Raw genomic sequence first — 144,179 nt, forward strand, 5'->3', positions numbered from 1 at the left:
TTACTTTTCTCTCGATGTTATTTTTTTCCCCTGAGTTTCTCAGACACTTGCACATGCATCCATTCTGGGTCTCACTGGCTTGGCTCCACCTTGTCTGCAAAAGCGCACTACAAAAGTGTTAGCAGTGCTTACCATTAAAGATAAGTGAAAAAAATTAAGGTGTTGTGTGTTGTTTGAGAATGAAAGAAATTATAGAGATTCGTTGCATTGACTCAGGGGATACTGTTTGTAAATCCGTCCTGAATTCTCTTCCTTTGGTTGTCAACTGGTCGAAGAATATTTTTTGAGGCTGGTATAGGACATTTTTCTCCCTCTTTAGCTCCCCTTCCATCTCCTCCTCACTTCCACAGTTTAAGTAAACAGAAAATAAAATCAATAAAATCCATTTCATCTCAATTTGACCGCCTTTAAATTATTCATAACTCCATGAATGTGAACACATGGCAAGCTTCAAGGTTGTTAACCAGGCGTGCAAAATATTTACATAAATGGTCTTGTGATGTGGTTGTAAATTATATGAATTGCTCAAAAGAAAGGTGCTATGTAAATGTAAAATAATAATGCTGAGGGAATGTCCATTATTAACCATCAAATAGAAAATGAAATACTTTGTGTATGCTTACCACATAAGGAAATTCTTTTACAAAAAAAAAAAAACAATTAAATGACAAATAAAACATGCTTATGTGCTGGAATGGACAGCTGGATTTATGCCACTCTTGCAGTGTCTCTATTGCAAGCCATATGGTTCTTGCTCATTAATGTAATTTTTAAAGAAAATCTCACTTGAGAATGAGTCTGGAATTTGATAAATAAACAAAGGCTTATCATATCATTGTCCCACTTTCACATCTTAAGTGTTTTTATTAAATTTACATCAACAGTGGGCTTATTCTCAACACTACTGCCAAATCCAATCTGACAGGCACTTTTCTTATTTGATTTAGCAGATGGAGCAGTTCCATTGGTTTGTACTAAGGAAGCTGCCTGAGGACAACAAGGCCAGCCACAGTTGATTATAAGCACCACCAAGCAGGTGGTGTGTTTGTTTGTTTGTTTGTTTGTGAGTTTTCCATGCTGAAGAGAGAACCCAGGGCCTTGCACATGCTAGGCAAGTCTCCTGCTGTTGAGCTACATCCAATCCCTCAACAGTATTTTCCTTAAAAAAAAAAAAACATATTTAATGAACTCTAATTATATTGTATGTTTGCATACAGTAGTTAATTTTTAAAAATCCTCCATCTATAAAACATCTTGAATTTAAAGTTCATAATTTTCTGTTCTCAATTCTGAAAGCACGAATTTTAACATAAAGACAGTATTGTTTGGTTTGTTCAGCAATGGCCACTCCCCTCTCACAAAGGATGCAGTCAGAGAAGAGTCTCAAGCAGCCATGCCTGAGAACCTGCAGAGAAGAGGATGCGTGTGCAAACTGCTTAACAGACTCTACCCTGAACAGAGCACCGTCTCCCTGCTCATAACTTTATGAACTGAGGAAATGCATGTTCTCCCCACCCCATCATGACAAAATCATTTTAAGTAAATACAAGGTAGCATAATGATAACGATAAAAATGGTAACCTAAAATTCACAAAGACATGTTTAGTTATACCAAAAACTACAGAAATGAAATTTCTAAGTTTAAGTTCATCTTAATTGCATTATTTTGGCATCTAGACATAAAAACCTCAAGGCGTTTTAAAAGCAGGCAATTTTTGTCTTCCTTATTCACCAAATAGCCATAAACTTTAAAAAAAAAAATTATGCCTTCAACAACATACAAAAGAAACCCAGTCTACTGCATATTCTGAAAGAGATTTAGACATGATGTATCTATGCCTTCTAGATGTGACCTTGAGCAAAGCATTTGACCTAAAGCTTCAGAAGTTGACTCAGCTTGGGTTGGCCTCAAGGGCCTCCTCAATGCACAAGAGTCAATGCCCATTGCAAAATCTTACACCTTTCCCATCTCAACTTTCAGTGTATACCATTATTTTTAACTTGCAAAAGCTGTCAAGTCAGCCATGGCGGCGGTGATAGGAAGAGAAAAATTAAAACACTGTCTCACAGTGTGCTTTGTCAGCCCACCAAACTAGAACTGATTCTCCCGGATAACTTTCCTCAAGCTGAGCAATTGGCTTTGAAGGAATCCGTCTACCTCAACCGCCTTTCTGGCCGTGGTCTTTTCTTTAGCAAAAAGACAGCCCCTACCTTCCCATTTCATCATGGCGGACTCTGAATGAATGAAGATGGCACCTCACAGCAGCACCAGGTAAAGCTCATTCCGAGATTGGAAACATGGAAGGACTACCAGAATTCATTCCAATTCTTTGACCCCATGAGAAACTTCTTCACTAACAGAAAACAAATGGAAATTTAAGCAGGTTTTTTTTTTTTTTTGATGTTTTATCTAGGTTTAAAATGCATGTTGTATCTATAGTTGACTCATTCTCCTGCCTGTTTATTTACGTATAATCCTTCAAAAGGTGTGTCAGTCAGTGCGAAGCATTGAACAAGTTCCATAAGCTTTGCCCCGTCTCTTCCTGTACTGCAGTTTGTGAAGTGTGCCGGGATGATCATAGTTTGGGATGGGAAACTTTTTGCGTACTTGGGTTGCCATATGATGCACAGTGGCATGAATTGCCTGGCTGTGACGCAGGCCATACTCCCTATGTCAACCAACACTGTCAGCGGAACAACACAAATTAACACAATACTTTATTCAATTTTGTTTTTATAGCTTTATATATTAAATCTTCAGATTTACTTGGACTTTACATTTGTGTAGGTTATTAGAATATAGCACTTTATTCATTCTAAGTTGGAACGTGTTTGGCATTTTTTTTTTAAGCTTCAAAGAGAAAGTAAATAATAAGCAAGCTGTAAACTGAGCTATCACAAATAAAACAAATACTTTTTGTTACTGTAAAAATAAGCTCAGTGCCCAAGGATCTAAATCAGATTGGGCCATTAATCATCTCTAGCATATTAATAAATCTCAAGTAAGAAAAAAAATCAGGAAATCTGTTCAACTCCTGGTTATTTACTTTATTGAAACCATGCAGCTAAGTTCCTCAGAACAATCATGTTTATTTTGTATATAATAAGAGCAAATGTGAGTTTTTCTTTTTCCTTTTCAGATACTGGCCATTAAGAAAACGAATTATTTTACCTCCCTTGTAAGCATATTATCCTACTAAGTCTAGGATTTCCATATCACATACTTACCCACATCCAGAAACTATGTCTAGTTTCCAGAAGAGAGAAAATGGCTTGACCACTATATATATCTAACTGCTTTCTTCCCTACAACTTTTACATAGTGTTGGTTCTGTCTGTTAACAGGAGGCTGCCCTCTTCCCATAGATAATACCTGTGCCCTGCTGTCAGTCAAATTAATAGGCAATTCAAATTCTTTTTTTCCTACTGCCTGATAAACAAAAATACTGTCACTTAAAAACGTGTCTTCTCTAATTAAAATTTTCCAAAGGACAAAACAAAAACCAAAAGTATCTTGGTTTCATTCATCAACCCCAAGCCATCTCTAAGTTATTCTTACAGAAGGGAAGGAATGTGTGGTTCACAGTCAGTGTGAGCCTTCTAAGCATCCCTCTTGTGACATACCTTGCTCTGACTCCAGGATTATTATCTGAGTGGGGTTCTGATAATGTATTAGGCTGGGGGGAGATTTGGAGCATTGTGGTACTCTAAGCTGCAAAAGATCTCCATAGAGATCATAGGATTCAGACTCAATTTTTAGCTAGCAAGTAAATATTTCCTGAAAGACTTGACTCTGTGACATGTCAAGGTATACAGACTCAAGTGACAAAATCAAAATTTTCAGATACCTCACTGGCGAAAATGTCACTGTCAAAGACATGACAGGGAAGGAAGGACCTTAGACTCTAATAGTACATTTAATTTGACTGAAAGACCCTTGAAAAGAATTCAGATTTCGAGATCTTTACACAAGGCGCCCAAAACACACTATTTCTTGTTCGTCTTACTGCTGACCAGAGCCACTTACAAATATATTCCCAACCATCACCTGAAGGCATTTGCTCTGTCATCCCTGGATGGCCTTTAAAATCTTCCTCTGTCACTGTTTATGGGTCTTGCCACCGTCTGAAACAGTTTCTAGGCCTAACAATCCTCTTTACTATGTCATATTGCTGAAATAGTCAACGTGCATCAAGTCCTTGGGGAATTCTCTGTGAAAGGTCAGCTGTAACAGCCGATTATTGCTCATTATTATTAAGACTCCTCTGTTCCCTACAGTCCCTCCATACAGTGGTTGAACACTTCTCTAGGGATGAGTTTATCTCCATGTACTTTTGTGAGAGAAACAGAATTCATTTGCAGCCATTGCCTTCTTTTAATTCAGCTCTAGACTGGAAAGCCTCATTCTCTGGTTAGTGCATTTAAATTGTCACGTTAAAGCCAATGCCTCCTGCTGTGTGATGGTCATCTTTACCTGTTCCCCCAAACTTAGCATGACTCTCCCCGAAACAGACACCCCCAGTCTAACAGTCTCTCGTAATTTTTTTCTAACTACAAGTACTCGTTTCTCTTCTATAACAAGATAATATGAGTGTGCTTTTGAGAATTATATAACCATGATTAGGTTTGAAAGCCTACCATAAGGTTGTGATGATCTTTAAGAAAACACTCCCTCTCTTTAAGTGTAAATGGTCTATGTCAAGTTTAATGCACAAGAATTTCTTTGCACTATTCTTAGTGCATGCCATTATTCCTATTATATAGAAAAGGAGTGGTTTTAAAAGACTCTGGAATCATCCAAGAGTACTCTATGTATGCCATCAAGTTGTTTCTGTTCTTCCTTACAATGTCAATGAATCCTTCATAGGGCAGATAAGCCCGACCTTGTGATCTGATCGCTGACCCTGTGAAAGTGACTGATGCTGGTTTAGGAAGCTATAACCTCTCCCATTAGATTACACGCCCTCTGAGGAAAAAAAGTCAGAGCTACAAAAGATAATGCAACCAACTTTAACGCTGGCTGGGTTGCTTTTCGTTTGTTCACAGGAAAGAAAGGAAGAGAAAGAAAGAAAGAAAGAAAGAAAGAAAGAAAGAAAGAAAGAAAGAAAGAAAGAAAGAAAGAAAATTATGAAAAATATTACTCAATTGAGGGACACATCTAGGTTGTTTCCAGATTCTGACAAATAAAGTTGCTATAAACATGGTTGAGAAAATGTCCTTGTTTAATGGTGGAGCAGCTTTCAGGTATATGCCCAGGAGTGGTTTAGCTGGATCTTGAGGTAGCATGATTCCCAGTATTCTGAGAAAGTACCACATTGATTTCCAAAGTGGTTATACAAGTTTGCACTCCCACCAGCAGTGGAGGAGGATTCCCCTTTCTTCACACCCTCTCCAGCAGGGGTTGTCACTTGAGTATTTGATCATAGCCATTTCGATTGGTGTAAGATGGAATCTCAGTCATTTTGATGTGCATTTCCCTGGTGACTAAGGACACTGAGCGTTTCTTTAGTGTTTTTCTGCCATTCGATACTCCTCTGTTTAGCTCTGTACCCCTTTTTAAATTGGATTATTTGGTTTGTTGATGTCTAATTTCTTGAGTTCTTTATTTATTCTAGATATTCGCTCTCTGTCAAATGTAGGGTTGGTGAAGATCTTTTCCCAGTCTGTAGGCTGGCTGTCATTTTGTTCTGTTGACAGTGTCCTTTGCTTTATAGAAGATTTCTGTTTCATGAGGTCCCATTTATTAATTGTTGATCTCAGAGTCTGAGCTGTTGGTGTTCTGTTCAGGAAGTTGTCTCCTGTGCCAGTGAGTTCGAGGTTCTTCTCCACTTTTTCTTCCAACAGATTTAGTGTATCTGATTTTATGTTGAGGTCTTTGATCCACTTGGACTTTAATTTTGCTTATTAAAAGTACCTGGCTCCACAGTTGTGAACTTTGACAGGGTGCTCCTTAGACAGAATGTGGCAGAACTGGGCTCCTGATCAGCACTTCAGGGCAAAACAATCTGTGGCAATTAGTTGATGTGGAGAGAAATATCATGAAATCCTATCTGCATTCCCATCTGAAGTAAAATCTCGATTTTACTAAGGAATGTAGAGCGAAGTACATTTTCTCTAAAGACAGAAAAGGACTGCTGTGATGGAGGCTACCTTGCAGAACACATGCTCGTGCTTGGGAAAAGGTAGGAAATTATGTTGCCTGAAGGATCCAGTTCCAGAACTAAGCAAGGCTGGATGGTCTGCTGATAGTCAGGAAAAGACTAGAACATTTTCCCCAAGATTAGCTCAAGTGAAGACAGAGCTTGACAGCCAGAGCTAGAAGCCCAGAGAGTGTGCATACCAGAATCCATAGCTAATGGCCAGTCTAAGACTAAGACTGGACAAGGACAGCCGAAGGTGTTTGCCATTCTCATTACAGGCCTGCCTCTGATGGACAAACAGCAAGGAAGAGGACACAGCCTGGAGACAAACTCCCCGGGACAGAACAAGTGACAGCTGGAAAAGCAGCACAGGCTCTGTCGTAACCTTTTCTCGAGCCGCAGCAACACGAGAGAAGCAGAAGCCTCGTCCCCACACCAGGGACTAAACAATAAGAGGTATTTTTAATGCAGTTAGCCTTTCCCCATCTTTCAGTCTTTTATACTTGATGTTTACAGTCGAGTAAAAATTAAAAGAAGCAAAAGTAAAAAACAACATACAGTTAGGGGGTGATGAAATATGTAAGTGGAACTCAAGTCAGAGATGAGCCAAATGTTAGCTCTCACTGGGTCTACAAAAGAATGGATGACTAAGTCAAAAGCGTCAGCAGAAAAAGGGGCACTGCACCTGAGCAAATAAAGAACTTTATCACAGATGGAATCCGTTAGCTAGAATCAAGTGTAAATGCAGGCTCACTGATAAACTGATTTTTTTAAATCACTTAACTAAAAAACAGATGAACGTAAAGCAGTCTCGCTGAAGAAAAGTGAAGCGGGAGGAAAAAGAGCAAGCATTGAGCTGTCAGACACTATCAAAGGTACCTGGAGTCACAAAAAAAAGATGAGAAAAAGAAAGGGGAACAGAAGAAATAGTTGAAGAGAAAAGGGGCTATGTTAAATGAAACTTACAAAATATTCAACCAAGAATTGAAAGAACTTGGGGTAAAATGAGCACCTAGTAAAAATAAAACAAAGTTTAAAAAAAAAAGTCAAAATACACAGAACATGGCAGGCAGAGTGCAATGAATCAGGAATAAAGAGGAAATCTTGCAGCTAGCTGCCAGGGGAGAGGTGTGGTGAACAGAAGAAAGCAGATGAGTAGGAGAGCAAACTTGTTGTCAGAAACTATGAAAATGAAAGACAATGACGTGACATCTGTGAATCGTTGAAAGAAAAACAATTCTGTCAGCCCAGAAAAAAAAAAATCTGCCAAAACCATCTCTCAAAAACCAAAAGTAAAAATGGAGTTTTCAGCCACAGAATGTGAGCACTGGCGGGAGACAGGGTGTTTGCCCTGGAAGAAACACTCAAGGATGAGGCACGAGGGATCAACAGGAAGTGAAAGACTGTGACATGGAAAACCAAAGGCAAATAAAAGGAGGATTCTCTAGCTATAAATTGGCAAGAAATAACTCCTGGAAATCATCATGTTAGCAATGTACTGTGAGATTTATAAGCGATGAGAGCTGCATGTGACAATAGCAAAAACAGACCAAAGAACAGGCTTGGAAATTCACTGTTAGGAAATCCTGTTGCTGACTGTGGCACCCACACTCAGACACAAATGGTGGCCAGGAAAGCTAAATGCCGTTGGGCAATGACAGAAACTTCAGGGCCATCCAGTGGATCCAGCTACCCAAAGGGCACAGACCCCTGAAGCATGCATCAGCAAAAAGACTCAAAGGAAGACACACAGCCAAGGGCATGCTAGCCAGAACTACATGTAGCCCCTGAGATGCAGCACTTCATGAACTAAGGGGAAATCAGAGGGGGCAGCCAGCATCAAGGATCGCATGAGGCCGTCACGGGAAGCTTGGAGCTCTCAGCTATCATGGCAGCTCTCAGGCCACGCAAAGATAAGTTACCATCGGAAGGTTTGATGCTTGAAAGAATAACAATGAGAAGAAGCCTTTACGCATTCATGGTTTGATTCTGCTGTCCAGCAAGATTCTTTAAACATGAAGTAAAAAATAAAATAAAATAAAAATAAAAAACACAGGCAAATTCTTATCTTCATTGATCTTATATCTAAAGAAAAAGACATGTGCAGCAAACATGTAAATGCATGCAAATATTCTGAAATTTGATATTGATCTAAGTACCAGGAAATCAAATAAAAAAAATATAAGAGGAGGTGCCTTGTATTGGATGGTGTGGCCTGGCAGAGTCAACGCAAAGTGAGTATGGAAAACTAAGCAGAAGCCTGTCCTATGCCATACGAAGAAACAATAACTCAAAATGCTGGAATAGGGATAACAAGGTTGGTTAGAGCCTGAACGATCAGACCAGACTGCAGCTACAAGCAAACACAGAACTTGAAGGGCTCAGGATGGCTGTCACACAGCCAAGCATTATTGCAACTCGGACAGAGGGCTTTAGTGCTGAGAGTGGCCATAAATTTGGAACTGTTTCAATTCTTCAAATACTTATGTCTACATTGTATTTAATTTTCCAGCAAGACTGTTTCTAAACAGCAGCTGCCTTTGACAGGCAGACTCTGAGAAGCCAGGCAGATGTCTGGGTTTGCAGCCGGTGTCAACAGTAATTACCTTTTTAAGTGAAGAGAAGCTCTGACAAGACAATGAAGCATACATGACAAGTGACCGGGTACAGAAAATGATGACCAGGTGTTTAAAACTCCAAAAACTATGTGGACTATGCAAAGGTGTTCGTGGCTGTTAACTACACAGCCCTGCCGGAGCAAAGTGGCAAAGTTATTTAAAAAAAAAAAATCCTGTCACAGAATGTTATTCACACAGAGGACAGAGTCTATGTTTATAGGGCAGAGCATCAACACACAGTGGTTGCCCTGCTCCAGCACACAGTGGGCCTGCTCTAGCTTCAGCCTGTCACACAGGGGGACTTTTGCAGCTAGAGCACAGGCACACAGTAGGTCCACTCATCTCTGGCACTCGCAGCTCTGCTCGGGAGGTTTGCAAGCAGGTTTGTCACTTGGGAGCTAATTTCGGAGCCTGGTTCGTGGGGTTCTCACCGCTCGCTGGCTGTCATGATTCTGGGCTCACTTCAGGCATCACCCGGGCCCCTCTTCCAAGCTCTGCCCACACGCTGCCCTCTCTGTTTGGAAGTCCTCACCGTGGCATTCCTCACTTCTTTCTGTTTAGTCTCCCCACATCATCTCCTCAGAGAAGTTTTCCTCAGTTGTATTTTGCAAGAAAGTGTCCACACTCCTGCGTGGTGACCAGTGATTGTCTCTGACACCATTAGTGACCAGTAATGCGGGACTAAATATTAATTTACAAATTACAGAGGCCCTAATAGCCCTAAGATTATATCAACCTTTGGGTTACTTGCTTTCTTGCTGTATCCTGTTCCAGGAAGTGTGTGTGTGTGTGTGTGTGTGTGTGTGTGTGTGCGCACAGGGAGGGTGTGTGTGAGCTTGCACACACACAGAGAGAGAAAGGGTGTGAGTGGGTGTGGGTGTGTATACAGATGCGCTCATGCCATGGTGTACCACTTTCAGGAACTTTTCCTACCATGTGGACTCGGGATTGAGCTCAGTTCATCTGGCTTGGCAGCAAGCACCTTCACCCACTGAGCCACCACGTAGGCCCGAAGTCAGAACATGGCCCAAGAATGGAGTCCTGTGAGGAGAACCCCGAGCGCCTCTGAGAAAACACGAGCAAAGAAGGCCAGAGCCTTGAGACCTTGACCTCTGGGAACACGGCGTTTTCTTGGAACGCGGCTCCCTGCCCCCACGCGTAGCTGTCGGCGGGCCTGACCCCTGATTGTTGCCGCCGACCCTTTAGATCCTCTGTGGAAAGCATGTTTTTGCCACATCCTGGTGACCGTTCACAGCCTGAACCCCTGAGAACGCTCCTCAGGTGGCCGCTCTTAGCCCTCAGAGCGTCAATTGTCTGAACGAAGCTGGCGGTTGGACCTTACCCCTCCCGTTTGTCAGCTCCGCACTGCCGGTCCCGCCACCTCTAGGGCGGTGCAGCCCTGCACGTCTGTATTTTCAAGGAAAGGTTCTGAAAACCATCTGGAAAGCAACAGTTCCGTTCCAGATTTTCGTTCACTTGTTAAATTCACCTTGAGATCCACGCTCACAGATCAGCTCTAGTTCATGACTACTGACTAGATCGTGGCTGATTTTAAATCATTTAAATTGTCCTTCAATCCACAGAATCATAGCATTGTCTCAACAGCTAAAATTTCAACTAACTTAACTTGCATTTATTTCTGTGTGTGCGTTTTTGACTTGAGCCCTCAGAACACACTAGCATGGCCTCTCACTAACCCTTGGAAGCACGTGCTTGCCTGCTGACAGAGGACTGGGTGCAGCCAAATGTACACCTCTGTGAAGAGGTTCTACACGTGAACTTCCGAGTCATCCCTGGTTAATCTGCATCCCCATAACTGTCATCCTGTTAGGGTAAGGAATGAACGAGCACTCATCTCGCTCAGTCCTTAAGGATTATTTTACTCTTATTGAAGGAAAACTGGTTGAATTGGCAGAAAAGACAGTAACTAAATGACTTTCATAGAGAAGCTTCAAATAATTTTATGAACTGCCCAGTTTTTTTTTTCATAAAACAAGAGATTGCAAGCAATAAAATTGCCTTATTGCCTTTTCTCATACAAAATCATTTAGCTAAGACATGATTTATTGTGGGAGTGATATTGCCTGGGGATGTCAAACTCGAGATTAACTCAGATGGACACAGCCAGGCTGGGATGTGAAAAAGCTATCAGAAGGCTGACATCATCGCACAGTACTATCTCTGAATCACTGAAATAATTGCCACGTGAACAATTACTTAACTTTTTATTGACATAACCCCATTGATGAAACATGATTTTTGAATTATAATCTGTTAGCTACTTGAAATAGCTAATTTAGTCACAAAATTAATGGTGGGAAGACCGGTAATTAGTAAGAAAAATTCCACCCATGCACAGAACTAATGTGGACTTCTTTTAACACAAACATTTCTTAGTTATTCTGCTTCAAGGATGTATCCTTAAGCTCTGAGGCCAGACTAACTGTAATACAAGTCCCAACTCTGCCATTTATAGCCCTGTGATCCAGGACACTCACGTGATTATGTTAGCCTCAACATTTCTCAAATTACATATGAGCAATAATCACTACATTTGAATAGAAGCTTCAACATTGCCAAAGAGAGATAATGACCCAGACGGAGATCCTGATGGACACCCTCATTTGAGGAGCTGAAAAGCAGCTGAGAGCCAGGTGTGGTGGTGCACACCTATAATCCCAGAACTCAGGAGGCAGAGGCAGGTGGATCTCTGTGGGTTCGAAGCCAGTCTGTTCTACAAGGTGAGTCCAGGACAGCCAAGGCTACACAGAGAAACCCTGTATGGGGGGGAAGACTGGTGAGACCAGGCCAGCTGGGGTTCACAGAGCCCAGAAGCAGAAGGAAGGGCACCTCACAAAAGAGAAATCTCACAGATCTATGGGGTATCTGCCTTCTCTCCTCAGCCGAGCTACAGTCAGCGCCAGCGCCAGCATGTAGAAAAACTCCCCGGTGCCAGTTGATTGCTTTACATTTTAATACACCATAAAAATGTGAAAAGATAGGCCCATATGCAAAGAGCAAAAGGCACTGTCATTAAGATACCAATTAACCACACATTGATTTATAGATTCAAGTTCAGGCAAAATCCCAGGAAGCCTTTACTAGAAAAATTGGGAGTCCCGTCTAAATATATACAGACATAAAACTGATCTAAAGCCATTGAAATGAACTGAAAATAATAGATTTGGAAAATGCATACTGTGTGATTTTGAATTTTACTTGGGCTCTACAATAATCTCTAATGTGATATAACACTGTATTTGGACACAAGGATAAATATATAGACCTACACAGGATGAAGAATAAATGCAAAGTCAAGTCTGCACATATGTGACCCATTGATTTTTATTTATTTATTTATTTATTTATTTATTTTTGCAGGAGTGCCAATTTAATTAATGAGAAAAAGAAGGGTCTTCCCAAATACTGATGCTAAAAGACTCCCATTATCTGTATTCAATCAATTACTAAACAGTCCATGCCTCTTGCTTCCCATCTGCATAAAACGGCACAAAATGGATGAATGGTTCTAACAACATGGGTTAAACCTGAAAATTCTTGCATCCCGTGCGTGATCTTAGTCCCTGGGCTTCAGTCCTCTGCTGCTCTCTGCACGTTGTCTGAACCGCTTCTCCTTCCGCCCCCTGCCCCTCCCCCCCGCCCCCCAACCCCCTACCCCCCCCCCCCCCCCCCCCCCGTGATCTCAGCACGGCTCACAGCAGATCCAAACACCACAGGGCAATCCAAGACCGAGCAGGGAGAGTGGACCTCCCATACCTGTCACCTCTTTCAGGAAACCATGCCCAGGGTTCTCTAACATTTGCCTTACAGCTAGACCTGGGTCACATGTTCATAGTCACTCGGGAAAGAGAGCATCTGGCTTCCTCGGGTCTTCTCAGAGAGGGGCTGATTCCGCCATGTATGACCAACAACAGAAGAGAGCTGCAGGGAGGAGCCAGAGCGTGCACCGAGATCATCCCACAACCAAGTCTCCTCTTCCACACAAGGCCATTTCATTTTCTTTGCCCATATTGTGATATCTGCCTTTGGCAGAACTAAAAATAAAAGAAAGGAGAACATGGAATGCCCTTCTTAAGCCCAGAATGAAATAAGCCTCTGTCTCTGCCCAGTCCTTCCCTGTGTGCTGGGCCCTTCTTCTTCACCCCTCCAATCTGTGTGTTAAATGGGTGATACCAGCTCGCCCTTTGACTACAGTTTCTGCATTATTATAATCCTTCATGTTTTCCAACAATGCAATTAATATTGCCACAGATGAAGTATTTGGTTCAAATCCCAGCCTTACCGCCTGAGATTTGTGTGGAATTTGCACAAGGTATTGAAACTCTGTTCATTTCTTCCTATGTGTAAAATAAAGATGCTGTCTGCCTCAAAAACATGTGGAGATGAGGTGAAAACTAACAAGGTGACTACATTAAAATAGTTCTTAGTCTTTTTGTGTTTGGGCACTTCAATGAGGGTTTTATTTAAATCCCAAGCGGAACAATGATTGCAAGAAAGATCCGAATGAACAGGAAGTGTGAAGGACAAAGGAACCCGATGCGCATCTCAACAGGATGAGATGCCCCGAGCCTCGGAAACACAGCCTCTGCCAGGTGTTAAGCCCAGGCATTTCTTAAATGACATGATTTTGGAGCTAGAGTAGTCCGAAGAGACTGCCGCTCTAATGCCACACTTTACAGGTATGGGGAAAAGCTGGGACAGCAAAGGATTCAGAAACTTCCCCAACGTCAGATCCCAAAACAAGGCTGAAGGTCTTTTGACTCAGTCCAAGTTTCCTTTCTCTGAGGCAGCTTTCCTCCTGTGCTGATTTACTTTCCCAGAATGATAGTCTCTAAACCTCGGGACAAATTTACTTTTCCAAAGCTCAGACAGACTTTCATTCACCAATGTTTCCATTAATCATTAAAATCGCTGATTGAAACGTAAGCCAAATATTACTGTCTAAATTCTTTTCCATTTACCTAACAAGCCTTCCTTCCTCACAAAGCTCAGACCCCCCAATTACTTGTGTGATTTATAATAAGCCTTCCCTAAAATTTATTAGCACATAACTAAGACATCAATCAGTAACCAAAGACGCCTTTGGGACTCGTATCAACAGTGATCCCTTTCAGGAGAACCGAAATTTTCTTTTCCAAAGAGTCTGTGTTCAACGGCTCTGATTTTCACTGTGAGGCCAGAGTGAAATGTCCAGCCTGTTACTCCACTCACCTGGAAAACCTCCTCAGCAAACTGTACCTCTTAAGAGGGTCAAACTCCTCATAAGTGAAGATGTCTCAAAAGTGTACATAATATCCATCCTTAAAAAAAAAGAAAAGAAAAAGAAAATCTGCTAGGTCCAGTTAGGTAAAGGAAAAAGTAAGGAAATCAACATCAGCTGCAATGTTCTACACTCACACACACCCACACACACAAAACATGCTGTGATTTTTTTTTTCTTTTGAGCAGTATAAAAATCAGGAGGAATTATTGAGGAACAGAGATGAGCCTTTTCCCAGGGTCTAGTTGAGGTCTCTCTCTCTCTTTCCCTCTCTCTTCTCACACAATTCATATTTCTTTAAGACTTGTCTCCCTGCCCAGCTGTCACGCTGTGATTTTCTAGGAGTTCCACTATAATCACTGTTTTTTGTATAAAAGATTAAGTCCTGAACACCTTGTGCAATTCTGCTTTTACTTTATCAGCCCTGGTTTTCTCTTACAAGGTTATAATCCCATTCAAGGTACTATAAACTCACTTATGAAAAAGAAGAGAAGGAAGAAGGAAGGAGGTGGGAGGAAATGATTCCTTGAAAACAGTTCAATTCCAAAAGCCTCTGAGGAGGTGCTTAAGCAGGCCCCACATTCCACGAGCGCACACCAGACCTCTCACGTGTGTTTTTATTTCTCTCTTTCTTGATTTGCATTCCTAAAATCGACATTACAAAAAATGTCTTCTAGGAAACTCCACCTCTCTTTTATACTGGCTCATCCTGGAATTCTCTCCAGCAAAACCAAGGACACAGTTTTACCTGGCAATGTCCCAGAAGGTGAAAGAAACTTCTCAGGCTGCTGCCAAGGACAGCCTGTGCTTCTGTCTTTCCACATGCCGACAATTTGAGCGCTCAAATTAAGATCCAGCATCTATACATTTCCCTGACTATACTTGAAACCAAGATGGCCTCTGTTCTAGTTTCATATCTATTGGTGTGGTAAAACACCCTGACCAAAAATAACATGGAAGAAAAGGAGACTTAATTGGCTTCTAATTTCAGATTAGAGCAGTCACAGAGGCAGAAACTTGAGACAGTTGGTTGTGTCCCATCCACAGTCAAGGGCAGAGAGAAAGGATGCACCCAATGCTACCTGCCTCCCTGCTTAGCACTTAGCTAGCTTTCACTAATACAGGTCAGGAACCCTCCCTGTGAAAAAGTGCCACCTACATTGGAATTGGTCCTTTTGTCAGTCAATCAACAATCAAGACAATGACTTACAGACATGCATGCATGCCAACCTGATCTAGACATTTTCCCAGTTAAAATTCTCTTCCCATGTGAGTGTAGACAAGAACAGTTACAGCTAACCTGGAAACCTCAGATGGTTCACTCTTTAGCTGTGGATGTTTCCCCTAGCCAAGCAGCCTTCCTTAGCTAATATCCAACTTGTACGGTTAGGTTCCCTGCCTGCATCTCTTGAGAGAATATTGTGTGTCTTATGGAAACTTCACCTGCCAATAAAAAACCAGATGGCCTACAGCTTAGGCAGGAAATAGGAGGTGGCACATCAGGCAGGCAGAAAGGATTCAGCCAGCAAGGCGTGAGGAAGGTGGATGTATGGTACCTGAGCAGAGGTAACCAGTCATGAGGCAAAATGTAAATTAGTATAATGGGTTATTTCAAGTTATGAGCTAGTCAGAGAAGAGCCCAGCTATATGGTCTAGGTATTTGTAAAAATATTTTGAGTATCATAAGTCATTGCTCCAGGAGCTAGGGCCAGGAGGAAAAAGAACACTGCACCCTAATACAACAGGTACCTGCATTCAGAATGATCCCAAGGAGCTTCTCTCATCCCTTTCTGAACAAGAAACAAGAAACAGAAAATAGGAAACCCATCCTATTTTCAAGAAACAAGAAAATAGAAAACCCATCCTATTTTCAAGAAAACAGAAAACCCACCCTATTTTCCTCCTGAACCCGGCCTACCGCAGTTCGTGGTTGTTTACGTTCCAATGGGCAAACCCATGGACCCTACATCCTTGTCCCTCAGGCTATAAGGCCTGTACTAAACTGCAATTAGTCTCATCTCGCCATTGCTGAGTGTCCTATGTACACACACACACACACACACACACCCCCCTAACACTGGGGCAGGAACTGTCCTATGGACACAGAGTAGGCGATAATAAAAAATTACTGAAATATTCCTGCATTGTGGCAAGCTGAATGGGGCTGCTGTGTAAGCCTGGTTGTCTTTCATTCTCTGCATAGCATACGCCAATACCCTTGGCCTATGCACCCAATTTCAAGTGTATCGCTGATAAAATTATACAGCAAGCCTTTCATGCTTGTCCTCTTTGCTCCTGTGGGTGGCCAGCTGTTTTCCATTTCAGACAACAGAATGCAATGAAAGTGCTGAATGAGATTACCTAAAAGAAAGTGACAGGTGCTAAACATTCCACTGGATATGCCTCATTATAATCTAAAAGAGGACAGATGATCATTTTTAATTTAATGTAAGTAAAACAATACAAAATGATTGCACATGAATTTTTTCAATGATGTTCTTATATCTGAATTACAAAATAATTTTTATAACACTTAGAGATTTACAGAGCATGAAGAAGACTTAGCGTGGAATTAAGATTTGTATATTTATTTTATGTGTATAGGTACTTTGTCTGCATGTATATCTGCACGCCAGAAGATCACATCAGACAGCTGTAAACTTCTATGTGGTTGCTTAGAATTGAACTGAGGACCTTCAGAAGAACAGTGAGTGTTCTTAACTACTGAGCCATCTCTCCAGCCCCTTAGAATGGATTTAAATCCCTTGCCTCCCAAGGATTCAGTGAAATGATAAGGAAGGAATAAACATTTACAAATCAACAACAGCAAAGAAAAAATAAATTTTAATGAATTTCTGAAGAGACACGTATTGACTACAAGGGCAGAGCAGAAGTTATTACCTAAGGGGTCTTCACTAAGAAAGGTAGCCAACCTAGAGCAGTGGAGATTCAGAACCTGTATGTCTGAAAACAGAGGCCCAACAGGGAAAATATACATTTATGTTCTTTGAAAATAGGCTGAGCTTGATCCCCATACACTCTCCTGTGTGGGGCAGCTGACCAGGGGATCTATAGCTGAGTCTCTGGCTTTTTGCCTTACCTTTCTCTGGATTGTGACCATCACCTCTGATCTAAAATAGTGTTATTATTATTTCTATCTCCAAAGAGCTTTATCATTATTTTAAATATTCTTTCATCCAGTGGGCATTGGCCACTTGTTGCTAGTATCATAAAATGCCATGCATGAATACTGTTATTTTCTAAAGTGTGACTTCTAGTTCAGAATTAAAACTCTAAAGCGAGGGGTCTGGTTTTCTGGCTGGCTTGGCAGTAGAGACTCACACTCCTAAAGCTCTCCAGGGTAGAGATTTGCCCCTGGTGCCCAGGAGAGGGGCAGTGCCACAGAGCTAGAGGAACCCTCTGGGCTTTACCACATTTCCTAACTTTGTAGCTTCAGATCCTTAACCTGAGCAGCACACATGGCAGGCTATTACGCTTTATTAAGAAGCCCTCCAAGTTTCTCTTGGACACAGTATTTATTTTCACAAGTTAACGCTCCAGCCAATCGTAGGAAGTCTGCCAAATACATTTGATTAAAACCCGTCACTTCATCAACGAGCCAGAGAAGACTGTATTATTTGGAGCAGAACCCTGACCACCACACACCTCCATCTGCTCCATTTTCTTTTTACAGAATCACGGCTTACACAGCCTCTTGGATTATCCATCTCTTTAATCTAAATGCTCAGAAGTTTGTTTCTTTGGACTTTTGTACCGTCTGAAGATTCTATGTTTTATCACATTCTTAAACAAGCTAACTTAGATATACCAAGCTACAGTCTAGATTTTCTTCTAGAAGTTCTAGTGTGCCGCGCTTTATATCTAGACTTGTGATACATTTTGAGTACATTTTTGTCAATGTATTTAAGTTCATTTTCTTCTATATGTATGTCCAACTATTTCAGGACCATTTATTGGAAAGATAAACATTTCTTCATGTAATTGGCTATATTGCACTGCCAAAGTTCAGCACCCTGTATTGATTTGTGTCGTTTTCTGAACCTTCTCTCTTTTTAAGTTGATTTATCTTAGGTATCTGTTATAGTAACAGAAAGCTGATGAGCACCATCCTTTACGTAAGAAAACTATTTTGTTGGAGAGATGGCTCAGCGGTTAAGAGCAGTGGCTCTTCCAGAGGTTCTGAGTTCAAATCTCAGCAACCACATGGTAGCTCACAACCATCTGTAAATATATACAATGCCCTCTTCTGGCATGCAGGTGTATATGCAGCAGAGCACTCATGCACTAAGTAAATAAATAATATTTTAAAAAAGAAGAAGAAAAGAAAACTATTTCTCCATGAATACACATTAAGACCTCTGACACGGCTGGCCACCATATGCATAGGCTTGTGTTAAACAGTTAAATAAGTGGCTAGTGGAAGCTAGAAGTCCTGCTACAAAGCAGGGCAAGAAATGGAAGAGATGAGAATCTAATAAGATCTTTCAGTATCAGAGAGTAAGAAAGTGCAAAGACAAACCACAAGGGGCACAGGAATCAACCAAAACCCTCTCAAGGTCAAAGCCAACGCAACCCAAAGGACAAACTCTAAGTGCAGTTGTTACAGTCTGCCTTGGTTATTATTCTGTTGCTTTGATAAAATACCCTGGTAAAGGCAGTTTCAGAAAGGGTTTATTTTAGCTCATCCATCATGGCAGGGAAGTGACAGCAGCAGGAGTGTGAAGTAGCTGGTCGCATCACATCCACAGCCAACAAGCCCAGAGGGAGGAATGTTTGTGCTCAGCCCATTTCCACACCCATAAATATATATATATATATATATATATATATATATATATATATAGTCAGGATCCCAGCCCCCACCTTCAAGTGGAGACACTCACAGAGGGTGGGGCTTCCCACCCCAATTAACCTAATCTGGATATTCCTCCAGAGGCATACTCTGACATTCATTTCCCAGGTGAATCTAGATTTCATCACATTAACAGTTGAGAATAACAGTCATGCAACCCAAACCAAGGTGTGCTATGGATCTCCCTGAATCTCTACTGAAGCCAACAAATGAAGGAATGATTGAAAAGCCTCCTTGCAGGACAATCTCAGGTAATTGATAAGTACTCCACTCTCAAGCAGATGGAGCATAACTTCCCAGTCCTTAATATGGACTGTCTCTATGTGGTGACCAGCTAGTACAAAAAGCGGATAAAAAAGTATCTTTCCAATAGAGAAGGCTCGCAAGCCCTCCTTAGCCAAGTGACCAACACCAACAGTGATGTCACACAGCCTCTTCTTTATGCTGCGATGTGATGGAGATGATGAAGCATCCCTGCCGTCTTCCTCACAAAGCTCACAGTTCAACTCTTAGGAGGCACGACAACAAGCAATACATTAAAGAATAACACAGAAGATACCTGAGCACGACCCCCTCAAAACTGTCAAGACATGAAAGACAATGAAAGTCTGAGAAACTGTCTTCTCCAATAGAAGGCCAAGAAAAGAGAATGACTGAATATAACATGAGGCACTGAGTGGGTACTGGAACAGAAAAGAACATGAAAGAAAATTGAATAAGGCCTGGACTATAAATAAAATGTATTTCTGTTGGCTCATTAATGATAAAGCATATTCTATACATACATGAATGCTAATAAGAAAAATTGAAGGTGAATGTGGGAGCTCTCCGTATTATCTTCATAACTTTTATTAATCTAAAATGTACTTAAAAGTGAAGTTTATTCAAAGTCAAAGGGAAAAAATAAGAGACAAATCCATCTGTTGGTTACCAAGTTTGTATAGAGCAAGATAAAAGGGACACTTTGAACATTGAAAAAAAAAACACATTTATCAGCAAAAATAAACACAAGTCATTACCTTTTTCTTCTGCCAAAAGATCTTCCCCCTATGTTTGAATATCCCTACAGTTTTCTAAAACAATGATAAAGGACTGTCAAGTCTTTTAACCCTTTTGTTCCTATAGCAAAGTTTCATTCCATAATGTAAATGACTATTAGCTAAGCTTCTAAAGTACAAGTAGCCACTGTCAGATTGGTAGATCTTCAATATCCTTGGAGGTGGATTGCAAAATGCATTGCAAATAAAAGCTGTGAACATCACAAAAAAAAAACAGGAATGAAGTTGTCTTCAGGCTGACATCACCCTTGAACCTCGTGGATTAATTTGCAAGAATTGTATTTCTGTAGTGAACAAAAATAAATGTATTTAAGTAGTGTTACCCTTAAGTCAATACTGTGTAATTTAGATGGCTCCTAAATTGGAATAAGTCACCGGGCATTTATCAAGTCACCATCTGTCAACCCAAGTTCGATAGCCGACAGGAGAAATCAGGCTCATCACGATCCGAAGGGACCTCAGGACAGGAATGAGGCATTGACTGCATGACCTGTTCATCTTCGGGAACTGGCCAGGGGCTGAGCCTCAGGAGCTTTACAGAGCATCCCTGCAAAACTGGTTCACCAAAGAAACTGCTCCTGGGCTTTGGTTCCAACACTGGAGAGCTGAGCACCTCTGCTCAGCTCCAGGGATCTTGAGGCAGCTGCTGCTTGGACCCCAAGCTTCCAGAAAGCTCTGTGTAAAGACAATGACAGGGCCACCACAGGCTCTGGCTTTTTAGAATTGCATGTATGGTAAATGATTATAATGTGATGATGTGTTTGAGGGTTGTTATCAGCTCCTGATGGCCTGTTCTCACACCCAAAAGGACCACTTGGCCAACACACCACTCAGAGGATCCAAAAGGTACACCTTCCCAATCTCTCTGTGTTGTGATTGTTTCACTAAAATATCATCACACCTTACAAGAGGGCTTCTTAAACTTTTCCACTAAGTGAGCCCTTTCCACAAGAGAAAATTTTTCATGAGTTACATGAAGTTACATGAAATAGGTATACCATTCAAACATTCACTGATAACCGACTGTGAATAATTTTATTTTAAAACAAGTATTTCACGTACATATAAATTTACTACTTATTAAAGATTAGCTATTTTCATATTAATGACATGGATAGGACTATTTTGCATAAAGAATTAAATTTGATATGGCAGAACACAGCATCTATATTTTCTGTTTGAGAACGCAGAATGGCCATTCAAGAATTTGTTGAAAATTCTGTTCTAACCTCAAGCCAAAATTAATTAAAAATTAATTATAATACTCAACGTGTGCAGTACAACTTTAATACCAATACACAGGAGCAGGGGGATCTCTATGAGTTCAAAGCAAAGTTGGTCTCTCTGGTGAGTCCCCGGTCAGACAGAACTACGTAATGAGATCCAGTCCACAGTCTGCGGCCTCAGGTTTCACCAGTCTGAGAAAGGACCCTCCTGGTACACACATGTTCATTCATTAACTCTCAGAACATCTAGGAGCTTTCCAAAGCTCCTGTTTGCCTTGTACTAATTGAAAATATTTTCCTCTTGGAATAGAAATTAGTATAGTCCTGGTCAGTCAGTTTCACAGGGTAACCTTCTACGGAAGCCTCCCTTCCTGCCATGGCTTCTTAAGCACACATGCTTTAACTAACTATTCACGAGAATAAATCATAAAATTTCTATGCTAACAAGCTACAAGTCTAATCTTCACTGTGTGGACATGTAAAAGAGATAAGAAACTGAGTTCTGGCTCCGCTGATGTGGTATCTTGTGCTATCCAGTTGTGGGAAGGAACTTGTTTGTATAAAAGTATACAAACAAAACTCAGTAGAGACATGCCAGGAAAATTCATTGCTACCACAGGATGGGAAAATGATCTCTGTGGTTTTGCAAGAGGTGTGAATAAGCCCCCAAACAACAGAAAAGAAACATTGTCCTTATAGAATTCCGTTTACTATGTGATGTCCTACTCTCATACAGAGCATAAAGATGGATGACATTCATGACATCAGAGGCTACTCAGCTTACAAAAGTGCTTCTCAGCTGCAGAGGACATCGAAAATGCACATTTCAAATAAAATAGAGCCTGCATCTGGGGGTTTTCTTTTAATTTTGATTTCATTCATTTATATGTTGCATGCGAGCATATATTGCACACATATGGAAGTCATAAAAGGATTTCGGTGAGTTGGTTCTCCCCTTCTACATATGGGTCCTTGGGAATGAACTCAGGCCATCATGCATGGCACCAAGTGCCTGCACCCACTGAGCCATCTGGCCAGCCTTCTAGTATTCTATTTTTACTCATTCTTCTGTTTGTGTTATATGTCAGTTCCAGCTTTATGTCTCTATGTTCTGTGACAAAAGTGTGTGGTGTCTTCGGCTATAGGAGGTTACCTTCAAGCTCTCGTGAACAACCAAGATCCAGGGCCGTAGCCTTTATTATTCTCAAGTGTCTTTGAAGCCTCCCTGACCAACAGTGTGTAGAGAGGTATTCCATGCCTAGCGCTGGGACTTCTGTTTAACAGCCATGGCTTCCAGAGAGAGTATTAACGTGGAGGGCACCTCTCTTCACACTCTTTGAGTGACATGGACTCTGCAATAAACTGAGAGAATGGTGGTTTCTGTGTGGCTTTTTCATACACCTTAACTTCGGCTCCCTCTCCGTCCTTGCCCTTCTTCGTTCTTATCCTTCCAGTGTCCATTTAGATTTTTCCATTCCCGGGATCCCACACACACACCTCACGTTCATAGTCAATGAGTTCTGCTATCCCTCCTCCCCGAAGGCTTCCCCTGGCTTGACCTTTTCTATTTTCCTGCTTTTACCAGCAATCAGAGTTTTAAACATGCTACTACAAAAAAAAAAAAAAAAAAAAAAAAAAAAAAAGGCACTTGTCTTCCAAAGCCCTGGCGACCTTGCTCAGGTACTTTCCAATTCTGTCCATTGCTCGTAAATTTCGTAATTTTACTTCTCTCTGCAGCTGAATTAAATTCAGTCGTGTATATGTACACATTTTTATTATCCATTCATTCACTGATTGGAAACCTACTCTGTTTTTGGTGTTGTGAGTAAAGCCAAAATAGCATGGATGTACAGGTATGTGTGATGTAAGGCGGAGTACAGGCCTCTGGGTACACGCTAGGAAGTGTCACAGCTCTACTTTTAGCCTTCCAAGGATCCTCTGCACTGATCTCTATAGTGGCTACACCAGCTTATCTTCCTACCAGCAGGGAGTAAGTGTCCCCACTTTTGCACATCCTCAAGGACGTGTTTTCTTGGTGATAACCATTCTAACTTGGATAATATGGAATCTTCAGAGTGGTAATAATTTGAATTTCCTTGATCACTAAAGATATTGGACATTAAAAAAAGTATTAACCATTTCTGTTTCTTCTTTTGGATCTCTTTTTAGTTTCATAGCTGACGTCTAATCAGTTTGTTTTTATGGTATTTAGAGAGGATATTTTTAGTTTTGGGGGTTTTTGTTTGTCTGTTTTTGTTCTTTGTGTATTCTAGATACTAACGTTGTCTGTGGTCTGATGCTTTAGGCCTTCAATAACTTTCTGGGCAGTACGAACACTCTTTAATCTATCTATGCTTACATCTTGGGGTTCACTCCCTCCTTTGTTCCCTAGAAGACCTGGAGTTTAGGGTCTAATGTTGATGTCTTTGGTCCATTTGGAATCAATTTTCTGTACAGGGTAAGTGATAAGAACCAGTTTTCATTCGTCTACTTGTAAATATCCAGCTTCTCAGTACCATTGCCGGGGAGGCAGTCTTTTCTTCACTGTAAAGTTTTAGCCTCTTTGTAAAAGTCAGATGGCCATAGTCACATGGTATTGTATCTGGGCCCTCTCTTCTCTTCCATTGGTGCGTGCGTGCATGTGTGTGTGTGTGTGTGTGTGTGTGTGTGTGTGTGTGTGTGTGTGTGCTGTTTCGTTATTGTGGCTCTGTAGTAATTTGATATGAAATATTATGACATCTCCACCATTGTTCTTTTTGTTCAGGATTGCTTTGACTTTTCAGGAACTATTCTGTAAGGATTTTGTGTTTGGTTTGGTTTTGTTTTTTCTATCTGTGAAAAACTGAGCTGGCATTTTGGTTGGGATGAAGCTGAACCTGTAGAATTTTTTTGGTAGGGCAACCATTTCCACACTTTTTTTTTTACAATTTTATTTTGTGTGCTTATGTGTCTGTGTGTGTGTCTGTGTATTTATCTGTATGTCTATGTCTTTGTGTGCCTGTGTGTAGTTGTGTGTGTGTGTCTGTGTATGTATGTCTGTGTGTGTCTGTGTTCATCTATGTATGTGTGTATGTCTGTGTGTCTATGTATGTGCATCTGTGCAAGTTTGTGTGTGTATCTGTGCATGTGTCTGTGTGTCTTTGTATGTATGTATGTGTGTCTATGTGTGTATATGTGTATATCTGTGTATGACTGTATGTCTGAGCATCTATCTGTCTGTGTGTGTCTGTGTATAGATGTCTTCATGTGCATGTGTGTGTGTGTATGTGTATCTGTTTGTGTCCACGTATGTGTGTCTGTGTGTATATCTATATGTCTGTGTATGCTTGTCTGTATTGCTGTGCATGTATCTGTGTGTATGTGTATCTGTGTATGTGTGTTCGTGTGTGTGTCTTTTTGTGTCTGTATATGTCTGTGTGTGTGTGTGTGTGTGTGTGTGTGTGTGTCTATGTTGATATCAGAGGAACCCCTTCTGGGAGTCAGTTCTCTCATTCCACCCTGTGGACCCTGGAGAATTGAACTCAGGCCATCATCACCTTGTCAGCCAATGCCTTTGCTGACTGAACTATCTCACTGACCTCATTTTCACAGGATTAATCTTAGCAGCCCACGGCATGGGAGGTCCCAATGTCTTCTAGTGTCTTCTTCAATTACTTTAATATTCAAAAATTTTAATTGTAGAGGTTTTTCTTTTAAGATATTTTTACAAATAATACATTCTGCAGTAAAAACTGTTAGGAAAAAAGCATTCTTCACAGTGACTGAAAATAAGGAAATCTGAGCATGATATAAAACTTGAAATAACTTTCAGTTCCCAGTTCGTAAAGTTCCCATGACATATTTTTTGTAATAACTATTCATCTTTCAGGAGGAGACCCAAATAAAACCACCATATTTTGAATTTTAAAAGACCTAAATTCCACCTTTGTGCACTTGAATTGCCGCTGTATTAAGAAAGAAAGGCTTCATGTCGAATCCAGTAGCACATACAGATTTATTCATGAAACATTTATTCCCCTATAAAACAGAGTTCATTTTACCTTCACTTCTGAATTTCATCCTTAAGAGAGTCTTCATAGGTAGAAAAAATCCTATAAATAAAAATACTTCTCTCCAGATTTTTAACTAAAATTTGAAATTTTCACTAATTTATATGAACACAAATCAACAAAGAATTTAGTAATAATTGTTTTTTTGTGGTTTTTTCCTAGAGAAAAAAATGTCCTTCATATTGTACACTTTTTCTTTTTTATATTTTATTTTTGCTTTTATTAATTACAATTTATTCACTTTGTATCTCAGCTGTAATTCCTTTCTTCTTCCCCTACCAATCCCACCCTCCCTCCCTCTTCTCCACCCATGCCCTTCCCCCAGGCCCCTGATAGGGGAGGTCCTTCTCCCCTTCCATCTGATCCTAGTCTATCAGATCTCATCAGGACTGGCTGCATTGTCTTCCTCCGTGGACTCTTAAGGCTGCATTCCCTGGGGGGGGGGGGGTGATCAAAGAGCAGGCCACTGAGTTCATGTCAGAGACAGTCTCTGTTCCCATTACTATGGAACCCACTTGAACACTGAACTGCCATGGGCTACGTCTGTGCAGACGTTCCAGGTTATCTCCATGAGTGGTCCTTGGTTGGAATATCAGTCTCAGAAAACACACCTGTATCCACATTTTTTGGTTCTGTTGCTCTCCTTGTGGAGCTCCTGTCCCCTCCAGGTTTTTCTCTCTCCCCCTTCTTTCATGAGATTCCCTGCACTCTACCCAAAGTTTGTCAATGAGTCTCAGCCTCTGCTTTGATGCCTTGCTGGGCAGAGTCTTTCAGAGGCCCTCTGTGGTAGGCTCCTGTCCTATTCGCTGTTTTCCCCTTCTCCTGATGTCCATCCTCTTTGCCCTTTGCCTTTCTGAATGGGGATTGAACATCTTATTGTTTTTTTGTTTTGTTTTGCTTTGTTTTGTTTTGTTTTGTTTTGTTTTAAAAAGGAAGGCACTCTGGGTTAAAGAGATGGCTTAGCAGTAAGGAGCACAGGCTCCCACAAAGAACACAGGTTCAGTTCTCAACACCCAACTTTAACCCCTGTCCTAGGGAATCCAATTTTTTCTTCGGGCTTCTGAAGTCAGCAGACAGGCATGTGCTTCACAGACCTGTATGTAGGCAAATCATGCATACTGACAAAGTAAGAATTTTCTCTAAAAAGACACATCAAAAGTTTGAAGCATCCTATACCCCTTGATTTCTTTTTGAGATTTTTTGTAACATGCATTGGTATTTTGCCTGCATGTGTGTCTGTGTAAGGGTGTCAGATTCCCTGGAACTGAAGCTACTGACAATTGTGAACTACCAGGTGGTGGCTGGGAATTGAACCCAGGTCCTCTGGAAGAGCAGCCAGTGCTCTTAACTGCTGAGCTATCTCTCTAGTCCTGACCCCTTACCTTAATTTTTGAAGCCCTAGTTCATCTTGAAATTCAAAAATTTGAAAACAGTTAAGGCAGGCATGTTTGCCCCTATATTCCCAACATTTGGAAGGCTAAGGCAGGACGGTAAGGAGCTAAAAGACCATCCCCAATTACGCAGTGAGCTCCAGGCCAGATTTAAAAGTCAGATGTTTGTATTTTTGCTTCAAGACAAAGGTGAACCTATATCTAACATGTGTCTTTTTATGTTTCAGGCACTGAAATACCCACAATTATGGATGACCCATTTATTATCCTACATTTGCCATCAAATTCTCTGTGACTAATTGTTCTATCCAAGTAGAAGTTGTATTGTATTTTTTCATATTTTAATTATCAATTAAATAGAAAAAAATAACACAAATATCAGAAGTTTCCAAGTAACTTTTTTTGTTACATGTAAGGTAAAAAAAAAAAAAAAAAGTCATCTGATAAATGCCTGTAATCTCTATAGTAAGGTGACTGAAGAGCTCAGGTTCATGCTTTTAAACTCCTCAACATCTCTCTGAAGACAATATTAACAACCATTTTTATACAGAAGGAAAGCCGAAGAACTAAAACATTATATAAGGAAGCTGGAAAGACTGCTCAGTGGCTAGGAGCACTCACCGCTATTTCTGAGGACCTGGGTTAAATTCCCAGCACTCACATGGGGGTCTCACATGGGTCCCTCCAATCCTGGGGCATCTAACACCCTCTTCCGGCCTTGGCAGATACCACAAGCATGTGGTACACACAACTACATGCAGGCAAAATACCCATACACACAAAATAAAAGTGAGAAAAGTTTGAAAAATGAAATAAATATTTCACAGGAAGTTATGCTACTACTATAGGATAGGATTGCCATCTCAGACCAGCACCGTTAATCTCCAAAGACATGCCCTGCCACAGCCCTGCCTATTTGTCGCTACGAGATTTGCCATTACAACAGGTGAGATGGAGCTAGCCTTCTTTTCTGTTCATGTAGTCCCAGGACATAGCTGGCTTGAGTGCAGATCTGCTCTGCAGAATGTCTCCGAACAGCTCTTCCTACAGACCTGGCTGTTATTGCCTTGACTCGATGCTCCAAGATACACAGACACTGCAGCCTTCACCTGAGGAAGCAGACCACCTCAAAGCAGGCAGAATGTCCTTTCAAAACTATCTTAGACCCTACCTATTGTTCAGATGTGGGTTTTTTTGTGGTATAAACTGCTAAGATGGGTCACTAAAATGCAGTACAAAAATTACCCACAAACATACAATCTCCCAAATGTTCCCCCAAGTTAATTCTGTATCTGCAATCTCAATGTGAACATCATACCATGCTGATGAAATGCTTTGATAACTAGTAAACACGCACCCTGGGAAGTTCTGCTTAAGCTGATTTTAAAGGACAAAATTTCATGGGGGAAATACATTTTGAAGGTCTGTCTCATTCCTGCTTCCCTCATCCTCTGGTGGCCTTTGTAATAAAGAAGAGGGGTGGGCCAAGAGAACTTATGGATTAATAGGGAACCGGGTGTTCTTTTGCCTTTTCTCCAGAGATTTATTCCCAAAAATTATCCCCCAAAATAAATGGCCTGGACTCACCTTGGGACCATCCTTTTGAATATAATAAGGAGGAACAGAACCTAGTAACCCCAAAGGCCTTCCCAGTTGTTCTCAAAGGCTTACCACACAGAGATATTTTATAACTCGGCATTATGTTATAATGAAATGTGACTAGGCTAAGCATGCCACCAACACGCCTGAGTTATTGTGGCTTTCCCAGCACTGTCACACTATGTCACATCTTATTACGACATGCATTGTTTCAGCCAGGCCAGACAAGTTTGTGAATACTATTAGTTATGTTGCCAAGAGCGGAACATAATTCCGAGTATCTCTGGGTGTTAATCAGCTATTCCTCATAAAGGGCATCTACAAATGTTCTAAATGATGATTCCTACTTCTCCAATTTTCAGGTCCTGCAGATACCCGCCTCCAAGCCTGTCCTGGAGATAAGGGTGTTTTGTAAAGGAGCTGACACTTGTCAATGTGGACCTGAAAGGCTGGTGACTGGAAATAGATCTGAGTAAATAGCTTATTGAATAATAGAACATTAAAAAAACAAGAACACTTTAATCCAAAGATTAGTACATTTCTCAACCCTCATCAGAAGAAAAAAATTGCAGTGGATGTTGATTAATGCATAGAAAAACAACTAGGCAATGTGCCAAGAATAAAAAGACTTCGGGGCGCTCATCCCTGAATGGGAAATGTATGTCCCCTACTTCCCCCTAAAGCTCAGAGATCACTGTGGAAGCATGGCAGATGGCCAGGGCAGCTGATGTCTGCAGCATTTGCGGCATGTGAGGGGGCCTTCCCACATACCCTCACAGCAGCTGGGGCCGCTTGCATAAAACCTGCCCAAGATCAAGCCAGTGAAACTCCACCGCGGATGGGGGAGGGGCTCACGAAGTCCCACCTCCAACTGAAGAGCTACTGGCAACTGGTGACTTCTTGGGGGGGAGGGAGGGAGGGAGGGGAGAGTCACTTTTACTCAAAGGTCTCCGAAAGACAACCACGCTCTGGCAGGAGACCCTGCATGCGTGCACATGCCGGCAGCACTAAGCGGGGGCCGGTGGGTTCTAAAAAGAACACGTGGAGTTCGGAAGGAAAAGTGGCGTGGGCAGGGGAGGAACAGGAAGGAGACACTGGGAACCCACTTAGACAAAGCAGTGGCGGAATGCTGGGTGAGCCGGCTTGTGAGGATCCTGTCAGCCCTTGATGCTTGCTGGGGCAGGTGTGACAGCGCCTCTGACATGAGAAAGAGCAAAGCGCGAATGTACTCCGCGATGGATACAGCTCTTCTCTAGAACTGATGCTCCTGGCAGGACTGCGTGAAGGGTATACATTTAAGAGCCCAGGAACCTTAAGGACTCTAACAAATGAAAATCCAAACGGACCACCCACATCATCAGATGTGCTACCCATTACCTGCTCAGCCACTGCACTCCATCACTTGCTGGCAAATTTGGGAACACTGGGACACACTCAGGATTTGTGAGAAGAATGCTGATGCTCTATCAAAAGAGAAAACATTGATCCCTTTGTCAGTATTTTTGCACGTTGAAATATTTGAATCTTGAAGGAAAGAGATAACTCATATTTCAAAGACTTCTAAGATATATCTATCAGTTTAATTTGACAAATTATTTGGAAATTAAGCATCTTAGCAAAGGCAAAAGAGCAATTCTTAATAGAATTATTCCTTTAAGCATAATAAGGCAAATAATTGAAGGCTTGTGCAGTCATTAGCTCTATTATCCACATGTGATACTCAAAACAATAAAGTTAATTACTCATTAATTCTGTGTGTCAGGCCCCTCCAGGTGATAATAATGGCTTAGTTAACTGTGTTAGATCTACACAGCCAAAGGCCTCACAGAAACTTTCAATAAAATGATGAAAAAGAAAGAAGTGATAACTGTAATGTAAGCCAAAGTGGTCCAGAAAACTCAGGGTTTTCCTGAGTCTGTCAGTATCTTTTCTATAAAAAAGAAGGCTCTGCTCTAATGGCCAAACAGTTGCTTTTGTAAGGAAGTTTGAATAGGAACAAAGAAATCACATACTACAAAAAAAAGTGTATCAGTGGACAACAGATTACTTTCTTCGTGATGGTTAAAGAGTGAACTCCTTTATTAGGCCAGCTCAGACAGATAACACCACTGTTTATTGTTGCTAAGAATCTTCTATGGTTTAGAACACTGGTCCTTTTTGAGGTTCAGTTTGATCATATAATTGACCTATATTTTAATTTCTTCTAGTTGGCTGACTCTTTTAGGCACACACAAACACAAAACAAACAAGAATTTTGTTCAGGAAAAAAACTCTTGAGGAAGTTTCTTATAAACTACAGTTGAGCTGTGGGAGAATCCATCAGTGCCCAAAGCTACTTGAGACAGCTCTGTGTGGTTGTGAACCCTTGAGACATAGCTCTGTCAAATGGACATATTTTATAATTATAAAATGCTCATCAAATTTCAAAGCCTATAAATAAAAGTGAGAATGCAAAACAAACTCATGAATAATTCATTGTTCTGAGTGCATGCTTAAATTCTAATTTCTAAATCCTGTTAAAATATTATTAGTTTAATTTTGTTTCCATTTACAGCTTTTAGATGTGAAAACCAGAAACAAATGAATCACATCGTGCAGCCAGCACGGTTTCCTAAGGTAGTGTTGGTTTAGGCCTTTGAATGGACCCAATGGCTAGAAATGATAGTAAAAATATTTCCACTAAAAAAGGAGGCCATGGATTTAAAAGAGAGCAATGTGAGGTGCATGAGAAGGCTTGGGGGGGATGGGAAGTAGTAATTATGCCATTATATTATAATCTCAAAAATAAAAATAATTTATAGAAAAAAATTTATTCACGTCCAGAAAACTGTAATATCGGAGAACTGGAATGAAAACTACTAACTCAATCGCTTGCTTGTGTCTTCTAAGAGACTTTTTCTTTCTTTCGCACCTCCATTATTTACTAGTAACTTCCTACATCCATTAATACGACTAAATTGCCTGGAAATAGGAGCTTGGCCAAGAGGAAAGAACGCAGGCAGCCATCCCCTGCAACACCAGGTCTCCTTGGTAACAGGTAAGGCAAGAAACAAGCCCTGAAAACACTCAGTGTCTGAAAAGAACTGAAATTTTCTTTTAGCAAATTATTCAAGAATAGAATCACATTCGTATTTTAAAGAACAGAATGGGGGAAAACTGACTTCCCTATGTCTGCAGTCTGAGAAAGTTTAGGAGCAAAACATTGCAAAGCAGATGAAAACAAATCAATGAGTCTCAATGAATGGCAGGCTGCATTGACTATATCTTTTCCAATTCAAGAAACTAAAGGAAAGGCTTCTTTCATGAATAAAGGACAGTAATCTATTCAAAGTTTAGAAGAAAAGCATTTCTATGAATGTACAAAAAAAAAGTGTGATTCCATCTTGTTTCCTAGACTCTTAGACGCAAGAATCACCTAAAGTGATGAGAAGGGACCCTGGTGAAATAAAAATAAAGTTGACAGATATGAAAAAGTCAGCAAGAGATGCAGAAACAATATAGTTAAATTATACTTGAGGCAATGGAATAGGTACCCAACATCAGAACAGACAGGAGGATTATGCAGAACAAGTATTCTCAGTTGGTAGCTCACAGGCCAACTGCGTGAGAGCCATTTCACTTTCCAAATACAGGTAACTGTTCTACCTTCTTAGAGGTTGTTGACATGGTGAGCCTGAAAATATGTGTTATACAAGCTTCTCAAAGTGAATTCACTGCACATGGAATAGCAATGTGAGAATAATTGCTGATATGAATCACAAAAGCCGTAAAGAGGAAAAGTGACAACCACAGAATATGAAAATACAAATTAGTAATCATATGTTTCTATGGAGAAGAAAGAATTAGAGGGTAAAAGAATTCTGAGAATGCTGAAAGTAAAAGGAGACAACATAGCTGCACAGAGAAATATGTATCTAGAATTCTGCAGAAAATAAGGGTGGGGACTGAGAGACATTCTTCCTAGGTAGACATGAACAAACCTCTGATCACCCCTGATACACACTAATGACAGACAATAACCGGCTGCTGCCCACGTCCAACATGGTGGGACAGTGAGTTTGCGGGGTGTTGCTTAAAGGAATGTGGGTACAGAGTTAGATGAACAGAGATGGTCCAAAGACAGTTGCATCCCCAAAGCCCACCCCAACATTGGAGACACCACAAAAGCTAGAAACCTGAAACATCCCGCACAGCCTGTGAGAGACCAAGAGCCTGGAGGGTGTCCTTCCCAGGTGGCTCAGTCGGCCTGAGCTTTTTCCAGCTGCTCTTCGTTTCTTCTAGGCCGTTTGGCAGGTCTGTTTTCTCCAGGTAGCTCTTTTCAGTAGTAACTCATTATAAGAAATAGAAACTACTATTGTCATTTTCAGCATCAAATAAACAAGAAATATAACATAATGAAGGAAAAGACTAAATTATTATTACTCTCTAGGGTTAATACCTAGAAAGTAAGTGAAGATAAATGGAGTCAGGAAAAGAATTCACTGTCATAATTCGTGAGGGGGGATTCATTATAAACATACATTTAAATATAAGGCAAACATGCTTTCTAATATTGGAAAGGATGGGTTTCAAATTGTCCCCTTTAGAATTACTACGGGAACTGATTTAAATGACTACTTCCATAACCCATGACAGATTTTCTGAGTTAAAGGTCTTAATTCTCAATCAGTAACCTACACGTCGGTAAAGCCCTCTCTCTAGTCCTGCACTTTTTCTTGTGCAACATAAAAGACTGAGAGACAAAGCTTTAGAACAATGCCCCAGGAGTTGACAAATCTTATATATATAATCATAGATAGATAGATAGATAGATATAGATAGATATAGATACGCTGAGTTTAGAAAATACAGCCACAAGCAGATTCAGCTGAACCCCCTATAAAACAATTAACATAGACAAGAAAGAGGACCATCACTTTCTCTCCCACAACATGTTTGTTATTTTATAACACTACAACAGTGTTTATAAAACAGGAAAGGGAAAGTGAGAACACAGGTTGTTTTGGTGAGATATTTATGCTAATATTTTCTCACATACAATCTTTTTTCTCTTTCCACACCAGCTATTTTACTATAACTAATATTTTTCTCCTAGCACATAAAGTATTTTTAATCCATATTTGTGTGTGTGTGTGTATGTGTGTGTGTGTGTGTGTGTGTGTGTGTGTGTGTGTTCATATCAAAGATCATCATTAAACTAGACATTTAAATCCTTGGCAGAAACTCCTAAAGTGGAGAGAATCCTTTACAGTCCTTTCTTAGCAACCACATAGGAGGCCCTGACCACTACAGATGCTGTGTGAGTGGACTGAAATTGCAGAGAGCTTATATGTCTTTATGACCAGTGAACCCTCACAGATGAGGGATAGAGTGCCCGTGTTTGTTTTCTAGCTTTCCTCTTCAGTGAATGGCTCTTGAGAAGTCATTCCAGTGCTTCCCAGGGTTCTCATCATTACAGGAGAACATATTGGAAGATCCGTTCAGATGAATTTAACATCTTGATGAATATTTTCAGATGACCAGTGGGAGAGAGGTTTACAACAATAGAGAGTTCTGTGGAAGTTTGCATGGCTCTAATAACGCAGACTGATGGATCTTGGGTTGGTATGCGCTCGCTCTTTTTGACCTTGGCTCTTTGTTACCTTTATTCTCCTTTGGGGGAATTCACCTTTTTAGCATGCTTTCAGCTTTGAAAGCTCTTGTATTGCCAACCTTCGTATTTTATACATAAGGAACATGTTTGGAGATGAGTGTGTGTGGCACACACTCATGAACTGTTTTCATTAACATGAGAAAGCAGCAGCCCTTCATGAGAATATTCAGCAATCACCTTGCTCGGACTGGTGACAGATAATAAAACCTCACTATGGCTGAAACTATTCTGCTTGAAACAGAAGGTGACTATTTGCTCTAGTAAAGAATGAAAACACAAACAGGACTAAAAATAAATAAAAAAGAAAGAAAGGAGAAATAAAATAAATGAGAGTGTGGAGCAGAAAGGAAGAAAGGTTGTTTCCTAATGTGCAATGGGGTTTCTAAAAAGAACCCCCAAATCTTCCTTAAAGTCTATAAAATTCACACAATTATCATTGCTATTAGGAAAAATAAAAATAAAAGCCTGAGAAGCCTGAAGCTTCGCACATGAATGATGAATGACAAGGCAATGTTCTCAAATGTAGGAACAGTCGGGGGTGGGGGCTTGAAGAAGTTGACGGCCAAGAATTTGCAGCAATTATGGGAAAACATGCTGGCCTTCAACTGGGAACCTTAAACCAAGGTTATAGCAATTTTCAAGAGGCAAGGGAGCTCATAATGACCTCTCACCCACTTCTGAAAATGTTAAAGATCAAACACTAACATGTCATTAGGAACCTGAAAATTTACATGTGGATGCAGAAGAAGTAATAGCCCCCCTGTCAAATTAAGGCTTCCATGGCAATAGAGAAATAGGAATGTATAGAATAAAACATCACCATGCCTTAAAACTGTGATCATAATTGGTTCTCTGAGAATGTGAACCCAGAGCAGTTACAACATAAAGCAATATGCTGAGTGTGTGATAAATGTGAGGCACAGGACATCTGCCGAGAAAACTCTTTGTACGATTTAGACAGACGCTCTTTACGTGGCAATGACACAAAAGCTACTTTTTAATTGCCCTTTAATATTTGCATATTTATCTGTCAGTTCAGGGGGTACCAGGCGCTCATGAGCTTCCTGTAGAGATTCTATTGCAGTCCCTAAAGACATTTAAGGATAAATAGCAACTGTTTGTTGTTTGTTTGTTTGTTTGTTTGTTTGTTCCAAAAACTCAGTAACTGAAGGAAAGACTTGGAAATCAGCAAGTTTAAAAAGAATGAACAACAACAACAGATATTTTTAATTGGCCGTAACACATATTTAGAGGCTAGAGCATCTTTGGCTCTCTCTTAAGTATGACGTCAACACCTAATAAGTCACATGCAGAAAACAAAAGCTATAATGCTTCAGAGAGCAGAAAGAGTGCCTTGAATTTAGTGGTCAGTAAAGCCTCACAGACTGGAATGAGGAGCCCACCAGGGTTCCAGCATGAGCATCAACCTGGAGGCTGGCAGGAGAGGGTGTGCTTGGCTCTGGGTGAAATACTAAAATGAGAAAATAAGTATAATATAATATAAATACTGAAGGAGAAAATGAGTATCAGAAGCCTGCTGTGCCAGACTCTACCTGTGAGACAGGACAGGTTGCCTGGCATCTTTAAATGTCTGTTTTTAGATTGTACACTGAACATTAATACCTTACCCAACTTTCTTCACAGGTGTTCTAGGGAAAGTGATTTCACGTATATGGAAGTGATGAAATCACTTCAAATTTTCATGCGAATATAACTTGATTTTCTGTTATTATTTTTGGCTACTAACCTACCTTGTTAAGGTTTATAATCTTTTGATTTATCAAAACAGGTTTTGTTGTGGTTTGTTTTAGATGCCATAAAACTGAGCTCTAATGGTTTTCGTCAGATGCTAGCCTGCATTTCACAGTATTAACTTCACTGCTGGAGCTTCCTTTCATCTGCATCCTGTTAGGGCTGATTCCCAACCTGCCTTCAGAGCTAGAGACTATGGGAAACAGGGTAGCCTTGAATGATTTAGTGAATGAAACCCTGAAGGCACTTTTGTAGTGATGGGGACACAGCCATGTCAAGGATGAAAATGCTTCAAATCCATGGGAAAATGCAAAACCTTCCCTGTATGGGTCAGGCTCAACATGTCAAAGTCTCCCTCTGGTCCAGGTCCAGGTGCTTATGAATGACTGAGTAACACATGCAAAAGGCAGAAAGCGCAGCTTCCTCCTCGCTGATGGCTACAGCCTGAGACTGCTGTGCAGGTGCCTCCTACAGGACTAACTCCTGTACCTGATCAGTGTGCTGAGATCCGGGACGCTGCTGCAGTACCTGGTACCACTCGATCAGAATGCTCAGCACCCATCTGGCCCAAGGTTCTCCCTTTGTCCATGAACCTGCTGTTTCTTCAGTGTCACTGTCCTGCCTTCACTCCTCACAGCCCCTCGTCAGGGTTCTAGACCCAAGCTGCTTAGAACACAAGAAACAGTTGCTCACTTGTGCCCCACTTGGCCAAAGGTTGGCACAAAACCTGCAAGCCCAATCCCATCTGATTCGAAAACCTTTAGACTGGGTGAGTGCCTGAATTTAGTTGCCAATTGCTTGGTAGTGCCGGGGATCATAAGCAGGGTCTTGTACATACCAGACAATCACTGTGCCAAAAGTACCACCACAGCCCCAACCCAAAGGACCTTCAGCATTTGCCAGAGTGGAAATAAGGAATAAAATGTAACAGATACTTGTATGTCAAGGAGTATTGATCCCTCAGGTATATTTACAGTGTGAGACTAGAAGCAATTGTTGGTTCTAATACTATTTACCATATACGTATTATCTCATGGAGAGTCAAGATAATCTCAATAGGCATTACCTAGCTTTTGGTATGCATTCTCTCTCCCTCTCTCTGGTTTTTATTTTGAGACAGGGTTTCTCTGTAGTATATGCCTAATCTTAAGACAGACTGAAAGAATAAATTTAAACTAAACAAAAATGGGAGAGAGAAATAATTTTAAATGAAAAGCAAAAGTAGACAAGCTAGTGGGGAAAACAACACTAAATAAAGTTTATGCAAGAAAACCATGCTTTCAGTTCTACATCTCTGTTAACAAAAAGCCCAAATTTCATCTGTGCATATTTTATAGCATCCTACAGAAAGAAGGAAATGCAATCTGTTCCACAACTTATACTTATAATCTTTAAAATGCCACTTTTTCACTTATTCAACAAATATTTGTTGAGTATGTGACAGGTAAAAGTGTAGTTTAAAGACGTGCCAGTGCAGTGGTGAACAAGATAGATAAGATTCCTGTCACTTGCAAGGAAGAAAGATAATGCGCACACATACACTCCATCATCAGAAAAAAAATGATGGAGGATAGTTGGTATGATATTCAGTAACTGAACTAGACAAAATAATTATTTGCAATCAGGCAGAGTGAGGCGTATCTTAGGAGGCAACTTTTGAACAAAGACAGGAATGAGGCTGATTTCACTGAGTTTGAGAGGCAGATGCTAAAGAGTTGAATCTGAACTAAGTACTGAAAAGATCTTTAAGCTTCTGTGTAGGGAAAAGTCTATGGACTGGCAAGAGAAAAGGGAAGGTGAGACAGGAATGTTTCTTGTGTAAGCGATTTCCTCTGAATTAAAATCTTCCCTCCTGGAGAAAGGAGAAGACTAGAGACTCAGGAGGAGGAGGAAGACAGGAAGGAAGGAAGGAAGGAAGGAAGGAAGGAAGGAAGGAAGGAAGGAAGGAAGGAAGGAAGGAAGGAAAGAGTGTGTACTCACCTCACCAGGCTTCTCCTCAGGATTGTACAAGTAGTAACCAAGTGTCAAGGGGGGTGGGGGACTTTGGAGCTTGCTGCAAGTTGAACAAGCAGCACCCTGGATGACTGAAACATCAACCATGCTGAGGTGTGACTTTCTGGTGTTCAGGTGGCTGAGATCTATCCATACCTCCGTAAATAACCTCTCCCAAGCTCCTGTCAACAACCCTGATGAACTCATCCATTCCGCAAGAGAGGCTTGGGTGGAACTGCTTCTTTGACCTGTCATTGGTGTCCTATATCAGGACCTTAGATGTTTGCTCTTGTCTTCCTTCCACGGTGGAAAATTACAGAAAACAACCTGGTGGCTTGGAAAAGGTGAGAGCAGCAGCTGTATTTGGCCTGTTTAAGGATCTGGCACAAGAAACTGATTATAGAATCTGAAGAAAACAGAGTACTTTGGGAAGACCCCTAATTTTTTTTATACCCCACCAAATCCAAGTAGTGTCGGTCCGATGTGCACAGGTTCTTGCATTTTTATTTTGAGCAAGTGAGTGAGGAGTCCATTTAACTAAAAAGAGAGTAAATGGAAAAAGCTGTTTGATGAAGCACAATCAAGTTACTGATTTTGGGATGTTTATCAGATAATCTGCCTGATAAACAAGTATCTGAAAAAAATACATGGATTCGTAAAATTGAAGAAAGAAGACATCAAAATATAACTGCCAATATTGCACACATAATATTTAATAGCCCATTAAATTTAAGATGTAAATGGACAAGATACCCGGGAAAGCAATTGGAAAGAAACCAAGAGTGAGTTCTAGGTAAGCCTTAACATACAAAGGTTTCAGATAACTAGCGTGAGAGGACCTCTGAAAGGCTCTGCCCTGCAGAGTATCAAAGAAGATGCTAAGAATTATGGGCAAACTTTGGGCAGAGTGCAAAAAATCTTACAAAAGAAGTGGGAAACAGTAAGATCTAGAGAGAACAGGAACTCCACAAGAAGAGCAACAGAACCAAAAAAACTGAGCACAAGGGTCTTTCCTGAGACTGATACTCCAACCAAGGACCACACATGGAGATAACCTAGGACCCCTGCACAGATGTAGCCCATGGAAGTTCAGTGTCCAAGTGGGTTCCATAGTGATAGGAACAGGGACTGTCTCTGACATGAACTGATTGGCCTGCTCTTTGATCACCTCTCCCTGAGGGGGGAACAGCCTTACCAGGCTACAGAAGATGACAATGCAGGGACTCCTGATGAGGCCTAATTGACTAGGATCAGAAGGAAGGAAAAGAAGACCTCCCCTATCAGTGGACTTGGGGAGGGCATTCGTGCAGAGGGGGAGGAAGGGAGGGATTAGGACAGGAGGAGGGAGGGAACCATGGGAGGGGGATACAAAGTGAATAAAGTGTAATTAATTAAGAATTTTAAAAAATCCAGAGGTTTGTAAGTAATATTCTCTTCCACCTACTCCAGAATGATAAATTGTTCTAATTTTTCCAAGACTAGAAAGTTTTTCACAATGAAGGACCCTGAGTGATAAGAATCCACTTGTCTTAGGCAAGCTGTGGTGAGTCAGCTGTGCTCACCAGCACCCATTCTTGTGATGGCTCATCATCACTGTCAACCTCAGTGCGGTTAGCATCACCGAGTGGTAGCAAGGCACACCTCCAGCTGTGCCTGTGTGGGGACTTCCGCACAGCGTCATCCTAGCAGAGAGACAATAGTATGAAGGCGGGCATCACCGTCCTCATGGGCTGGGAACCTGAAAAGAATAAAATGGGGAACAAAGATCTGCCCAAATGGATGGGAGCTCAAGTGACCATGGACCACGTCCTCTGAGAAGCCAAAATAAATCCTTCCCTCCGTTAAGATATGTGTGCCAGTAATTCTGATCATGTTACCACAAAAGTAGCCAGTTTAGTCCTCTAAGACTTCTCTAGTCCCTCATCTGCTCTAGACTCTACATCACCCAGGACTTCCATATTGCCCAAAAATTATCAGTTCTTAAAGAGTCTTCCCTTCTTGATCTAGAAATGCTTGTTTGCACTATTCACATAAGTGGGAAAAGAATCAAGGAAAATAAGCAGCTCTTTTATGACTTTTAACCACATTATACTTTTATGCTATTTTAATATATATTGCATTTTCTTTTTAAATTTTATTATTTTTTTATTAATTACAGTTTAAACACATTGTATTCAAAAGAAGGTTATAGATTAATTTAGAAAGTTACCAAAGTGGTTTCTCAGTTCAAAAATGATGTAAGTGACAGCATGACGATTTAATTTTCCATTACAATTTTCAGTGTGTAATTCTATATTTATTATAATCAAAATATTGTTTGTTTATGTCCTCAACTACAGTGGTGCTTGAGTAGAACACATTAAATTACATATTATTATATATTTCCCCATGTAACAGGCAATAATATTGACAATGTACTTGCTATGTTCCCTTTATTATCTTGAAATGAATTTCATAGATATCTGACAACCTAGACAGTAATATCAGAAATCAATATTATAAGAATAATAGGAGGTCAATCAAGGGTGGGTGTGTTAAGGACGAGGTTGATCATGGAAGCACAGTGTGTACGGCCACGAGATGTGAAGAGAATACCGTGTTAGGAAGAGCTCTATGAATGACCTCAGGGAGACAAATGTAGCCTGCAATAGCATCAGTCCAGACATCCACAGGGGAAGAAAGTAGACAATTAGAGAGACAGATAGATTCAGCAGCAGATATTGTCGGTGGACCACCAGGGTATTCTGGGATTTCTTAGCATTTATGGTACACAGCCTCCGGCTTCTTTACACTTCTGCTAATGAGACTTGGTAGCTGTCATGTCTTCTAAGCCAAACGTTTGAGCTATGCAGCCTGCGACTACACAGCACCAACAAATAGCCCATGCCCGTCCTGAATGGAGCAGAATTAGGAAGCCCCAGCTTCTTGCATCAAACCAGGAAAAGCTCATGTCTTAGTTTATACTCCAGAGCTTTTTTGCAGAATTAAGCTGAAAAGTTATCGTGCTTTGCCTAAATCTGTGTCCTTTTCCTTGACTCCTTCTCATTTCCATCTTGCTTCCCTCACTTTAGTTTAAAAGACCTTCCTTACAGAGATTTTTCTTTAAAAATCACTTGCTGCTGCATCTTTGTCTCCAAAAGCCTTCAGCTCAAGGCAGCATCCTTCCTAGAGTAGGCAGGCTACCCACAGGTCATCAGAAGCAGAATCTCCACATGGCTCTTCAAGCTGAGGTTCGCAAGTGTACCCATGTGCAAATAGGAGTACAGTGTTACCAGGCACAGGCGGAATTATCAGGAGCAACTTGAACTTCAGAGATGATAAATTATGAGATGTGGTAGAACTAATTTTTCCATAAATCTTACAAATACCTTGCCACAGTGACAAAAATTCTCAAAAATATCTGCCAGGAACTCTAGTACCAATTTCAAAAGGTGTCTTTCCCTTAATACGTTGTTTCTCAATATCATTCAATGATGTCATTGAGGATCAAATCACTATACAGGATGCCAAAACCACGTGGTCATATGTATGTTCATATTTCCCATATACAAACTTGCTTCGTTTAGAGAGAGTATCAAACAAAACAAAACAAAACAAAAACAGAGGGGCCTGTATCCATAAAGAAAAGATCATAAAATATTTCTTAAGTTTATGTTTCTAATAAAATTTAAGCACTGGTGAATTTGAAGAGATTTTATGTGGTTAGTTGTCAGCCAAAAAGAGTAACCTTTGTCAAGCATGAGTGAAGGGTGGTGCTGTAGGCTGTAAATGACAGAGATTATACAGGCAGGAAAATGACAACGCAGAGGTAGAAAGAATTAATGCATCTACTTGACTTGGGTTCTCCCTTCCCTAATATTCTAGGGGCAGAGTTTATATGAGTGTATGAAATACACTGGGCCCTTCTATTTCCATCCCAATTCCCCAAATTGTCACAGGTACAGAAGGTTTTCACAACCATTGTGTCATGCTGGGAAATGGATAGGATTTGCTTTCTCTTTCCAAGAGAAACTTATTAATCCCATGGGGAATGAGAAAGGATAAAATTAATAAGATTAATAAGATGAGTTATAGAAATACTGGGTACAAGTAATTTCATGAAGAACTCTGTCTAGCAACATCTTCAGAGTCAAGTCCCAGCAGCTATAACATGGAATTTTCCATCAGGGGATTCCTCCAACCTTAATACCAATTCTTAATCACTAACCTGGTAACGGGGGAAGCAGTTATTACAGTAACTAGAGCCATCAAATTATTTTCTTTCCATTATCTTCTAGCAAGGCATTTTCAATATCCTGAGTAGTAAATTATATGTGTAGGTCTGTCCTGCAAAGCTGAAACGAGGGTGTAAGCACCCTAGACCTTCTTCAAGGAGCATTCTATTGAAACTAGTACAGCCCACAGCAAAGAGAAGGGAGTCGATATTCTCCGTGGAATTAAGATTGTGTGGAGGAAAGCTGCTTCGTGTGGAATGGGCTGAGAAAAGGCTTATCAGTGAGGCTGTTTTCCCAAACAACTGAACAAAAGGAGGGCCTCTTCAGAACACCCTAAAAACAAAGATTGTTGTATGAGAAAAGTCAGTATTTGTAAAATTTATCTATCTATCTATCTATCTATCTATCTATCTATCTATTTATCTATCTATGTATTTATTTGTGTGTGTGTGTGTATGTGTGTGTGTGTGTTTTGCATGTGTAATTGTATGCCATGTGTGGGGGCACCTGAAGAGGACAGAACAAGTAGCTGGAATGCTTGAAGCTAGAGTAAGCACACATTGCTGAGCTGAACTCAGATCCTCTGTAAGAACACCAAGAGCTCTTAACCACCGAGCCATACCTCCAGTATTTGTAAGTCAGCTTCAGAGCCAAACAAACATGAGGGAGCAACAGTTATCAGAGGAAGATGAGCACACGTATTACTCTGTTACACTCCTTTTTTAAGCTACTTTTTTGGGGGGTTCCTTAAAGCCTCTCCTATCCAATCCCCCAACCCTAGATAAGTTAGTGGGAAAGGGGAAGCAGACCCCTTTACTTCTCCCAGATGTTTTAGGATTAATGAGTTGTTTTCAAGCTATACCAATCTCTGACAACAGCAAGCACAGCAAGACGAACAAGCAGCCTTCTTCCTCCTCCATCTGTCTCCTGGAAGCCCCTTTCTCTCTCTCTGGGCTCTGGTATTTATATACCTCAGAGTTCAAGACCACGCCCCTCTCCATGCTGCCCAAGGCAGGCCATTACCAGCTGGCAAAGACCACGCCCCATAGGAGTCAATTATCAACTGTGGACAAACTAAATCTCGACCTAAACTCCCACACTTGGGATTAAAACAAAAACATATTTATATAACATAACAGTTTTTAAAGAAATCAAAACTCCAAAATATACCCCCAAAATATACATGCTTACACATGTGCCCACACAGAGATGCTGTGTTTTCCTCATTCTTTGACAGAAGATCTGACAATGAAGATTGGATGGAGGGACAGAGAGAGGAAGGGGGAAGGAAGGAAGGAAGGAAGGAAGGAAGGAAGGAAGGAAGGAAGGAAGGAAGGGGGAAGGAAGGAAAGAAGGAAGGAAGGACAGATGGAGAGCAAGCATGGCAGAAGGAGTCTGAGGCAGCTAACCAAATTTGCATCCACAGTAAGGAAGCAGTCAGTACAGCCTATGGAATGGTGCCACACATACAGGCTGAATTTTCCAAATTCAACCCAATCTACAAATTTCCTCATACACACATTCAGAGGATTGGTTCCAGGGTGGTTACAAATATCATCAAGTTGACGATCAGGTTTAAACATTTCAGAGCAATGGGCAAAAATGTGTGGGATATGGAAAGGAGATGAAAGAGACAGAAGACATTGGCCACATTCCTCTCAATACAAAGGGTTTTAGGTCCCACCATCCACATTCCTGAGGAGACCTGCAGGGCCCCAGGTATATCCAGCTCCATTGCCTGGCCACTGCAGCAGGCAGGCTACACCAGGAACATCCAGGGACAACCAGCTAGCTAAAGGCCAGTGTAAGGACACAACCAACAAGAGCCAAGGCAATATAGCACCTTCAAAGCACAGCTATCCTACTACAGCAAGCCCTGGACAGCCTAACACACTGAACCACAGGAAAATTAACTTAAACCCAATTCTATAAAGGTGATAGAGGCCTTTAAAGTGGAAACAATTGACTCCCTTAAAGAAATACAGTAAAATACAATAAGAAAAAGTAGAGGCCTTTAAAGAGAATAAATCTCTTAAAGAAATACAGGGAGAAAAAGTTTTATTCAATCTCAAAAGTCAATCATGAACTGACCACAGACCTTTTGGAGAATTTCCAATAGCAACTGGAATTTTCTTTCCAAGGTGACCACAAGAAATTGAAGTGTCACTTATATTCTATTTTGATATTATAACATCAGTTCATGGGACTATGTTAGTGTCTGTCATTCCTAACAGTAGAAATAGCTCCGGCGTTTCTACTGCTGAGTGGAGAGGCCACACTTCTGTGAGAGACTGCCTCTTGTTTATCTGAGCTTGAACAGTCTATCCCAGCATTGGTCAAAGAAGAGAGCTGGGTGGTAGGAAGAGATACATTGTTCTAAATGGCACCATCATTTACCAACTTCATGATTTCAGTGAATTTTGTCTTCCTTTTTTTCATTCTTTCTTTTTGACATTTCTGAATGCTATCCTTCTAAAATTTAAAACCAATTTAATGACATCAAAGGATTTATGCTCAAGGAATGACTCTTTACACTTACGTCCTCAATCTCTAGGCCAAATTTAAATGTTAATTTTAAAAAAAAACCATAACTACAACACATTATACATTTATCAGTGGGCTTATTTCCTTTTTAATCACACACAAAAAAAACGAACAGACACTTTCTGTCTAGAACTTTTGCTGCTGAACACTTGAAACACCTTTTCTACTATCATCCTAGTGTGCGTGGGAATTGGAGCCCCAGGGCACCTTTGTGGGTTTTAAATCTGTGACTTAGCAGCTTTAGCAGAGCAGGAATCCCAACACAGCTGAGTGCACTTCCTCATTGTCTGCATATTTGTCTTCCTGCACTGTTATTTGAGTTGGTCTTCTAATTTTTTTTAAGACAACAGTCTGTTTGCCTTTGGCCTACTTCAGCTATAATATACGCTTTATCCCAAGGCAGGTTCTCTTAGGCTGCCGTAGAGGTGTCCTGAAATCTGTCAATTTGCTATTCAAATATTTGGCCTTTTTTTTCTTCCTCCTCTCTTACATTTTATCTGCCTTATAGTTTTTGGTGGTGATTGCATCCTGACCCTCAAAGGTTCTAAGCTGTACCCCTCTCCTAGCCAATTTATAGTTAGCTGCTCTAATAGTCCCTGACGGAGCCTGGAGTCTTTAAAATAGTTCCCTGTAGCAAATCATATCCATAAACATTTAACAAGAAGGGTAAGTCAACATGTTTAAACAGGCTGCCTCAGACAGGACCTGTATAATTTATGGAGCAGAATAGAAATTCTGCTACCAGAAGCATTTTCTGATCCCAGTAAAACCGCAGCATGCCTTCCATGTTCAGTGACTGACTTTGTTCAGGGGAGAGATACGGGAAGAGAAAATAAATTTTCAGATCCTCTTCTGGAATCTGTATTGTGTTTTCTTTCCACGTTTGCGTGGGTATAAACAAGCTGCTGAGTGGAGAGGCCACACTGAGTGGAGAGGCATGAGGGCTTGACAGTCTCCTTCGACTCCTCTTGACTTTGGACTGGCTCTATGAGCTGGGTTCCTCTTAGCCTCAGTCTCTTCACTGACAAAATAAAAATGGAAATAGCACCACCTTTAGAAAGTTTGATGAGAGGATTAAAGGGGTTTATGCATAAAGTGCGTAGAATAACCTCTTTCCCTCTACAGGCAAAAGTGAGAGTCATAATTTTTAACCCTTCACTCATTCTGTAGGAATTCTTCATCTCCTCTACTCCTCCCTCTGGCATGGGGAAAGTCAAGGCTAGAACAGTCCTGTTCTTTCCTTGAGGCACTAAGCTATCCTCAGCATTCCAAAGCCCATCACCCAGTATTCCTGCTTTACCAATAACCATGGAGAAAGCTGAGAACTTGACTAAACAGCCAAATAGGTGTTCTTGCCTTCTGGATGTATTATGTTTTAGTCACTAAGAAAGCAACACTCCATTAAGCACTCAACTCACACCCACTGGAAAACTGTTCCTCTGGATCTCACCTACTCAGTAAATATTTATTGAGTGTCCACTATGTGCACAGAGGTATGAATGATAGCTCAAGTAAATAAAATATGGTCATTTGCCATCAAGTAGCTCATGAAGAAATGGAGGATATTGAGGCCTGCGGTTAAGATGTTAGAAAAATTCTCTCGGGCAAATGCTGAAAAGTCAGTTCCTGTGAATTCACCACCAAATTCATTTATTTACAGTAGGATCTCTATTAAAGTAACTGCTTTGCATTCAAATAAAACTTAGCTCGGTGTCTGTTGTGAGCTGCACTCCGACCTGGGGTTTATGTTAGATACAAAGATCAAGAGGAGGGCCTGTGGCAGGAAGTGACGGGTGACCGGAGACACGCGGAGGCACAGCCACAGCCAAACGCTGGCTCTTAAAAGGATCACAGGCTCACACAGCAGAAGGCGATTGGAGTCCGGGTCGCACGGGTCAGGTGGGGACAGACCTTCCCGAACCACAGCCACCCCAGGGACCCAACTTGTTCCGTGCCAGGACACGATCCAGGACTGAGACCAGCGAAGAGAATTCTGAGTGCTGTTAAGAACACAGGGAAGCGTCTTGTGGCCTCGCTTTCTTCAAACCACGGAGCTGCTCTTGGAATGTGCATTTCTGCTCCCCCCCCCCCCCCCCGGGCGCCGCAGATAGAAGTGAGCTTACTTGAGAGTATTCCTCACGGCTGGCTGTTTTCATCTGCTTGTGTGCCTCCAGAGAAGGCCAGGCTTTTCTGCACACACGCAGCTTGTCTGCCAAGCGCAGCTGGTCCTTTATCAGCTTTATCCGCCCCCCCCCTCCCCATTTCCCCTAGAGTGCAGACAGTTCAGTGTCCTCACCTTGCCGTGACCTTTCGCCTCTGCTCTGGTAGCTAACTCACTCTGACCATGTGGCCAGAAATTTTAAATGTGTAAATTAGATCTCGGTTCTTTCCTGTCTATGTCTTCCCGTTGCCGGTGGAATGAAGCCCAAACACATTGCCTTGACCTACAAAGCCGACTCCGTGCGTAGCTCATGCTGATTGCTTGCCTTGCTGATACTCTCTGATTTCTGGCCAGCCGTCTCTTAGCTTTGTAAAGCACATCCTCCTTTCAGCATCTCTTCTCTACATGTCAATCAGAGCACCTAAATTTTCTTCTCGCCTCCTGAGAAGTCTCCTCTTTCTCAAGCTGGTGCTAACTGGCTTCCAGTGCTATTTCTTACGCCCAAGTTACTGCTTTGATAGTCTGCCTGCTTTTGGATGCTGAGGGATTGAAATTTCCCTGTCTTCTTCTTCTTCTTCTTCTTCTTCTTCTTCTTCTTCTTCTTCTTCTTCTTCTTCTTCTTCTTCTTCTTCTTCTTCTTCTTCTTCCTCTTCCTCTTCCTCTTCCTCTTCCTCTTCCTCTTCCTCTTCTTCTTCTTCTTCTTCTTCTTCTTCTTCTTCTTCTTGTAATAAATTCTTCAAAACAAATTTAATCAGAAAGGGTGGAAAAATCCTCATTTAAACAGTCTATATCTGCACAGTATCTCTTTTTTAATTAAAATTTTATTTTTTAATATTAGTTACAATTTATTAATTTGTATCCCAGCTGTAGCTCGCTCCCTCATTCCCTCCCAATCCCACCCTCCCTCCCTCATCTCCTCCCTGCCCCTTTCAAAATCCACTGATAAGGGAGGTCCTCCTCCCCTTCCATCTGACCCTAGCTTATTAGGTTTCTTCAGGACTGCAATGTCCTCCTCTATGGCCTAGCAAGGCTGCTCCTCCCTCGGGGGGTGGAGGGTGGGCAAAGGGTCAGCCATTGAGTTCATGTCAGAGACAGTCCCTGTTCCCCTTACTAGGGTACCCACTTGGATACTGAGCTACCATGGGCTACATCCGAGCAGGGGTTCTAGATTATATCCATACATTGTCTCTCCTTGGTTGCAGGTACAGTGTCATAAAAGACCCCTATGCCCATATATATTTGGTCCTTGTGGAGCTCCTGTCCTCTCCAGGTCATACTAACTCCCTCTTCTTTCATATGATTCCCTGTCCTCTCAGAGTGAATTTCCTAAGCCTCTTATTGAGGACAAAGAAGTGCCATGTACCATACCTGTGCTTATGAATTAGATAAGGTCTTGGTCAAAGCACAGTGGCTTAATGTTAGAGATGGAACCAGTGCTCCACCTTTAAGGCCTCCATTCATTCTCTGTGTGAAAGTTCTTCATTTTTAAAAATAATTTTATAAGTGTCTGCCTACATCCATATGTGTGCACCAGTTGTGTGCCTGTTTCTTGAGGGGGTCAGAAGAAGACATTGGATCCCCTGAAACCAGAGTTACAATTGTGAGCCATAATGTGGATGCTGAGAATTGAACCCAGGTCCTCTGGAAGAACCCAACTCTTAACCACTGAGCTATCTTGTGTATGATCTTGACCAAGTTATTCAACCTCTCTTGTGTTTGTATTCACACTTGTTAATATCTCTTAGGTCCCTTCAGGGTCAAACCTTTTTATTTCTCCATTTTATACTTCCTTATTGAGAAATCAGTTTATTCGTGGCACTACGCCAGCCCCAAGAGCTGGATGTGAATAAGATGAGAGCAGATGTCATTTTGCCTTTAGGGAGGTGAAAGTTTGCTACAGGAAACACATACTAAGCAGTTTCATCCCTCCTGCAAATGAAACAGCAATTGACCTTCCAAGCTCCTGAATGTTAGATAGGGAACAAAAAAAATATTTGAGAATTTTACAAATTCTATAGCATAGAATTGAGTGAGAAAACACTCGTCCCAGGAATTCAATTGGTACAGTCATTTCAATGCTTTGCAGACTCGTTTGCTTTTTCTAGAGAGTAGAAGGCAGTGCAGGCCTCACGTTGGATTGATAAGCACCTGAGCCTCATCTTATAGCAGAGGAGAGCCTCATCTTATAGCCTCATCTTATAAACAAAGGAGATGCCATCTACTTAAATGACTGATCATCTCTACTGAGGTGACTCTGGGTACAAGTTAGGCTCAGTTAACACAAGGTTTGTATCCTTTACTAAGGATCTCAGCTATACCTGTAACATTTGTTTTTCTCTAAACAGGGTCTCCAGGTTGATAAACATTTGAACAATTTCTACCAAAAGATTTTAAAATATCAGACACAGGTGCACATGATCAGAACTCATTTTATGTGTATGCAATTTTCAAAGAATAAATAAATTTATCTTATCAACAAAAGATAAAATACATCTTAACACTGAAAAAAAAAAAAAAAAAAAAGCAAACTGCCCTGATGCTAGTTACCTTAAAATCAGTCCCCTCTAATTTGTCACATGGAGTGCCTTGGTAGTTTTATTTAGATACAATTCAGAGTTCACTAACTTATTTGGTTTTCTGTTTGCCTGTTGTTGGTTTGCTAAAGAAGTGGGGCGTGGAGTTGGATGGGTGGAGAGGTGGAAAGGATCTGGGAGGAGTTGGGGAGGAACCATATTCGGAATATATTGTATGAAAAAATGTTTTCAACTAAAAATATATACCAAATTGTAAAGAAATGTTAACCCGTGATGAATGTTATTGCTTGACAAACATTGCAGATAGGTACAGAATCATATCATAGTTTGCTTCTGTTGCTGTGATAAACCACTAACCAAAAGCAACTTGGGGAGGAAAGAGTTTATTGGCTAACCCCATCCAACCATACTCCATCTCTGAGAGAAGCCAAGACATGAAGTCAAGAAGTAGCAGAGCCAGGAGCCAGGAAAGAAACCTGCTGAATAGCTTCCTCTGGATGTACTCAGTTCGCTATTTTAAACAACCCAGGACCGCTGAGTTGTGGGTAGAACCATGCACATTGAACTAGGCACTTCCAAATTAATCCTCCTCCTACCCACCCACCCATACTAAAACACTCCTTTTTTAAATTTTTAAAATTTTTCATTTTAAATTTTTATTTTCTTTTTTTAATTTATTATTATTATTATTATTTATTACAATTTATCACTTTGTATCCCAGCTGTGCCCCCCTCCCTCGTCTCCTCCCAATCCTATCCTCCTCCCTCTTCTCCCTCTATGCCCCTCCCCCAGTCCACTGATAGGGGCTGTCCTCATCCACTTCCATCTGACCCTAGCATATCAGATTTCATCAGGACTGGGTGCATTGTCTTCCTCTGTGACCTGACAAGGCTACTCTCCCCAGAGAGAGGTAATTAGAGAGCCTGCCACTGAGTTCATGCCAGAGACAGCCCCCGTTTTTTTTCTTCACAATTTATTCATTATATATCTCAATTGAAGCCCCTCCTTCCCTCCTTTTTCCCCTTACCCCTTTCCCTAGTCCACTGAAAGGCAGATATCTCCACTATTGCCACCTGCCCATAGCTTGTTATGTCTCATCAGGACTGCTTGGATCTTCTTCCTCTGTGGCCTGCAAGACTGCATCATCAGGGGCTAGTGATCAGAGAGCAGTCATAACAGTAGCAGCCCCTGATCCCCTCCCTCAGAGATCCACATGGAGACTGAGCTGCCAATCGGCCACATCTGAGCAGGGGGTCTAGGTCCTTTCCATGCATGGACCTCGGTCAGTCTCTTCAGGACCTCCTGGGCTCAGAGCTTTTAGTTTTGTTGGTCTCCTTGTGGGGCTCCTGTCCCCACACCATGTCCTTCAAATCCCACACTTCTGTTCATCATAAGACTCCCTGAGCTCAGCCCAAAATTTGGCCCCAACTCTCAGCATCTGCTTTGTTCCCCTGTTCAGTGAATCCTTTCAAAGACCCTCTATAATAGATTCCTATCCTGTTCCCTTTCTTCTACCACTTCTGATATCTATCCTGTTTGACATGCTGAATGAGATTTAAACATCCTCCCTAGGGTCCTCCTTAGCGTTTAACTTCTTTAGGTCTGTAGATGGCTGTCCTATATTATACGGCCAATATTTACTTCTTTGTTTTTTATAATTTATTCACTTTACATCCCAATTGTAGCCTCCTCCCTCATCTCCCAGTCTCACTTTCCTTCCTTTTTCACGCCCTATTCCCCTTCCTTAGTCCTCAGAAAGGGGGAGCCCTCATCCCATACTATCTGACCCCAACCTATCAAGGCTTATTAGGACTGTCTGGATCCTCTTTCTCTGTGGCCTGGCAAGGCTGTCCCCCCAGGGAGGAAGTGAGCAAAGAGCTGGCAACACAGTTCGTGTCAGACACAGCTCCTGCTCCCCTTATTAGGGGACCCACTTGGAAACTGAGCAGTCTATGGGCTTCCTCTGAGCGGGGGTCTAGGTCCTCTCCATGCATGGTATTCGGTTGGTGCATCGATCTCTGCAGGGCCCCCGGGGCCTAGATTTGTTGGCTCTGTTGGTTTTCTTATGGAGCTTCTGTCCCCTCTGGGTCCTTCTCTTCTCAACTCTTTGAAGAATAAGACTCACAGCACTCTGCCCAAAGTTTGGCTGTGAGTCTTAGCATCTGCTTTGATCCCCTGTTGGGTGAGTCTTTGAGAGGAAGTCTATGGTAGGCTCCTGTCCTGTTTCCTCTCTTCAACTGCTTCCCACGTCTACTCTATTTGCCCTTCTAAATGAGAATTAAACACCCTCCCTAGGGTTCTCCTTGTTATTTAGCTTTTTTAGGTCTACAGATTTTATAGATTTCAGTATGGTTATCTTGTATTATATGCCTAAATCCACTTATAAATGAGTATATACCACTTATAAGTGAGCATATGTCTTTCTGCTTCTGGGTTACTTCACTTGGGATAATCTTTTCTAGTTTCATCCATTTGCCTGAAAATTTCATGATTTCCTTATTTTTAATAGCTGAGTAGTATTCCATTGTTTAAATATACCATTTAACAATTTTTGTATCCATTCTTTGGTTGAGGGTTATCTAGGTTGTTTCCAGATTTTGGCTATAATGAGAAAAAAATTACCCTACAGAGATGTCCAATGACCAATCTAATGGAGGCAATTCCTCAGCTGAGATTCCATCTTTCAAACTGACTGCAGTCTGTGTCAAGTTGAGGAAAACTAGCCATCAGGTAAGACCTGAGCCATCAGCAGAAAACATCAGGTAGACCTGAGCCATCAGCAGAAAACATCAGGTAGACCTGCTCTTCTGAATTAGGAACTGAACTGAACTAAGATTTACTCCAGGTAGACTAAAATAAGGGCTAAAGTAAGGCAGCTCTGACACAGGGAAACAGCTTAGGAATTAAAAGAAAACCTCATGTAAAATCCTTTTCTTTGGACTCTAGTGACCAGATGTCTCTCTTGGCCTATAATGTATTTGGTAACCTTTAACTCAAAGAATATGTCACACAGAGCCAGTTTATTTGTTTGTTTGCTTGCTTGTTTTTAAGATGTTGGATAAGGAAGTTAAAGGTAGGCAAAGAAAATTGTGGCCTCCCTCAAATCAGTGAAATGAACGGTTGCTGTGTTCCTCCAAAATTGGCATATTGAAATCCTAACCCAGAATATAGCAGTGTTAGAAGGTAGTTAGGATATAAGGGTGGAGGCCTCATGGATAGGGTTAGTGATCTACTAACAGGAAACACAGACCACTCTCTCACCCTTTTTCTTCCATATGCAGATACAATAAGAAAAATCAACTATGTTAGAAATGTGAATCCCACTGGAACTTAGCACATTACATAACCAAAGAATGCACACAAGGGGCTCAAAGACATATATTCAGGCGAAACACCCATACACATAAAAATAAAAGTAAATAAACCCTAAAGGAAAGAGAGGGTCCTCCACTGTGTAAGTATAGCACACTTTCTGCATCCACTTCTCCAGTGAGGGACATCTAGGTTGTTTCCACATTCTGGCTACTATGAATAGAGCTGCTAAGAACATGGTTAAGCAAATGTCCTTATTGAATGGCGGGGCATCTTTCGGGAATAAGTCTAGAAGTGGTATAGCTGGCTCTTGAGGTAGCACTATTCCTAATTTTCTGAGAAAATGACAGATTGATTTCCAAAGTGGTTGTACAATGTTATATTACCACCAGCAATGAAGGAGGGTTCCCCTTTTCTCCACATCAGCTCCAGCATGCATCATCCCTTGATTTTTTTATCTTAGACATTCTGATGAGCTTAAGGTGAAATTGCAGGGTCATTTTGATTTGCATTTCCTGAATGACTTAAGGACTTTGATCATTTCTTTAAGTGGTTCTCTGCCATTTGATATTCCTCTATTGAGAATTCTCTGTTTAACTCTGTACCCCATTTTTTAATTGGATTACTTGGTATACTATTTAGCAATTAAAAACAAGGAAATCATGAAATTTGCAGGCAAATGGTTAAGAACTAGAAAAAAAATATCCTCAGTGAGGTAACCCCGAAGCAGAAAGACACATATGATATATATTCACTTATAAGTGAACATTAGCCATATAATATGGGATAAACATACTAAAATCTATAGTATTAAAGAAGCTAAACAACAAGGAGGACCCTAGGGAAAATGCTTAATGCTCATTCAGAAGGGCAAACAGGATAGACATCAAAAGTTGAAGAAGACAAGTAATAGGATAGGAGCCTTCCACAGAGGACCTCTGAAAGACTCTACCCACTAGGGTATCAAAGGAGACTGAGATTCATAGCGAAACTTTGGGCAGAGTGCTAGAAACCTTATGGAAGAAGAGGGAGATAGAAAGACCTGGAGGGGACAGGAACTCCACAAGGAGAATAACAGAGCCAAAATACCTGGACTCAGGGGGTCCTGCCAAGGTCCATGTATGGAGACAACCTAGATCCCCTACTCAGATGTAGCTCATGGCAGTTCAGTCTCCAAGTGGGTTCCCTAGTAAGGGGAACTGGGACTGTCTCTGACATGAACTCAGTGGTGGGCTCTTTGATCACCTACCCCTGAGGGGGTAGCAGCCTTGCCAGGTCACAGAGGAAAACAATGCAGCCAGCCTTGATGAGATCTGATAAGCTAGCTAGGGTCAGAAGGAAGGGGAGAAGGTCCTTCCCAATTAGAGGACTAGGGAAAGGGCATAGGAGAGGAAGAGGAAGGGTGGGTGGAAGTGGGAGGAGATGGGGAAGGGGGCTGCAATGGGGATACAAAGTGAATAAATTGTAATAGATAGATGGATAGATAGATAGATAGATAGATAAAAATTTTAAAACAAATTAAGAAAAAAAAAAACATACAGAGGGGCTTCCTGAAGAGAACTCAAAGTCAAAAAGTAAAAGAGATAGCCACTATAGACAACATGGCAGGGGACAAAGGAGGATGACCTCAGGCAAGGTAGAGAGCCTGAGACCAAGAACACAGAAGCAAGAGAAATCGAGAAAGAGACAGAAATTTCTGACTCTTATAAACCCACAGGTTTCCCAGCAGGTAGGGATCCTGGCTCAAAGCCAGTTTGTGGGCAGTCATCAAAAATGGTTCTTCCAAAATCATCAGAAATAAGAAAACATCTATTTACAAATCCCGGCCACCTATCAAGAGGTGGAACCAAAACTGCTGGGAAGGCCTGTCTTAATATCTGAGAGGGGCAGGTTAGGGCGATGCACCTAGTGGGCCTGGGCTCTAACAACCCTGAGAGAGCCTCCGATGGAAAGAAGCCTCAGTAGCATCAGCCAGAGACAACACCACCAAGAAGAAGCTCACTTCCTGCTGAGGCTTCCCGTCAGTCAGCCAATCCGGAAGACAGGAGGCATGTTCATATACAAGTCTCCCGTGGCAGGCGGAGGAAAGGAGGCGAAGCTGACCTGCAGGTGTAAACACAAGCTATCTAGCCCAGCGTTAACTGATCACTGAGGCCATTCTCCCTGCCCCTGCAAGCATGAATCATAGACGTGCGTTGTCAAGTGGGGAGTTGTTGCTTTCAGTTAACATATTCTCATTACCTTCCTTTGAAGGATACTTAGCACATCAATTGTTTTCTCTCAGTAGTAACAGATTTTTTTTATTTTTGTCCTTTGAAAAAGGAGCTGGAAGATTACGGTTTCACTGTGTGTATGCCCAGGTCCCTCTAGAACTCATGTTCTTCTTACCTCAGCACCCGTCCCCCCGACTGTTGAGGCTGGAGGTGTGCACCGCCACACCCAGCTCAGATTGTGTTCCTTACTTGACTAGGGGGCAACACATTAGCTCCCTATGCTCTCAACTGCAGGCTAAAATGGAGCCCACCACCTTGTTGAAGACTAACTCGCCAAGGAGTAGAGTTATAGGAGGGAAGACACATTCCTGCCAATTTAAATTGTTCTAGAAAGTTTGTGGGTTTTTTGTTTGTTTGTTTGTTTGTTTTTGTTTTTGTTTTTTTATTAATTACACTTATTCATTTTGTGTCCCCCCATAAGCCCCCCTCCTCCCCTCCCGATCCCACCCTCATTCCCCTTTCTGCATGCATACCCCTCCCCAAGTCCACTGATAGGGGAGGTTCTCTTCTCCGTTCTGATCCTAGTCTCTCAGATCTCATCAGGAGTGGCTGCATTGTCTTCTTCTGTGGCCTGGTAAGGCTGCTCCCCCCCTCAGGGGGAGGTGATCAAAGAGCAGGCCAATCAGTTCATGTCAGAGGCAGTCTCTCTTCACATTACTATGTAACCCACTTGGACACTAAACTGCCATGGGCTACATCTGTGCAGGGGTTCTAGGTTATCTCCATGCATGGTACTTGGTTGGAGTATGAGTCTCTGGGAAGACCCCTGTGTTCAAATTTCCCTTGTACTGTTGCTCTCCTTGTGGAGACCCTGTCCTCTCCAGATCTTACTATTTCCCTCTTCTTACATAAAATTCCATTCACTCTGCCCAACAGTTGCCCATCAGGCTCAGCATCTGCTTTGATAGTCTGTAGGGCAGAGGGTTTCAGAGGCCCTCTGTGGTAGGTTCCTAGTTTGTTTCCTGTTTTCTTCTTCTGGCTTTCAGAAGCCCTCTGTAGAAGGTTCCTAGGTTGTTTCCTGTTTTCTTCTTCTTCTGATGTCCATCCTCTTTGCCTTTCAGGATGGGGATTGACTGTTTTAGTTAGGGTCCTCTCTCTTGCTTAGTTTCTTTAGATGCACAGATTTTAGTGGGTTTGTCTTATGTTGTATGTCTATATGAGTGAGCATATACAGTGTGTGTCTTTTTGCTTATGGGACAACTCACTCAGGATGATCCTTTCCAGGTCCCACCATTTACCTGCAAATTTCATGATTTCCTTATTTTTCATTGCTGAGTAATATTCCATTGTATAGATGTACCACAATTTCTGCATCCATTCTTCAGTTGAGGGGCATCTGGGCTATTTCCAGCTTCTGGCTATTACAAATAAAGCTGCTACAAACATGGTTGAGCAAATGTCCTTTTTGTGTACTTGAGCCTCTTTTGGATATATGCCCAGGAGTGGTATGGCTGGATCTTGGGGAAGCGCTATTCCTAGTTGTCTGAGAAAGCACCAGATTGATTTCCAGAGTGGTTGTACAAGTTTACATTCCCACCAGCAGTGGAGATCCCCTTTCTCCACAACCTCTCCAGCATGTGTTGTCACTTGAGTTTTTGATCTTGGCCATTCTGATGGGTGTAAGGTGAAATCTCAGGGTTGTTTTGATTTGCATTTCCCTAATGGCTAATGAGGTTGAGCATTTCTTTAAGTGCTTCTCTATCATTAGATATTCCTCTCCAGAGAATTCTCTGTTTAGCTCTGTTCCCCATTTTTTAAGTGGATTACTTGGTTTGCTGCTTTTCAGCTTCTTTAGTTCTTTATATATACTGGATATGAGTCCTCTATCAGATAAAGGGTTGGTGAACATTCGTTCCCAATCTGTAGGCAGTCGCTTTGTTTTGATGACAGTGTCCTTTGCTTTGCAGAAGCTTTTCAGTTTCATGAGGTCCTATTTATTGATTGTTGCTCTTAGAGCCTGTGCTGTTGGTGTTCTGTTCAGGAAGTTTTCCCCTGTACCAATGAGTTCTAGGGTATTCCCCACTTTTTTTTTCTAGCCGATTTAATGTGTCAGGTTTTATGTTGAGGTCTTTGATCCACTTGGACTTCAGTTTTGTGCAGGGTGATAAGTATGGATCTGTTTTCATTTTTCTACATGTAGACATCCAGTTGGACCAGCACCATTTGTTGAAGATGCTATCTTTTTTCTATTGTATGGTTTTGGTGTCTTTGTCAAAGATCAGGTGTCCATAAGTGTGTGAGTGAAAGTTTATGTTTTGAAGCGGTTTCCAAAACTGTATTTCTAATAATAAAATTCTAAAATTGTAATTCTAATTTAAAAAAAAATGAATTTTGTTTTGCCTGCTTGAATTTTCCCCAAATTTTTTAATGAAAATTTCCAGTGTATTTTAAATTAATTCATTTGGGAAGCATACACCCATGTTATTGACTTTTCTCCTTCCCGCGACAGAACACTTGACTAAAGAAACTAAAGAAAACGAACACTTCTGCTATCTTCCAAGAGTGCAGTCTGTCGTGACCATAGCAGCAAGTCTGGCGGCAGATGCTTGCATGCGGAGGCGGAAGCCCCGCTGCATCCAGTCAGGAAGCACAGGTAATGTATGCTGGTGCTCGGCTCGTTCTCTCCTTTTCACTCAGCCATTAATCACAGCCTGTGGAACTGTGCTGCCCGCTCACAGGGTGGTTTTTCCTACCTCAGTCAACCTAATCCGGAAATCTTCTCCTAGAATGCCCAGACATTTGTCTCGGGTAATTCCAGATCCTGCCACCCCCGCAGCTTTAACCATCACATCTGAAAACTGTTACCACAGAGAAGTGCACAGAAAAGTATTGCAGGCTTGAAGATGTCAAACCTCAAGGACCCAGCCTCATACCTACTCTATGTCCATTTTGTTTCTTTCTGCCTTTTGAGGCTGTGATAATAGAAAAATAGACAAGTGGCATGCCATAGCCATCAGAGCTCCATCACCTACCGGTCACCAGGTCTGGGAACTTTCCCTCTGTCTTGCTCCTAGCTGAATTGCTAGAGTGGATTCAGTATGCGTTTCTCACTAAGGTGCATGGACTGTGCTTAATCAATTGACTGTCTGTTTTTAAACATGATGGTTTCAGGTAAAAGACATGAAGAATGAATAAAACAGTTGTGTAGGTCCCATTATACGGTACTAATTGATTTTTAGTACCTCTTCTAAGCCAAAGGAATTTAAATGGGTTAATTTGAAGTAGCTGTTAGCAACATTTAATCTTTTCAAGCCTGAAATTCATACTTTATCTGTAGCTAAAATTAAGAAATCTCTTTGAAATGTTTGATATTAAATAGAATGAAGAAAGATAAGCCAGACTATGTTTTAAATAGCTGATTCTCTAGTGGTGATTTGAATCTCTTTGGTAATAAAAAGGCAAGATAATTTGTCCACCGGTGTAAGATGATTGAGCACTGGAATCAGGATCTAGTATGTATATGCCTGTATCCTAACTGCTGACATGGCACCTGGCTCAAAATGGCCGCTCAGCTAATGCCTGTTGAATGGGTAGATACTTAAATTCCTTTAACCAGTTCGAACACCAAAAATATGCTTGATTTATTCTAAATGCTTAATGATAAATCAGTATGCATAGTCATGCCAGCAGTAATTATAACATTGGTATCCTTTTTAACATCTACCCTTGCTAACCTAAGCTGAGTATTTTGTTCACAACATCCCATTTGATCCTTACAGAGGATCCAATTCTACCATGACCAGATAATACAAATCCCATTGCGCAGAGGAATACCAAGACTGAGAAGCTTCAGCCTGATGAATTCTAGGATTTGCACTCTCATCTGTCTGTGTCCCAAACCCACCATTTCCAGCACAAAGTTGTCCCCACCACTCCATTATCAGGAACATCTCACCTGGCATCCAAGACTTAGCTTAGGCCAGAAATTTTCTCACGAGTTGGGTCCAGTCAGCTTAGCTTCTGACTCCAGTAACCTACTCTTCTCTGAGAGACAGTGCGCAAGTGATTTGGTATGTGTTCATTATCTTAGCCTAATCAGGCATTTATTCAAACTTCATGGACCGTTCTGGGGACACATGCACAGGCCTTAATATCCTCCATTTCTTCATGAGCTACTTGATGGCAAATGACCATATTTTATTTACTTGAGCTATCATTCATACCTCTGTGCGCATAGTGGACACTCAATAAGTATTTACTGAGTAGGTGAGATCCAGAGGAACAGTTTTCCAGTGGGTGTGAGTTGAGTGCTTAATGGAGTGTTGCTTTCTTAGTGACTAGAAGCATGCAGTACACAGCCAGTGCTTACTTGGGGTGTTCTGAAACTCAGCCAGCAAAAGTACAATGTAGTCTTGAGTCAAGTCATCATATTGCAATGCAAATTATACAGGACTGTGATCCAGCTCTCTCCACTCTGAAGAACTTCACATCACTTTTTTTTGTTAATTTTCCTTGAGTAGTAGAAGAAACAGTTCCTTCCCAGTGTTCTAGCACAGACTCTCTGTGTCACTTTAGCCATACAGATTGCTATATATATCCATAAAACCTTCAAGACAGCTCTGAAAGAACACGCACCACTGTTGATGACTGATCAAAGACGTGTGAGAAGTCAGCTAGATATTAAAATAAAATCACACTTCTTCCACTTACTGATAGCTTCATTTTCAGGGCCCAAAGAGAGCATAGGAAAGTGAAAAGAACATTGCCTGCTAATTGCTTTTTACTACTCCTAATTGTAAGCTTTATTTGTTTATTAAACTTCCTGATTTCTCCATAACAGCACAGGCATCTTTGTTTATTGCTTAATTTCTCCAAATTACAGTAGGTGAGCATGAGGCCACCTCTGAGTTGGTGCTCCCTGCTCTACCTTCGCTGAAGGACATTTTTAATTACTTAAGCCTCTCAAGTTTTGTAAGAATCACAACCTACCAGAAGAGAACATCATTTTGAAATGAATATAATATCTAAGCCAGTGTTTGTCGGAGTTTCTTCAGCTCTTCAAGGCCTTCCACTAAATGGAGACAAGCCACAGTGGGCAGGAATAATAAGAAAATAAGAGACACAAAAACACCAGGAGGGGGAAGACTGGACAGTCCTGTGAACATCTGCCCACAGGGAAAACAAGCCAAAGAGTCAGAAGAGAGAGCACAGTGTGAGGTTTTTAATAAGAGTGCTGATGATCACAGAAAGGAGAATGTTCTCACATTCCCTCAAGTCTGAACAACAAAGCTTAAGAGAAAGATGTCTTCTACTTAGACTAGGAAGAGGGAAGTAAATCTGAAGTAGGCCCAGCATCTTGAAACTCAGTGCTAGACACAGTCCAAAGGTCCTTGCCCCCAGGGAGATACCTATAAACTAAGCCTGTGAAGCTTTGTATCCTAGCAACCAAGGGTCTGCTGCCTACATCCTCCTGTAAGCGTTGGACAGTACCAGAAGAGCAAGACTTCACGGCTAAATTTGTGGTATGGAGCCTGGTGCTAAAGATACCATGTTGACCCCCACCACCCAGTAGAATCCAAAGGTTCATGACCCAAGGCCAGCACTGACAGATGGGGTCTCTAGACCTGCCCTAGTTCTAGGCTAAACCCTAGCCACTCCTCCAACCAGGGCAGGCTTGACAGGGCCATGCACTGGGAAGCTTTGGAGTGTCCAGTTGCTCAGGCTGCCTCCTCCCCTGAACTATCAAAATCAGAATCTCTGAGAGTAAGCTTTGGCATTTGCATTGCTTCAGCTTGCGGTGTTGCAATGAGCAACCAAAGCAAAAAAAAAAAAAAAAAAAATGGACCAAGCAGTCACATGTGGCCAGTTCTTGCATGTCACTTTGAATTACATAGAAATCTCATTAAATAGAGTCATTGTGTTCACAGGAAAAGTAATAAACTAAATATTTTCTTACGAACCCTAGCTGAGCTTCCTAGCATCCACTATCCATAGACAGATGACGAGGCTGTGGTAATTGAATCGCAACTCTAATGAGCTCTCCTAGATGGCAGACTCAGCAGCAAGGGGCTGTCAGAGCGCTGCACATCTGTCCAGCTGTGGAAAACCTAGGAGAACTCTGTAGCAGCTGCAGGTAGAACCTGGCCTTTGTCCACTGCCCAGAGAAACACTTGCCACCCCAGGCAGCTGTCCCAATGCATGAGTGAATGAGTCTCTGTCAGGAACCATGAGCAGCTGCTGAAGCCAGCTGCCGGCACAGGGGGGACGTCAGGACTATGAAGCCATTCTGCGGCTATTGCCAGCACCTGGGGGAGCCCTGTCTCACTCCCAGCACAGCATGAGTGGCAGAGTGGAAACCGGGGAGACACCGCAAATAAACTGCTTCAAATACAATGAGTAATTAAAGTGTATGCTTTGACAAGCTGTTGAGAACTTTCCATTTGCTTGGAAACTTAAAATATGTCTGGAAATGCTAAAACATATCTTAAAGCCCAGAACTAGTTCATTGTTTTCTCAGCCACTGGTGTTTTACTTTTTTGTTTGTTATAAACTTCTTCATATCTGTCAGGTTTGAAATACGAGCTAAGATGTTTTAAGTCACTTTGAATGAGAGAATTCTTCCTTTATTCCACCTGACAGCTGTTTATATATTTTTAAAGTGCTGCTTTTTAGTGACTTGGAAAGTACATTTAAGGATGCCATTGACTACCCACCTCCATCTTGTTAACATCTAGTGAATGTCACTAAGGGGTGCTGGTCCCTTTTTAACCTGTTCCCACAACAATGCTCTAACTCTGCTCCCTTGCTCCCTTAGTTTCTACGCCTCAAATATCTTATGACACAACTTAGTTTAACACCTCATTCAAGGCACAGTGGGTTAGACAACAGACCGGCGATAAAAGTGTAAGAGATGGAAGTCCTGAAGCAATTCCACAAACACAAATGATTGTATGACTCAGCATCTGTGAATCTAAAGTGGCAGGATCCCCTACGGGATAAGCAGGAAGACCCTTGTGTCTTCAGCACCAGCACAGCACTTACAGAGTAAAGAGAGCCCCTACTCAAGTGCCTTGTGTTGGGGTTTACAATATGTAAGCACTTTCCTGCCCCTTAGCTTCATGAATCCTAAATTGAAAGTTATACTTAGGAGTCAGAAAAAGACTGAAATGCCAGTAATATTTTTTTTTATATAGACAGATTGGAATATTTGCCTTAGACTTGAAGCCCAAATGGGCCCCTTCTTATTTTTCCTCTTGAATTATATTGTGTTCTTCAGCAGCAGAGGCGATGGCTGCCAAGCTATGAATCTCACTTCCCCACACTGCTATAAAGTAAAGCATTCAGCGGGGCTTGTAAGGTGACAACAATAAACAGGTATAAAATACATAAATCATGTGAGGGGATGCTCATAAGAACAGTGGTCTTCACTTCATTGCCTCTGCTCATTTCCAGTCAGAAGTTTACCAGGATGGGAAGCTAGAAATGTCTTCAGATAGATCAAAGACTTTACAGTTTGGGATCAAGATGTATTCAAGCTTTAGTGCGGCTGATATTAACAGCTTTAACAGTTGTGACTTCCTGACTATTTGGTGTCCTCAGAAACTCACGCTTGTTGTTAGACCTTACAGCTGTGTGGCTACAGCAGACACGCCTGGGATATGTGGCTTTAAATTTCACAGCCAATGAACAAGTGGCTACGTGGAGCTTTAACAAAACGTGGACTGTCGTGCTTACACTCAGCTCTAGCTGGCTTTGAACTCAGATGTGCCTCACCTGAGCGAGCCTAGCAAACATTCCTGGAGATATCCAATAGAATCAACAGAAATCTGCCGTTGATCCAAAAATTATGTTGTCAAAATTGGAACTGAAAGGGTATTATTGTATGTGCTCTGTTTCACAGAGAACAAGCAGGCCCTTCGCTCCCATCAGATGGGTGAGGTATTCATGTACGGCAGCTAGGAGGAATCCTGCCTTACAGTAAGAACTGCGGGTTGGAGTACCACCTCAGCTGAAAACCGGTTCTTGCTTTTCACTGGGCTCTGAGGACCACACATTTCCAGTGGTGAAAGCAACTGGTGAGCGACTGACCTCTGTCATGGAGAGAGTAAAACCAAACTGATACATTTATTTTCTCTGTCTGCCCTTCAGATGCCCCTAAGCTTTTGTAGATCCTGTTTGAAATCTGAGGGTCTAGATCATGCCATAAACCAGGTTCTGTTCTTTTGCTATCCCCCATACTTGGAGATCTATAGATCTAGTGCTTTCTCAGTCATATGAGCCGTGATACAGGGTGGTCTTCGGTTTCTCAGTCCCCTTAAAAAAATAAGGAACACCTGCAAGAAATTGCAGCTTAGAACTGCTAAGGGAAGCCATGCTGACTTAAAAGCTCAGCCTAGTTGAAATTTGTCAAAATAAAATACAAAGAAGATAATGTTTTAGTTTGAATTGGCGAGGGAACATGATTTAATTTGGAATCTTATTTATCCGATGTATTAATTTTTTCTTTGAAATTTAATAGAGTGTGTATGAACATACAAATTTGAGTCATGTATCCATTGCTGGCATTATATCCTCTGGAACAATTGTATACTGTAATTCTACTCAATATGTAAATCTTTGTGAATTATGCAAATGTGTATAATGTGAGATGCATGCTAGAACTCAGGAAAATTCTAATTCAAGGTATCCTCCTTTTCAGCCTTTTCAGAGTAATCTGGGACAAATTCTAGGACCCACTGTGGCTCAGGGAAAAAGGACTGACCGTGACAATAACGTCATGAAGATAAAAACGAGACTGGCTCCACACACAGCTCTCCTCTCCTGCAGCTTAATTCGCCATCCACTCAAAGGCCAATGTAACAGCAAGGCTGGAGGAGCTGGGCCTGAGATGTTCTTTCCCTGCATTCCATAACCCATCTTCAGTGGCTCCCCTGCAGCCCGCTGCCTTCCCCAGCCCCATTGCCGATCCCTTGAAGGGAAGATGGATGGCACTACTTGAGGCCATCCTCTCTTGCTTGAGGAGAGTTAATGTGACAGAAGTCTCTTTGTGAACTCCCTCTTTGAAAATGTTTCATCTTCCTGGGGCTAACAGGGCTCTACAATCTTTCAAATATTTCTTCCATTTGCAGCATCTCTTACCTGCTACCTCTACACATTCCTTCAGTGGGGTGTTCTCCATGGCAACATCTTCAGTCCCTTCAAAGGGTTTTTCTAAAACAGAAACAGAGACATGTCACTTTTTAGTGTAAGCTCGTTCTAGAGATTTTGTCAGTTTTCAGGGGGATAAAAGACATCCTTAGTTTACTATGCAATGTCCTTCATGATCTGGTTCATGGTGGCCTGTTCTAAAAAAAAAAATAAAAAATAAATTTAAAAAAACGGAAAGAAAGAAGAATATTTTCAAACTGAGACATCTGAAATGTCACTATGATTGGGAAATGATCTTTGAGTGAATGTGGAAAGAAAGAACAGTGTAGGAAGTCAGGGTGGGGAGGGGAGTGGGTAAGAGCTAAAAAGGGAGTAAAATTTGTAAACAAGAGTGACCAGCTAAATGAGATGGCTGATTGGAGGACAGAAGATGGTATCTGTATTTTTCTCTTTGTCTAGTTATTTTTTTCAATAAAGAAAATCACATATAATTGATTCTCTCCTTCCACGTATGGGTCACAGGGATGGAACTCAGGCCATCAGGCTTGGTGGCAAGTGCCTTTATGCCCTGCACCATTTTTCTGGTCCATGAAGGAATGTATTGATTGTCGGACTCTTCCTGCAAGGCATGTTGGTTCTATGGACATGACATTCTTATCACCTCCCGTTCCTATGGTCAGACACTGTGTGTTAAAGGCAGCAGTGGTGCGTGTAAAAGGTCCTAGTACACAGCAGCTTTCTTTTATTTTCTATTAACTTTTTCATATATTTTGATCACACTGTTCAGTCCCAGTTCCTCCCAGTTCTCTACCCACCCAACATCAAGCCCTCTCTTTCTTTTTCTCTCAAAACAAACCAAAATCAAAAGCATCCTTTTGTATCTTATAGTCTTGTATCAATACAAGCTAAAGTATTGGAGTATTAAAGGAAGGAAACTCAATTCAGAAAATGCCTCCATAAAGTTTAGCTGGAAGGCATTTTCTTTTTCTTTTTTTTATGTATTTTTAAAAGATTATGTATTTCCAAAAGATTCTCAAGTACACAATAAGGACATTTGCTCAACCATGCTTGTAGCAGCCTTATTTGTAATAGCCAGAAGCTGGAAACAGCCCAGATGCCCCTCAGTGGAGGAATGGATGCACAAATTGTGGTATATCTACACAATGGAATATTACTCAGCAATAAAAAAAACAAGGAAATCATAAAAAAAAAAGAAAAGAAAATCATAAGACCAAACTATTTTAATGTATGTTGTCAGTTTGAGATACTGAAACTGAGTATCTAATCCCAGCCATATGTGAATCTTCGTTCTTTCCATTGAGGGCATTTGTCTCGACACAGTCTTTGATGCTTCTTACTAACCATCGCCTGCTGCCACTGTCTTGAGGGCCTTTCCTGCCTTCTGCCTGTGGCTATCCCACACGTACAAGATTCACTTTCAGCTTTTTGTCCAGGAAGCTAATCACGGCAGTTCTCTTGGTCCATAGTTGAATTAGGTCACACAGTCATGCCCGCAGCCATCATTTAATCTACTCAAGATGTATTTTGTAAGCACCTCTCCCAGGTGCCACGCCCTGTACCCGCCATGGACGCCCTCTCTAAAATAACGCTTGGTACACTACACTGCGGCAATTGATTTCTAGCTCCTTCACGCACAATAATCTCTTTGCTAGGAAACAGTCCTAAATTAATGCAAAAGGAAAAAAACTATGGACAGGGAGATATGCTAAACTCTCTAATCCCTTTGAGACTCTGATCCTTAAACACCCTAGTGTCTAGGATGATGAGAAAATAGACATAAAGTCCTGCCAAATATCGTAAGCCAAGCTGTGCAGCGGACTGAAGGAAGAAGGCATTACTGAACCTGATAAGCTAATAACCCCTGCAAAATGCAGAGGAAGAGTTATAACAGGGCATGGCTAGGGTCAGCCTCATAAATGCTAAGCAATTACCTAGAGCACCTTTTATGTATCATTAACAGTAAGCTTCTTTGAGTTGGGACTGGAATCATAAAGGAGTGGAACTCAATGAAATATTCCTAGTATCTTTAGTCTTTAATGTATTACAAATGAAATTTCCATTATCTTATAGTATGTCACAATTTCATTAAACTTGCAATTACATTTCTTTGGCTACTAAATATTATGCTGTCATAAAATTCTTACAGCATTACTATTTCAAAATCAAGGTATAATTCTTCTATTTTCCAGCTACAAACAGGTTTACACAAAAATATCATTTGCTTTTTTTCTACACACAGTGGTTTTTCCAAAGTTATTTAACCAAACAAAACCAAGATTTTTGGTTATTAATGTTTTCTAGATGTGTTTAGTTTAAAATTTAATTTAAATTTAATTAAAATTTTGTTTAATTTTAATTTCACTTAATAGAAACTATAGACTCACTAATGAACTTTTGTATAACAGCTATCAAAATCTGGATTGTTCATGTATTTAGAAAGAAAAACTAAAAGAAAAAAATGGTAAACATACTCAGTGTCCTACTATAAAATGGTACTTTAAGCTGATATGCAAATTTAAAGTAGATGTATTAGTCAATAAAATTGTGCCAACAAAGGCCATAAGGCTTTCAATTGATCTTCTAGATTATAGTGACTTGTAGGGCCAAAAAGAAAGTATAATGAATCTGCTGAACAGTTATTGGGGGAGAATGAAGACTTCTGGTATGGTTGACTACATCAGTAAAATAAATATTGACAAACAGAGAAATAAAACCCAAAAGATGAACAAATTCATTTTAAAAATGAGAATGAGCTGGAATACAAGGATTTTGAAATGGATTTCACAGTAGAACCCAAATTGACACTAAGTATCTATGAAAGTACTTAGATGTGTGAGAGGAATTCAAGAAGGAAATGTTAGGATATTTCATATAGAAGGAGGTGGGAAAGGGCTCAGAAGGCATAAGCCAGTAAATGAGAACCCATTCAAAATCAATGAAATGTAGTTTGTTTTATGGTTGGTTGGCTGTTGGGTTCGTTCTGTTTTGTTTTGTTTTGTCTTGGGCCTGGATCTCTGCTGGGGTCCTGGAGTTTGACTTCCAGACAGAAAATGGGATTCTGTTTCTCCCTGGGCATCTAGAGAGCCTTAGGGGAGACCTGAGTGCACTAAGCCACTTTCCACAGAGTGCTACAGTCTAGCTCTAGCTCTGGTAGCATGAGGTCCCCTGTGGCAATGGAAGCCAATGGCTATACCAAACTGTTACAGCTCTTGGTCAAGCTTCTGTGAGCATGGCAGAGGTGCTGCCAAAGCCCATGTCTGGTCTGGCAGCCTGGTGAAGCCCAGGCCTGGTGAGAGGAAGCCCAGTGGAGGATAAATGATGAATCTCAGACAGTCTTGAAATGAGAATATGCATACCTTTATTCATGTGACTTCAAGGACAATATAAACCCTGGGCAGAGAAAAGGATTTCAGGGGTGAATGTGTTTGATTCAATGGGATCAGGGATACTTAATGGTCCTCTCACAAGAAGGAAAATACAGTACTTAATTATCCTGTGTTGTGGGGTGAATATTTAAGTACAACTGCTGAACTAAGATCCTTAGCAGGGTGGGGCATTTCTAGGAATTCCTAGTGCTTGCTAGAGCAGTTTCCTTATCAGGAAAGGGTCTGGCCTGTAATTTACCCTGAGGGCTATGTGATACTCTTTATAAGACCTGGGATCACCTAGATCAGGGAAGACTTTTAAAACCCACCTAAGAAAACGGAGTTTATCAATGTGGACAGAGCACAAATAATTGGCTATCCGAGATGACCGCCTCCCACTTAATCCAGCAGAGTCCCACAGGAAGGAAAGGATTTATTTGGCTTATATACACCGAGTCAGTTTACTAAGGGAAGTCAACATAGAAACTCAAACGGGGTAGGAACCTGGAAGCAGTTTGCAGAGGCCACGGAGGAATGTTTGTATCAACATTCTTATCTCCCACCCCACTGAACTCTCAACACTCAATGACTTTTCTATTGAAAAGTTCCAAATTACTTCCACAGTCTTGCCAAAACCACATGATCAGGTCTACCATAGCAATACCTTACTGCCCTGGTACTAATTTCTGAAACTTCGTAAGCCTGGCTTCCATAGTCTGCGTTGCTCTTGATAGTTATTGATGGCACTGGAATCTTCAAAATTCTGGGATCTCCTGCTGCAACTGAGCTGCACTTTCACCAATAGCCTCTCCTGGGCTCTCTTCACGGATCTGTCCCTGCCACACAGCACCAACCCTCAGCTGCTCTCCATGACCCCTTAATGCCTCCAAAACCAGTACCACCTGGATGACTCTTAGACTACAAATTTCAGGTGTCATCAAAAGGTATAAGCTAGGCCATCTCTGGAGCACAGCTTCTGTGTGCTGACTCTCAGGAAACTTTACCTCACTGATGATGACCTCTTCTTAATCACTGCTAATTTCTCAGCTCCAGATGACTGGCATCAATTGTACCAGCAAAACAAAGTTTTCAATTTAGTGGTTCTGGTATCTTGTAATCACTTCCAATTCTTCAGTCTCAATTAAACAAAACCACAGATTCTTTATTATTATTTTATTATTTAAAACCATTTTTAAATTTAACTATATTTTGAGCATATTCTTTCTCCGCTTCATATGGAAATGTAGTTTAAAGTTTAAAGTTAAGTGTAGTTCAACTTCACACAGCATAATGTTCACTCACCTGGGTCCTCTGAAGGTTTGGATGACACTGAAGGTGGCCAGCTCAGTCTTGGGCCATCTTTGTTCCACAACACACAATTTTCCTCCCTGGGATTAAAAACAAAAGTAAGTACATGACCCCACAGGCTTCTTCTGTTGTTTTTCTTGTGGATATCTCCCCTTGATGACAAAAGGTAAGCAATGTTCACTGCGACAGTCTAACCCAAGCAAGCACAGAGAGTGCAAAGTGGGGACTATTTTTCAGAGAAGCATTCTGGCAAATACCCTCCTCTAAAAGCATGAGCTGTTTTCCTGGCCAAAGGGCACCTTCCATCAACCTCCAAGAAAAGAACCATTATGTTCAATCAACAGCTTCCCTAGCATTAAGAAAAAAGGAGCTGTGTATTAACCAAACTGGGCCAAGATGCTGCAATAAAAACCTAAGTGAATCAAAAAATACAAATGTGTTTGTCTTTCCCTTACCAAGTTTTTTGTAGTTGGGGTGAGTGAAAGGAGAAGTGTCCTTTGCAGTCACTCAGAACTGAAGCAGCTTTGATCTTCTGACACTGTCTCTCACCATATGCTGTGCTCTATGCTTAACAGCAAAGGAATTCAACAATGCCATCTGGTCTACCACCACACTTAAATTGGAGACTTCTCTAGCACTTTTTCTTCACAGTCACTAACAAGTGGACACATAGCCTTTTACTATACTCTCTGACCAACACCAGTTTGTCCACTTCTGCCCCTATTTCAGGAATGTTGGCCAGTGACTGTCCACTGATCCTCAGCATTCTCTTGCATGCTCTTATCTCTACATCTTTTTGCAAATTTGTATCCACTTTATTCCTAGCAGTTCTCTTTTCCCTATTGATGCCAATGACTAAGCACTCTTCCAGGAGAGCACAAGCTTGAAAATGAGAGCAAACAATTAGTTCTCTGATTAGGTAGTTATAAAGTCGAAAATGGTTCTCTCCCCATTGGCAGAGGAAACTTGAGAATTCTAAGACAGGAAATAGCAAAGGAAATAGTCACTTAAATATTGTATATTTACAAGATCTTTGAGTGGTAAAGCATTTGCCATCATCAAATAAAGAAATAAATAAATTTGGAGTAAAATGAAAGATAGTGGGTCAGTTGTTTTGTCGGAAGGGCATTGAATACATGGAGGAAAACATGATGAGCTCAGCAGGTTAATTAAATCTCTGTTTCTAGAACTGGCAAGCAAACAGAAAGCCATTCTGTCTGTCCCCAAAGTAACCTTGACCTCTTCAGCTAGAGATTAAGATTCCAGGAATCAAAACTCAAATTCAAATCTCATGGGTAGCTATATTATAACTACACCCGAGCTTCCAGCTTCAAGGTAAGGGGAAAGTATGTCAGAATAACTCCAATTTAAGTGCAGAGCACTGGTTCTCTATGTTGTGATCAGCATTTAACTGGTTAATTACATTTTTCCTGTGTGCACAACTCACTTTCCCCTCCCCTGGTGAAATGTGGAAATGGCCTCCTCTGACATATTTACCTTCTGTCTTAAGAGTAACCTTCCACCAGCTATGTTTACTTATAGACTGGCAAGGATTCTGTCATGCCTCATGCCTCAATGATATAATCCAACATTCTCCAGCCATTGGAGCTCCAACAAGAAAACCATGTGGGAAAAACCCACCCATATGTCCACATAGCTCTGCCACTTGGGCCATATAACCCAGCAGAGGTGATGGCGATTGAAGGATCTGTAAGCATGCATTGCCTCTACAAGTTACCCACTATAAATCCTACAAAGGAGGCACTTTGTTAAACTTGAATAGTAAAGATTTAAATTATTTTATCTTCTACATATACCTCCTTCCCTTTTAGAAAATAGCCCCAAGATTATCCAGGATCCTCGTCGAGATGAGATGTTTACCAAAATAACCACCAAAGTTTCTTGAAAATTAAGTTGAATGGCAAGAACTGCCTGCTAGTTTACCCAAGAAGCTATAAAATTGGGAGTAAAGAGAGCACTTACACCACAAGATCAGCACCTCCTAACAGCACAAGTCTCCAGAGTGTGCCGTTCTCCTGGCTTCTGCTCATGTTGTTTCTTCCACCTTAACAACCAAAAGACGTGATTTTCTCTCATAAGGCGGCTGAGGAGAAAGAAAGAATGGCCAGGTGACTTACAAGTGCTTCAACAAGGTGTACTGACTTAGCAGTGGATTACCACACCACCATAACCCTATTCAGAATTGGCCCCAAACTTAGTGATGAAAGAAAACCCACCGCATCCCCATCACAGGCAGTTTCAGTCTCAGGTGCTGGATCTATTTGTTGTAGACTCTTCTCTTCCTCATAATGAACCTGAGCAACACACCCCATTTTCCCCCCAAGAACAGATACAGCCAACAGTTTGTTGGCTACTGAGTAATCTTGAGAAACCATGATTGGATTTGTTGAAAAGGTATTCAAAGAAGGGTAAATGTGGGTCATATGTCTGTAACTGCAGAGAATTAAGGGATTTTTGTCCTTTATCAATGACCAACAACAACAACGACAAAAAAAATACTAGCAAAAGAGACTAGCAACTGGGTAGATGTGATTTCTCAGTCTACAGATGTCAGCCAGTCTTTCTCCAAGCATTTCTGGTTCTTTTTCACCAGCTTCATTAACAGAGTGATCACGTGATAAACATAAATGATCAAATTCTTCCTGATCTTAGTAACTTGGACTTCCACTCACTCAACCGGAGACTAGGAAAGGCTAACAGTGGTCCCAATGGTAAATCATGCTCTGAAAGAATCAGCCACCTCTGGCAGTTTGTTTATGATGAACCTTCATGGAAGAGGCAGTAACTTTTTTCACTTCAAAAGATATTTTTCTTTGGCTATCAGCCTACTGTGTTAGCCCACAAAGCTTCAGGCAAATTTTACTATCCACAACTGAGAAAATGCTTCATACGACATATTATGGCATAACCTCTAACCAAGAAACTTAATCTCCAGCTAACTAGTAACTAACAGTGGGCTTTTTCTCCTTAAATTCACTAATCTTATCACATGATTTCTAAGAATCAATGGAGAAACCTTTTAAAACCTCAGACAGACAGCCAACTGAATGGTCACATTTTGTAGGCACCATATTTTCTAGTAGCATCACTTGTGAATTGAGGCTCACACTATTATGTGATGCAAGTTTTCCTCCTCAACTAACATTTATTAGTTGGATAAATAGAAATGTAGAATGAGCTTGTTCCCACCAGAAAAGTTTTTCATATTTTTGGCCTCAGAGGATGAAGATCTCCATTTCTGAGAAAATGATGCTTCTACAACATGTAGATCCAAATACCTGAGGAAGGTCCCTCAGAAACATCAGTTATTAGAAGAAAGCTTAATGTGTCCATGAGTTACTTATTTCAGTTTCTAAGAGAAAATTGTGGTTGGCAGAATTCCAATGCAACCCATCAAATCCCCAGCCCCTGGTTTGCATCCTGTGTGATTCTTCTATACCCTTGAATGTATATAAGACCCATTAATATGTTATGACAATTGTGCCTCTTATTCAGTTATATTTGTAAAGACTCAGCTGTAGCTGATTAAAATAAAATTCTTATGTTTACTAGCATCTCATGACTGTGACAAATATCTAGAAAAACAACTTTAAAAGAAATTTTGTTTGAATTAAGGTTTCAGAAATTGTATTTCAAGGTTTAGGAAAGCTGTGCAAATAATGGTAGCTAAGAAGCAGGCTAGGGCAGGAATAGAGAAGAAACAAGACATATATCCTCCCAAATACACCATCAGCGACATACTTTCTTCAGCTAGACCTACCTCCTGCTTCCCAGCACCTCTGAGTAACGGCCTCAAATTATTAACCCATGAAGAGATCAGTGATTAACCATCATGCTATCACCTCCCCTGAGTTCATCAGCTGCAGAGTCAGGCTGTGGAGGTTTATGAAATCAGAAGGATCTGAAAATAAAGATCATAAGAATGAAGTCAATAGACACATATTAATAAACTCAAAAGATACCTAAGGGTTCAGTGGTCAGAAAAAAATAGAATGGAGCCAAACCATGCAGAGGAAAAGAAGGGTTCTCATTTCCTTGGTGAACAAACCAGGGATGACTGCAGGCATACTCAAACACAAAGACAAGGATTCAACATTTACCTTTTCCCCCACGACATGTAGCACATTGCTCAAGTTATTTCAGTGACCCTAGTTAACACTTCAGATTTTATAAAAAAGCAAGCCTGTACTTGCACAGATCTGAGCCCTAAACTGAAATGAGAAGAACAAAGCCAAAAAATGGATGCCCCATACCATTCTCTAACTCTTGAATACTGAGAACAGTGACAGAGGTGAGTGAGGGACAAAGATGGAAAGGGAAAGAAAGAGGAAGAGAAAGACAGAGAGACAGAGAAAGAGGCAGAGAGAGATAGAGAGAGACAGAGAGATAACCATGATTTATACAATTTTCATGTAACAGAAAATGACCAGTATATAGGAATTTGGAGGACAAAGGATGTCCTAATTAAGGTTACAACTGCTATGATAAAACTCCATGACCAGAGCAAAGGGTTTACTTAAGCTTACACTTCCAGGCAACAATCCATCACTGAGAGAAGTCAGGGCAGGAACCTGGAGGCAGGAGCTGATGTAGAGGCCTTGGAGGAGTACTGCTTACTGCTTGCTCCCTGTGGCTTGTTCAACCTGCTTTAGATTACCACCCAAGACCTGCACCCCAGGGGTGGCCCCACCCACAATAGACTGGATCCTCCCTCAGGAATCACCAACTGAGAAAATGCCCCAGTGCCTGCAGCCCAATCTTAAGGAGGCATTTTCTCAGTTGAGGCTCCCTTCTTTCAGATGACTCTAGTTTATGTCAAGTTAACTTAAACTAGCTAGCACGGAGGAAAATTCAGTGTGTATATCTCACAGTTCCTTGATATTCTAGAAAATTATAATTTAAACAAAGCATTGATCTGACTCGGTTTAATTATAACAATTCAATTGTGATTTCTAAAAGGAGGTGTAATTAAGGAAAAGCATTAAAATGTGGTGTAAAATTTAATGGTCACCTTCAGAGCTCTTAGCTGAGCCGTCTATTGGCAAGCCTCTGAAGACATGAAAATCAGCTGCCATGTCAAGCCCACAATGTTGTAAGTATGATGTCATACCATGTACCAATTTAACTGTTGCTCTCAAAGACTCTCAAAGATCAGTAACTATTATGTACTCATTCCTAATAATAATAAAATGGGCTTGCATTAGCAAGAACTTACCCTGTATCAGACATATTAACAAGTATAATTGAAGCACTTCCCTAACCTAATTCTCATGTTATTATCTACCTTTCAGAAAAAGGAAAAGATGCCAAGTGCTTCGCCCAAAGTCACACTATGAAGACGAAAACTCAGAACTCACAGCCCTCGAACATGCGATCCCATGCTTCCAGCCACAAGTTCATGCCAGCCTCTGACATTTGTAAACCTATGAAAATGTCTATCCAACTCTTTCAACACTAGTCTCTAAATACGTGCTTCCCAGCCAAATATTTCTTCCTGCGGCCACTGTGGATTTTGTAAATTTCTCATGAACGCAAACCTTCCATGATTTTTCTATATAAAGCGATAATTTTGGTTATTTTCTGACTCCTGTGCTTTTTTTTTTTAAAGACAACGTGAAGTCTACATTTAATTGAAATCCAACAATAGTTGAAAAGGTTTGCTGCTCTCTTGAGTACCAAATTCCTGGTATGAAACTGCTGACCTAGTTTTAAGGAGAGGGACAAACTCACATACCACACATGTAGTCTTCAGGGAGAGAACAGTGTTACTGTTCGTGTTCCATTTCCATGGAATGCTGACCTTTCAGAAGAATCTATTGCTTATTGTAAATGTTTAATGAATAGAAAATAATTGAGCTCATACTGTGCAACAATGATTCATGTTGCTTTTTCTGGTTCCAAATACCACACTGAATACCTAACCTACATTCAGCCTGAAGGACTACCTCTTGTCTCCATGATTTGGAAAGCAAAATAACATACTCTAAAGCCTATATATCTTTAATCCCAAAGATAAAGCTTGAGGATAGATAAAGCCCTACGTGTGCTAACACTAACTGATAAAGAGGCAGGGAACGCCCAGTCATCAGATAAGTACATTGTGTTAAGCAAGTGCACATTACTGACCAGCGTGTGGATGAGTCACAGAGGGTCACTTTTTGCTCATATGATAAATCAATAGCAACACTGAAAACATTTACTGATTAGAGGTGCTGAGACTACAGCATATAATACTGTTCTGGTTAATCTTATGTGACTCCGACTGAATTGAAAGACGTCTAGAAAGCTCCAAAGCATGCTTCTGAATGGGCTGCAAGGTGTTGTTAGAGATAATTGGCATGTGTGTCAAGGAACAGAGAGAAGACTTGTCTGCAAATGTATAGCACTGTCCAATAGGTTATGGGTGGAGAGTGGAAGAGAAGCAGAAAAGCGGGGGGAGCTGAGCCCTCTCGAGCTTGATTTTTCTTGACCATGTGTGTGTTTTCCTGTTTCTCCCACTTTAGACATACAATGCTACTACCCCAGGCTCTCCAGGGAGCCTCGAGGCTCTCAGCCTTGACTTGGGCTGCATCATTGATTCTGAGGTTGGCAGCTTATTTGACTGAGCAGGTACCACCTGCAGTCAGCCACTGTAAGACCAACCAGCCTGTGTTCATGCAAGCCCATGTCTCTCATTCATTCACACACACATGCATACATACACATATGATTCAAACACATATACATGTATGTGAATATTTTTGTTCTGTTGGTTCTCATCCTCTGTCCCTCTGTAGTGCTCTAAAAATAATTACTTACAAGATTCAGAATCAGAAATTGTTTGCTGTTTCATAGTATTGACAAAGAAGATTATTTAAATAAGCAGGAAATACAGAAATGTTTAAAATACAGCACAAATCTTTAAACAGAAAAACTAAACACTAAATATGGTTAGAGTTGAGTCTGTCTTTTCCCCTCATTTTTATTAGCTCTTTGGGATTTTTAAGATGCATTTTGATCATATGAATCCTCATCTCCCCATTCGTCTTAGATCTATCTCTTCTTCTCTATCCGCCCAGCTCTGTGTCTTCTTTTTCAAAAAGCATCGAGGTTAGTCTATCCTTCCCTATGCTCTTAGAGGTGTAGTCTTCCAGTGCAGCGTAGTCTACCCATCAGGGGCTTCACATTTGAAGAAAACTGATCCTCCCTCTTCTAGTAGCCACTAACAGCCAGTAGCTCCTTAGCCAAGGTTTCGTGTCCACCTCTCCTCTCTATGCTAGGATTTGGTCTGGTCTGAGACCCCCCCCCAGGTCTTGTGCATGCTGTCTCAACTGCTGTGAATTCATATGCACAGCTGCCTTGCTATGTCCAGAAAGTAAACTTTCGTTGCATTCCTCCACCATTCATGGCTCTTACGATCTGCCTGCTGCCTCTTCTGCCCTGATTGCTAAGCCTTTGGTGGAGGAGTATAAATACAAGTGTCCCAGTTAGGGATGAGAATTCCCCAGTATCCTAATGGTTGGCCCCTGATTGGTTGTGGGTCTGTGTTAATCACTATCTCCTGTAAGAGGAAGCATCTCTGATAAGGAATGACTGACACACTAATGTACAGAATGAAAACTTTAAGACACTGAAAAAGGGCAGTGAAGAAGATAGCAGGAGAATAAAGAGCGCCCATGCTGATGGGCTGATGGAATTACTATTGTGAAGATGAACATCATAGCAAAAGCAGTGTACAGATTCAAAGCAATCCCCATCAAAATCCCAATGCAATTCTTCACAGAAGTTAAAAGGCAATAATAATCTTAAATTTCACATGGAAACAAAGAAGACCCAGGATAGTTAAAAAAAAAAAATCTGAACAACAAAAGAACAGCTAAAATTAACTCTATCTTGAATTTCAAGTTATACTACAGAGATAAAGCTGTAAAACCAGCATGGCACTGGCGTAAAGCAGATGTGTGATCATGCGATAGGATTGAGGGCCAACATATAGAACTATTCATCTACAGGCACCTGACTTCTAACAAAGAGGCAAAAAAATACACCCCAGGGAAAAGACACCTTCTTCAACAATTGTTCTGTCTGTCTGCATATCTACACGTAAAAGAATGAAACACAATCTTTATCTCTCACCCTGCATAAAACTTAACTCCAAATTGATCATGACCATCGATATAAGACCTGATGCCCTGAATATGATAGTGTAGAAGTGTCAGTTCAGTAGAATCAAAACAGTGATGTCCCATAGGTTAAATAAGAGCTTTAAGTTAAACAACAAAATAAAATAAAATAAAATAAAAATTAAAATGGCTCAGCAGAGTGCTGGTGGCATCCACATAAAGAGCCTGATGCAGTGGTTCACATCTGTAAACCCAGAGCTCTTGCAGGAAGTTGAGAGGAAGAGACAAGAGGACCGTCCAAAAGCTATTGTGGAGCCTGCAAATAAAATGATGAAAGAGAGCCTGATTCAACAAGGTGGGAGAAGAAAAGCAACTCCTAAACGTTATCCTTCAATCGCCATATGCATGCTGTGGCAAGTATACATCCATCCGCACACACACCATATACACACAATAGTAATTCATAATAATAACCTCGTGTCCAAAAGTGTGAAAATACACATTTTAAAAAGTCTATTTTTATATGTTTATATGAGTGAGTACATACCGTGTGCATCTTTCTGCTTCTGGGATAGCTCACTCAGGATGATCTTTTCCAGATCCCACCATTTACCTGCAATTTCATGATTTCCTTATTTTTTTTATTGCTGAGTAATATTCCATTGTGTAGACATACCACAATTTGTGCATCCATTCCTCCACTGAGAGGCATCTGGGCTGTTTCCAGCTTCTGACTATTACAAATAAGGCTGCTACAAACATGGTTGAGCAAATGTCCTTATTGTGTACTTGAGCCTCTTTTGGATATATGCCTAGGAGTGGTATAGCTGGATGTTGAGGAAGCACTATTCCTAGTTGTCTGAGAAAGCGCCAGATTGCTTTCCAGAGTGGTTGTACAAGTTTACATTCCCACCAGCAGTGGAGGAGGATTCCCCTTTCTCCACAACCTCGCCAGCATGTGTTGTCTCTTGAGTTTTTGATCTTAGCCATTCTGATGGGTGTAAGGTGAAATCTTAGGGTTGTTTAGATTTGCATTTCCCTGATGGCTAATGAGGTTGAGCATTTCTTTAAGTGTTTCTCTGCCATTCTATATTCTTCTATTGCGAATTCTCTGTTTTAGCATAGGATAAACCTACTAAAATCCGTACACTTAAAGAAACTAATCAAGAGGGAGGACTCTTGTTAAAATGTTCAATTCCTATCCAGAAAGGCAAAGGGGATGGACATCAGAAGAAGGAGAAAAGAGGGAACAAGTCAGGAGCCTGACCCAGAGGACCTCTGAAAGGCTCTGCCCTGCAGACTATCAATGCAGATGCTGAGACTTATGGGCAACCTTTGGGCAGAATGCAGGCAGTCTTATGAAAGAAGTGGGAAACAGTAAGATCTGGAGAGGACAGGAGTTCCACAAGGAGAGCAACAGAACCAAAAATTCTGAGCACAGCGGTCTTTCCTGAAACTGATGCTCCAACCAAGGACTATGCATGGAGATAACCCAAGACCCCTGCACAGATGTAGCACATGGCAGTTCAGTATCCAAGTGGGTTCCATTGTAATAGGAACAGGGACTGTCTCTGACATGAACTGATGGGCCTGCTCTTTAATTACCTCCCTCTGAGGGGGAAACAGCATTACCAGGCCACAGAAGAAGACAATGCAGCCACCCCTGATGAGACCTAATTGACTAAGATCAGAAGGAAGGAAAAGAAGACCTCCCCTATCAGTGGACTTGGGGAGGGGCATGCATGCAGAGGGGTGAGGAAGGGAGGGATTGGGACAGGGATGAGAAGAGGGAGGGAACCACAGGGGGGATACAAAGTGAATAAAGTATAATTAATAAAGAATAAAAAAACGTCTATTTTTAATTTCAAGGAATCAAAATTTGTAAACAAGGTTAGTGAATATTGAGTTTAACACACACAGAAACATAAGCATTACAAAATTCTACATTTTCAAAGTTAAGTTGAAAAAAATGGAAAAATTCATGATGGTATATGAAGTTTGCCCAAATAATAAAAACCGAGGATTCCAAAACTATTTAACTTGCTCACATTTGTTGATGCAGGTAATACATTTATTTTTTTTTATCACACTACAAGTTGAACACAAATATTTAGTAATTCTTCTGACTGTGATTTTCAAACCCAATGAACAATATTTGAATAATTCAACTAAGTCTAATGTGCATCAGTATACACATTCTCAAGTAGACTGTTTTCCAAATAACACATAAAAATAGTGGATACAGAAATAAATCTGCCCATTTCTAAAGTCTTTAGTGATACCCTAACCGGATTATTTCAATTGTGGTTCAAGAAAAAAAAAAAACAGCGTTTAATGAAATGTATATTAAGTTGAATTTTGTTAGGTGGGCTCATAAATATTAATTTAAAATTATTATTATAACTTTAAAATATGTTTTCAAGTATATTTCTAATAGCTACCCATCCAATTATATGCACATAGCATCATATAAGCTATTTCATAAAGCTGTAAGGAAATATTGTAGGCACTTTGTTTTGTTGTGGTTGTTATTGTACATTTTGTGTTTTTTTTTAAAAGCTTTTTCTTGAAAGTTAGAACTCCTTTTGTTTTCTATGCACTGCTTCTTGCTGTGCCTCCAACAGAGGATCATTTTAAATTCTCTGACTAATTCTAATCTTTGGTTTTTCTCTCTTTCTTTTTTCTACAATTTCATGTTTTGTTTAAGCGTCTACTTTGTATAAAACACCATGCTTAGCGCTACAATTAGTTTTAGGCTGACTTTCAATCAGTGATTAAAAGTCTCCTTTCTATAGTCCCCCAATAGTTAAAGAAACACATTCACGAATGAGCAAGTCCTTATTAGCAAGGACTAGTTACATTTCCAGAAAATGTGTCTGCTCTAAGTGGCTGTCTTTGTCTCTCCAGACGCCTATGGCAGGAGCCTCTGAAAGTGTCAATAGTCCTTTTCTGTGTTCCTTAACATGGTGGGTTAATATGGGGGTTGGAGAAAACTAAATTTTTTTTTTTTTTTTTTGTATCTTAACTGGTCACTAGACTTATTTTGAATTGATAGTCTGTCTTTAAATAGGAATAATTATAGAAATTTGGGAGTTTTTCAGTTTCAATGTTTGTGAAGCTGAACTTGAGTCTGTTTCTATCAAGAATGTTTCTGTGGATGGAAATGTCACCGTCTAAAATGTTGGCAACAGCAGGGAATATCCCGTACTTTCCCGATGACCTTCACTGATGCTCTCAGGAGAGGAGGAAACATTCTAAAGATTTTATCTTCTGGAGTTAATGTTCTGGCTTTCTTCACGAGGCTAATGGCGTGGGCCCCACTTTCAGTTTTACTAAATACTTTGCAAGAGTACAAAGAATTACTTGCTTAGCTTTAAGCACATTTTGAACTTTTTCACAAAATTAAGTCTAAAAGTTAAGCTCGGTTGTAGAATGCTAACAAAGCATTGTTGCTCAAGCTTTCAGGTAGAGAGGCGTGAGATCAGTACTGTGAGGACAAGGGCATCAGGAAGAAGCTGTTTCCATTGTGCATCTGACGTTACTCATTTGTCCTTATTTCTGTTGGCAGCTACATAAATCGGAATATAAGATGCAGATGGCGCAGGTATGTGTAAGGTTCACACATCCCACCTTCTATCACCCAGTTAGCGCGTTGCCAGAAGCTAGGCCTCTCGCTGCGTGTGCACCTGAAGGTAAGCATGGAGGCCGTCCACAGGCCTGTCATCCCGAAAGGAGGACCGTGTGGAGAACTGGAAGTATTCAAGAATGGCGGCAAAAGGCAGTCAGAAGCAGTACATAGGAGACGGCGTATGTGACGCGCTATCTACAGAACGCGCTACGCCGCTGATCCACGTTAAGAGCGTGTTCCTCCCACTCGCCAGCATTCCCGCATCCCGGTGAACAGGATGGAAGGCACCCTTAAGGAGAGCCTGGGCGCTTCGGCCTCGGCAAACTGAATCGTGACAAGTTTCTCTTCCTCTGCGCTCCAGATTACATGACGTGCAGGTTCTTCGCAGATCTCAGAAGGCTCGAACTTCTAACTCAAAGTAAAAGCAGACACCTGGACTCTGTGAATAAAGGAAGTGGTCCATCTGAGAAGGCTGAATTAGGTACGAGGGGCTGCGAATGTCATTCTTCCCCACTACAGGCTCACACTGAATGACAGGCTGGTTCTAAATAACCTGGGAAAGGTCGAAGGACAGCCGTTCTGGAACACTTCTGTAGCCCCAAACGTAGAACATGGCCCATCCTCACACGAATAAACACGAGTGGAAGGCCAGACCACGGCTTCCTCAGCCAGAACTGGACACTTCTAAAACGGTGTTGTAGGTTAGATGAAACTGTAACCATGCATGTGGAGACTTCCCTAAGGCCCAGGGGAAGATCAGATAATGCGACATGCCTTTGCTATCCAAAGTGGAGCATAGATTTCCGCCACGAACGTGAAACAGACACCATTGCCTTTCTTCCCTCTCATTAAGCCCAGCTAAACATCATGGAAATTATATAATACATAATGCGCAATATATTATATGCTATATATCATATATTATATGATATAATACATACATTATATAATGATGTATATAAAATATATACATTATATACTATACACATTATATATACTATGCACATATATACTATATATCATATAATGTATATATACTATATTATATAATGATATGATATATATTATATCTATGGCGCCTTACAAAGACTCTGGAAGTTCGAGAGAAGACTGACCAGCAAGAGAACACTTCAAGTCTCAAACAGTAACGTGGCAGTGAGCTCCTTGGGCCTACTCTTAACCTCTTTTTAAACACCAGCCGGTGTTAAAGACTCTAACCAACTGGAAAAGTCCAATAAATACTTTCTCTGTCTAGCCTAATAAAAAACAAGACAAAAGTTTTAGGTGATATTTCTTTTTTTCATTTAACTTATTTTGAATAAGGAAAAGATAATTCACTTATGGAATCCAGTTACCAAATGCCAGAAATATTTAATTAAACATGTTTCCTGGGATTTTTTTAAATTAAAATATCACTGCTTCATTTCTTGCCCTTTTCTTTCTTCCGTCCACCTGGTCTCACCCCCACTCCCTCTCGAACGCATGGCCTCTCTTTCTTGGTGACTGTGACATATATGTAAATGCATACACACATACACAGATTTGTTCAGCCCATTTAGCATTTCCTGTGTGTATATGATCAATTAAGAGGTTTATCCCAGGAGAACACTTTTCCCACACTTAGCCTCCTTAGCTGTCCATAGTTCTCTGTGGGGGGGAGGGGCCCTGTGTGAGACATCCCCCTCACATTTCAGTCGGTGTGTTAACCGAAAAGTTCTACTGCTGTGAGACCACGCCATGACCAAAAGCAACTCTGGGAAGAAACAGCTTATTTCTCCTCACGGCTTGGACTTATCATGCAGGGAAGTTGGGGGTAGGGGGCGGGACATGGAGGCAGGCCCTGACACAGAGGCCTGAGAGGAATGACGCCTAGTGGTCTGCTCAGCCTGCTGTCAGGCATGAAACAGGGGAAACCACCACTGCAGACTGCAAAGACAGGAAGGTGATAATAATGGATAAGCACCTGTGACTCAGCATGGATTTCTTAAAAAAAAAAAAAAATATATATATATATATATCTCACCTACTGTAATTTATTCAATATGAGGTAGATAATGGAAATATCCCTACACCATTAAGGAAATCAAATTAATAATTTCAAAAGGTGTCCCTAAAGAAATATCCATAGGGCTGGAGAGACGGCTCGGTAGGAGGAATATATTCTGCTCTCTCTGACGACTCAAGTTTGATTCCCAGCATCCATGCCATGCACCCCACCATCACCTGTAATTCCACCTCCAGAGCATCGAGTGCCCTCATCTGGCCTCCACAGGTACCTAATTTACCTGCACACACCGACACACACACACACACACACACACACACACACTCCTATATACATCACTAAAAATAAAAATAAAATAATCTTTAAAATATTTCTAGGCACACATAATTTCAGAAGAGGTTTCTGCCAAATGTTTACATAAACTTAACAGTAATTTTCCAGATCTCTTTCAAGATACAGAAAAGGAAACTCACTTTTCGAGGTTGACATGGCCGTGGTAACAAAGCCAGGATTACAAACAAGATTACAGCAAATTTACAGACTACAAACCAGGGTAGCTAAAAGATACGTAAAAACCTTTAATAACATTTTATCAATAGAATTCAGCTAATAACAAAATTAATTATATGCCATGACCAAATATCAGTTATTTCATGGGTCCGAGGGAAATTCAGCCTTCAAAAATCAGTCAATGTAATCTGCCATGTTGACATAGTGAATAAAAAGCAGGGGCTGGAGAGAGATGGCTCAGAGGTTAAGAGCGCAGACCTCTCTTCCAGAGGAGCAGGGTTCGAGTCCCAGCACCCAAATGGCAGCTCACAACTTTCTGTTGCTCTAGTTCGTGGGGCAACATCTCACAGAGACATATATGCAGGCAAAACACCAATGCACGTACAAAAAAAATTTTAAAAGTAATTATTAAAAAAATTTTAAAAAGAGAAAGCATGCAATCTTAGTTAAGGTAGGAAAAGCATTTGAAAAAAGTCATCAGTTGTTCCTCAAAAAGTGCTGAGGAGAAGGTGGATATAGGAGAGCATCTTCCAGTTGGGAAGGGTCTAGCAGAACCTTGGGTCAGCACCTGTAGCACTGACCTTTCACACAAGGATTCACACATGTCCTACAAGAGTGGGAGTAGCATAAGGACCTTTGCTTATCTTCTGCAAGAAACTAAGAAAAGTAACTAAATGATACATAACTGCACTGCAGATGAGCAGGTTGATTAGGTATCGAATTCACCCACGCAAAGTTCTGCAATTAGTAAATAAGTTCAGCAAGTTTGTAAGTTCAAAAGTTTGTATGTTTAACAGATGTTAAACATACAATTAATTGTATTTTTAGATACTAGCAATAAACCTTTGAGCAGCAAAATTTAAAATGTAACTACTGTGTGTGTGTGTGTGTGTGCGTGTGTGCGTGTGTGTGTGTGTGTGTGTGTGTGTATGTGTGTGTAAACCTAACAGACATGCAGAATGTTTATGCCATAACTAACAATAATGGAAAAGGTGAGCAAAGAAGATCTAAGTAACTGAAGGGACATTTCTCAGTCACATACTAGATCCTTGACAATGCAATACCTGTCAAAACCTCAAGGGTTTTTTTCTGGCTATTGACAGCCTTGTTCTAACTTTATGTTAAATGACAAAGGGATCAAATTGGCTTAAATAACTTCATAAAAGAATAAGCTGAGAGATCATTCCGTACCGTTTGAAGAATCATGGCACTACTTCAGAGACCAGGAACTTGTGGTGTTGATGGAAGACTAAGCCTCAGATCAGAACAGAGGAGAAGTCAGAAGCAGCCCCACAGAAACATGCTGACTGATTTCTGGCAAAGATGGCAAAGGAATCCACGAGAATAAACCAAGCCTTTGCAATAAGTGGTGCCGTAGTAAATGGAGATCCATGGGCAAAAAGGAAAACCCTATCCTAAGTCTCACACTCAATGTGAAACTAACTCAAAATAGACCACAGGTGTACATACAGAATGCAAAGCTACAGTGCTTAGAAATATCGCCAGGATCTGGAGCTAAGCAGAAACCCAGCTTTCACATTCAAAGCACAACTGCTGAAGGGAAAATCAACAAATTAAACGCTTTCAAATTTTAAAGCTCCTTTTTGCAAATGGTCCTTATACAAAGATGACAGGCTATAGAGTCAGAGAAAATATGTGCAAAACACACAACTGATAAAAAAAATAGCATTTATAACCTATGATCAGCCTCAGTAAACAGCCATACACTACAGGCAATCCAGTCAGGAAACACACAGACTCACCAGATACACACATTCAAACAAACATTCGGAAGTTCAGCATCTTAGCTTTTAGAGGTTGGAAATTAAAAACACTGTAATAGGAGGGGTATGTCGGAGGATTTGGAGGGAGAAAAGGGAAGAGGAATGTTTTAATTTTAAAAATACATTAACAAAAATATTAAGAGATATTACCACCCATACAAAAGTAACTAAAATCTTAAAACTTGAGGATACCAGAAAGCTGGGTTTGATAGCTCACGCCTATGATCCTACGCCTGGAGATAGGAGGGTTGCCATGAGTTTGAGGCCAGTCTTGGATGCATGGTGAGCTCCAGGTGAGTGTAGGTTCAAAGGAGACCCTGCCAGAAACAAAAACAGAACAAAGCAAGACAAAAGAACTCATGGCCATCCCAAATGCTAATGAGGGCATAGAGTGCTGAGCTACACACATTTCTAGAGGTTATATACAACACCACAGCCCTCTTGCAAAGAGCTTGGCATTTTTCTTTAAAAGAAAAGAATGACACTAATTATTAATGTTACCCGCCAGTTGTACTTACAGAAATTATCCCTGAAAAACTGTCAGGAAGTGTATTTACCAGCAATGCTCTACACAGGGTTGGTATCGACTTTAATAGGAAAAGTGTAGAAACAGCCCACTTGTGATTCTCTGGGTGAACTACCAAGCACACTTACTCATCAGTGCCATGGGATACTACCCAGCCATGAAAAGGAAGGCTCTTCTGGTGCACACGGAGACACTTGAGATGAATAGAGAGGACATTCATGAGATTACAAGTAAATCACGTGCTAAAGACTGGCATGGGGAGCAGGACTGGGGGCCTGTGTGCTTTGAAAAGAATTTTCTGTGTTGATAGAAAGGGTCTTTGCATGAGAGTGTTGATGTCATTATCCTAGTTTTGATATTCTCTAGGTTTTCGATGATTTTGCTATTGATTAAACTGAATAAGGAGAACGCAGGCCGCTCTGTAGTACTTATTACAACCGCATATGAATTTGCAGTTGACTCCAGATGAAGAGGTTAACTTAATCAATCTAGAGAACTGAAGGCAGAAAAATACAATCGAGCTCAAGGAATTCGTGGGGTCAAAGCAGAGAGCTCTCTTAATACAACATCATCTGGCCTGCGAGCTTTTGAGGATGCGGCACACACAGGAAAAAGAAAAGACGGAAGCAGGAGAGATTCGGAGCTCTAAGAAACAGATTGGATAACCTAGTAAGGGGAACAGGGGCTGTCTCTGACATGAACTCAGTGGCTGGCTCTTTGAGCACCTCCACCTAAGTGGGAAGCAGCCTTATCAGGCCACAGAGGAAGACAATGCAGCCAGTCCTGATAAGACCTGATAGGCTAGGGTCAGAGGGAAAGGAAGGAGGAACTCCTCTATCAGTGGACTGGGGAAGGGGCATGGGAGGAGAGGAGGGAGGGAAGAAGGGAAGGATTGGGAGGGGAGGAGGGTGGGGCTACAGCTGTGATACAAAGTAAATAAACTGTAATTTATAAAAAATAAATAAATAATTTTTAAAAAAGAATATAAAGGAAACCAATTTGTTTAGGAATTCATAGCATTTTTTTAAATGTAATTTAAATTGAGGCTTTTTAAATTAAGTGCATTAAGTACTAGGATATAACAATGTACCTAATAAAGATCACAATATTTGAATAGTGAGTGTAAAGATATTTGAAACAATTATCATATAGTAAAGTAAATATTTCTGCTGCTGCCATCACAATTCCTGTTAAGCTAATGTGATTTGTTACTATGAAATACATTTTGGTTAAAGGTTAATAAAACCATCTTTCCTTTTTCGAAAGAAAGAAAGAAAGGAAGGAAGGAAGGAAGGAAGGAAGGAAGGAAGGAAGGAAGGAAGGAAGAAAGAAAGAAAGAAAGAAAGAAAGAAAGAAAGAAAGAAAGAAAGAAAGAAAGAAAGAAAGAAAGAAAGAAAGAAAGAAAGAAAGAAAGAAAGAAAGAAAGAAAGAAAGAAAGAAAGAAAGAAAGAAAGAACAGAAAAGAAACAGATTGAAGCTCAGTTTGGCAAAGAGCTCAGCGGCAGAAAACGAAGCATGCCCAGCCCTTGCACCGCTCGCCTGGTGAATGGAGCTGCCTCGTGAACGTGTTCAAGCAGAAAGAGTGCTGCAGAAACCCTGACCACGTTTGGGAAGGGTTGGACCTCATCCGAGATCACAAATTCAAATGTCACCGGAAGCCAGAGAGCGACCATGAACCACGAACGCAAGCTGGGACAGAGAAGAAAGGTGACGGACCAAGGCCGTGAAGACCGCAGAGGCCATCTGCCGCTCAGCCCCGGGTGAGTGTTGCCTTGCAGGAGCGCTGATCGTGAAAATGAACCTGCAGATGTTTCCACCACAAGACGGAAACACAGCTTTTGTGTGAAATCCTATGAGACCTAAAGCTGCTCAGTCCAAATAATACTTTGTGTGAAATTTGTTCTACTGTTTAAATTTTTTAGCATTGTAATCTAATAATAACAAATGCTTTCCATCACGCGACTCTGCCTTACTGATTTCAAACAGATTTTACAGTGAGATGCCATCATAGATGAATTGCTGTTTTCATGAAAACATCTTGAGAATACACACACACACACAAACACACACACACATTGGTTTTTTGAGACAAGGTTTTTCTGTGTATCCCTAGCTGTTCTGGAACTAGCTCGGTAGACCATGCTGGCCTGGAACTCACAGAGATCTACCTGCCTCTGGCACCCAAATGCTGGGATTAAAGGCTTGCACCGCCATTGCCTAGCTGAGAATCCATATTCTTAAATGTTTTATACAAGATCTCACTATGTAGCCCAGGCTGGCGTAGAACTTACTATGTAGATAGACCAAACTAACCTCCAACTCACAAAGATATACCCTCACACCCACTGCTTTTGCCTTCCAGCTGCTGGAATTAAAGGCGTACAAGAGTTTACACTAATTTTGTGCAGTTTGTGCCTTGATAATAATGTTGCCATTAGAACAGCCTTTCTGGCCAGACATGGTGGCAGTGGCCGCCACATGCCTTCCGTTCCAGTACTCAGGGGGCAGAGCCAGGTGGATCTCTGTGAGTTTGAAGCCAGCCTGGGCTACATAGTAAGATCCTGTCCCAAAACAAACAAAAAGCCAGTGTCTTTCTGTTCGGTCCCGAATGTGAGACCCTCAGCCCTTTGCAGCTGCTTTGTGAACACGTCAGTTTCTTGTAGCATCTACCGCCTTTGCCACACCAGGCTGATATTAATACGCCTTCTTCCTGAAATCTGCTTCATGAGGGTGCTTCTCCTCTCTAACACAGTTGGGACACTCTGAGGAAAAGTGCTGAAGTCCTGTATTTTACTTCTCTGTCCCTGTCCTTGCTTACCACCAGTAGCAGCACACACTTTGGGCTCAGGAAAAACTGAATAAACACCATGATGATTTACTTACTATTAGACCGCGTGTCGGGTAATGGGGTAACAAATCCCTAGCCATGACAGAAGGTATTGCAAGGTTCAGTCCTACCTGCCTGGAGTTTTGCAAACACCATCACAACCTTCCTGCCCTTCAGGCCTCCTTGAGGTATCAGCACTACCTCAAGACCCCAGAAGTCTCTGGAAGGTATCTATTCCCTGCTTTGACTGCAAAAGGAAATAAAGGTGTCAGTCAGCTCTGTTCTCCACATGATTTATGTAACAGTGGCCTTAGGAGGCCTCTGACAATATGGAGCTCAGACAATATGGAGCAGGCAACAGAGGCACTTCCAAAGTCATCTTTCTTACAACTTTAGCCAGACATTACTTTAAGGGTGTCTACTATTTCTCTGGTACTTTGAGGGCTCTGCAAGTGGCAGGCAGGGTTCCCCCGCTCTAGTGGAGTAATAGACAGAAGTTCTCACACCCGAGCTATGGTCATCAGGTTTCCATGGAGCTGGCAGACACTGAGGTTTGAGTTGGAAATATAATTTGGTGTTAAAAAAAAAAAAAAACTTACCAGAAATCAGATAATTCTGTATCCGGAAAGAAATAATACATACACACACACACACACACACACACACACACACACACTTCTTTTGCTCAGAAAAAAAAGAAAACATTTAGAGATCACTCTTCACGTCTTTGACAACCAAATATCATCCTCTTCAGACAGGCAGTAAAGGCAATGGGTAGCATGGCTAAGGCCTGGCCAAGCTCTCGCTGGCACCTCTCAAGACAGGAAGGTTTGAATGCACTCACCATTGCAGACATGATAGAAGTTTAAGGTGAGACCGACATTAATTATCCTGAATTGGCCACTACCCCATACATACACACACACATATATACATACATACATAAGAGTTGAAATAGCACGTCTCATAAGTATGTGTAAATCACACAGCCACTTTTTTTTTTTGAAGCTTACTTTTGACAAATTTTACATCCACAAGAAAAAGTCTGACAATCAAATCTGCCTTCACAGCTATCCTTATGCCAAGAGTGGCCAGGTGTCCTGCTGTCCTTTGGGTGCTGTGCTTGTCACTGGGCTCTGAAAGTTTTAAGATTGGTGTGTCAGGTTCTGTACTGCATCCCCGAAACTTCATCTCCTTTGAGTGTCTCTTTGGTTCCATCAGATTTCACGCACCCCCACTTCCTTCACCTGAACCATTACTTCTTTTGTCCTTTACAGAATAAAGGCAAACTATAAATTCCCAGGTGTGTTTGAGTTAGAGAGTGGATGGAACATTTGGGGAGTCTTTCTTAATTGCCTTCGCTTGGGAAGTGAGGCCCAACTTTGCCCCGAGACCACATTGCTCACTCTGGATTGTAGAGATACAGAATATTGGCCTTGACCTTGGACTCAGTGTCAACATTCCAATTTATGTCAGTCAGTTAGACTTTCTCCTGGACCTGGCAAGATGCCTCAGTTGGGTTCTAGGCCAAAGCTGCTGGGTCATGCTTGCTGGTCCCCTAACCATGTGGATTTTGCTCATTTTCCAACCTTCATCTCTGAGAGGCCTAGCAGCTAGACCTATTCCTGCAACTTGTTCTGTGACTCTTAACTGAATTTTATACTTCACCTAAGAAGTAAATTCAGAGATGCACTACCTAGCTTGTCTTGGAAATTCTTCTTAGGCAGCCATGGCAAATGCAGCCAGCAGACAGGCTCTGCTATCAGCATCTTCAAGGACTGCCATGGCTTTGAGGGCAACAGGCAACCAACAATGGCCCAATAATGAACCCTCAAAGAAATAGTACTTGGTCTGGAGTGTTCCAAGCCATGTCAGCCATATATCCCAATCTAGTTTGTTTTTTGTCTTTTTGTCTTTGCTTGATACTGCTTCCAACCTCTATTATTAAAATTATATGGTTGATTCTTAATTTACATATATATGTAAGCATCATGTCATTAACTGCTCTGAAGAATCCACCTGCAACCTCCAACATTCCAAACAGCAATGTTACAACTGAGAAACGCAAAGATGTGGGGAGTAAAGCGGAACGTTGGGGGGCCGGGAGAAGACTGGCCTGCTGCTGAAGCAAGGCTGAGAACAGTAATGGGCCCTCAGGTGATCACGGCTCTTTATTTTTTTCTTCATTATATATTCATTATATATCCCGAGAAGCCCCCTCCAGTCTCATCCTCCCTCCCTCTTCTCCCCATCCCCAGTCCCATCCTCCCTCCCTCTTCCTAGTCCACTGAAAGGGGGAGTTCTCCACTATTTGCCATCTGCTTGTTGAGTCCCATCAGGACTGCTTGGGGACCTAGACCCCTGCTCAGATGTGGCTTATTGGCAGCTCAGTCTCCATGTGGATCTCTGAGTGAGGGGAGCAGGGGCTGCCTCTATCATGCCCATGTGCTCTTATTATCAGGTGCTATCATTTAAAAAGCTCATTTGCATTTTTTAAGACTTCCAGCTAAAATCTCTTCTAATTCTCACTCTCAAAAACATTCTTTCTTAAAAAAAAATGAAAGCATCAATAATAAGATGTAGTCAGTCCTGTGCTTCAACATATGATAAATTTATTATTAATACTTCCACTTCTTCTTAATGCCATTCAGAGGCTGAAATTACCCAGCCCTACTTTATTATTGCATTTTCTCATTTGAGAGAGGACTGCCTTTGATCCAGTGCATCCACTCTCAAGAAGACACCTTGGTTGTACCACAGTCATGCACAAGCACTGCCTTCTCTTGCCTGAGGATGCCTTCCAAATCCCCTCCAGCCTTGGTCGTGAGTGGCTGACGCCTGTGCCAAGCCCATTCCACTTGGCCCCTTCTGAGCAGTTCTGGATTCCAAAGGCTGCTTGTTTGAAAATTCATGAGCTTCTCAATGATGCAATTCCTTTTTTGGCTGCCCCACTGCTCAGTTAGTTCAGACAACAAGATGCTTAGGGAATGGATAATTTTTCCTTTTAGCTGCCAAAACCTAACAGAGGGGTTGGTATTTTATAGCTATTGTGGAATTTTCGAAAGTTTGGAAAACAGAGGATTTTATTTTTTGTTTTGTTTTGGTGTAGGACATTTTGACAATGGCTCTGGCAGTGGTACAGAAATCTCCACTCTTGTAAAGCAGAATAACATTTGCAGCCATCTGGCTGCCATGTAGCACCTTCTGAGCGGGACAGATAGAAAAACAGTTACAACTGGGGGGATTCAAATGGCTGTCCAACTGCTCCTGAACCGAACTACCCATGACCAGGATCCCAGGCAGTAGAGGGGGATGTGGTTCTTTATTAGCACACGTCTAGCAGCGAGGGTTGACACTTTATTATTTCTTATTCTCCAGACCCCTCCACTCTCTTACCACACTTCCTCCGGAGTTCTGACCTCAGACGTTTTGCTCAGTAGAACATCTCCAACTGCATCAAACTGCAAAATCCACTAAAAGATTCACTGTATGTGACTAGTCCGACTAATTTCTTTTCTACCTGTGATTTAGACATGATTTAAAGAAACTTAGAAAAATTTTAAAAGACTATCATCAGAATCATGTCTATATTTACATTCCAAAGCTCTGCCTTTGCAGGGTAAACATTAGCTACTGTTGGGATGTGTCCTTAAATAATAAAATACAGGTAATCCTTGATTCTTGAAACTGAAAAAAGTTTTTTTAGATTAGCAACTGTGACTTTTACTCTTCTTAAAAATTATCTGCTGTTTATCAAAATAATCAGGGCATGTAAAGATATAGAAGTAATAGTACAGTAGTAGGAAGCCAACATTGCTCACTGATCCAGAAAGAAATTTGCCCAAGTTATGTGAACACATATTACACAGTTGCTATGAAAGAGGAAATTGGAAAAGCAAATCAGGGAGACTTACCTGAGGGAGAAGGATGACAACACAGAAGAAGCTGGAAGGAGAAAGGATAAAAATGCTAAGTCAGAGGGAATTATATTGTTTTATAGATACTTTACATATAACACAATATAAAATAAATACATTAATATATGTATTAATATATGTATGTACATTGGTATGTGTGTATAAAGAGAGTTTAATTAAAGTGGCACTAAGTGAGATAAAAATGCTCTCCTTCAAACCATAGATTATTTAACAAAAACTCTACTGCCAAGCACAGGAAAGCTCCTTCCTAGTTGTTGGTCTGGGGAGTCCAAGACACCCTCAAAATAATGTAGGCTAGTGTGAACTTTCTGGAAGGTGCTTTCCAGAAGAAGGTAAGACTCCATTAGTTAAGACAGCACACGGCTTGAACACAGGGTTTGGAGGAATCAGTTTGGACTCGATCTGGACTGAGTCTCAATGAGGACTAGCTCTCATAGTTTAGGAAGCTGCGTCTGAGAAACAATCAACAGTCGTACCAACTGTAAAGATGGCACAGTGGCACTTACACCCTGGGTGCAGTCACAGTCACTTAACTGAACTTGAGGCCTACTCGGTAGGAGGGAATTTGTGGCTAGCACTGCGAGAAGTACTCGTAGCTGCTGGAGCACCGACTGCTGCCACTTTTCTAAACCAGTGTGATTTCTAACTTACTGCCTTGTAAATACCTACCCTTGTATCCACAGATAAGTGCGGCTTTCACCCATCATCAAAGCAGCTTCATTTTACAACAGATGAAGATCAAAACAGAACACCACGACTGGTCAGAATGCCGAGACCAAGTGAGAGTGACCGTGAGGGGTGTGTATGTGTGTGTGTGTATGTGTGTGTGTGTATGTATGTATGTTTGAGACAGGGTTTCTCTGTGTAGCCCTGACTGTCCTGGAACTCATGTAGACCAAGCTGGTCTTGAACTCAGTGATCTGCCTGCCTCTGCCTGCTGAGTGCTGGGGTTACAGGCATGCACCACCACCACCACCACCACCACCCCGCTGGCAATATATTTACAACACAACCCTTACACTTAAAGTTCAAGGGACATCACTGAAGAGGTGGCAGAAACACTGTAAGAGACAGGGGACCAGACTTCTGCTGTGAGGTAATCACTTCTAAAAAGGGAGGGGGAGCACAAAGCTGGGGGTGAATTTGGGAGGAGTTGGGGACAGGAGTGCGGTGAATATGATTGAGATGCATTGTATGAAATTCTCTGAGAACTATTCAAATATTATGTTATTAAAAGATTGTAAGTGAAGCAGTATGGAAGAGGTTTCTGATTTCCCTCATTTTCCTTGCCCCCCCCCCCGAGTCCTTTAATGCCTGTCCAAAAAGCACAACCCACTAGTACTCTACAAAAGATGTTTTATACCCTCACTTATTTCACGCCTTTTCTAAGAAGTGGCATATTTTATCCGATAGTTTTAGAGATTCCTCACTTAAGTTGTCCAGCTGAGGAAAATTACAACCTGGGGTGATCAGACAGGAATTATCCCCAAACAGCTTAGCCACTGAAGGAAGACAGTCCAAAGAGGTGCTATAACCTCACCCATCTATGCAGCCTCCGTCCTACCAGCTCTAGGCCATCCACACACTCTGCATCTGATCACCCAGCCCCTTCACCACCTCAGCCCGAGGAAGGCTAGAATCTCATGCCAGAAACAATTGGCCTGCTCTTTGATCACCTCCCCCTGAAGGGGGAGCAGCCTTACCAGGCAACAGAAGATGACAATGCAGCCACTCCTGATGAGATCTGATAGACTTGGATCAGAGGGAAGGAGAGGGGGACCTCCCCTATCAGTGGACTTGGGGAGGAGCATGTGTGAAGAAGTGGAGGGAAGGTGGGATTAGGAGGGGAGGAGGGAGGGGCTTATGGGGGGATACAAAATGAATAAAGTGTAATTAATACAAGTTAAAAAAAATTTTTAAAAAAGTCTACATTCCCTGGTCACTGAGCAAAACAAAAACATGAAAGTCAACACAATATACCCACCCAAAAGAAACCCCGCTAGTTCCATAGACGTACTCTTCATTGACAATTACTGTGTGAACTCCAAGACATCAAATTTAAAAGAACAATTATAAAAGTAGTAAAAAGAATTTTAAAAGTTTTGTAAGTTCTACAGGAGTAGCTTTCCATATGATTTTTTTGAAAAGTGTTTAGTGTAATCTCTTCCTCCTAGCTTCCCTCCTCTCCCAAACTTAACCCTTCCCCAACTCAACCCTTCCCCAAACTTAACCCTTCTTGCTTCATAATACCTCTTTAGTCTTTTACAACTGTGTAGTCTATCCCCCCAAGTGTATCCATACACATACATTAAAAGAATTAAAATAAAATTCACAAGATAAAGCTTATACCTGGCACCACTATTAGAGCAAGAATTTATGACTACATAGGCCATAGACTAGGAAAGCACCTACAGTGCTTATGTAATCTGGTGCTGACGGCACATATTTAAGTTGGTACTAATAACTTACCACTGTGCCCATAGGTTAAGCGCATCTCCAACCTCGCCTTAGACGCTTCTGTTGGCAGTAGCTAGCCTCACCACTGAGATCAACACGTGGCCAAGGTGCAAAGCACAAATGACTGCAGGATACTCAGCCCGAGAGGAAGCAAATAAACCATGACCTCTCCCCCAAAGACTCAGGGACTGTTGAGGAAGAGAGGCCGGAAAGAGTGTAAGTGCCAGAGATGATAACCATAGGAAACAGTGACTTCTTTACCCGAGTGTGGCAGCTGCACACCTGCTCAAGCAGTCATGACAACACGCACACAGTCTGTGCCAACACAAGTCAGACCGACTCCAGAATGAAGTGGGAGTTGGGTATAAATCCCAGCCCTAGCCAAGGAGCCATTATCAACTTTCAGCTCCTCTAAAAATCCAGACACAGATAAGCTGACTGTGCGTCAATGGAAAGTCACACATCCAAAAATATTTTGGCAGCACAAATGAAGAAAAAAAGGGGGGGGGTCACAAAGTTGGGTCAGGAGGTGGGGGAGCTTGATGTAAAATGCATTGTACAAAATTCCCAAAGCACTCATAAAAACGTATTTTGAAAAAAAAAAAAAACAGTGCACACCTTTTGATAATAACTTGAAATGTGAATGGCCTCAACTCTCTAATCAAAAAACACAGTTTAGTTAGATGGATTGAGAAACAAAATTCTTATTTTTTGTCTATGAGACACCTTACCTTACCTTCAAGAATAAGGCCCTCTTTCGAGTGAAGAGTTGAAAAAAAAGTGTCCCAAGCAAACAGGACCAGAAAACAACAGGTATTACTATCCTAATGCCTGACAAAAATCAACTTTAATCTAAAATTAATCAGAAGAGGGAAGGAAGGATGCTTCACTCTGACCAAGGGAAGAGTTAACTAAGCTGACATTACTATTCCAGACATTTATATTCCAAACGCGGGTACAACCAATTTCATTTAAAGCACACTGCTGGACTCCAGAACTCAGAATTTGCTCTAACTCAGTAGTAGTAAGAGATTCAATACCCTGCTTCTCCAGTGACAGGTCGTCTGGACAAAAAAAAAAGAAAAAAAGAAAAAAATCAAAATTATATGTCATCACAGGTCAGATATCTACAGAATATTCCACCCAAATGCCAAAGAATAAACATTCTATTCAACAGCCTATGGATGTTTTTCTAAAATAGATCACATATTAAGACATAAGAGAAAATCTAACAAATTCAGAAAAATGGAAATAAAACTGTGCATACTATCTGACCATATGCAATAAAGCTTAAAATTAATATAAAAAGAATCTCCAGGAATCACACCAACTCATAGAAATTAAATAATACACTACTGAATAAATAGGTCAAAGAAGGAATCAAAAAAGAAATTTTAAAAAATCGAAACTGAATGAAAACGAAAACATAATACAACTTCTTGGGTACATTAAAACAGTTCTAAGAGGAAAATGTACAGCTCTCATCACCTACACTTTAAATTTTAAAAGAGCCCAATATATGACTTAATGATATAATATAAAAAACGTTAAAACCAAAACAAAAGAAAACAAAATCCAGAGGACGGTCAGGAATAATAGAAATCAGAGAATAATTTAATGATATAAAAACAAAGAAAATTACACAAAGACTCAATGAACCTAAAAGCTGCTTCTTCAAAAAGATCAACAAGATTGACACACCCTTGCCCAACTAAGCAAAAGAAAGAAAAAATTAGGAAGGAAGGAACGAACGAACGAAAGAAGCCAAATTAGCAGAATCAGAAATTAACACCTAACAACGGATGTAAAAGAAATTCATAACATTATAAATGGTTGCTTTAAAATCTATAGTCTATTAAATTGGAAAATATAAAAGAAATGGTTGAATTTCTAGATTAATACAAACCATAAAAGTTAAACTAACAAGAGATCATCAGTTTAGACAGACCCCTAAAAAAATAAAGAGATGGGAACAGAAATAAAAGCCTTCTGACTAAAAAAAGCCTAGGTCCAGTTGGATGCACAGCAGAGTTCTACCAGTTCTACACATCTTAAATAATTTTTTAAAAATTAGAGAAAAAAGGAATGCTTCCAAATTTATTCTACAAAACCAGTATTTCTCTGTTACCAAGGTCAGGTAAAGACACAAGGAAGAAAGAAAACTACTGACCAGTATCACTGGTGAATATAGATTTAAACATCTTCAATAAATACGTTGAAACTGAAAACAGGTTTAATCTTGGAGGTGCAGGGAGAGTTCAAAACACATAAATCAAAAAATGAACCATACAAGTAGACTTAAAGAGAAAAGTCACATAATCATCTCAAAAGATACAGAGTGGGCCTTTGACAAAACCCCACCAGGCTTTTACAGTAAGAGACCTAGAGAAAGCAGCACTAGAGGGGACATGCTTCAACATTACAAAGGTGAGCATGACAAGCTCACAGCCGGCACAACCCAAATAGAGAAAAACATAACAGCAGCCCCATGAGAACCAAGAGTGAGACGGAGCTTTCCATTCGCCCCACTCTAACATAGGGCTTGAAACAGAACGTAGAGCAACAAAACAGAAGAAGGAAATTAAATGACTTTATAATTAGGACCAAGACAAGGTCAAATTACCTTCCATTCTAGAAGATACGATAGTATACATAAGAAAACCAAAAAATTATCACAAAATGTTTAGAAAGGATTAATAGTTCGAGCAAACTGATAGGATACAAAATTCACTTACAAAAAGAAATTATATATATATATGTATATATATATATATATACATACATATACACACCAATAAGTTATATACTAACAACACACTGAGAAAGATATTGTGGAAACATTCTTATTCACAATAGCCTCAAAAATATATCTTGGAATAAACCTAGTCAAGGGGTGAAACACAATAAAAAGTTTAGATCTCCGAATAGCTTGAGAAAGACTCTAGGAGATATAAAGACCTCCCATGCTCATGGATTCATAAAATTAATTGTAAAAAATGAGTGTTCTACCAAACACAATTTACAAATTCAATGCGATTCCAACCAAAACACCCATAGCATTCTTCACAGAAATAGAAGAAATATACTAAAATCCATATGAAAGCACAAAGATCCCAGATAGTCAAAGTGACCCTGAATGTAAAGAACCATGACGGGACTTACCACACCAGATTTCCATCTAGACTGCAGTCCTGTGGTAATAAAAACAGCACAAAACAGACATGTAAACCAATAAAATAAAATCAAAGACCTGAACATGAGTTTACAAGATTACAGCAAGCTCAGATTTTAAAAGATGCCAAAAAAATAAAAACTGGAGAAGCGACAGTATCTTCAACAAATGATGCTAGAAAGGTTTAATGTGTACATATAGACTAATGAAAATAGGCATGTATATGATACATGTTATTGTGCACAGAAATCAACTCCAAATGGAACACAGACCTCAATGGGAAGTATAAAATGCTGGGATTTTGCTAGAGATAAGCAGAACCCTACAAGAGATTCAGAAACTGGGTTCCTGAAGAAGGCTACTCCCTTTGCTCAGGAATTAAGGCCAATCATTGACATAGGGTACCTCCTAATTCTAAAAGGCTCCTATACAACAAGAAAAACAAGAGTGAAGAGAAGGCTCACAGGTTGGAGGTGTATTTCTGTCAGCTATACATCTGATAGGGAATTATACAAATACAATATACAAAGAACTCAAAAAAACAAAACAATCAAGAAAACAAAGGACCTGATCAAAACAATGCACTATTGACCTGAACAATGACTTCTCAAAAGAAGAGATTAAAATGTCTAAGAGATATCTTTTAAAGATGTTCAAAACCCTTAGCAATTAAGGGAATGCAAATTAAAACTGCTTTGAGATTTCATTTTACACCAACAATTGGAATGTTTAAGATTAAAAAAAGAAACAGAACAAACAAACAAACAAACAAAACCCTGGCAACAAAGGCTGGCAAAGATGTAAGGGGAGAGAGACCCGCATTCACTGTTGGTGGGATTGAAAACTGGTGCAGCCACTCTAGAACAAGTGTGGAGAATCCTCAAAAAGCCCAAAGTCCATCTACCATACGACCAAGCTCTACACTGGCACATGTCCAAAAGACATTCTACACCACAGATGCTTGCTCGGCCATGGTCATGAACATTCTTTTCACAGTAACTCAGCGATGGAAACAACCTAAAGGCGCTTCAGCTGATGGATGGATAGTGATGGTGTGGAGCATAGGCACAATGGGATTTTATTCAGTTATCAAGAAAAAGGAAATGATGAAATTTAAAGGTGAGTGGTAGGCGTGAAAGTATTACACTTAGTGAAGTAACCCAGAAAGACAAAACCCGCTCATGACTTATTTGTGGCTCCTAGCTCTGAACCTTTAGATGTCAGTGCATAACCTAAAGTAAACACAAAAGCAAGGGAAGTAGAAAGGGAACATGGTGGGGGGGGGAGAAGAGCTCCAGAGAAGGGGCCAGTAGTACACAGATGTTAATGGGGGAGAAATATAGAAAGGAGGAATTTAACTGTTGAAAGAAAAAAGGGTCAGACAGTCAGGAGAGGAGAAAAATAACACTAAGTGTGTTTAAAAATAGTGTATAGGGGAACACTATTTTGTAAGCTTACTTAAAATACATAATATGATATATGTCTGTGCTCATTGTATGGGTTTAAATGGAGCTGCAAAGCATGGGATAATAATGTTACCCCATAAAAGCCATAGACTATCTAATAAAAAACCATGAGAAACCTTCATTCATCATGGCAGAACAGGTGAGGCAGCAAGCAGCACGCATGGCAGCAGGAACAGGAAGAAGAGTCGTCACATTTTCCACCACAAACCTGAAGCGGAGAGCATGAGCTAGAAGTGGGGTGAAGCTATACACTCTCAGAGCAAGCGCCCAGTGACAGACATTCTTCCTATACCAAAGCTGTACGTCCCTAGAGGTTAGGTGGTGCTGTTAGGGAACAGCACACACACACACACACACACACACACACACACACACACAGGAACCAAGAATTCAAATAGCCAAGCTTATTGAGGACAATTTTCACCAAAGTCACTCAGCCCAATTGATACGTCTGCAAGCAAACCTCTGTACTTACTGCTCTGGAAACATTGAGTAAGGAAGCCCTGGAAGGAAGAGCCAGAGAGCTAGGACACCTGCTGTGAAATAGCAGATTCCTGATATGACACAGTATCTGTACTCATGAAATATCAACAAAATGATTGCTTGTAATTATGAATGACAGAGATATTTCACTAGGTTTTACCCTTCGATAAAGAACTGTGGATGATATGATCATTAGCTGCTAAGATAGGAAAAATATATTTGCTTGAGGGGTGAGTTCTCTAACTGGTTATCCAATCCCAAACGGTCATCAATAAACAAATGAACAACACTGAAAGAACTCAATAGATTCTGTGTGTGTGTCTGTGTGTGTAAAATGTGTGTGTGTGTGCATATATGTATATATATCTAGAGAGAGAGAGATGGACTGCATATATATGTAACAATAATAAAGAAAAAGATATAGCTAGTTTAAAAGGGAGTGGGAGGCATTGGGGGAAGAATGGGTGAAATGATGTAAATACAGTACTTGTGTCTGAAATTTTAAAGAAACATAGCTTTAAATAAAAACAGATTGAAATTAATTTTCAAACAAAATTATGGCCTAAATTAATAGTGGTATACACATTTGGTAGAATATTACACAGTCCTAAAAACTGTTATCAGAGTAACTGAAAAGCATTCATGATAAAGTAGATATTGAGGCAAGGACAGGCTGTAGAACAATATGTAGGGAATTATTTTCTCATTGTGTGTAATACAAAAAAACATTGTTAATGGGCATTGATAAACTCGCATTTGCTTGCTAAGCTGAAGAAGAGAAGGAGGAAGAAGATGCAGAAAAGGGTGGTAACCCTGGCAACAGGAGAGTCTCCGTGTTTGAGCAGTCCGGCTAGGATTTTAACATGTGATGGTCTCATGCTCTAGGGCTAGTGATTTACAAAGCCGCATCCTGATTTAATAGAGTATGAGAACGCGTTGTTGTTATACCAACTAAAAAGAATCATAAAATGGTAATGAACGTTATGAAACTTCATGAATATTTCATTTGAAGACAGGCTATCAGATTTATCTTAAGGTTAAAGAGCATATAGACAGTAAATCAAGGCCCACGATATAGTTGGTAGAAGCTCACAGTTGACCAGAACTATTACATCTTGGCCACAGCTATTTCTCAGTGTTTATTATTTCAATCAAGTCAGAATCCAGTTAAAACAAAGGGGAAAAAAATGAATTTAAAATACGTTTCAGGAGAATCAAAAAAGATTTCTAAAAAAGATTAGAAAGATTTTTAAGCTAAATTTACTTTATTGAAAAATTTTTATTGATATTATTAAGTACTCAAAACTATAAACATTATTTAGCACAAAGATATCACCAGGCTGTTATGGGACCATGAAATTGGATAATGAGCATAGGCTTATTCTTTAGCTATGAATCTTGCATATAACTATCATTCATATTAGGTATTTAATATGGGGCCATTCCCAAGACAATTCCTTTTTTGGAATTGTAGTTGGCTTAAAATTTGCTGCTTATTTTCTCAGGCATATTTGACTTCTTCAACAAAACCATAGAAAAGTTTTCTCCTACAATCTACATTAATGATATCAAAATTAAATTTATTTCTTTGATGATGGAATTTTTTCTCCTAGTTTTGAGAATAGTTAAGAGCAAGCTCCTTAATTCTTCTGGATTAGTATTTTCTTCTTATTATCAAAGTATAAAAATGTTACTTAAATATAAAAGTAAAATATTTTTATAAGTTTTTTTTTTGTTTATTCTTCTATCAATAGAAACTGAAAGTGAGAGGCTTATTCATTGATTTGATCAATCACATAGAAACATTTCAAAATTTTCCTCCATGCCCTGTGTCTTGCTACACTATTTAATGAAAGAAAGAAAGAAAGAAAGAAAGAAAGAAAGAAAATAATAGATGAAAATTCCTTGGTCTCTATCCTTTAAAACATCTTACTACAGGAAGGGGTCTTAAAGAGATGAATAAAGAATTATAAAATGTATAATGGCTGGGCTGGAGAGATGGCTCAGAGGCTAAGAGCACTGGCTGCTCTTCCAGAGGTCCTGAGTACAATTCCCAGCACCCACATGGTGGCTCACAACCATCTATAGTGAGATTTGGTGCCCTCTTCTGGCCTGCAGGTGTACATGCAGACAGAATACTGCATAAAAAATAAATCTTTTTTAAAATGTGTAATGGCTAATGTGTCAATGTGTAATGTGTAATGTGGATGCTAGGTGAGGGAATATATATATATATCAGAATTTAGAAGTTAAAAATGACACCAGAGAAAACCATGCCAAAGGTGAAAGCACCCTAAACAAGGAGGAAAGCCATAGCAGCAAGATGCAGACAAGGAGCAGGGAAAGACAGGATCTATCTGAAAAGTTGAGAGAAACTTGTTGCAGTGAAATTTTGGTTTCTTTAAAACTCGGTTGTGTTCTGAGAACGCGTTTTTGTGTGGGTCCCAAGTGTGGGGTGTGGATGTTTCAGTATCCACTACTGAAAACAGACTCGGGCAGGTGTGTGGTCTTTGTCAGATGAAAACAGACTCTCGAGAGATGTTTGATGTTTTCTAGCTCGAAACTACCATGTACTCTGGGCATGTTTTTTTTTTTTTTTCCAGGGGGGAAAACATCCTTGTTTAGACCCAGAAAGCATATAAATAAGAGCCCACAGACAGAGAGAGGTGACCAAGCTTTGCATCTTTTTGGTATTGCTTGGCTTGGCTTCGCTAAGATGCTCCTAGAGAGAAGAGTTCTAGAGAATGTCTCGGTATTGCTGCTATGGTTTAATGCTTGCTGTTTGGCTGGACTTCTGGAATCTGGACCACTGAGACCAGTATTGCCCTAAAAAACCTTTCCCTGGAGAGATAGCTCAGCTGTTTAGAGCACAGACATCCATGAGTTTCAATTCCCAGCAACAACATGGTGGATCACAGCCATCTATGCTTGGATCTGGTGCCCTTTTCTGGTGTGCAGAAAGTATACATGCACTCATATACATAAAATAAAGAAAAACAAAAACAACAAAATGAACCCAATGGCACCAGCAGAGTAGCTAGTGAGGTCTGCATTCTTGTCCCTGCTAACAGGCTCTCTCTCCTAACTAGGGGTTGGAATTGGGGAGCTGAAAGGAAAGTAGAGGGGTTTAAGAACCCTAAATAAAGCAGATATTTAAAAAAATAGAAGCCTACAACTTTTAATGGCCAAAACATGTTGACTATGTGGGGAGCGGTTTTTTTTTTTTTTAAGTTACTATAAAGTAATGGGTCTCTACCTTGCTTTTGGTAGAATGTTCATTTTTTACTATATTATTAATTCTACCTACCATCTCGTGGGAGATGTTTTCATTGTCTGATATCTTCTTCAATTTCTTTTTTCATTATCTTAAAGGTATTAATTGTACACGTTTTTCACTTTCTTGGTTAGATTTACCACAAGATATTTTATACTATTTGAGGCTTTTGTGAAAGATGTTGTTTTCCTGATTTTCTTCTCAGTCCATTTGACATTTGTATATAGTAGGGATACTGATGTTTTTATGAGATAATTTTGTATTCAGCTGCTTTGCTGAATGTGTTTATCAGCTGTAGGAGTTTCCCAGTGGAATTTTTAGGGTCACGTATGTACACTATCATATCATCTGTAAATAAAGATACTTTAACTTCCTATTTAATTTGTTTTTTTAAATTTTATGTATTTATTCACTTTACATCCAGATCATAGCCCCCTCTCCTCTCCTCTCTGTCCTACCCTCCCTCCTTCTTTCCCTTACTCCTCCTCCCCTACTCCTCAGAAAAGGGGACCCCCCCAACCCACGCCAGCACATCCAGAGGACTGAGCATGTCCTCTTCCTCTGTAGCCTGGCAAGGCAGCGCCACTAGGGGGAAGTGATCAAAGAGCAAGCAACAGAGCTTATACCAGAGACATCTTCTGCTCCCCTTAATAGGCGGCCCATGTGAAGACCCAGAAGCCCACCTGCAACGTCTGTGTAGGAGGCCTAGATCCAGTCCAAGTTCTAGCCCCTTGATCTCCTCCAGCTGTCTTACTGCTGTAGCTAAGACTTCAGGTACTATATTGAACAGATTTAATAAGTTAATATTTTATTTTATTACATATAATACAATAGTAATAATATTACAATAAATACATAAATAGATATAAAATATATAAGTTTAAATATATATGTGGACTATAATTACCACTGTTCTTAGGTGAGGAAATAAGGCATGAAGATCAAGCACTTTCCGCCTAGGTTTAGTGGATGGCACAGCCTGGACTAGCTATGCGGTCACTGTTCTCTGCTATGACACACCACATACAGCACAGCTCACACAATTATCAGAGTAACACTAAATGGGGATATTTTTAAAATGGAAAAAAATCCCATTTATTTTCTTGTACTGTTTTGTATCTTTTTTTGAGGAAGCTCATATTCAGAGGATGAAGAAAATTCTAGTTTGGTTTTCTGCAATACTGACATACCTTTCAAGATTTTACACTCAAACAATATATATTCTGCACTGACTATTGATGAATGAAGTTTATATTCTTATTGTGATCTCACAATAAATTACAATGTTGTTATCTGCTGTAAATTATTGTTTTAAAAATCCTCTAGTGAGGCACTCCAGAGAAAATGCCAGACATGTTTTAGTACAATGTACACAGAATACTATCAGCCCTTGCTAGCACAATGGGTCATCTGTCCCATTTTCTTACCTGTTCCAGCCTAAAGAGCAAGGGGAGCACAGGATGACAGAACGGCTTCCAACAGAACTGGATTTATAGTCAGAATTTGTTTCTCTGTTTCATTTATTTTGGATGAATACAGAGAATAATCCGTCCACTATTGCAAATGCAGCAAGGCCAGCCATTAAATTGACAGCGTGATCTATCCCACTTCACATTGCTTTATAAGCAAAATGTATCATTCTTGTGAGCTTTCTCCTGCTTAAATAATTGTGAGGAATATATCTCTTGCCGTTACTTTTATTGATAAAACACAGCGTATCACCTTAATTCATCCTTTCCCTGCTCTATTTTATCATCTGCCAAGTGATTCGGACTCAGATTCAGTCTGCATTCCTGTGCCAGATAGCAAAGCACTGTCTCCTCATCACTTATTCTCCGTGATGTGACGCTCCAGTGTAATTTGTTTTTGTTTTTGTTTTTTTTTTTTTTCCAGAAATCTTCATCAGAGACTCAGATTCCAGAAAACAATAACCCCAGATTCCCTTAGAAACTCTCCAGGGCTTCTCCTATGCTAAATTTTAAATTTTACCTAGCAGAATTAAAGGGCAAAGCACTGCTATTCTCATTTCTGCACGTAACTTGGGGTTCAGAAGTTCATGGTGTCATTCAGACATTTTTCTGAGGGGTGGAGGGAGATCACTATTTGTTGTAGAAGGTTGGAGTCTCCAGCTCCATTTCTTAAACTTTATTGTCACTCTATTTCCTCCACGGATCCTGTCTTTGTCCCGGGCTGTATTTTAACATCGAGTACAAAGACTGCACTTGCTTTTTCTTGCTCAGATATTTTTATGAAATTTCCCATTTCTAATAAGAAGAGAAATTTTTTAAAATTCTGTTCTAATGCAAGCATCTGTTTAATTATTTTGTTTGTGTTTCTTGACGGGATTTGTTGAAAATTAATTTATTCACTTAGTTCACATTACGTGAGAAGAGATGATAAATGAATGCAAATTAGAAGCTGGCTTTGGTCAGAAGACAAGCGGAAATAATATATCCAGTCTGGAACATTTGTAGATGTTACTTATTTTTGGCAATTAGTCACAGCTTATGCTGGAAATCAAACCAAATACTTTGAGTTGAAGAGTTACGTGTGCTCTAAGAGATAAACATGTAAACAAGCACAGGTTGAATTCACCAGTTCTAAAGACTTGAGACGAGAAGTGCCGGGATCTTGGGATTGTTTGGTTTGTGTGTTTGTTTGTTTGTTTTTCTATTTGGAAAGGTTTGAGTATCTACTGATACACACTAAGATATCTCGGGGATGGGACTGAAGTCTAAACATAACTTCATTTGTCTACCTTAGACATGTGGTCTGAAGGTAATTTAATAGTGTCTTTTCAATTCATCTCTGCTCTCAGCTCACTTAGTTGGTTCAATATTTTGACACAGTGTCACACTATGTTACCCAGCCTGGCAATCACCCTGCCTCTGCCTCCAGAGTGCCAGAATCATAAATGAATAACACTATAACCAACCGCACCTGTATATTCATTACAGCCCTTTACGTGAGATTAGACATGGAATTTTCCATTTGAGCATAATGTTGGCAGAGCAAAAAATTTCACATTTGGGCATGGGCATACGTCAAATACTGGATTTGAGAATTATGAATACTCATATACCCAGACATAATATGCATAGATCTATACACCATATTAAAAGAACTTTAAAAGTCAGGGTCACTGAGATGACCCAGCCACTAGCGGCTCTAGCTGAGGAGCCCAGAGACCCAAGTTAAATCCCTGGAGCCCTCTACATGCACACTGTGGCATAAATGCCACCCAATGTGGACATACACAAATAAATGAAATCTTAAAAAAATCGGAAATGTTGAATTTAATAGTAGAAGCAATGAAATACCTTCAGCTTCATTATTGATGCATTGAATCAATAACAATTCATGGCTGCTCCACATACTTAGCCGTGTCTTACAGCAAGGTGCACTCCGGATGCTCAGACTTTAACAAATCACTCGGCTTTTAAAGAAGGAGCCATTTGGCAGCACCCCAAAAGGCTGGGTCTGGAATTGGCACAGCAGCACTTGAGCTGTGTTCTTCTGGGCAAAGGAAGTCATGTGACCATCTCCTGTTCAGAACGAAGGGAAATCAACTTTGCCTTGTGAATATAGAGGAAAGCAGTTGATAGCCACCTCTAGAGATTAGCCAGGCAATACCTAAGTTTAGGTTTCAGAAGTCTGTCTCTATATTGAAACAGGATTCTTGAGGTGCTTCATTGTACAGCAATTGGTTTTCAAAGCCATCATCCAGTTTTACATGCAGGTAGTCTGCATGTCTAAAACAGGTGGATTATTCTGTTGGTGACGCTAGTATTAATATTCATTAATCTCTCACTGAAACCTGTTTTCAGCCCAGTTGCATTTCCTTAGTTGTTCTTCCAATTTTCACTCTTTTCTTCATTTTTTGCATCAGCTGCCATGTAAAACCAATGGAAGAAGAAAACAAAAGGCAAAGTTATAATGTGTTTACACACATGGGTAGCTGCCACATACCACGTAATCAGACGGGGCCATCCAAGACCAGGAAGGGAGGACAGAAAGGGCCAGGCAATGTGTTATCATTGCTGGCATCAGTTGGCAAAATATCTTCTTTCTTCATTCCCTTTGCCAGTGCCTCCCACACCGACAAGTAACTGAGAGCTTAGAGAGTGTTTAATAAATGCTAGTCACAAAATGCTGCTCAAATACATCAAAGACACTCATCTCAATTGTTCTGTTTGAAACATTTGTCAAGGACCCAATGTATGAGAGGCACTGGGAAGATAAAGGTAAATTATCTACTTTTCAGGGTTTCAGAAAGCTGAAAATGCATGAAATATTTCCTGAGATGTCTGGTTTTGTTTTTAAAAAATCTTGAATGTCATAATATAAAACTAAATGACCTCTCATCCTAGCTTCTATTCATAGTGCTTTCAGTGCCTTCAAATAATATTAACAAGACTGCTCTGTGAGATGTAAGGATATTCAACAGTGAAGGCTTATTCTTACACAAAGGAGTGTCTTCAGCGACGGTTCTTTATCTGCAGATCACAGATTGAAAGGAAACAGTCGTCACACAGAAGAGTCCTCTGAAGTGTGTGCAGAGTGAGGCCAGTTCCCACGTGACAGAAGTAGCGTGTGGAAGGTTGGGCTTATTGATTCATTGAGTGCTTATTTTGATCACCTACTTCGCACTAGCTTGCAGCTGGGTTGTACAGTGAAAAGCAGAAAACGATGTGATTTCTCTTTCCTCAGGGCCCCTGGCTGGCGGGAAAACAGACAAACAGGCAGCTACAATCAAGTGCAGTCTGTCAAGATGGCAGGGTGTGGAGTCCCGCGAGAGCACACATCCTGAGAAAGGAAAAGAGGTCAGGATTTCCCTGCACAGAGAAGGCTGCGGCCCATGGCCCCTTCCAGCTGCAGCATGTTTAACCAATAAAAGCCTCCATCTGCATGTGAGAAAGATTTCAGTGTCCTTCCTTCTAAGACTGGGTCAGCTTACTTGACATAACGTTTTCTAGCTCCACTCCACTTTCCTGTAAACGTTGTAACTTTACTCTTCTTTATAGCTGAGGAAAATTGTTTGTGTCTACGTACTACGCGTTCACTGCCCATCTATCCATTGATGGACATCTAAGTTCCGTGTCCTGGATATCATAAACAGAGCAGCAATGACCAATGGATGTGCAGGTGTTTCTGTGGTAGGATACAGACCCCTTTGGGACTATGCCCAGGTCTTAAGGAAGGAGTGTGTGTGACGGGGGAGGGATGGAAGGTAATGTAACTTTTATGATATGAAAGTTAAAGACAAAACATTGGGCATATAGAAGGATGGGTGGCATCAGAAAGAAGGGGTGGGCATCAGAAAGATGAGGGCTAAAAGCAGGGGATGAGAGGAGAGAATCAATCAAAAGTATGTGTTATGAAAATACCGAAAGGAAAATCTGTTAATTTTTGTTCTTGTTAATAGAATATCTTGTATTTATTTGTTGACAATTCCATATATCTGAACAGTTTATCTCAATCATATTCGCTCCAACCTCCTGCTCAAACTCCCGCTGGATCTCCTCAACCCAGTCCCCGCCTACTTCACCATCACCTGTGTTGTTTTTGTAGCCCACTGAATCTAATTAGTGCCCCCTGTTGGAGAGCTGAGTGATCCTTGCTTTGACTTTGCATAGGTCTTATGAAAGTAACGGTAGCTGCAGAGAGCTCTTGAGCGCACAGGCCATGTCATGCCCAGAAAATAGCATTTCATAGCACCCCTCTCATTCTCTGACACTTCCACTCTTTATCCCTCCTCCTCCTCGGAGTCCCCTGAGCCTTGGGGAGTGCAAGAGTTTTTAGAGCCGAGCACTCAGCACACAGATCAGTTAGGAGTCCCTTCATTAACTGCACAGCAGCTCAGAGAGAAGTTCTCTGGCCAAGGTCGAGCAAAGTGCTCGTCTGCGTGTACAAACATAAATATTAAGAAGGAAGTTTGACAACATGTCCACTTACCAAACCAGCAGCAGCAGGTTCTTCCAAGGGCCCTTCACTTCCCAAGCTGTGGGGATTCGACCAGATTTACAATGCCAGGCTTGATTTTTTTTTTTTTTTAACCTTCAGAACAGGCCTCAAATCCAGTACAAGCACAGTTAGTTACGCCCACAATCTTTGTGTCACTGTTGCACCAGTGAACACATCTTGCCTGGCAAGCCAGGACTGCGCCATGCAGGGCTCACTGCTATGTAATACCCCAGATGGTTTCTCTCTGCCACTAACCTGCCAAGCACTGCCAAGGCTATCCAGAAGAGAGGAAGTTTTCAGGTCAATTCAAAGTTGAGAAAAATCTGTGATTTTGAAAGCCAATTTCAAAATAAGTTAAAATGAAACAGGATAAGTAGAAATGAGTTAAGTGAAATATTGGGGGTGGGAGAGATCAGCCCAGATGGAAGGAGCAGTATGTGCATGGACCCAGTGTCAGCAAAATATTCCCTCCTGGGAACCAAATGTCTACTTCAGTGGCCACCTTCCTGTGAGAAGAAACTGTGAGGTAAGAGCCCAGATTCAGGAGACATGCTGCTGACTCTTGAGAAAGGAGGAAAGATTTGGGTTAAGTCCTCGCATGCTTCTTTTCCAAGGACTTCCATTTATAGAAAGCCCTGTGCGGGCTTGCAGCCTTCGGAGGAGTGAGTAAGCACTTCCCTTTCTGTGCGTATTTTAATAGGGAAGAAACTGCGCCGGCATGTAACCAGGTGACTTCCCCCCAAATTTGCTGGGTTACACTTTTTAATCTTTTGCGTTTTCAGAATTTTACACAACACTGGGCAGAGCTATTCACAACAAGGGAAGAAGCATGGTCTAAATGTAAGGATACTGGCCGTGAGTCCAAGTGGTATGTTCCTGGGTCTTGTTATAGTTCCTCTATTTCTAAGGAATGTTGTTTTTTTTAAATCAAATGTGTTTTAAAACAATAATGTTTTTAATATGTCAACTAACTTTAGAAACTACTTTTTGAACTAAATCTTATGTAAAAACAAAAATTTTGAAAAAAAAATTGAATGATGTACAATGTGCACCATCATGGTTCCAAGTTCCCCAAGGGACCTGTCTACAGACACTCAGGTCCCTGCATAAGGACCTACAGTATTTCATAGACTCTCTATGTGGTGGTTTGAATAGGTGTTTTCCTCTTCCCCTCATAGATTAATGTGTTTGAATGCTTGGCCATAGGGGATTATTATTGTTATGTGTGTCACTGTAGGGGTGGGCTTTGAGGTTTCCTATGCTCAGGCTCCATCCAGTGCAGAAGACAGTCTCCTTCTGGATGCCTTCGGATGAAGATATAGAACTCTCCAATTCCTCCTCTAGCCCCAGACTGCCCGCATGCTGCCATGCTTCCCGCCATGATGATAATGGACTGACTGAGCCTCTGAAACTGTGAGCCAACCCCAATTAAATGTTTTACTTTATAAGTATGGCCTTGATCATGGTATCTCTTCACAACAATAAAATTCTAACTAAAACACTATATATACTCTGTCATGAATTCTGAACCAGCTCTATATAACTTATACCAAATGAAATGTAATGAATTAGTTGGTTTACTCTATTGTTTAGGGAATTATGATGAGAAGCAAATATTGTCTATACATGCTCAGTATAGATATAATTTTTTCTGAATGTCATTGACCTTTAGTTTGATGAATCTGTAGATGAAGACTCCAGGCACAGAAAGGGAGAGCAAACTATAGAAATTGTTAACTATGCTTCCAACTCAAAGAACACATTCCTTAGATCCTGTAAATATATCATACATGTATAACATATATGTATGAAATATTTAATCATGTACTACAATTGTATTATTTGAATTCAATATAGTACAAATTACAATGAATATGTAACACCTTGAAAATTACTTTGCTGCTACACAAAACACTTCTAAATTTCAATAAGACGTAAAGAGACGTTGACATATTTCTGATGCTAACAGGCTTTCTCAGTTGTATATTCATTAATCACCCCACACACAATATTTTCCCTAAACTCTGCTTATTGAACTCAAACCCACAAGACCACCACATAGCTGAGAACTGAAGCGCATGAGACACAGGAGAACAAATTCATGTTTAACCTTGTCTGTGTGGGCGAGGTCACAGAAGACGCACGTGGAATAAAAGCATATGGTGACAGGTACGACAAAGATGGCTAAGAGAGTGATGGCACATTCTGGGAAAGTAATAAAAATAAAAGGTGCTTTGTCCTCCTGGTTCCATTTCTCACTGCTGAGTTTATGCTATTTTCTACAATTCCAGGCACGACCATCAACACAGAAAATGAATGATCTGTTTCTAAGCTCATTCACAGACCTTCAGAAGCCCCTGGCATATTCAGAATATCAAAATTTATAACTTAATTTGTTTACTTAAAGGCAACTCTCACTCGGTTATCAAATAAATGTAAAGCGTCTTAGAGCTAAGACAAAAAAAATACTAACATGCCTGAATTATTAATTATCAGTTTGCAGTTTAAGTCTTCACTGGGCAAAACAATTCACTTTTCAAATACTGTTGTAACAAGTCTTGGGCACAGCTAAAGCAAACATTTGCGTTTGTATTAAATCACATATGCTCAGTGTGGCTTTAGGAACAAAGCCATCAGGGAGAATGTAAAGGCAGTAGGCATTCACATCGTGCTGATAACAGCAAATTAGGTTGCTAGGCTAGCTGTGTCAAAAGAACACTAATATTAATATTTATAACCTGCTGTTTTTCTGCCTTAAATTTACTCAAGATGCCATCACATTTATCTTTGGTCATTCTTGGGAAGAACATGCGGAAAATGGGGAAGGGGAGTCAAAAGGTCTCTGTGACCCTTTTAGAATAGGCTAGTTTCAAGTAAGAAACTCCTCCTGGATGTTTCAGGTTTTCCAGGTGCTGGTGTCTGGTGGGAAAGGGAAGCGAGGCCAACATGTGTGTCTGCCCACCTATCCACCAAAGCCAAAGAGCCATCCTCAGCCTCTAGGAAGGGGCAGAGCTGGGCAAATGCAGGGGCTCACTGTCAGACCTGTATCCAGCACTGAGATCCGGATACCTTGTTTCTGGTATGAGGATGATCTGTGATAGCTTCCTGTCCCCAAGCAACTGTCCCAAACCATGCTTTAAAGCTGTGCCATCCACAAGTGGTGGGATAAGTCCACCATGATTGATGACTGACAAATTCTCATTCAATATCACTGGCTTCATCTGGTCATGAAGGCCATCCTGTAGTATAGAGAATCTAATTTAGAAACTGTAAAACTCACAGAATTTTCAAAAAGTTCCTAGTGGTAGAGTAAAGACAAACACTCAGTAATTCACTGTGCACAAGAGGCAAGTGTTGTAGAAGTTGTTCCCCAGTTTCCCTGAGCCTCAGGGTCACCAGATACAATTCCAAAAATGCCTGTTTCCAGCAAGGCATCGTGGTGCATGGTTTTAATCCCGGCCAGCATTGGGAGGCAGAGGCAGGCAGATTTCTGTGAATCCAGACCAGTCTGGTCTACACAGTGAGTTCCAGGATGGCCAGAGCAATGTAAAGAAAATCTGTGTCAAAAAAAAAAGAAAGAGAGAGAAAGAGAGAGAGAGAGAGAGAGAGAGAGAGAAGAAAAAGAAAAAAAGAGAAAGAAAGAAAGAAAGAAAGAAAGAGAAAAGAAACAAACAAAAATCTTATTTCCAGAAATCCATCCCCAGAAATAAAACCCAAAAATCTTTCTAGAAATATTTAAGAAGCACCAAGGTAATTCTCATGCAGTAAATTAAAGACTGGTGAATAGACCACAGTTCAAGAAAAGAAAAGAACAATTCTGAAAAGGTAGCTTAGCATAGAATATTTCTATAGTTCTGGGAATCTCTAGGTTCAACTACTAGCAGAACAATAAATAAATTGAAAACATTAAGAACAACAACAAAAGAGGAAATATTCACCTCCTAAGAAAATAGTGTAGTAGTTTGAGTGGGAATGGCCTCCACAGGCTCATATATTTGAATATATTTGAATATTCAGATATTTGAATGCTTGGTCCTTAGGGAGTGGCACTACTTAACAGGGATTAGAAGGTGTGGCTGTGTTGGAGTAGGTGTGGCCTTCCTGGAGTAGGTGTGGCCTTGTATTACTAGAAGCGGGGGGAGGGAGGGAAGTTGGGCTTTCAAGGTCCCAAGTCAGGCCTAGTGGCTTACTTCCTGCTGCTTATGAGTCCAAAAGGAGAACTCTCTGCTACCATGTCTGCCTGCATGCTGCCATGCTTCCTGCTAGGAGGATAATAAAGTAACCTCTGAAAGTGTAAGCAAGCCCTAATTAAATGCTTCCTTTTGTAAGAGTTGCCATCAACATGGTGTCATTTCACAGCAACAGAACACTGAAAACAAGTCGTCATTTAAATTACTCATTCAACAGTGACCCATAACCAGCGCTTATGAGAAGACAGGGCAGAAAGACATCTGGCTGCTTGCCTACACACCTCAATGGTACCCACTGTGCTGACTATTGGTGCCAACAAGAAGAAACTAATATGGCTCCATGTAAAACTTATTTATTCTTCACTGTGTCCCTTACCCCTGACTTTGCCGTCAATCACCTTTGTTTCATATAAGGTTTACATAAAAATAGTTACTTTGTTGTTTTGGGTATTCTGAAAAATAATAGCTTTATTTAAAAAAAGCTTATTACACAGAAAAGTATGAGAATTAAGTATTCTCAGATACTCACTATTGAATCAGTATGTTTTCTTTTAATTTTTATTTTGTAAATAGCTGTATGTACCATTACTTACTATTTAAACAATTTTATATCATTTATGTCTTTTACCTGTTTTGCATTTTTATTTGTTATTTTCACAAAATAGATTTTGATTATATTCTTTCCCTCCCCAAAATATCTACCTCCCTACCCTACTCATGCTCATCCTCTCAAAAAAGGAAAAAGAAAAATAAGACAGATATGCTAAAAAAGAAAGAAAACCAGTAAGACTAAAACAAAACACAACACACACATACACATACATACTGGAGTCCATTCTGTGTTGGTCAACCAGTCCTGGACATGATCATGTAACATTTTATACATTATTTATAATATACATAAATTGCATAACATGTTGGATAAGTGATGTTTTCACCCAAGTTAAGGTGGAGAAACAAATATAGCAAACCCACAAAACGTTTTGTTGTATAAATGAGCCTATCATGTTAAAATGAGTTCAATATCATCTGCTCAGATCATTATCCACTCTGCCAATTGTATCACTGTGTGACCTGCTGAGAGAATTCGCCCATGCCTCATCTGCAAAAGGAAAAGTATAGCACTTACCCTGAAGGGCTTAACCTGAAGGACTGTTAACACAGAATGTTAACACAGGTACAATTCATGCTGAATGCATGCCGGTGGCTGTAATGGTGGCTTTAGCAAGTCCTTAAAACTGCCCTCAAAGGTCTTGACAGATGACTTTCATTTTCTTTTTCTCTTGAAGTAGAGTTTCACTAAATTGTTCTCCCTGCTCTAGCACTGCTGAGCTCAGGCAAGCCTCCTCTCTCAGCCATTATACTTTGAAAGATGCTAAGTCTGCTGAAGTTCAGCAGCTTCCTTTTAATTCTTTACTTATTTGTCATCAATACTCACCGCTCTGTTGACACTCAGGTATGAATTTCCTGGCTTATTGCATTTCTTTGACTTCTTAATGAATCTATATGGTATTTCTTTCTTTTAAAACTTTTCCTGTCATTTTCACGAGTATAGATATATATCATTATTATACTTAATCACTATACTTTATCCTTATTCCTGACATCCTGACCTCCTGACACCTTTCTTGTGTACTTGCTATGCTTTTACACTGTGATTTAGTATAGCATCTACATGCATCGGTATAGTTTTGTCATTTCCAAAATCTTTACCTATTTATACCCACATAAAAAATTGTTTTTAATTAATTACATGTTATGAGACAAATGTGTATGCTTGCCTCTCTCTCACGCTCTCTTTCTCTTTCTGTGTGTGTGTGTGTGTGTGTGTGTGTGTGTGTGAGCACAGACGCTCATGGTTGCCAGAGGCATCAGAGCCTTTAGAGCCAGACTTACAAGCATTTGTGAGCTGTCGTATGTGAATGCTAATGCTGGAAACGAAATCCAAATCCTCTGTAAGAGCAGTGTGTGCTCTTCACCTCTGAGCCATCTCCCCAGCCCCTTAGTCTGTTTATGCTTGATAATTCTTCAGGCAAAATGAACGACACCTAAAGATACAGATTTCTCTAGATCACACCAATGAGTGAAGTTCCAAAAGCCAACTCAGACCTCTAAAGCTGTCACTCTTCAATTTTAATAGCTATTGTCAGAATGATGTTACTAGAACAAAAAGGAAAGAAGAGGTTTTTACAAGACAATACTTAAAATGTGATTATGTGTTCGACATGATCCTAGCATAATTTTCTAATTCTTACCCATGGCCCCAACGCCAGCACATAAGTCCCAGGAATGCAGATTGAGGACCGTAAGGGGGAGCTATGAAGATGACAAACCACGTCTTGCAGGTAGTCCCGCATCGGCTAATATGACACTCACTCGCTCATAAATGCCCCAACTCTGGAAGAGGCTTTTTTTTTCCTGTTACAAAGAGCTAATAAAGTTTTCCGTATACCAGAGGGTACATTTGTCCTTACAAGTACATCTGCTTTTACATGAGGAAATCTGAAAAGCCAGTGAGCACATCCAGCCATCTCTGACAGAAAAATTATATAACTCTGACATCTTGCATACAAATTGAAATGCTTAATGCCAAGGCAATTGTATTTGAATTTCATATGTTTGAAGAGATGAATACCTTGTGTTCACAGATTCTTTTTATGTTTTCAGAGAATAAAATGGCTTACAATTCTATCCACATATCTTAATTCTTACAAAAGAGATTCTGAACGAAGGTAATAGACTTTGGCTTTATCTTAGGAGCTGAATAGCAAAGACTTCCAACTGATTATAAACTATTACCAAATATGTCAGGCTACTTTTTTAATATAGAACAGTGAGAAAATGTAAATAATTGTACATGGAATTTATACTAAAAGAATTTAGAGCCCACAGAGGCAAATCACAAACACACACACACATACATTATGTCATATATCATATGGCAATGGATGATGAATATAAAAAGATGAGGCTCAATGACGCGCTAGTAAGTTTGGAAATCAACCAACACGAGCTCTGATTTGCCGTTGTGCCAATATGACTTTGAACAAGCTACTGGGTCACTTTGTCATAAATTTCTTATTAACCCTTGAGTGGTTGTGACAGGACGTACCTTACATGATTTCTGTGGTGACTAGTGACCCACGTGAATCACAAAGTGTATAAGCCAAGGAATCTTCTGCATAAAGAGGCCTGTCGTCACTACATGAAAAGATATGGTGTGTCACCCAGTTCCAGAGAAGAGAGAAATGATTTTAAGATATATCCTAAAAGTAAAGTTTTAAAATTTATAACTACCAGAGGTAAAAGGAAGAAGACAAGGGCTTTGCAAGCTGTCCCAACAGATGAACGTAGTGCCATAAATAAAACTAAAGATGAGGGCACAAGAGGATGGCAGAATTACCCAACAGTGACGGCTGCTTACAGAAAGGACATTATTCTTTGTCCATCTTGCATTATCCAAGTCTTTCCAGATGTTTAGAACTATAAAGAACTTGAGAGTCCTTTTCCCAGGGGTTCATTGAAAGCAGCTTACATTATATGTTCAGCAAACATGCTTGATATTCTAAGAGAGGTACTTTTCTAAACCGTCACATACGCAGCCTCCTTGGGCTATGCAGCTCGTTCAGAATTACCTGACCGTGCAAGAAAAACATCTTGACAGATTTGAAAAACCTGGCAGTTGAGGAGCAAACGCGATTGTGTCTACCTTAGCAATGGACAGCATCCAAACCAAAAGTGAATCCAGACAATTTCAGAATTCCCTATTAAGGGAGGGAAGTCGTTCAAATGCCAGACGATGAAGTGATGTCACGGAGCGTGAGTGTCTCACTACCCTACAGGAACACCGGTGAAAGGAAATGGGGTACAGAGACTTCTCCCCTGTCTGTGAAGAGACTCTTGCCTTTTACCAAAACACTTCATATATTTTGCATTCTTGAAGTAACTTCTCTTCAGGGATGATTAGCACAGTATCTTGAAAATGTATTTAAATGCAAGCCCCTTCCGCTGTGTGAACAGGAAGTCCTCACTGTTGCTGACTAGCCTTTGAATGAGAGCTAGGAAACAAGTGAACAGGGTGAGGCAGTACAGACGTTATTTCCCCAAGAAGCCTGCTGGCTCCACCGATGCTAACGCCACCGATGCTAACGCCACTGATGCTGCTGGACATAATACATAAAAGCATACCCTACATCAGGGGTTTAACCCTGAGAGAGAAAGGGTGCTTTTAATACAATGTCGAATTTTCCTAGGCTTTGTATTTTATCCTAAAATAAATAACACGGTTTTCTTTGTCCTCAGCGTTCATCAAAATAATACGCACAGTTCTTTCTAATTGTAAAGTTCTTTCTCATTAACCTACTGAAGCTGTCTACAGTATGATCCCATACTCTTCCACAACTAAGAACAAAGTCATCATGAAGCCTTGGAGCATGCGTGTTTAAAACTATGAGGTACCCTCCCCCAGCAAGTATCAGATGATCCTTGAGAGAATGCCTGCTTAAGATTTATTTTTATTTATGTGATTGTGTAGGAGAGAGAAAGAGACAGACAGAGATAGACATAGAGAGGGGTGGGTGTGCCCATGAAACCCAGAGAGAGTATCAGATCCCCCTAAAGCTGAATGTATAGGCAGTTGTGAGCAACCCAACATGAGTGCTGGGAGCCAAACTGAGTCCTCTTCAGGACCAACAAATGCTTTCAACTAAGCCATATCTCCATCCTTAGAAAACTATTCTTGCCAACAAAAATCTCTTATCTCACCAGCATTATGGGAAGACTTCTTTCACATTTTTACTTTTACTCTTGTGACATTAAAACTAGGAAAGAGAAGATGAATAACATGTATGAATGATAAACACGACTGAAAGCTATATTATTAAAAATCTCCTTTTCCATCTCCAGACAAAGCCCAGTTTCTTATTCATTTTTCGAAGAAGTAATTCTTCTAACTCTCAAGTATCTCTCAATTTTCTTTTCACCAAAACAATTATGCAAATAAATTGTCCCATCCCTTGCAATCTTTGCTCAGTACATTTTTGGATCTATTTTCTTAATGTGTTAATAGAAATCTACATCATTTCTTTCAAAGAGTTAGATAGGCTGGAGACGTAGCTCAATGGCAGAGTGGTTGCAGAGCATCTAGATATACGTGTATAATGAGATGTGATCCTATGTAACCTGTTTCCCCTCTTACTCGCCCTATTCCTTCCCAATACACTTCCTCCCAACTTTATGTTTATTGTTTGCTGTTTTTGTTCGCTTGCTTGTTTGATTGTTTTGTTTACTGTTTTGGTTTGGTTTGGCTTTAACTCACTAAAGCCAGTTAGTGCTGACTATACGTGCATGGGTGTAGAGTCATCCAGAAGAGCATGGGGAACACATCAGTGGCCACATCCTCAAAGAGTAATGATTCTTCCACCCCAAGCAACTATCAATGTCCCAAGGGGCGGGGCATGGAGGTTGTCTATCCTGTATACGCCAGGATTTTGTGTGTCACCTCGGGCAGGCAAACAGATGCTCTGAGTTCCTGATTGAGATAATCCCTGTCCGGAGAAGCTCCTTTTACAAAAACAGCCAACAGTCGGCAGAGAGATACAGAACTGATCAAAGTCCTGAGAATAAGAGACTGGGAGCTTGGACTTAATGGGACATCCATATCAATCCCGCCACCATGAAAGGCTCAGAGAACATGGAGAAGGAAGTGACAGAAAGGGTATAAAACTAACAGGATATGGAGGAGTGCTGGGAAATGCTGTCTTCTGGCCATATGGCTAACTCAGTCTTTTTAAATTAAGGTATATTTGTTGATGTTTAGAGCAAGTACCACTGTACCCCTGCTAGACTGTAGCACAGTGTCAACATAAACTTATGTGCACTTTGAACCCAGAAACTTTCTGAAATATTCACTGCAGTAGCTGGTATTCTTTTTATTTCCAATATTTTAAATACTCTTTTATCATTTTTGTTGGATCCTAATTCCAGGAAGAAAAATAAGAATGTCTGAATCATATTTGAACTGTAATTTTGTAATCTTAACAGTAATCATAAAATGCCTGTCTGATGCAATTGTTGAAAGATAGCATCATGAAATGCACATCAGACTTCACCGACAGAAAACACTTGATGAAGGTTGGGCAATTCCTTTCTTCTGGAAAACTTTAGGTGCTTTTAGCAATTTCAGTGTCTATTGAAGGAGAAGTATTGTTTTTAGTTATTAAAAAATAAATTGAATAAAAAATATTTAGGCATGATTAAGTCATACATTTACTGTGTGGCTAATATGATAAGCAAGACTCTATGACATCCCAAACTTACACAAGACTTTGTGTGTGTGTGTGTGTGTGTGTGTGTGTGGTTGATAGGTATATTGGGGAGAAGGTAGGTGTGGGACCGTGTGTTGGGGTGGGTGTTTGTGTGTGTGTATGGTGGGTGTGCATGTATGAGTATAAGAAGATGTAGTCTGGGAGTGTGCATGGAGGGGTGTGTGTGTGCGTGTGTGTATGTGTGTGCATGTGTGTGCATGTGTGTGTGTGTGTGCATGTGTATGTGTGTGGTGCTGAAACATCAACCATGTAAGTCAAGTGCTCCATCACTGAGCTACATCCTAAGCCCTATAGCACTCTTCTCCTTTCCCGTCATGCCCTGCAGTTTCTGAAAGCAAGCTCTCACTCCCGAGCTTCTTTACCTTCCTTTTTTCCCCAACAGAAGTGACAGCAAATGAGTTCCTAGCACTGGGTGCTGTCGCACAAGCTCAGTCGGTGCTCGGAACATGATCCCGCAAACGCAGAACCTCCTCATCTAGATATTTCCAGCTGAAGGAAACCTTGAAACCGCAGAAACAAGGTCATTCTGAGGCTCTCTGCCTTTTCCCCCTGAAGCATTCTCATAAAGAATTCTCCAACCTTCCTTCCCCCAAATAGGTCATAAACCATTTATTTCAAAGTTGTACTGCCTATGCTCAGAGACCAAGAGAAATCTAAATATGCTGTGAATTTTTCCCAACTTAATACCATCAGATTGCACTTTCCTGCATTCCTACCACACTTCTACAAAGTCTTATAGCAATACAGTTTTGTTTGGGTGGCCTTTAATTTTTAAGGTACTGTGTGCTTCGATGTACCTTCTCTTGTTAACCTGTGTTTTTTTAATAAAAGTATGTGTCAATTGTTAACCTTGCCATAGCTAAGAAAAAGGTACTTTTCTCTTCTGCTGCACATTTGATTCACATGTTGTGAACCCATTTAATAAATGGGAAAACTGAGGCCCAGAGTTAAAGAAGCCAGTCAAGGCTTGTCGGCCTGCTGATGGTGGATAGGTGTTTAGATATTTTCAGGATCTGAAGATATTTCAGTTATACACCTCCATCATAATCATCAGCTCATAAAACTGAGAACTGGAACACTGGAACACAAATCGCTGGTTAGAGGAATGTGACCTGAGTCATATACGTGGCCTGGGGAGGAACTTCCTGGAAATTATTAATTGTTAACTATCCAAACCAGGTTGTAGGAGCTCTAAACCTCATGAAAGCTCCGTTTAGCAGGAGACGTTTTGGCAAAGGACAAGCCACATATTATTGCTACTCTTTGAAGAGTCGATTCAAATGCATCTGTCAGTCACGTGGACTGGAAATTGTCCAACTTCCAGTTCAGAAGCTCTCTGTTCCAGAGACTCTAAAAGTAATATAAAGCTCGCCTAATATGTAAATCAGAACAATAATCCCTTTGACCCTTTCTACTCTCGCCACTTGAGACTGTGCTTTTCTCTAAACAAGCAAAATTTGCTGCCTGTCTTCCATATTACAGTCTGTACAAGTCATCTGAATCCTCTCAGATGAAATTCCAAGCACCAAGACCCAAGCGGATTCTGGAGTAAGATTGCAGTTACAGTAGTGGTAAGGAGTAACCCAAGCTCCGGTCCTGTTCCCTCTCTTCAACTGCTTCCGGTGTCTATTCTATTTGCCCTTCTGAATGAGAACTAAGCATCCTTCGTAGGTTCCTTCTTGTTATTTAGCTTCTTTAGGCCAGTGGGTTGTAGTATGGTTATCCTGTATTTTATGGCTAATATCTGCGTATAAGTGAGTGTATATCATGCGTGTCTTTCTGGTTCTGGGTTACCTCACTCAGGATGATCTTTTCTAGTTCCAACCATTTGCTTGCAAATTTCATGGCTTCCTTGTTTTAATAGCTGAGTAGTATTCCATTGTGAAAATGTACCACAATTTCTTTATCTGTTATTCATTTGAGGAACATTTAGGTTGTTTCCAGATTCTGGATATTACAATAAAGCTGCTATGAATATAGTTGAGCAAATGTCCTTGTTATATGGTGGAGTGTCTTTTGGGTATATGCCCAGGAGTGGAGCCTATCATAGATGCCCTCTGAAAGACTCCACCCAGCAGAGGCTTGAAGCAGATGCTAAGACACACAGCCAAACTTCGGGCAGGTGTAGGCAGTCTTAGGTAAGAGTTGGGGGACAGAAGGACTTAGAGAGGACAAGGGCTCCACAAGGAGACTAATACAGCTAACAAATCTGGGCCCTGCGGTTGGGAGGAGGTGCCTGCAGAGACTGATGCACCAATCAAGGATCATGCATGGAGAGGATGTAGACCCCCATGTTCAGCCAATAGACAGCTCAGTCTTCATGTGGGTCCCTTACTGAGGGGAGTGAGGAAGTCTCCAACATGGACTCTGTTTCCCGCTCTTTGATCACTTCTCCATGGAGGGGAGCCATTGCCAGACCACAGAGCAAGAGAATACAGGCAGCCCTGATAAGACATGATAGGCTAGAGTCAGATGGTAGGAGAGGACGGCTCCCTCTTTCTGTGAGCTAGGACAGGGGGAAGCAGTGAAAGAGGGAGGAAGGGTGAAGCTGGGAGGAGACAAGGGAAGGGGCTACAATTGGGATATAAACTGAATAAATTATTATAAATAAAATATAATTTTTTAAAAAATTATAGAACAGGGAAAAAAAGAGTAACCCAAAGAATCTGACCCAAGAACCATGTCATGACAAGCCCACACTAGCCCTGCTGACTATGGAGTTCATCTTTTCATCCATCACTTTGTTTTTTGAAATTGTTTCATCATCAAAGACACCCAGTGAGCTCTCAAGTTTACATTTCAGGGTCCTAAATGTTATGATAGGCAAAATGTAATCGAAGGCAAAATGTATGCATCGCTAGGCCATCTTGGTTGAGGTGTAGTCCAATCAATTATCATTGTCTGAGCTCTAGGTTCTCCTAAAAGTAGTCAGACAGAGCTGATCTTTCTGAGTGACAATCTCCCTTCTGACTGGCATCAGGCTTGGTCTTTTCCTTAAGCCTGAATGAAATTCCTAGGAAAATTCCAGTTTCTTGGGGTTCATCATCTGGTATCCAAAGGGCGGTCTAGAATAACTCTTGAGAAAATTTTCATTCCTGCCTGAATGATTATGAAACAAGCCCTCACTAAATTCCTCCAATGACCCCAGCTGTCTCCTACTAAAGTCCTTCCTGCTCCCCTCTCTCCTGCGACATTTCCTGCATGTTATCTGTAACTCTGAGCAAGCATAATACTTTTAAAATCTAATTAAACCTCAAATATCTTAGCTTGGCATTTACAACATCCTCTACAATCAGGATCCAATCTACCAAAGTACCCTAAAATATTTTATTTTTATTTCACTCTTTCTTCAAACTGAATATCTCCTCTGAACACCCTATGCCATCCAACATTTCATTTGCTTCTCACAGGAATCTCTCCAGCAAAACTAGCTCTTAGTAATCTCTCTTAACTCTTTAGAAATTCTAAATTTTTTAAGGACACTTTTTAACATTAACCACCATAAAATCTGTTCCAAAGACAGGGACCTAAAGAAGTTTTTTTTTTTCTTTTCTTGTTTGAATGTCCCCAGTCTTAGACATTTGAAAACTTGGTCCACAGTTGGTGGCTTTGTTTGGCAAGTGTTCAAGGTGTCCCCTTGCTAGAAGAAGTATGTCAGTGGGGGCAGGCTTTGAGAGTTTAAAGACTTGTGTCCTTGCTAGTTCATGCCCTCTGCTTGTGTTATAGTTTGAAGCATGAGCCATCAGCTTGCTGCCTCCACTCCTTCATGGACTCTAGTCCTCTGGAACTGTAAGCCCAAATATCTTCGATAAGCTACCTTGGCTGTAATGTTTATTGTATCAAAAGAAACATAACTAAAACACCTAGCATTTAAACTATACTTGTGGTAAGAATCATATTCTGTTTTACACTTATCTGTGTGCATTGGTTACAATCCAGTTAATGTAATGACGTGTTACATAGAAACCTGTGTTAAAACAAGAAAAGGTTTTAAAATTAGGTTGGGACTGCATAGGCTGAGATGATCAGGAAAAAGATAATAGAATGAGCTTTGAAAAATAAAAAGTCAATTTGTTTAAACAAGACATTTTTGCAATCCCCTCTAAGGCTCAGGAGACAAGAGGCAGAATGAACCTAAAAGCCAGAATAGGGATAAGGGCTGCAAGACACTGTCTTCTGGGCAAGACACAGTCATTGAGCTCAGACACTCACAGCAGCTGTGGATATCTGTACCACCATCTGCACAAGAAAAGGCCCATCCTCAGTTAGTGTGGATCAAGGAAGGGCTTGGGAGAGGGAGGCACCTCAACGCTCAAGTATTTGCTGTGGATAGATTCAGGAAGAGGAGTCTTGCTGTCAATTTTGTATCCACCAGTGACACCACCAGCTCCAGTGGAGAGCTCCAATCCAATGCACACACGGATGGCCCTCATTAAACCAATGGGTCACCAAACAGAACCAAAAGTCATGAATTGAGAGTTGGGGACAGTGCTAGGGATTCAGGAGGGAGGTCATAAGAATGGAAGGGAAATTTAAAAGGGTAGGGGAGACGAATCTAATACAAACACATTCTATATGTGTATGAAATAGTCAAAAAACAAGCTTAAAATTAAAAAACAAGCATGATTTAAATGCAATATTCAAGCTGGGAAATTTGTACCCACACATAAAGATACTGAAAATTTGTCAATCCGGGAACGTATTTATTTTCTATAACTAAAGATAAGAGTTATAAAAAAGATATGTTTTTAAAAGTGATGGCAAAGCAAGGACAGCTAGAGGACAGACTTTCTTTAAGGGAACGGACTGCGGAAGACATTTGATGACCCGTTAAATGGTGTGGCTTTTCTCTCACACATCACAGAGGCTCCAAAGGTTTTATGTCAGGGAAGGGCGCTCATCTAAATACTGTCCCGGGAGGGTTAAGCTGGGGCAAAATCCAGGCTAGATTTGCAGTGGGAAGACAGGAGGCAAGGGGATAACCGGCAGTGAAGCCAGGACGAAATTCAAGTATCCTTCAGGTTAATCTTGAGTCAGTTTTTACATGGGATGTGACACACTGTATTGCTGTACCAAAGAAATTGTCCCAAAGCAGCCACTTAAGAGCAAGATGCTTCAGGTCAAAAGGACAATATCCCTCTTGGGAAACCATTTTACAATCGAGTATTGTCTAACTACAAAGAGAGCTTCAGGGCTGTTATCTACTGCTAATAAAGGCATGAACTTCCAGCACTCTCTAATGCTTTGCATCCTAGCCCCTGGAAACACATTTCTGCACCTCTTAATGGGGAACCGGAATTTTAAAATGGGAAACTGCAATAATCGTAGAGGGATTTATTAGGTTTTGTATTTAATCTTTGCAACAGGCCTACAATTTCAATATTGTTTTACCTACTAAAGTAGTTTCAAATTGCTTAGGTCACTTAGCTAAGGCCGTATTGTTAGCATAGTTTCATACGTTTTTAAAGGAGGGAGTATCTTACTGTCAGACTAGCTGCTAATATATTACCCCTTTTAAGTCCACTGTGAACTATTCTCTAAAAGAAGGTATATCTTATACATACCGGTGAGTTTGCAATAGATCCTTCAAAAGAAAGTTCTATCTCCTTGGTAGTAATGTAAGTTAGTGCAGCTGTTGCAGAAAACAGGACGGAGGCTCTCCACAAGCTTAAAAACTGAGCTACTCTGTATTCCAGCAATCTCACTACTTGGATGTACATCCAAAGGATATGGAATCCATCTGTCAGAGATACCTACATTTCCTTTTCTGTTGTAGCTTTATCTCTCTCAACAATCAAGAAACAAAAATAAGAAGTACCTAATTGATGAAATAGATAAGAAAAATGTGCTATACACACTGGACTATTATTTGGCCGTATGATAACATGAATCTAAATATTATTGTGTTAAGTGAAATAAGCCAAATGTAGGAAAACAAATACAATACAATATCACTGATGTAGACTCCAAAACCATTTATCTCAAAGAACTTAAAAGTAGACTCTCCCAGAAGCCAAAGAGAAGAGGAAGGAGAAAAAGATGTGTAGGAAACATTTATAATGATAAATAACCTATAATTAGATGCCAGAAGGGAGGTTTCTTTTCTTATGCAATTGTCTCTGTGTACATCAATGACCATAGGTACTATATTTTTTAAAGTTAGAGGAAAGAATTTTTAATTTTTTCATCATAAACAAATGATAACTGCTTGAAGAAATATATGTTTAGTCTAATTTGATACCAATTCTAGGTATCATGTTGAGTAAATAGCCATCATTTACAATTTACCAAAATATTTAGAAAAATCAAGTTCAATATTTGTAGAATTAAAGAATTCATAGATCCATGAGTGCCATACTCAGGAATACAGGAAATGAAAACAGCCGTTTGCTTCATTTTAAAACTTTTTATAAGAGACAGAAAAATATAATTTGGCAATAAACTGTTTTCTGTGCAAGGTTAAGGACCTTAGTTTGGAAGTCCAGTGCCTACATGAAAAGCAGATGTGGTGGTGCACATCCATAAAGCTACAGCCATAGGAGCAGGGACCGGAGGATTCCGGGAGGTTTCTGGCTAGTTGGTCTTTCTAAATTGGTGAACACCAGGTTCACTGAGTCACCTTGTCTCAAAAATAAGATGGAAGGCGGGTGAGATGGCCCACTGGTAAGGGGCCAGGCTACCAAGCCTGATAACCTGAGCTTGACCCCTGGAGATGGAACAATAGGGACCATTGCTGAAAACCGTCCTCTGCCCTCCACACATCTGCCATGTCTCTCACAATCAATGAACAATCAGTACATAAAACAAACTAAGACATTTACATAAAGTGGAGAGCATAGAGAAAGGCACTCAATATCAGATTCTTGCTTCCATGTTCACATGCACAGATGGCTGTGCACACCTGCATGCTTGAGCATGTGCACACATGCATGTATGCACACACACAGCTTTTCTTGTGAGGGCTAGCCCTACATGCATACAGACCTGCTTTTGAACCTCAAACCCCATATAGAAATGTTACAAGCGGTAGCATGTGCTTGTAATTCCATCTCCCAGGAGGCAGAGATGGGAGGGTCCCTGGGGCCTTATAGCCACCTTGTCTAGGGTAATTGTGAGCTTCAGAACCACAACAGACGCTACCTCAAAACAGGTAAATCATATCCTGAAAATGACATCCATGTTGTCTTCCAGACTTCACTCATACACATACACCTCCACATAGCCATAAACATGCACACAAACACTTTAAATTTTTTCTTATCAGTTAACTTAAAGGTCTAAATAATTTATTTTTGGCTACCTTTTACACACCAGCTTTTAAAGGGGGAGCCACTACAACAAATACCTAAATGTTTCATGCAAGCTCAGGAACTCTGAAATTGGTTTTTTGAAAAATTCTGTCATTTTGACATGTGTGCTGGTTTGGTTTTTGTACCATCTTGACATTAGCAAGAGATATTTTGGTTCTGTTGCTCTCCTTGTGGAGCTCCTGTCCTCTCCAGGTCTTACTGTCTCCCCCTTCTTTCCTAGGATTCCCTGCACTCTGCCCAAAGAAGTTTGGTTATGAGTTTCAGCATCTGCTTTGATACATTGCTGGGTGGAGTCTTTCAGAGGCCCTCTGTGGTAGACTCCTGTCCTGTTTCCTGTTTTCTCCTTCTTCCAATGTCCATCCCATTTGTCTTTCTGAGTGAAGACTGATCATCTTACCCATGGTCCTAATTCTTGCTTAGCTTCTTTAGGTGTATGATTTTAGTATGTTTATCCTATATTATAGGTCTAGTATCCACTCACAAGTGAGTATATATCATGTGTGTCTTTCTGCTTCTGGGATACCTCACTCAAGATGATATTTTCTAGTTCCCACCATTTGTCTGCAAATTTCATGATTTCCTTGTTTTTAATTGCTGAGTAGTATTCCATTGTGTAAATGTACCACAATTTCTGTATCCATTCCTCAACCGCGGGACATCTGGGTTTCCAGGTTCTGGCTATTACGAATAAAGCTGATACAAACATGGTTGAACAAATGTCCTTGTTTTGTACTTGAGCATCTTTTGGATATATGACTAGGAGTGGTATATCTGGGCACAGGGGTCTTTTGATACTCCAACCAAAGACCATTCATGGATATAACCTAGAACCCCTGCTCAGATATAGCACATGGCAGCTCAGTATCCAAGTGGGTTTCCCCAGTAGGGAAAACAGGGACTGTCTCTGACATGAACTCAGTGGCTGGCATTTCGACCATCCCACCCCTCCCAGTGGGAAGCAGCCTTGCCAGGCCACAGAGAAGGACAATGCAGCCAGTCCTGATGAGACCTGATAAGCTAGGGTTAGAGGGAAAAGGAAGAGGATCTCCCCTATCAGTGGACTAGACGAGGGGCATGGGAGGAGATGAGGGTGGGAAGGCAGGATTGGGAGGGAATAAGGGAGGAGCTTCAGCTGGGATACAAAGTAAAGAAGTTGTAATAAATAAAAAAATTTAAAACTTTGCTGAGTTCACACAGGTATAGATGACAGAACTGAAATTCAAACTAAGGCAGAATCCTAAGCTATGGACATACATCAGCTCTGCGGCTGCTTTAAGGATTTTGTTCCAGTGACTATCACAACACAAAATCCCTGAACGTAGCAGTTAAAACACCGTTGTATCTGCTCACAAGTTTGTGAATTTGAAATTCAAGAATTGTTCAGGTAGGCAATTTTCCCTTGAAATCCCAAAACAGTGGAAGGCAGAGCTTATTTGTAATAAATGCAGCTATCAGAAATTTGCCACCACCAAGTATCAACTTAATCTAATAAATATTAGAGGAGTCTATACCATTATTTTATAAATACAGATGAGATTTTATGATTAAATAATTGCTGTGAATAACATTTGATAGAAGAAATATTAAATTCAAAATACTGGTTGTTTTATTAATTGCTTAAGGCAGCCATGTCTATAAACAAGCATGTAACAAAACCTTATTATAGACTACATGACTCAACCTTGCATTTGACCTTTGTAATTAATATTTAAATATGAAAGTATAACAATATAACTTGTCTTGTTAAGGATATTGGTGACAACACCACACATATGTTATTTCTTTTATACTACAAGGTCATATTTGTGTTGTGGAGAAGATATGAATAATTTAATAAATGGCCACCTTTTTTAGTTGCAAAAGTAAGCCAACAACATTATATATGTGGAGGAAGAAGAGAGAGGAAAAGATTATAAAGACTAAAAATCAGTGATTTAGACTAGGCTTTTGTAAACTACACTGGCCCAAAAACATAGCTTGAATATGACTTGAGAGCATAACTAATCTTTACATTTCCAAATCATTTTTTAAAGTCAGAAGGAATATAGTACTTAATGACATGCAAATTAAAGAAATTGATGTTTTAGTATGTATAAATACAGTCTTCAGGAAGCACAGCTATGCTCAAATATTTATGCTGCTGAGGTTGTGTGGGCATTGTCATGGCAAAGGGAAGAGCTACAGCGGATACCACATGGCCCACATTACCTAAGAGATTGACTGTCAGTTTAGAGGAAGGCAATTATCAACCCTGTTGTGGACAAAATGAATTAAAATAGAAGAAAACTTAAAAAAGTAAGTTATTCTTACCACCATAAGACAAAAGGGTTAACACAGCAAAGTAATGCCGACTGAAATTAGTCTATGAATGTTGTATGAAATTACTAGAAGGGCGTCAGGTTTCTTTCTGATTTCATGCCTACGATAACTAGAATATTTGGGCTACAATATCCCTGCCACTCTGCCAAGGTAAAGCTGAAAACGCAAACACTTATGCTCAGTAACAATTATTTTTAACTTTATACACTTACAAACCAGCCGTTTTAACAAGCATTCTTTTTCACTAATGTGTAGGCCCCAGAAATAAAAGTTCAGAGAGAAGAGAGCTTGGAATGCTTTTCCATTTTGCTCTGTTACTTATTTAGTGCCAGGCTGTAAATTATTAAAGAGGCTGGTGCTCCTTGCGGCACAGTTTCTACTGCTTTAGATGTCACCAGGACAGATAGATGTGCTGACAGGTGTCCCAGCCACAGGTTACAGTTTCAACTAGAGACTCTCAGAGCAGGAAGAAGAGAGATTAAATGTCTTTCTTTAGTTAGCTATGTCTATAGATGCTCTAATAAGGAACAGCGCTCATGTCCCAGTTCCAACCCCCCAAAACACACATTCAATTACAAGTTAAAGTACATGAGGACAGCGACTTAGATTTTAAAAATGCTGTCATTCACCTCTAGACTACACTGAATCTAATCCACTTTGAATGACATTTTGATTTTATCTCCCATAGAAAATAAGTCATTCAAAGTCCTGTCAGAGGTGGGTGTTAAATCCATGAGAGTGGGTGAGATCCACCAGGACACCATTAAAGTGTGCCCTGGGTTCACACTTGGACCAGTGCTCCAGAAGTGGACAGGAAGGGACAGCAGAAGGGACCTAAAGCTACATGGGATGTGAATTTCAAAGCACCACCCCGTGGGATGACTAGACCTTCTTGATGGAAGACGCTTGGGAAGTCCAGCACATGAAAATGATTTGACTAATTCTAATCAGACTTTCTAAATCTAAATTGCAGTGATAAAGAAAGAAGATTAAAAATTATTACATGAAGAAAACTCTGACAAAATCAGAATGTAAGTCTCCCTATTTTAAAATTTATCCTGCTGTTCTAAAGGGGAGCCTGCGAAAAGAAGGAATAGCTGAAAGTCCTGAAAATTAAAAGAAACAATAATTTAAGAGCTTGTCTCAGAATAAACAATATTTTATATGTAGTTCAGTAATAGAGTATCTACCTACTCCATTCCCTGAGCTAATGAAAAAGAAGAAGAAGAAATCTGAGTAGAGTTTGTGTTCCTTGATTATTTCCTGGTGTTAAAAACGTAATATACTACTACAGGATGGGAAAGACCCTCAGCACTGCACCTCTGTCCATTGGTTGTTTTGCTCAGTGTTGGTCTGTTAAACTCGGTCCTCTAGGGAAGATATTTATGCCACCTTCCCTTCCTCTTGGGTGAGGGCTGCTCTTCTCTTTCTCTGAAAGGTCTCACCTCTTTTCCCAGTTACTTAGAAGATAGAGCCAAGCTGCTCCTCAGTGCTACTTAATGTTCTGCAGGAGGGGTTCTCAACCCATGGGCTGCAACCCTCTGAGGGAGAAATAACCCTCTCACAGGGGTCACATATCAGATACCCTGCATATCAGATATGTACATTACATTATGATTCATAACAGCAGCCAAATTATACTTATGAAGTAGGAGCAAAAATAATGTTATGGTTGGGGTCACCACAACATGAGGAACTGTATTAAAGGGTCACAGCGTCAGGAAGCTTGAGAACACTGCTCTACACCTTCTGCCTTTGGCTTTTTCAGTCAGCCTTCCTGATGCAGCGACCCTGTAATGCAGTCCCTTATGTTGTGGTAATCCAACCATAAAATTATTTTTGTTGCTACTCCATAAACGTAATTTTGCTACTGTTACGACCATAATCTAAACAGTTTCGGAGACAGAGGTTTGTCAAAGGTGTCGTCACCCACAGGTTGAGAAGCACCGCTCTGTGACATGCATGTGTCTCTGTTGGAGCTCCTGCTTTTGCTAAGACTGCCCAACAGACAAGAAGCAAAGCGGCAACTGGAGAGCAGAAATCTCCTAGCTTCCTGGGGGAGGAGCCGGCGCCACAGTATCACACAGCTTCTTCTTTTTAAAGTTTTATTAGATTTGTTCATTTATTTCATGTTCTGCCTGCATGTATGTATGTGTACCACATGCATGCCTGATGCCCAGGGAGGTTGGAATAGGGTACTGGGTTACAGAGGGTTATAAACCACCTTGTGTGTTCTGGGAATAGAACCTGGGTTCTCTGCAAAAGCAGCATCTTTCTTAACCTCTGAACCATCTCTGTCTGGGCCTCCGATTTACGTTCTAACCAACTGGCAAACATTTTGAGGAGAGGAACTCCTCCAGAAAAAAAGACTGCCAGCCGCTATCACAGAGGAAGAGGAAGATCAGCGCGCTCCCCGTGGGATGAGCTTAGGAGCAGCAGCTTTAGTTCCAGCTCCTGGTGGTGCAACGCTGAGGCGGAGGAAGAATGAAGAGAACGACCGAGTAGATACAAAACTAAACAGCGAAGTCTGAATCACCGAGGTGACTACTGATAGGGTGTAGACGGGAACTCAACGGCTGTCTTCAGCTTTCTCTTCAGCTTGAGGAACAGTCAACCTTTATGCAAATGGAGTCAGCGGCCAGTCATGCCATCCAGGGAGAATGCCAAACTCATAGCATCACCCTGGCCAAAGCCTAGTGCAGGTTCCACTATTTCCTCCTGTGTTTACTCGCATCCACCGCCATCAACAAATTACGCTTTACCTGGTGTTGGAGACTGTCCACTTCAGCTTTACCCATTGGGGTAGGCTAATGAGCCTCAGCAAAACCCTTCAGCGTCTGAAGACCGTCTCTACACTTCCATCCGCAGGAGGGAAGATGCCCTAAAACATGAAACCTCTTTCCATAAGCTTAAAACTCAACAAACTATTTCGGAAGAAGTATTAAGAGATTTAAAAACCCCTTTCAGCCAAGTTAGTGATTTGGGGCAGAGCGGTTGCGTTTTGTTGGAGAAAAGGGAAGAAGTGTGAAAGTGAGAATATGGATTCTTGGTAATCTGAATATTCTATTACTAACTGACTGTGATGTACTTTGCAAATGCTCATTTAAAAAGAAGCACCATGACTAATAAGGCCATTCTGTCTTGAACCAATAGTTCCACACCACTGGATAATGAAGCAAGACAGCAAAGGTTAAGAAAAACTGATTCTTGAAAAAGCACATAAGAATTGTGTGTCATTTCTAGATGATAGCCGAACAATCAGAGAATAATAGGGAATGAATTAAAATCAGGTTGGATTCATGAAACAACTTACTAGATAAATTAGAAATCAAGAAAAACAACAGGTTTTCTTTCTTTCTTTTGCCAGCAATTGTTAGGAATGCAACAGAGGCAAATTTAGAAAATGCCATGTAGCTGTTAACGCAGAAATTGGCTTCATTTAATTTTCAAGGAAATTACTATGAAAATGGGCTGGTGAGATTCTCAGCAGGTAAAGAGATTTGGCACTAAGCCTTAAGAGCCTAGTTTAATTCTGGAGAGCCACACGGCCAAGAAGGGAACCAACTCACCCAAGCTGTCCCTCGACCACTACATGTACATGTGACAGGTACAACCACACACACGAAATAAAGAGATGTATCTTTTATGAACACTCTTAACATGCCTGAAAGTGAAGCCATGGACCAACTCTTTGCAAGAGCCAAGAAAACAGTAATAGAACTATGCTTGTCAAATGGCCATTATAATGCAGACCTAAGTCACACATCCGTTTTGTGTTTTTTATCTATCAGTAGGGTAGTAAAGCAGCAGTAATGTATTTTCTACCTGGAAAGAAAAATCATAAAAAGTTAGGAATAGGCACCTACTGAAATTAAAGATTGGAAAGTATTATTTAAAACACACCGGTTTTGATGGCTAGTACCACAACACACTAAAATATTAAAAACAACATGAAACTAAAAAGTAATTATAAAAGATATGAAAATTATTGCAAATTTTATTTTTTCTGCAAAAAAAAATGTAAATGAAAAAGGAGGATAAATAGGAGATGACAAGGGAAGTGAGAAAAAGATAAGGAGTCCCAAGAAGAGGAAGGGGTCAAGAAAAACAAGAAAACCTCCTGTTTCCTCTGTTTGTTTTTATTCCACTTCTGCTTTCTTTTCTTGTAGACGCTCAAATGGGGGTAAGGGGAGGCAGTGGTGAGCACACTAGCACAGATTGTGAAGGGAATAATACAAGGGTGGAAACTAGAGGGGGAACCACCATAAGGTTTGATAAGGAGAAACGTTAAAAATAGAGATGTTTGCATAGCCGCACGACAGCAAATCTGTTTACATTAGATACATTTTCTCACATTTCTCAGTACTAGACTGAACTGTATGTGAAGCCACCACTGTCCCATATTCACAAAGCCACTGAAATGGCCAAATGTGGTAGAAATGTGAAGATCAACTGGAAAGACGCTATAATGCAGCTATTTCAGGCAGTGCCCCACAGACAAGCAGAGTACAAGCTCTGTGTTGGAGGCAGCAAAGGTCAAAGAAAGCTAAGAGCTTGAGTGCAGGCAGGGAAAATGTGCTCACGAACGAAGAGAGATGCACTCAGGATCCCCAGGCCAAATCTACCATAAGCGGTCACACAGGAAGCTTCTGTTCAGTCTCAAATTGTGCAGGGAATGGATGAACTTAATATAACCAAATGCTGCCTTTATAAGTCTGATATTAGTGTCAATAAAATTACCAAAAGACAAGAATGACTATCTGTTATCTTATGCTCCCGGTGCTGTTGACTTTCTGTTTAGCATTCACAAGTGTTCGGGTTACTTATAATACATTTCAAGGACACCGCTTTATTGTAAAATAGCTTGAGTATGAAACTAGTCTTTTTAGGGGCACCATCTGTTGTTCATGACACTTTAAATGAAGGAGATTTCAGTTGCTAAATATTCCAGAGAAACATATGAAGAGAATTCAAAGATTTGGGGTTTCTAAGAAAATACAATATCCCTAAGCATGAAATGAAACCCTATTCTTAACCAAAAAGAAACTGTTTAATTATATTTGATATGCATAGACATTTTCCTGGAAAAGCAAAATAATACATTCATTGGATTGATCTTTCTTAAATCAAGAAATAAATGGACAAAAAAGTAGTGAGGTTCCTACATTTAATTATGTAAGGACAGAGACAAATGAAGGTCATGCATCATGCCCTAAATCAAGTGGTCCTGAAGAAACCAAATAGATCATGCCCCAGCCCAAGATGGAAACATGAGTCAGTCATCAGAGGACACAGCTGAGTATTGGAGAAAAATAATCTAATGTCATTTCCTGGGCGACTCATACTCCCCAGCTCTGGTGACTAGTTCTTTTACATAGCTTAAACATGCTAGAATTTCTCATAAGGATCATTAATGCCTACTAGTTAGGATTCTAAAGTTCCTGCAAATAAGAAGTCATCACATAAATATTTAGACAGAAGGCCACCTGTTAGTGTGTTTTGAGCAGTGTGGACGGAGGCTTTCAAGAGCGCCCAGTTAAACTATTACTAAACTTTTCCTAGTTTATACTATGTACATTATAATACATAAGAGCTGCCATTTTTCTAAGCTATCTAACCTCTAATAATCTACGCCATCAATAAACCAGTTAAAGTGTAGCTTTGTCAGAGCGCCGGGGTCGGGAGGTATTAGAGTGGATTGCCATTCTGCTCCCTACATTGTACAGTACAGATCACTGTAAAACGGTACGCCGGTATTCAATATTTTATACGGCTGAAGGATGATGTTAGTTAGACTTGAATTTATTGCCACGCATACTTGAAACTAAATCATATAACACCTGAAACACTGTTTTCAAGTTATCAGCTAGCATAACTGATGGGAAGACATTGTATATAAAAATTCATTTTGGTCTCATTTTTCATTTGCCACCTTATTGTTTTATAGCTTCCTAAAATATTTTATATTTGGGGAAAAAAAACTGACATCTTCACATAGAATGGCGTTGTGTAAGTAAAACAGAAAACCAAGACTTGCTCCCACTTTGAGAGTAGTTTCATGTTTTCAGTTCAGGGTTTTGCTAATTGGAGCTGCTAATATGTGGGGAAGAAGTATTTACCTTGGGACAGAAATCATGTCTGTCTTGTTGCAGACATGATGTCAACCAGTATGGTTGACAAAGGTAAAAATAATATTGAGTGTTTATTTCTCAATTACTGATTTCTTGTGGAAATACCAGAGTTCATCATGAACCTCAGATAAGATTCTACTTAGTGGTCCCAGATGTTCGTACAATGACTATTTCTACACTTAAATTCCAAAATAATCATATATTCTAAGGTTTGAAACTATTTCAGTCAGTAAAAGTCAATGGAACACTTTCTAAGATATTGTGTTGTTTAGAGCATACAGAAGTATACACACAAAGAGTTTTCAAACGGAATAGAAAGAAGAAACATTGCTAGTACTAAGGGGGGAATATGAATGACTCAATAATAAAAATATTAACTGATAAGTGACTGAAGACAGATTTCTTCTGAAAAGATTACTTTTATTCTTTTGTCTTCTGGAATGCCAGCAGTTTAGCAATGCAATGAAGGGAAGGGGAGGCCTCATTTCTAAGTATAGAAACCATCATCTTCTATATTTTTCCACAATTTTAACACAATGTGTGATGTACAACCTACTCTGTCCTGTGATATGGAGCTCACTAAATCCCACAGCTACTATTTTGCTTTGTTTTGTTTTGTTTTAAGATAGAGTATTTTTATGTAGCCTATGCTGTCCTTGAACTCCCAGCCTTCCTGTCTCTGTCCTCTCAAGTTCTAGGGTCACAGGTGTAACCCAGCAGCATGCCTAGGCATTTGTTCATTGTATTCCCCACGGTCATTCACACACAGTAATTGCTTTGTTTACATAGGAGTCAAATTAGCCAAGACGAATTGTACATAATTACTCTGCATAAGGCATGCTTCCATGCAGCATTGTGTTTGGGCATTTGACACTGCATGGCCATTGTAGAATATAATTAGTAAAACATCATAAGGTTTTACAATAACAAATCACCGGTGCTTACTTAATGGACATTCACCTAGGAATAACCTCTAAAGCCACTGTATGTAAGATGATCTCTCAACTAGACATAAATCATGAAGAAAGATAATCCACAGAGAAGAGGAGTCAGGCATCTGTGTCTGTATCACTCAGGTGAAGGAAAAGTCCATGTAACTCAAAGTAAATTAATTGGTCCCTAACCTTCATCCCACTGCCATAAAATAAAACTGATGACACTTTCCAAGGACCGCGGGAGTGCCAGAGTATGAAGAGATCGCCTTGTTCATCAATACGCTAGGAGTCAGACAGAATACTCCACTTGAATTGCATTATGATGACTTAATTTTCTTATATCGATTTTATATTTGTTTGAGATTACTCTACAGGAAAAGGGAGATCTCTAGTAAAAGGGATAAGATTAAGTCTTTAGTAAATCTACTCAAGAAGAACACAGAGGGTAATGATCTTAGTGAATTCAGTAGGAGTGGATAAAAGCAAACAAGCCTTCAAGCCTGCCACACCACCAAATTTTATAGATGTTAATGGTTTGCTTGTGAAGAGTAAAATGAGAGCACTTGTGTAGAAGAATGGCAATGCGTGGATCATGCTTAAGGAGAATTAAAAGTTCTCAGGGGAACGTAGTGTTAAATTTATCAAGAGTGACTTTAACAATCAAAGTAAAATAAAATCAATTTCTTAAATAAAATAGAAAGAAATCATCTTAGGAAAGAAAGTATCTTTGTAATTTCAAGATCTATAACCAAGACTATCAAGAGAGTTTCTACTGTCATGAATAGATTTATTGAACAGTTTTACAGCTATTGTTCACTGTCATAGATAATAAATTATCTACCAAGTCATATCCAAGCCCTTCCTGAATTTATCTACAGTTTCAGCTAACAGTACCTACTGTGTGTCTGGCTCACAGTTAAGCTCTGCTCTGGAACATTAAGAAATCTCTTTTAAAGAGGAAAACAGGAAACAAGCTAGAAACCTGCCACAGAGGACCTCTGAAAGGCTCTGCCCTGCAGACTATCAAAGCAGATGCTGAGACTTATGGCCAACTGTTGGGCAGAGTACATGCAATCTTATAAAAGAAGTGGGAAATAGTAAGATCTGGAGAGGACAGGAGCTCCACAAGGAGAGCAACAAAATAAGAAAATTTGAACACAGGGGTTTTCCCAGAGACTCATACTCCAACCAAGTACCATGCATGGAGATAACCTAGAACCCCTGCACAGATGTAGCACATGATAGCTCAGTGTCCAAGTGGGTTACATAGTAATGGGAAGAGGGACTGCCTCTGACATAATCTGATTGGCCTGCTCTTTAATCACCTCCCCCTGAGGGGGGAGCAGCCTTACCAGGCCACAGAAGATGACAATGCAGCCACTCATGAAGAGATCTGATAGACTAAGATCAGAAGGAAGGAGAGGAGGACCTCCCCTATCAGTGGACTTGGGGAGGGGCATGCGTGAAGAAGGGGGAGGGAGGGTGGAATCGGGAGGGGAGGAGGAAGGGGCTTATGGGGAGATACAAAGTGAATAAATTGTAATTAAAAAATAAATAAAAAAGAAAAAAATCTCTTTTAAAAATATATCATTTTAACACACATATATATTTGGATGGAAGGTTTGAGAAGGGGTTTCTCTGTGTAGCCTTGGCTGTACTGGACTCGCTTTGTAAACTAGGCTGGCCTAGAACTCACAGAGACCTGCTTGCCTCTGTCTCCCCGAGTGCTGGGATTACAGGCATAAACCACCACACCCAGATTAATATGTATTAAAATATATAATACATATCAATATATATAATTTCTCAGAGTCTTGACACATTTTTTAACTTACCTAAAATTTCTTTAGCTTATTTCTAAAATAATATAGAAATACAAACAGGTGACAAATATATTTTATTTTCACATAACATTATTTTTAACTGCAACTCCTAGAAAAACAGTCACCCTTGGAACAAGTTACAGCACTCAGGAAAGAGTGGCCCAGCTCAGGGTGAAGTCTGTCTTAATTGGTACATGTTTGGAAAAGTCATTTGAATTCAATTTGTTGGGTGATAGTCCTTCTAAGAAGGAAAGTGCTAACATAGAATTTGGTACAATGAGTGTTAGACACCTTTTAAAATAGCCTGTTGAGCTATTTTATAGCTTTGCATTTAACTATAAAGTGCTTTACACAGTACCTGATAGGTATAAAAGTTCTCTTGAAATGTTAGTTCATAAAGTCAGGACCATCTCTCTCTTTCTCTAGAGGTTCTGACTTTTGCTTATGAGGAAAGATTGGTTGTCAATTTCATTTCTCAAAGAGAAAGAATGACTTCTCTGAATGATAAAGTTTCAGAAAAATAGGTGTTCTGGGAGATGGTTCATCAGGGAATGGTGCTTGCCAAGCCAGTATAAGAACCTGAGTTCAATCCTGGAGAGCCTCATGATGGTAGGAGAGACCCAACCCCACAAACTTGCTCTCTGGTTTCCACGTGTGTGAAGTGTGCACACTCCAACACCCACATGAGATTACCCACTATGACGTGTGGGGTGGTTTGACTCATGTGTGTGAATGCTTGGCCCATAGGGAGTGGCACTGTTAGGAGGTGTGGCCTTGTTGGAGTAGGTGTGACCTTGCTGGAGGAAGTGTGTCACTATGGCAGACTTCGAGGTCTTCTGTGCTCAAGCTATGCACAGTGTGGAGCTGAGTGTACTCCTCCTTCTGCCTCTGGACCAAGATGTAGAACTCTAAACTCCCTTCTCCAGTGCCCTGCCTGCCTCAAAGCTACCATGTTCCCACCATGATGATAATGGACTAAATCTCTGAAACAATAAGCCATCCCCAATTAAACCCTTCTTTATAAGAGTTGCCTTGGTCATGGTGTCTCTTCAAAGCAATGAGACCTTAACTTAGACAGAAGTTGGTACCAGGCACTGGAGTATTGCTGTGATAGGCCTGACCATGCTCTTGTTTGAAGGAATGTGGATGTGGGAACTTTAGAAAAGCAATGGAATGCTCTAAGTGAGGCATAATGGGTCCTTCTATTAGAAGCATGGAAGACAGTGGTGCTGAGGGTGATTTGAACTATAGGGGACTGCCTCAAGAGGTTTCAAAAGAGAAGAATTTTAGTATGTTGCCTATAGATCATTCTTGTAATATTTTGGTGAAGAATGTGGCTGCTTTTTGCCCTTGTCCAAAGAGTCTGCCTGAGGCTAAGGTAAAGTGGTCTAGATTACTTGCATTGGCAAAGAAAATCCCAAAACAGCCTATCATAGACTATACTGTGGTTCACTCATGTGAAGAGCATTCTTATGACATGGAGCAAGTTTTAAAAGGAAAAATACAAAATATATGGTTCAAAGATTAAAGGGGCACCAGGAAATGGAATGGAGCTAAATCCTGTGTTCAGGATACTAAATGGAAATAAGTAAGTGGTATCCTAAGGACAAGATCCCCACCCAGCTAAGCTTTCATCTTGTGAAAAGAAATTATAAATAAATAAATAAATAAATAAATAAATAAATGTTTAGTAACAGGCTAGCCGGTACTTGCCTTTAATCCAGCACTCAGTCAGAAGCATGCAGATCTCTGAGTTCAAGGTCTGCCTGGTCTACAGAGCAAGTTCCAGGACAACCATGTTGCAGGATATTTGAACCCATTATGAACACAAAATTGTGAACTGTAAAATCCTGTTTCTTGTTTGTTCTGCTTGAGCCCTATCACACACTTTTAATCCAAGAACTTTTTACTTTAAACAGGTGATTATGGTGTGGTTGCCTCAGCCTTAGCACACACCTTTAATCCAGGAGCTTTCTGTACACAGAATTTAGTAAAGTTAACCCTAGGTCAAGAGGCAGAACAAGAAACCAGCTGACAAGGATTAAAGAGTAGGAGAAATTTTGAGTTGAGGAGTTTTTACAACAGTGTAGAGAAGGAGAAATAACTTCTAGCCCAAGCTCTAGCTTTAGCTTAGGCTTCAGTTCCTCAGCTCCTTGGATTTTTGAGCTTCGAGCTAGCAAGCCTGCGGCCTTGGGTATTTTGGTCTTTTTCTCCTGGGCTGTCAGTTGAGCTAGTGAGCCTTTTGGGTTTTTTCCATACTGACCTGAGCTGAGAAGGAAGGTCTGCTGGGTGCTTTCTCTGCCTCTCTGAGCCAGCAGATTTTCACCCCAGCATCTGGCTCCTGAGTCTTTATTGGTAAAACAGAATGGATGGAATTTTCATTTAAAAAAAAAAAACGACACAACGAAGCTTAGGCAGTGATGGAAACCGTGGAAAACAGGAAGCTGGTAAAGATGTAATTGAACAAGGAGCCGTTTCCAGCTCCAGAAGCAGCACAACTTGGCAGCTTCAGCCACGTGATTCTGGCTTTAGAATCCAGGACAGAGGAAAGGGTTATGGAATTTCCCTTCAAGACTAAAGAGAGCTGCTGAGCCCAGGAATGTAGCGGCGGTGGCCCTGCATGGAGGCCCAGAGACGCCATTGTGTGAAGCTGTGAAGGTGAAGCCTGGATTTCATTGGAGACCCCAAAAGATGCCAGAGCCGTGGGATACCTGCCAAGGAGAGATGCTAACAGGGAATAGAGCCAGTCCAAGAGAAAGAACTGTGTTTCAGTCAACAAAACTGGAAGGAGGTGGAGCTCTGAAGAGCATTTTGACATCAAAGATGGAGCTGCAGAGTTTGGAGTTTGCCCAGCTGCTTTTGGGCGTTGCTTTGGTCATTTATTTCCTCACCATGCTCCCTTCCTTACGTTGTGGAATGGTAATATATACCCTGTGCGATGATATGTTAGAAGGGCAAGATCACTGCTTTTACTTTGATTTTATAAGGGATTACAGTTAAAGGAAGAGACTTTGGACTTTGGACTTTTAAACATCATTGAGACTGTGATAGACTGTGGGGACTTTTGAAGTTGGACTAAATGCAGTTTGCATTATGTTATGGCTACAAGCCTATGGGGGCCAGAAGTGGACTGTGGTACTGTGGTGGTTTGGAGGGATATGGCCTCCATTGACTCATGTGTGTGAATGCTTGGCCCACAGGGAATGGCACCCTTTGAAGATGTGGCCTTGTTGCAGGAGGTATGGCCTTGATGGAAAGGTGTCACTGTGGGAATGGGCTTTGAGGTCTCCTATGCTTAAGCCACGCCCAGTGTGGGACTTGGTTTCCTCCTTCTGCTGCCTGCAGATGAAGATGTCGAACTTTCAGCTCCAGTACCGTATCTGCCTGCTTTGATGATAATGGACTAAACCCCTGAAACTGTAAGCCATCCCCAATGAAGTGTTTTCCTTTATGAGAGTTTCCATGGTTATGGTGTCTCTTCAAAGCAATAAAACCCTAACTAAGACAACTTTGTCCCTTAGAGGCCATATTAGAACCAACAGTGTCCTCTGGATATGCCTCATTGATTATCCTGACATAAAACCAATTCAGTGTTGGCCCTGAGTCTTTAAGCTGCCTTTCAGTCTGTTGTGTGACTGCAGCAAATACTTGTTGTGTGTCAGGTCTCAGGAAATCTGATTGCGGTGTCAGGTCCATCATTCAGCATTATCAAAACAAAATTTATTGATTCTGTGACCTATGTTTAAATCAAGAGAAATAGGATTAACATAAAACATTTGGTATTAGAACATCTTTCTGGTGACCAGCATCATCAGCGACTGTTGTCACTGCCGTAGTAAACAAGAATGAGGTTTATGTGTGGTTTAGTGCACTGCAGACTGCCTCCGTGGTTTCAAACGCCCCACTATGGGCTCACTTATCCAGGAAGTAAGCACACACAGACTCTTTTTTTTTTTTTTTTTTTTTTCTGGAAGTCAAGTGTCTCCAGGCCTTTATTATTATTTTTTTTTTCAATGCAGTTTATTCAGGAACATTGAACAATCCTCGGACCCCGGGGAAAGCCAGCCCACAGCTTAAATAGCCTCTGGGTAGCCAACCCAGGCGTGCCACGGGGGCAATGCAGATAGGTCCACATACATGGAAGCAAGCCAGATCCTCGGCCTTAGCCAAATGTGGAGTTGTTCGTGATAGAGAGCACTCACCATCGGGAAGGTGGAAGGCGGAAACCAGCTCCATCTTTAAGGCATAGCATTCCGCAGCTCTCTACAGTTCCCCCTTTTTGTTTTAGACGCATCAGGCAAGAGTAGAGGTCTGATCTCTGATATTAGAAATAAATAGGGACTTTGTACCGATGTTCATTTAGGTGTCATCCACCCAAAGAGCATCAGACCCGTCCAATACTTTTTTCTCAGAGGCGGGACCTGGGGCATCAACCCGCATGCAATCAGACATGCTCTTCTCTGGGTCCAAAGCGGCTGACCCTGAGTGCAGTGCTTAGCCTCGCATCCTGAGCGTATCATTTTAGCTTTTTATGGTATCCAACCATGCTTGGGGAGAATGTCCTGCTTCAATGGCTGTAAAGGCCTGAATGATCATGGCTGCATCACACTGTTGTGAGACTCTAATCTTGCATATATACCACAGGCAAACCAAGGAGACCAACACCAGAAGGCCTGCTAACACTCCCATGCCCGCCCATTCCTTCAGATGATTCATGGCTGCAGCAATCCATGTTGATAATCCTGTGGCTAGTCCTGCGTCCACTCCGGTAGAATTTACTGTGACAATGGCCACTCTCAGCTGCTCCATCGTAGTATCGAATTCTCCAGTCCAATTACCTAAAATATAGCTCGACAATTGTTTAGACAGATTTGCAGCGCAGGAAAAATTCTCATGTTGTATGCTAGTGACACAAAGTCCAGCATACTTTCATTGACAGCCAGGTTGAGCGATTTGCCATAGGGTATCAATTTGCTCCTGCAAGAGGTCAATCCTCTGATTGAACACCATCAAGCTTCCTTTTAGTTGAGCATTAATTCTCTTATGTACAACTAAGGCATGAGCTACATTGGCTAAATGATTATTCAGGGTCTGAGACTCATGGCTAATGCCCTGGTGGTAGCTCCAACAGCTGTCAATGAGATGGTAGTAACAATGGTGGCTGTAGTTCCAAGATCCCTTTTCTGTCTGAAGAGAGTCATAGCGTGAGGGGCATCAATGGGCATAGGCACCCAGTGAGGCATGCGAGTAACCAGGGCATACCTAACTTTACTAGCATTCCAGCATTGGGCAAAAAAGCAAGTATCATTACCACAATTACTTGGCTCTATCTGGCTAATAATGAATAAAAATGGGGGATATAGACAAACAGGTGTGGGCTTATAGGAAATATTATGAGAAGCCTTAACCCCTCGTTGGAACATCCTGCGTCAGTTCTAGAACTAGCAGTGGTGGTGTCCGAGGTCTGAGTAGGTTCAGGAGACCATTGCCCCCAGGGGTGAGACGTGCTCCATGCCAATTGACTAACTCCATGTTTTCCTCCAATTTTGAAAGTCATTTAAGGTTCTTAAATTATTTTTTTCCCTTTTTTCTTAAATTTTTCATCAATTACACTTTATTCATTCTGCATCCCCCATAAGCCCCTCCCTCCTCCCATCCCAATCCCACCCTCCCTCCTCCCTCTGCTTGCATGCCACTCCCCAAGTCCACTAATAGGGGAGGTTCTCCTCTCCTTTCTGATCTTAGTCTGTCAGTTCACATCAAAAGTGGCTGTATTGTCCTCTACTGTGGCCTGGTAAGGCTGCTCCCCCCCCCAGAGGGAGGTGATCAAAGAGCAGGCCAATCAGAGTCTGTCAGAGGCAGTCCCTCTTCACATTACTATGTAACCCAATTGGACTCTGAACTGCCCTGGGCTACATCTGTGCAGGGGTTCTAGGTTATCTCCATGAATAGTCCTTGGTTGGAGTATGCGTCTCTGGGAAGTTCCCTATGTTCAAATTTTCTTGTTCTGTTGCTCTCCTTGTGGAGACCCTGTCCTCTCCAGCTCTTACTATTTTCCAGTTCTTACCTAAAATTCCGTTCACTCTGCCCAACAGTTGCCCATCAGGCTCAGCATCTGCTTTGATAGTCTGAAGGACAGAGGCTTTCAGAGGCCCTCTGTGGTAGGTTCCTAGGTTGTTTCCTGTTTTCTTCTTCTTCTGATGTCCATCCTCTTTGCCTTTCTGGATGGGGATTGGACGTTTTAGTTAGTGTCCTCTCTCTTGCTTAGTTTCTTTAGATGCACAGGTTTTAGTGGGTTTGTCCTATGTTGTATGTCAATATGAGTGAGTATATACCATGTGTGTCTTTTTGCTTCTGAGACAACTCACTCAGGATGATCCTTTCCAGATCCCACCATTTACCTGCAAATTTCATGATTTCCTTATTTTTCATTGCTGAGTAATATTCCATTGTGTAGATGTACCACAATTTCTGCATCCATTCTTCAATTGAGGGGCATCTGGGTTGTTTCCAGCTTCTGGCTATTACAAATAAAG

General features: G+C 40.7%; 1 protein-coding gene across 2 annotated transcripts; it reads right to left on the minus strand.

Moving 5' to 3' along the window:
* Positions 1–29,610: 29,610 nt before the first annotated feature.
* LOC132656058 (sperm protamine P1-like) lies at positions 29,611–72,367 on the minus strand. 2 transcript variants are annotated; one of them, XM_060390607.1, is made up of 5 exons: positions 72,234–72,367; positions 70,436–70,556; positions 68,447–68,532; positions 63,750–63,821; positions 29,611–29,698 (listed from the first exon to the last, which is right to left on the minus strand). In XM_060390607.1, exons 2-5 carry the CDS (start codon positions 70,501–70,503, stop codon positions 29,670–29,672), a joined length of 255 nt encoding a protein of 84 aa, XP_060246590.1. In that variant the 5' UTR covers positions 70,504–70,556; positions 72,234–72,367; the 3' UTR covers positions 29,611–29,669. The 2 variants fall into 2 exon arrangements, with proteins under 2 accessions (XP_060246590.1, XP_060246589.1); XM_060390606.1 differs by lacking the exon at positions 29,611–29,698 and adding an exon at positions 46,698–47,285.
* Between the last annotated feature and the right edge of the window lie 71,812 nt (positions 72,368–144,179).

Source organism: Meriones unguiculatus, chromosome 8 (assembly GCF_030254825.1).
Source record: "Meriones unguiculatus strain TT.TT164.6M chromosome 8, Bangor_MerUng_6.1, whole genome shotgun sequence".
Taxonomy (NCBI): domain Eukaryota; kingdom Metazoa; phylum Chordata; class Mammalia; order Rodentia; family Muridae; genus Meriones; species Meriones unguiculatus.

Excerpts from the sequence above, each read along its gene's own strand:
- LOC132656058 (XM_060390606.1), bottom strand. The coding sequence starts at position 70,503 with ATGAGCAGAAGCCAGGAGAACGGCACACTCTGGAGACTTGTGCTGTTA. Across the intron at positions 68,533-70,435 it reads GGAGGTGCTGATCTTGTGGT|GGAGGAAAATTGTGTGTTGT; the intron begins GTAAGTGCTCTC and ends TTTTAATCCCAG. Across the intron at positions 47,286-63,749 it reads GGAATGTGTAGAGGTAGCAG|AATTTATTACAAGAAGAAGA; the intron begins GTAAGAGATGCT and ends TTTGTTTTGAAG.